The following is a 107,173-nucleotide window of genomic DNA, read 5'->3' on the forward strand; positions in this document are numbered from 1 at the left end:
AACAGCTGGGAGTAAAGACCTCATCACAGGGGCGGAGAAACAGAACAGTGAGAACACCTCCAAACTCTAAGTGACATCATCACAGGGGTGGAGACACTGAGCTGTGAGAACGTCTCAAAGCTCTGGTAGTGACAGCTGGTTGGTAATAACTCTCCCAATGGAGAAGATTATTAGTTGAAGTCGTCTTCCTGTACACTTCTGTCTTGACACTCCCATCAGGCTCAAGGGCAATTATCAGGTGCAAAAAATTAAGATTTTTTTTGTGTATTTCAGCAGTGAACTTAAGACCTATCGTGTTATTATTTAGTGTCTCTACAAATTGTAAAAAGTGTTTTTCAGTGCTCCCCCATAAAATGAAAATATCGCTGATATACTGGCCCCAAAATAAAACATGTTTTGTGAAACCAGTGTAATTTTCCATGAATACTATTCTCTCCTCCCACCACCCTAAAAACAAATTGGTAAAACTCGGGTGTGCAAATCATCCCCATTGGTGTCCCGGTGATCTGTAAATAATAATTCCCATTGAAAATGAAATAATTGTGTGTTAACAAAAAATGTAAAAGTGACAACTCAAATTGATTGTGTTCACAAAAATGTGTCCCCTTGGTGCTTAAAAAGTATTGAATTGCTTCTAATCCAACATCGTGCTGAATGCTTGCGTATAATGCTTCTACATCAAGACTGGCGATCATTGTCGCCCCTTAAATTGTCAGGTGGGTTCTATGTGGACATAAACTGTTTGGGAATGCTGAAGGGTTCAGAAGGGAAAGATCACCTTTTGTGATGCATATTTTGATGGATTGGTTTACAGATGCCATGTTGCCTTTAAACTGCATCTGGGGTACCAGTACTGTCATTTTCGGAGAACCATACACAGCTTTGTTAGGGCTTTTTTTTTCCTGATGAATTGCCATAATTTGTTTTATTTTGGGGTCTATATGACTTTTTGATCGCTTATTATTTTGGTTTCTGGGAAGCAATAAAGAAAAGACAGAAATTCATTCATTTTTAGGTTTTGTTATTGCAGGGTGCACTGTGAGGGAAACATTTTATCTTTATTCTGCTGATCAGTACAATTACAGAGATACCAATGTTATATACTGTTTTGCTATATTTACACAATTAAAGCATTTTTGAAAAAAAAATGTTTGTGTCACCAATTTCTGAGAGCCATATTTATTTTCTGGCAATGAACCTGTGTGAGGGCTTGTTTTTGCAGGATGAATTGACATTTTACTATTTAGAGGTACATAAGATTTGTTGATGTTCTGCAGGGGCGTAGCTATAGGGGGTGCAGAGGTAGCAGTCGCTACCGGGCCCAGGAGCTTAAGGGGGTCCAAAGAAGAAGACACCAGTATTATAGAAAGTGCATGCTGGTCAAGTTACACCTCTGGCTGGAGGGAAGGTGTTAGGCCAAGAATTTGGCATGGAGGGGATGCCATTTCAATTTTTGCCTCAGGCAGAAAAAGCGTATGTGCTTCCCTGGCCACAAAGCACTGAGGGAAGGGGGGCCCAAGCTGAACTCTTGTACCAGGGCCCATGAGCATTTAGCTACGCCCCTGATGTTATAATATTATTTATTAATTTTTTTCCTGGCAAGGTGACCAAAAAAAAGAAAAAGAAAATTGCTCTTAGCGGTAATTGGTTTTTCCTTTAGCCTCCACAACGGCACTACCGCCTTCTCATGGGACAGGAAATAACTGTAAGATCAGCAGATAAAAGCCCCCTCCCTCCTACTTTCTCCAGTTAATAACCTAGGACTCAAAAGTAGATGCCACAATTTAATAATGTTGAAAAAACAAATAGAAATAACTTCTTCCAGTTACATGAATTTTTTTTTACAGAAAATAAGAATCTCCAATAATAAATAACTGGGTGGGAATTCCCATTGTGTAGGCTAAAGGAAAATCCAATTACCGTTAAGAGTAATTTTCCTCTTTTCCCCACGCCTCCACAACGGCACCACCTGGAGGAATGGCAGAGAATCAATAGGGGGAGAATACGGAAGACAGAACTTTTCTGCCAAAAGTCTTTGTTGGCTCTAACTTATATTGTTTAAAAAAGGTACAGAGGCTTGACCAAGTGGCAGCCCGGCAAATGTCAGAGTAATAGATAGTCTGGTTAGACTAAAAGTCACAGATACCAAAATTTTTCTAATGCCACAGCGCAAAAGGCACTTCATAGTGCTGCACCTGCCCTAGCACCCTCTGCCCAAGAAGTGGTCAGTGCTCTAGTGGAATGAGCCTTTAAACCTAAAGGAGGAAAAACTCCCTTCTCGTTTTAGCAAAAAAGGATACAAGACTTAATCTGCCTTAAGCTGCCTTCCCTTGATTACCGGTAAGTCCAAGATATTGAATCAACTGATTCTACTAACTGAGGTCCTTAGTTGTATCTAAATATTGAAGGACACATCTCCTCACGTCCAGGTTCTAGAACAACTCCTTTTCAGAAACAGCTCTCAGACCTTTGTACAGGCCTGATTGCAGGAAGTCTAATATCAACTTGATATTTGGAGACATAGAGTGGTCCCAGGCGTCTTTCACAAACAGCAAAAAAAGTCTTTCAACATCTCAAATAAATCTTCAAAGTCACTGGTTTTCTGCTGTGCATTAGAGTGTTGATGACTGCATCCGAGAAACCCTTCTTCTTCAAGATGGCCCTCTTAACCTCCAGGCCGTCAGACGGAGCTGAGGAACACTGGAATGTACCACTGGACCCTGGGACAAAACATCTAGGAGGAGAGGAAGGGTTCAATAATTTTCTCCCGCTAGACTCCTGAGAACAGGAAACCAAGCCCCCCTGGGCCAAAAAAGACGCTATCAGGATGACCTGGGCTCTTTCGTCTATGGTCTTTGTCAGCACCTTGGGAATTAGTGAGAATGAAGGGAAGGCATAAAGGAGACTGATGGGCCCCGAAATCAACAATGCGTTCACTTGCAGAGGCTAATCCGGGAAAGACAGGGAGTGGAATTTTTCCACCTTTCTGTTTTTCTTTGATGCAAATAAGTCAATCTTCTGAAGTTACCATCTTGCAAAAATCTGTTTGAACACTGCCTGACTCAGACTCCATTCCCCCTCTCTTAGCTTTTCTCTGCTCAGAAAGTCTGCCACTAGATTTTACGTGAATGGCTGATAGGGACTTTAGATTCTCTTCGGCCCAAATAAAAATCTTCCGCACTATTACAGAGAGAGAACGACTTCTCGTTCTTCCCGTTTGTTTAGATAAGCCACTGTGGTGGTATTGTCCTATAGAAACCTTATGTGATTTTGCTCTGAGGGCGCAAAGGTCTTTAGGGCCTGCCAAACTGCACTTAATTCCCGCATGTTGGAAGATGCATGCTCCAGACTTCCTTGCCATATCCCTTGTCTCACGGCATTGTTCAAGTGTGCCCTCCAACTTTGCTCGCATCGATTATAATTACCAGCTTATCTGTCTGTTGCCACTCCACGGGACAGATTTTCCAGCTGAACCACCATGTTAGAGAGATCTTTACATTGGCCTGAATACTTACTCTTTTGTTCAAAGACGTCTGCTTACTGTCCCAGGACTGTAACAGAAAGGACTGGAGGACTCTCGAGTGGGCCTGTAACCATTTTACTGATGGAAAGTTGGACGTCATGAGGCCCAGAATTGCCATTACCTCCCTGATAGGGGCCTTGTTCATCCGTTGAAATTTCAGCATTCTCTGAATCATGTATTTAACTGCCTGAATAAACGCTTAAAAGGAACTTTATTTGGGTATTTATTAAAATCGTGGCAATCTACCACATAGTGAACTCGTCAGGCTAAGTCTGGAAGAATGGCTCACCCCACAATTGTATGGGTGCAGCCACTGCCTCCACACTTGAAAAACGTGTAAGTCTGGATATATCAGGATTATATTGTCTGTGCAGATCTCCTGATGAATTTCCCAGACACACTGAGAATACTTGCTAGATGCGCTGGATTAGTCTCTATGTAGATGAGGTGCTAAGAACTTTTGTCTTAAACCTTCCATCCTATGTCAGAGATTCCATGGATGTCCTGAGACGTCTCAATGACATCTATTGTGACCCGGGCACCCTACTGGCAAGCCTCGATGTAGAGGCTCTTTATAGCTCAATACCCCATGACAGGGGTTGCCAGGCAGTGGGAGCCTTTCTCACTGAAAGGGGATCACATCTGGCTAATCACAATGGTTTTGCGATCGAGTTGCTCGATTTCATCTTGAACCATAATGTGTTCACATGTGACCGCAAGTTCTACCACCAGCTCAGGGGAGTGGCCATGGGAAGTCCATGTGCTCCGACTTATGCCAACCTCTACCTGGGCTGGTGGGAGAGAGAATGTGTATTCAGCGAGGCTATGGAACAGTGGACGTCGTCTATTATCTTATGGATTTATAGACAAAGTAATTCATTCTGTGGAACGGCACCAGCACGGCCTTTAACGAGTTTGTGATGGAACTCAACAAAAATGATCTGGGCCTATTTTTTACGAGTGATGTCAACAGTACTCAGCTGACTTTTCTGGATTTATCCATCAGTATTGATGAATCCAGGAAAATCATTACAAAGATGTTTCGGAAACCAACGTCCTGCTCAGATGGGAGAGTGCACATCCCACTAAATTAAAATATGGAATACTAAAGGGGCAATACCTTAGAGCCCGACGGAATTGTTCAGAATGGGTTGATTTTAAAAAAGCATCCTCTGACTTGCAAAAACGATTTAGTCAGAGAGGATACCCTGGCCCCTGTCTCGCTGAGGCATATCAACATGCCTCAGTCAGCAATAGAGATGACCTCCTGGTCCCCAAACAAAGAACGATGGACAATAAAATAAGAATTATAGGTACCTATGATCAGGCCAATAAGGAGGTGAGGAACATCATCAGGGAGAACTGGAGTATCCTCAAATCAGACCCGATAGTCGGACATCTTATAAGTGAATCCCCACTGATTACGTATAGAAGAGGGAGTAATCTGAGAGACCAACTGGTACACAGCCTATACAGTCCCCCAATACAATCCACCTGGCTACCAAATAGACAACCCGGCACGTTTAAATGTGGCAAGTGCGTTGCATGCACAACCACAGGACGAGATTTTGTCATCAGGTCCTTCATAAATTGCAAAACGGTAGGGGTGGTTTATGTGGCTACGTGCATTTGCCAAAAACAATATGTAGGCAAAACCAAGAGGGAGTTTAGGAGACGCATTGGAGAACATCTGCTTAACATTACAAATGAGGATGATACGCCTATTGCTCAACATGTCACGGAATGCCACCCAGGAGTGAAACAATGCATATCGTTTCAGGGCATTGAGCACGTCAGAGGATCTCCAAGAGGTGGGGATATAGACAATCTGCTACTGAGGAAAGAGGCCCAATGGATCTTTACACTTAGAACAGTAAAACCATTTGGTCTTAATGACTATATATCCTACACCTGCTTCATTTGAAGGACTTTCTCCCAAAAATGTCAATCGTACAGTTACACGTGATGGGAAAAACATGACAGTGACATGTTAGTCACTATACCATCTAAACATCAAGATACATGGGAAACCTTAAATACCACCTTAGTATTATGGGTTGACATTGGTGACCGCATGCATTTTATCAGTTATGGGGGTCTGGAGATCCTAATATCCATATATATACGTGGTATTCCCTATATCCTCTGATTATCACATTGTCATCTTATGTATCAATAGTTTCAAGGGGCGATACATGATATTGGCAATGTGAGTATATCTACTTTTGTACTGGTTATAATTGTCCTATAGTCACCTCTGGAGTCGGCACTAATTTTTAGTGCTCCCCCTATATGGCAGGCAATTCTTGCCCATGAAAGTTTACCCACGATAGCGGTTAGCATAGGAGATTAGGCAGTGCGGAGCAAGAGGACGTCTCACCCCTTTTGGTGACGTAACCGCTTGCCGAGGAAGCTCCGCCCAGTGGCCGCGCGACCGCCGCAAACAAGTGCCGGAGGCTGTGTCTCTTGAGCTGCACGCGTGCAAACAGGAGCGTGCAGCGTTCTCCTACCAGCAAGCATGGTGCAAGTTCTGAGATTAGATGAACTGAACTAATGCTTATTGTAACTCTGCTCCTGAAGACATGCCACTGGTTGTACAGTGATATAGAAACGCGTCGAGCAGACGCATGATTAGGCAGGGACAGTCCATTTTTTGTTTGAGATAGTGATGGGATATTAGAGATGAAGAGAAGCAGGGTTGTAAGTAGAGCTTAAACAAAAAAAGCTCTCACCCGCCACTTATCTATCCCAATCACTACCATTCATACTTGCTAGTTGATTTATACTGTTGCAACATATTGTTTAGTTGCCACTAGTGTAGTAGCTGGTGATTTTGATACATCCTAACTAGATCCAGCGCATCTAGCAAGTATTCTCAGTGTGTCTGGGAAATTCATCAGGAGATCTGCACAGACAATATAATCCTGATATATCCAGACTTACACGTTTTTCAAGTGTGGAGGCAGTGGCTGCACCCATACAATTGTGGGGTGAGCCATTCTTCCAGACTTAGCCTGACGAGTTCACTATGTGGTAGATTGCCACGATTTTAATAAATACCCAAATAAAGTTCCATTTAAGCGTTTATTCAGGCAGTTAAATACACAATTTATACATATACGCAAAATTTATTCCACAGTTATATCTATTCTCTGAATAAAGACCTCCTGTTTTTGTAAAGGGGGAGAAAAAAGGACATTCGCTGAGAATGAAGTCCTAAAAATATTGTCTTCTGTTCTGGAAGAAGACTCGACTTCTAAGTGTTTATAATCCAACCCAGATCCGATAGGATGCTTAATACCGTCTGAAGTTGAACAAGCAGGTGCTTCTCTGTTGGAACTGCAACTAGGAAGTGGACCAAATAGGGCAGTGGTGGCGAACCTATGGCATGGGTGCCAGAGGCGGCCCTTTAGAGTCCTCTCTGTGGGCACCCATACCCTGGAAAAAGTTTATGGTGTATCAATATGCCTTAGACTTTTTCTGCCATTCATCAGCGCAGGGCACGCTATGAACGGTGCAGGCAGGGCAGTGAATGTAGGCAGGCTATTATAGCTAAATGATAAAGTACATGGAATATATACTGTATTGGACTGTAGTGTTCAGGTTAGATTGCGATAAATAAGTGGGTTTTGGGTTGCAGTTTGGGCACTCGGTCTCTAAAAGGTTTGCCATCACTGAAATAGGGTATTAACAAAATCTCAGATGAAAAAACCTCAATACATCTGCTATGATCTTTGTAAAAATTCTCGGAGCAGAGCACAGACCAAAAAAGAGAACTTGAAATTGGAAATTATGTAACTTCCCTTGGAACCATAGTGCCACCCTCAAAAGCTTCTGATGATCCACGTGAATCGGGACATGGTAATAGGCCTCCGAAAGATTTATCGTCACCATGAAGCAGTTTCTTGACAGCAGATTGGTTACGGACTTCACTGTGTCCATTTTAAATCTTTTGTACACAATATACCTGTTTAGATTTCTGAGATTTATAATAGCTCGGAAGGTACCCTTTTGCTTCTTGACCAGAAAAAGCCCTTTCCTTGCTCTTCTGGAGGAACCTGCACTATTGCCTTCTTCTGCAGAAGCAGAGATATTTGCAGATCCATTGCTTTTTGGTTTCTCCCTTCAACTTTGTATTTTCTAGATATTTGTTGGGAGGGCATTCTAAGAACTCCAGACGGTAACCGGAGGTTATGGTTGAGAACACCCAAGAAGAGCCATGGATTTTTTCCCAGGCCGACACAAACTGACTCAGCGTCCCCCTCACTGGACTTCTGGCGTTATTGGGAGGAAGGACGGGAGGACTTGTCAGGGTTAAATAGGAATCCTCTATTGTTTTGCTTAGAGGATTGCCAGGTAGAATTGGACTCCTTTTTCTGGTCAAATCTAGAAAATTTTTGAGGGTGAAAGGAGCACCTCTGATAAAAGCATTTAGACTCTGTAGGAAACCACTGTACCAAATACTCGATCACCTTCACAAGGAAGCGAGCATAATCTATTCTTAGATGCTGTATCCGTTGACAATAACCAGATAGCCCTGCGGGAAGCGTTAGATAATGTTGCTATCTATGCTGATAGCTTAACAATGTCCGCTGAGGCATCCGCAAGAAAATTCTGCTTCAAAATTGGAATGGAAGTAAGGATGTCCTCTCTGGGAGTACCAGATTCAATGTGCTCCTCGAGTTGACCCAACCATAAAGACAGAGATTCCAGGTCTTGACATGGCTGTAGATGACTCCCAGGTCTTCTTAAGCAAAGATTCACATTTCTTGTCCATTGGGTCTTTCATCAGCCCTAGATCTTCGAACGACAGAGAGGATTTTTTGGAAATCCTCGCCACCAGAGCATCGACTTTTGGAGGCTTAACCCAGGAACTAGAATCCTCTTCAGAAAAGGGATACTTCCTCTTTTCAGGATCCTTCAATTCGATTTGAATAAGAGTCTTAATATTACTATGTATAGCAAAAGCCCTTTGTTTCCTGTCCGTGAGTCCCAGAAACATCTGGTCCTGGACTGAAAGGGGCTTTTTGGCTTCTTCCAAATTAATCGTGGCTCTGATAGTTGCACAGAAGCCGAATTTCCTCATGCTTCATGGTAATGAATTGCATTTTTTCCTAAAATGGCTGCTGCACGTGTGAGGACATGGAGAAAGGAACTCTGGGAAGGCGGGATCACCCATAATGCCATGCATGCAGCCAATCATCAGCCAGCCAGGTGATGTCACAGCCCTATAAATTGCCTCAGCCATCTTGGATTCTGCCATTTTCCAGTGTACTTAGGGCAGGGAGAGACATCAGCAGGGAAAGATTATTCAAGGTGAAAGGATAGGGAGAAATCATTCCACAGTATTTATGCTGCACAGGGTTCAGTAGGGGAGATTACAGCCTGGGTAATAGGAACAATGCTATTACACATTGCTCCACTGGCTGGGGATCCAAATTGCCATTATACAGTAGCTCTGTAATTCCAGCAAACTGTTCTTGTTATTGGGGTGCAAGTGCTGTTTGATACAGCCATTAACAGGGTTTATTACAAGGAAATATTTCTATGTCTTATTTGCCCTTGTGTGGTGCAGTTATATGTTCTAAAGCATTTTTTTGTTGTTGTATTAGTGGGAAAAGGGGCTTATTAGCCGCTGTGTGGTGAAGTGCGAAAATTACAGCCCTTTTTGTCGTGTATTAGTGCCAAAAGTTAAATATATTTGCCGTTCAGCGGTGCAGTTATATGTTCTAAAGTCCTTATTGTCATGTAATAGTGGCAAAATAAAAATATATTTGCCGTTCAGTGTTGCAGTTATATGTTCTAAAGCGCTTTTTGGCGTATAATAGTGGCAAAATAAAAATATACTTGCCGTTCAGCGGTGCAGTTATATGCTCTAAAGGCTTCGTGGTGTGTATAAGTGGAAAAAAATAAGGGCTTATTTGCTATTCAGTGGTGCAGTTACCGTATTTTTTGCCCTATAAGACGCACCTAGGTTTTTGGGAAGGAAAATAAGAAGAATTTTTTTTTTTAAAACAAAAGGTGTGCTTTTGGTGGGTTTGGAACTAATGGTGGTCTGTGGATGGCACTATTACTGGGGATCTGTGGATGGCACTATTATGGGGGATCTGTGAAGGACACTGTTATGAGGGGATCTGTGGATGACGCACTGTTATGGGGGGGTCTGTGGATGACGCACTGTTATGGGGGGGTCTGTGGATGACGCACTGTTATGGGGGGATCTGTGGATGACGCACTGTTATGGGGGATCTGTGGATGATGCACTGTTATGGGGGGATCTGTGGATGATGCACTGTTATGGAGGGATCTGTGGATGACGCACTGTTATGGGGGGGATCTGTGGATGACGCACTGTTACTGGGGGGGGGATCTGTGGATGATGCACTGTTACTGGGGGGATCTGTGGATGACGCACTGTTATTGGGGGGATCTGTGGATGACGCACTGTTACTGGGGGGGATCTGTGGATGACGCACTGTTACTGGGGGGGATCTGTGGCTGACACTTACAGGGGGGATCTGTGGCTGACACTGTTACAGGGGGGATCTGTGGCTGACACTGTTACAGGGGGATCTGTGGCTGACACTGTTACAGGGGGATCTATGGCTAACACTGTTACAGGCGGGATCTGTGGCTGACACTGTTACAGGGGGGATCTGCGGCTGACACTGTTATAGGGGGGATCTGTGGCTGACACTGTTATGGGGGATCTGTGGGTGGCCATCCACAGACCCCCCACCCCATAACAGTGCCATCCACAGCCCCCCCCAGCCCATAACAGTGCCATCCACAGCCCCCCCAGCCCTTAACAGTGCCTTCCACAGATGTTCCCCATAAAACTGTCATCCACAGATCCCCCCCCCCCGCCCCAGTGCTGCAGTATACAAATATAAAATGTCTCATTCAATTAAAAGTGATTAAACATGCTCCCTCACTCCTAATATTACCGTACAGCTTCTGTACAACGCAGGCAGGCCGGGCGGCCGGCGCGTCATTCACTGACGTCACGTGCCTGCGCCGCCTGCTTCATTCATAAAGTAGGCGGCGCAGGCACGTGACATCAGGGAGTTACGCTGCCGCCCGCCCGGCCTGCATTCTACAGAAGCTGTTAGGGTGTACGGTAATATTAAAAGTGGGGGGGCATGTTTAATCACTTTTAATTAAATGAGACATTTTATATTTGTATAGTGCAGCACTGGAGCGGCGGGGCCGGAGTACAGTGACTGCACCGCTCTGCCGCAATTGCCGGCCCCCAGCTCCTCCTCCCAGTCCATCCCCGCTCATACATCGCAGCCTGCGATGTAAAAATGTCAGCATTCGCCCCATAAGATGCAGGGGCATTTTCCCCCCAAAATACGGTATATGTTCTAAAGTATATCTGTAAAGAATAAATCAAGGCAACTGGACGTACTGTAGATTTCTTGAAAACGTTTCACTCGTTCTTCCAACGAGCTTTCTCAATTCTGAGTGACTGTACAAAAATAAATATGTAACTGAATCCACATCTGGTAATTATACCCAGCATTGGGTCAAAGGTGTTGATTCCATTATCCTAATTGGAGTCAGTAGGTGATAAAGACTTCCCAGAAAAAGGTGTCAAGACAGCATTGTATGTGGCAGACAATAGATGTCTAACCCCCCCCACCTCTATTCAAGCTTGGCTTCTCCATTTTTACGCAGATGGCCTCCTTCACGCCTCTGGAATAAAACAATTGTGAAGGGGCACACTCACAAGGGAAACACTATAGTATTGGAAAATTTTGGACTTTATTAACCACTTCAGCCTCGCTAGCTGAAACCCCCTTCATGACCAGGCCACTTTTTACACTTCTGCACTACACTACTTTCACCGTTTATCGCTCGGTCATGCAACTTACCACCCAAATGAATTTTACCTCCTTTTCTTCTCACTAATAGAGCTTTCATTTGGTGGTATTTTATTGCTGCTGAAATTTTTACTTTTTTTGTTATTAATCAAAATGTAACGATTTTTTTGCAAAAAAATGAAATTTTTCACTTTCAGCTGTAAAATTTTGCAAAAAAACCGACATCCATATATAAATTTTTCGCCAAATTTATTGTTCTACATGTCTTTGATAAAAGAAAAAATGTTTAGGCAAAAAAAAAAAATGGTTTGGGTAAAAGTTATAGCGTTTACACACTATGGTACAAAAATGTGAATTTCCGCTTTTTGAAACAGCTCTGACTTTCTGAGCGCCTGTCATGATTCCTGAGGTTCTACAATGCCCAAACAGTAGAAAAACCCCACAAATGACCCCATTTCGGAAAGTAGACACCCTAAGCTATTCGCTGATGGGCATAGTGAGTTCATAGAACTTTTTATTTTTTGTCACAAGTTAGCGGAAAATGATGATTTTTTTTTTATTTTATTATTTTCCTTACAAAGTCTCATATTCCACTAACTTGCGACAAAAAATTAAAAATTCTAGGAACTCGCCATGCCCCTCACGGAATACCTTGGGGTGTCTTCTTTCCAAAATGGGGTCACTTGTGGCGTAGTTATACTGCCCTGGCAATTTAGGGGCCCATATGTGTGAGAAGTACTTTGCAATCAAAATCTGTAAAAAATGACTGGTGAAATCCGAAAGGTGCACTTTGGAATGTGGGTCCCTTTGCCCACCTAGGCTGCAAAAAAGTGTCACACATCTGGTATCGCCGTACTCAGGAGAAGTTGGGGAATGTGTTTTGGGGTGTCATTTTACATATACCCATGCTGGGTGAGAGAAATATCTTGGCAAAAGACAACTTTTCCCATTTTTTTATACAAAGTTGGCATTTGACCAAGATATTTTTCTCACCCAGCATGGGTATATGTAAAATGACACCCCAAAACACATTCCCCAATTTCTCCTGAGTACGGCGATACCAGATGTGTGACACTTTTTTGCAGCCAAGGTGGGCAAAGGGGCACATATTCCAAAGAGCACTTTTCGGATTTTGCAGGCCATTTTTTACACATTTTGATTGCAAAGTACTTCTCACACATTTGGGCCCCTAAATTGCCAGGGCAGTATAACTACGCCACAAGTGACCCCATTTTGGAAAGAAGACACCCCAAGGTATTCCGCGAGGGGCATGGCGAGTTCCTAGAATTTTTAATTTTTTGTCACAAGTTAGCGGAAAATGATGATTTTTTTTTTTTCCTTACAAAGTCTCATATTCCACTAACTTGCGACAAAAAATAAAAAATTCTAGGAACTCGCCATGCGAGTTCATAGAAATGTATTTTTTTGGCATAAGTTAGCGGAAATTGATTTTTTTATTTTTTTTTCTCACAAAGTCTCACTTTCTGCTACCTTAGGACAAAAATTTAAATCTTTCATGGACTCAATATGCCCCTTAGCGAATACCTTGGGGTGTCTTCTTTCCAAAATGGGGTCAGTTGTGGGGTGTTTGTACTGCCCTGGCATTTGAGGGTCTCCGCAATCATTACATGTATGGCCAGCATTAGGAGTTTCTGCTATTCTCCTTATATTGAGCATACAGGTAATGAGATTTTTTTTTTTCCGTTTAGCCTCTGGGCTGAAAGAAAAAAATGAACGGCACAGATTTCTTCATTCGCATCGATCAATGTGGATGAAAAAATCTCTGCCCAAAAAAAAGGAGGGGAAAGGCGTCTGCCAGGCCATAGGAGCTCCGCCCAACATCCATACCCACTTAGCTCGTATGCCCTGGCAAACCAGATTTCTCCATTCACATCAATCGATGTGGATGAATAAATCATTGCCGGGATTTTTTTATTTTTTTTTACATACAAAGTGTTTGCCAAAGCATAGGAACGCCGCCTCCTCCTCAGCTCGTATGCCTCGGCAAACGTATCTGTTACTGCAGAGGAGAAATCTCGCCTTGCAGCGCCGCATACACCGACTTGCGTGTAATCTGACAGCAGCGCAATGCTTCTGTCAGAATGCACATCAGTGCTGCAGCTAGTCGATCGGTTGGTCCACCTGGAAGGTAAAAAAAAAAAAAAAAAAAAAACAGGCCGCAACGCAATAATTTTATTAACTTTGGAACAGAACATGTAAACTTTAACTTTTTGAACTAAACATTAACCTGTTTGCTTACTGGTGTTTTTTTTTTTTTTTTTACCTTTATAGAACAAACCTCTCCTTCCCCATGGGTCAATGTGCAAAGCGCAAATCGCCCAAAGATGTGGCGAAGTGCGTTATGCACTTTGTCCCAGGTGAAAGGAGACGTTTGCAGCAGCTGTGTGAGTGAATGGGCCCTAATAGCCCTGTGTGCCTGTCCTGGTGAGATGATCCCTATGCTAGGTGTACCTGTGTGTGGTACTTCCGGAAACACTCCCCTAAGCATAGGGCAGGGTGGTCAGGACAGTCAGGACAGAAATAGCGGGTGTCACGCCTTATTCCACTCCTGCTACAGACACGACATCTTTTTCGGGGTGACGGGTGGGTTGAGGTACCAGCAACGACATTGGGGAAATGTCGCTTGTGTAGACGGCTAACTACACTGGTGGATGGGGCCACGGAACCTCCTGGGTACAGGAGGTTCTCGATGATCTCTTCCTGAAATTTGAGGAAGGATCCAGTTCTCCCAGCCTTACTGTAGAGAACAAAACTATTATACAGAGCCAATTGAATTAAATATACAGACACCTTCTTATACCAGCGTCTGGTTCTGTGGGAAACTAAATACGGAGACAACATCTGGTCATTGAAGTCCACCCCTCCCATGTGAAGGTTATAGTCGTGGACTGAGAGGGGCTTTTCAATGACACGGGTTGCTCGCTCAATTTGTATTGTCGTGTCTGCGTGAATGGAGGAGAGCATGTAAACGTCACGCTTGTCTCTCCATTTCACCGCGAGCAGTTCTTCGTTACACAGTGCGGCCCTCTGCCCCCTTGCAAGACGAGTGCTAACGAGCCGTTGGGGGAAGCCCGCGCGACTAGTTCGCGCGTTACCACAGGCGCCAATCCGTTCTAGAAACAAATGCCTAAAGAGGGCCACACTTGTGTAGAAATTGTCCACATAAAGATGGTACCCCTTGTCGAATAAGGGTGACACCAAGTCCCAGACTATCTTCCCACTGCTCCCCAGGTAGTCAGGGCAACCGACCGGCTCCAGGGTCTGATCTTTTCCCTCATAGACACGAAATTTGTGTGTATAGCCTGTGGCCCTTTCACAGAGCTTATACAATTTGACCCCATACCAGGCGCGCTTGCTTGGGATGTATTGTTTGAAGCCAAGGCGCCCGGTAAAATGTATCAGGGACTCGTCTACGCAGATGTTTTGCTCTGGGGTATACATATCTGCAAATTTCAGGTTGAAATGGTCTATGAGGGGCCGAATTTTGTGGAGCCGGTCAAAAGCAGGGTGGCCTCTGGGACGGGAGGTGCTGTTATCACTAAAGTGCAGGAAACGCAGGATGGTCTCAAATCGTGTCCTGGACATAGCAGCAGAGAACATGGGCATGTGATGAATTGGGTTCGTGGACCAATATGACCGCAATTCATGCTTTTTAGTTAGACCCATGTTGAGGAGGAGGCCCAAAAAATATCAAAACTGATTTTTTTATCGCCGCAGTGCGTGTAAAGTGAATGTGCAGTGATCAAAAAAAAATATTTTTTGTCACTGCGGTGGGGCGGGCGTGGGTGAACGCACGTGTGGGCGACCGATCAGGCCTGATCGGGCAAACACTGCGTTTTGGGTGGAGGGCGAACCTAAAGTGACACTAATACAATTATAGATCTGACCGTGATCAGTTTTGATCACTTCCAGATACTATAAAAGTACAAATACTGATTAGCGATACGCTAATCAGCGAATCAGTGACTGCGGTGCGGTGGGCTGGGCGCTAACTGATCCCTAAACTACCTAACCAAGGGGCCTAAACTATACCTAAAACCTAACGGTCAATACCAGTGAAAAAAAAAAGTGACAGTTTGCACTGATCACTTTTTTCCTTTCACTAGTGATTGACAGGGGCGATCAAAGGGGTGATCAAAGGGTTAATAGGGGTTCAGGGGGGTGATCTGGGGCTAGTATGAGGTGTTTGGTGTACTCACTGTGTAGCCTGCTCCTCTTCTGGATCCAACCGACGAAAAGAACCAGCAGAGGAGCAGGCCAGCCATATAACAGATCATATTTACAAATATGATCTGATATATGGCCTCTGATTGGTTTTTTTAAAAATCAGCAACCTGCCAGCCTCGATCATTGGCCGGCAGGTTGCTGACGAAATACTTCTCGACGAAATGCCGGCCTGCGATGCGCATGCGCGGGCCGGCTGTGACGAAATCTCGCGTCTCGCGAGATGACGCGCCGATGCGTCCAGGAGGAGTAAATCGGGAGGTGGTTAATCTAAAACCATACCCCTAAAAATAAATCAAATCATACACACATATAAGCACACTTGTACACAATACACCAGCGTACCGGCAATGTCCCAATAGATGTTCTTAATCAATATCGTAATAATGTGGCCGTAACCACAATGCCCAATGGGATTGCAGTGGGCAATAAGAATCAAAAGCGTTCGTAGTCAGTATCGTAATAAGGCCGTGGTCAGTATCGTGGTAATATGGCTGCAACCCCAATGCCCAATGTCTATTGCTGTGGGCAGTGAGAGTTGAATTGTCCAAGTACCCCCAATGCCACAGTACAGATACGTCCAATTGTTGTGGTGGACACACTTTGCTTCACAGAGGATGAATAGACTTTACTTTACAGTCGGTAAATATAACTTGCAATGCTCACATCTGAGCCCGGTCTTACCCCTCTTCACTGCAAGCCGCAGCGTTGTCTCCAGGCGGCCGCGCACTCACTGCGTCTCACGTGATGTGCTGGCCTAACGTGGCGTCCCACGTGACCTGGTTGTCCAGGGAACCGGTGCGGCGCTGCAGTGACGTCACGGTATAGCGACCGTTCAAGCCGGATTTCCTTGCGGTGTATGTTATTTCCTTTGCTTCCGAACTTATTTCTTCTTTCTTTATATTAGTCCCACGCTCACTCTGTAATGCCAGACGCGTTTCAGGGTGTAACACCCCTTCCTCAGTGGCCAACTAAGTGAGCGGATCCTCACTCCTTATAAAGGCAATGTCTTTACCCACAATCCCACATTGTTCTGTGCAATCAATAATCTCTGGATTGGATTCCAATCATAATGTGTGTATCTTCATGAATTAAAACAATAAATAACCCAATGTATACATATACATGTTCTTTACCATTCCAATGGTTAAACATAGTTAATAATAATTAAAAAAACTCACATAGGAGAAAACTGCAATGTCTACCGCCATTTTTTAGAGAAAAACGCATAAAAAAAGCATCAGTGTGAATCAAGTCTTATATGCGTTTTTTGCCTACATGTGTGCAATTTTTCCTTCGAATGATTATGACCCACACCTCATAGTCTATTCTTGTGTAATTCAACTAGGAGAGCTCTATTGTTCTTTTTCAAAGGGGGAGGGGTATACTCCAATTCATTTCTTTTATTGCAGCCTAGGGGGGCCGTCCAACAGGGAGGGGAGATCACGTTGTCGATAATCGGCCAAATCGCGATGTCCCATCCCCGATGGACAACCCCCTCACAGGAACACGAAGACTTCCATCTCGGCATTCAGGCCTCTAGGGATGATTGTATCATATTCAAAAATTCTGCGGGATTCCTGTCTCGACATGTGTGCAATATGGTTTCCTCCTCTCCATACTTTATTGACCCTTTCAATCGCTGTAAATTTCAAGCCAGTTGGGTCACAATTGTGCTTGATTTTAAAATGTTTAGACAATGAGTGGGTCTCTAACCCTTTCCTAATGTTTGCCACATGTTCGGCTACCCTCTTTTTCAATGTTCTTTTTGTCCTGCCTATGTATTGTTTTCTACAGTCACACTGTAACAGGTATATGACATCTGTAGAGTCACAGGTCAAACATTCCTGCATCTCTACACTGAAGGAATTCACCGTAGAAGCTACTTTAGTGGTCTTTTTCGGAAAATTTGTAATTCTACAGTTGGCACATCTGCCACATTTGAAGAATCCCTTCATTGCTAGCCAATTATCTTTTTTCTGGCCCTCTTTCCTCATTTTGACAGTTGGTGCTATTTTCCCAGCTAAATTATTGGCCCGTGTGTATGTAATCTTGGGTGTTTCACTCAACAAGGGACCTACCACTTTGTCATTCAATAGGAGTCCCCAATGCTTCCGAATACTTTTTTCCATTATCTTGTACTGGGAATTGAAGGGGAGAATAATCCTCAATATTTCATCTCGTAATTGGGTTTGACTTCCCCGAAAAAAATCTCCTCTTTCCATTCCCCTTACCTTGTCTAGTGATTTATCAATGACCTGGGCTGGGTAATCTCTTTCCAATAATTGCAGTTTGAAACCAGCGGCTTCTTCATCAAACTTGCCATCTTCAGTACAGTTTCGCCTCAGTCGCCGAAACTGGCTCGTTGGAACATTGAGCAGCCACCGTGGAAGATGGCAACTGGCAAACCTGATGAAGCTATTCTTGGCCACTGGTTTGAAAAAAGTACTGCAATTCAATCTTTTCCCTTTCACCCGTATCTCCAGGTCCAGGAACTCGACTTTTTCTTTACTAACATTTGGACTAAAGATCAGATTCCTATCATTGATGTTGATGCTACTCAAAAAAAGTTCTAGGGATTCACTGGTGTCCTGCCAGATAAACAAAATATCGTCTATGTAGCGCCGCCATAGGACCAGATCCGCCCCTAGCCTGGGCTGTATGATCTCCTTCTCCCATTGAGCCAAGAATAGGTTGGCATAGCTTGGGGCAAATCTGGTACCCATGGCGGTGCCAGTGCGCTGTACATAGAACTCACGCTCAAAAGAAAAATAATTGTGAGCCAATATATATTGGACACCCCCCAATAGAAATTGTAATTGGTCTGTGGGTAGTGTAGCATCTCCTGACATTTGCTCATACAGTGATCGTATTCCTTGAGCATGATCGATCACCGTATATAGAGATCCAACATCAAGCGTCCCCAAGATCCATCCGTCTACCCACTCAACGGCTTCTACCGTTTTGATGATATCAGTGGTGTCACGAATATATGATGGTATTTTCTTGACATAAGGCTGAAGCCACTGATCAATATATTTGGATAAGTTACATGAGATAGATTCTATCCCAGATACTATTGGGTGACCTGGAGGTTGTTGTGAATTTTTATGGATCTTGGGGATGCAATAAAACATCGGAATCCTCTTCTCAGTGTCCAAAATGAATCGGGCCTCTTGATTCGATAAAAAACCTACTTTTTGTCACTCCTCGCAATAGGTCTTTAAAATTTTATAATATTCCTCTGTGGGATCTCCTTTTAGTTTTTAATAGGTCTCCTGTGCCCCTAGTTGTCTATAGCACTCTTTCAAATAATCTGCTGTGTTTTGTACCACTACCGCCCCCCCTTTGTCGGCCGGCCTAATTGTAATATCGTTCGCCTCTTGCAGCGATTCAATGGCCCTAATTTCCCCTTTATTTAGGTTTGTATTTATTCTCCGGCTCTTAATTCTTCTCAAGTCCCGCTCAACATTATTTTTGAACGAGGCCATTTCGTTACTTATCTCCTGTCTGGGGAATTTTTTCGATCTAGCCTTTAAATCAGTATGTTGATATTTACTGATATTCCCTTCCATGTCCATTTCTCTATTGATGGGGTTTTTTAGAAAATATTTCTTAAGACACAACCGTCTTATGAACTTTTCCACCCCAATATAAGAGGCGAACTTGTCAAGGGGATTTGTAGGGGCGAACTTTAGACCCTACAAATTGTGTTTCCTTGTGTCCTTTCGTGGTGGAGTTGGGGTGCGAGTGCTCCTCGTTCGTGCTTTGTGATGTGGAGGAGTAAAATCTAAAAAATGCGGTGTCATAAGTGTTTCAAATCTATTGGAGATACTGACATTGTCATATTGTATCCCCTGTGTATTGACGTGCTCAACTTCCCTCTGTTTATACATTTCAGTGACTTCTCTTTTCTCCATATAGTGTAACTTCCTGGACTTTTTTCCTATTATCTCTCTTTCTAATACGTCCATATTTTTGCAGATCCTCTCGTGCCATTTTCAAACTATATCAGTGTCTGAGAATTTTTCTCTCTCTCTTCTAAGGGCATCTATTTTCCCGTCATTTCCTCTGTCATTTGTGTCCTTCTTCTAATAATCATTTGTACCAGTGTTTCTGACTGAGTTTTCAGGAACATATCCCATTCTTTTTTGAATTTGTCATCCACCAAGTCCGATGCTGGTGTCTTAGTGAGTGTCAAACCCTTAGGGATGAGGCCCTTATCCAAATATTGTGTAAGTGACCTGATTTCCCACTTATTGCGTACTTGACGTTGCAAAGTTTTCTCCAAAATCTTAAAAACATCGTCCATTGATCTTTCTGTTCCTATTGATACTTCACCTTCCAAGTTGAAGGTAAATGTATCAATCTGTTTATATTTATTGTCTAAATGTTCCCAAATGTCCATCTCGAAGAGAGGGGAGCTCAACTGCAAACGGTGATGAAATGAAATGAAGAAATTTGCAAAAATACAGCAGCTCACCCCCACACCGTATGGATAAGGTGCTCACCTTCGGGTCCCACCCTCAGGACCTGTAGGGATAAACTGGAATAAAACTATTGTGAAGGGGCACACCCACAAGGGAAACACTATAGTATTGGAAAATTTTGGACTTTATTAATCTAAAACCATACCCCTAAAAATAAATAAAATCATACACACATATAAGCACACTTGTACACAATACACCAGCGTACCGGCAATATCCCAATAGATGTTCTTAATCAATATCGTAATAATGTGGCCGTAACCACAATGCTCTATGGGATTGCAGTGGGCAATAAGAATCAAAAGCGTTCGTAGTCAGTATCGTAATAAGGCCGTGGTCAGTATCGTGGTAATATGGCTGCAAGCCCAATGTCTATTGCTGTGGGCAGTGAGAGTTGAATTGTCCAAGTACCCCCAATGCCACAGTACAGATACGTCCAATTGTTGTGGTGGACACACTTTGCTTCGCAGAGGATGAATAGACTTTACTTTACAGTCGGTAAATATAACTTGCAATGCTCACATCTGAGCCCGGTCTTACCCCTCTTCACTGCAAGCCGCACCGTTGTCTCCAGGCGGCCCCCCTAGGCTGCAATAAAAGAAATGAATTGGAGTATACCCCTCCCCCTTTGAAAAAGAACAATAGAGCTCTCCTAGTTGAATTACACAAGAATAGACTATGAGGTGTGGGTCATAATCATTCGAAGGAAAAATTGCACACATGGCAAAAAACCCATATAAGACTTGATTCACACTGATGCGTTTTTTATGCGCTTTTGATGCGTTTTTCTCTAAAAAATGGCGGTAGACATTGCAGTTTTCTCCTATGTGAGTTTTTTTAATCATTATTAACTATGTTTAACCATTGGAATGGTAAAGAACATGTATATGTATACATTGGGTTATTTATTGTTTTAATTCATGAAGATACACACATTATGATTGGAATCCAATCCAGAGATTATTGATTGCACAGAACAATGTGGGATTGTGGGTAAAGATATTGCCTTTATAAGGAGTGAGGATCCGCTCACTCAGTTGGCCACTGAGGAAGGGGTGTTACACCCTGAAACGTGTCTGGCATTACAGAGTGAGCGTGGGACTAATATAAAGAAAGAAGAAATAAGTTTGGAAGCAAAGGAAATAACATACACCGCAAGGAAATCCGGCTTGAACTTAAGAGCTGGAAAGAACGGTCGCTATACCGTGACGTCACTGCAGCGCCGCACCGGTTCCCTGGACAACCAGGTCACGTGGGACGCCACGTTAGGCCAGCACATCACGTGAGACGCAGTGAGTGCACGGCCGCCTGGAGACAACGCTGCGGCTTGCAGTGAAGAGGGGTAAGACCGGGCTCAGATGTGAGCATTGCAAGTTATATTTACCGACTGTAAAGTAAGGTCTATTCATCCTCTGCGAAGCAAAGTGTGTCCACCACAATTGGACCGATCTGTACTGTGGCATTGGGGGTACTTGGACAATTCAACTCTCACTGCCCACAGCAATAGACATTGGGCATTGGGGTTGCAGCCATATTACCACGATACTGACCACGGCCTTATTACGATACTGACTACGAACGCTTTTGATTCTTATTGCCCACTGCAATCCCATTGGGCATTGTGGTTACGGCCACATTATTACGATATTGATTAAGAACATCTATTGGGACATTGCCGGTACGCTGGTGTATTGTGTACAAGTGTGCTTATATGTGTGTATGATTTTATTTATTTTTAGGGGTATGGTTTTAGATTAATAAAGTCCAAAATTTTCCAATACTATAGTGTTTCCCTTGTGAGTGTGCCCCTTCACAATAGTTTTATTCCAGTTTGTCCCTACAGGTCCTGAGGGTGGGACCCGAAGGTGAGCACCTTATCCATACGGTGAGGGGGTGAGCCGCTGTATTTTTGCAAATTTCTTCATCTCCTTCACGCCTCGTTTGTACCAATCGCCTCCTTATCCAAAACACATACTTGACTGTCTTCAAAGGTGTGACCTGTTCTTTTTAGATGTAAGTACACGGCTGAATCTTGACCAGAGGTTTTGGCTCTTCTATGCTGAGCCATACGCTGATGTAGTTGTTGTTGTTTTTTTGTTGTTGTTTTTTGTACAGTCACTCAGAATTGAGAAAGCTCGTTGGAAGAACGAGTGAAACGTTTTCAAGAAATCTACAGTACGTCCAGTTGCCTTGATTTATTCTTTACAGATATATACCATGACCTGGATATATGAGAACCTTCATAGACATATGTTCTAAAGCCTTCTGTGTCGTGTATAAGTGGAAAAAACATAAGGGCCTATTTGCCGTTCAGCAGTGCAGTTATATGTTCTAAAGCCCTTTTTGGCGTGTAATAGTGGCAAAATAAAAATATATTTGCCGTTCAGCGGTGCAGGTATATGTTCCAAAGCCCTTTTTTGTATGTATTAGTGGGGGGGGGGGGGGGGGTTTACTAGCCGTTGTGTGGTGAAGTGAGAAAATTTGACTTTTTTGGGGTGGTTTAATTTCCTTTTTATTTATTTATTTATTTGATCTAACAGTATGTCAGACAGAGAAGTGCCAGGCCCTGCATAGAGAAGTTTGAGAGGATGGAGAACCGCACTCTACTTCTGAGGTTCTGGTGCCAACCAAGGGCTGATAGCAGCCAATATACACGTAGTGAAGTTTGAGGCACACAGTTTTCAGTATTTCAAAAGGAATTTATTCATTCAAATCAGATCATATAGTAGTTTCATCTGTTCGCCCAACATTAATTTTAGTAGGTATGAACAGTATTCTTAAACCGGACGTTTCGGTCACACAGGACCTTTATCTGCGGTCACATTTTTATCTATAACACAGTAATTGACATGAGCTGGATTAGAACTACTGAAACAATCAGGCTAGATACATATAGAAAATTATTTATATACTACAATGTGTAAGTCCTAAAAGATCGGTGCTAGAGTACATAGAGTCCATAATAGGGAATTCTGTTAGTGCTAGGCACTTATTACATATCAGCCATATAATACACGTCTATAATATATACCATGTTGGATCATAGGTAATGCATCATTTATCTGTATGGTACCCCCCAATCTCATAGTAGAAACATGCTAAAGCAGTATTAAATGCCACCTGGTGAACAATACGGTTTGGAACATCTGAAAACAATTAAGCCACATATATGTCAAGGTGTATAGTCTGAGTACTGGTTACAATTATTTGGATTACTGCAGCTGTATGAACGGGTTCTCCAAGAACATCACATAATGTATGTGGATTGTATCATTAACATTGTCGCCTATTGTGATCTTATTATAATCCATCAATTACATACACTCACCTAAAGAATTATTAGGAACACCATACTAATACGGTGTTGGACCCCCCTTTGCCTTCAGAACTGCCTTAATTCTACGTGGCATTGATTCAACAAGGTGCTGATAGCATTCTTTAGAAATGTTGGCCCATATTGATAGGATAGCATCTTGCAGTTGATGGAGATTTAAGGGATGCACATCCAGGGCATGAAGCTCCCGTTCCACCACATCTCAAAGATGCTCTATTGGGTTGAGATCTGGTGACTGTGGGGGCCATTTTAGTACAGTGAACTCATTGTCATGTTCAAGAAACCAATTTGAAATGATTCGAGCTTTGTGACATGGTGCATTATCCTACTGGAAGTAGCCATCAGAGGATGGGTACATGGTGGTCATGAAGGGATGGACATGGTCAGAAACAATGCTCAGGTAGCCCGTGGCATTTAAACGATGGCCAATTGGCACTAAGGGGCCTAAAGTGTGCCCAGAAAACACCATTAGACCACCACCACCAGCCTGCACAGTGGTAACAAGGCATGATGGATACATGTTCTCATTCTGTTTACGCCAAATTCGGACTCTACCATTTGAATGTCTCAACAGAAATCGAGACTCATCAGACCAGGCAACATTTTTCCAGTCTTCAACAGTCCAATTTTGGTGAGCTTGTGCAAATTGTAGCCTCTTTTTCCTATTTGTAGTGGAGATGAGTGCTACCCAGTGGGGTCTTCTGCTGTTGTAGCCCATCCCCCTCAAGGTTGAGCGTGTTGTGGCTTCACAAATGCTTTGCTGCATACCTTGGTTGTAACGAGTGGTTATTTCAGTCAACGTTGCTCTTCTATCAGCTTGAATCAGTCGGCCCATTCTCCTCTGACCTATAGCATCAACAAGACATTTTCGCCCACAGGACTGCCGCATACTGGATGTTTTTCCCTTTTCACACCATTCTTTGTAAACCCTAGAAATGGTTGTGCGTGAAAATCCCAGTAACTGAGCAGATTGTGAAATACTCAGACTGGCCCGTCTGGCACCAACAACTATGCCACACTCAAAATTGCTTAAATCACCTTTCTTTCCCATTCTGACATTCAGTTTGGAGTTCAGGAGATTGTCTTGACCAGGACCACAACCCTACAGGCATTGAAGCAACTGCCATGTGATTGGTTGACTAGATAATCGCATTAATGAGAAATAGAACAGGTGTTCCTAATAATTCTTTAGGTGAGTGTATAATAGACTGCACTGCACACATAGTAATTTTCACTCCTAGCGGTCCGCTTTATAATTTTCGATATTGATCAAGTGCTCAATGAATAAATTCCTTTTGAAATACTGAAAACTGTGTGCCTCAAACTTCACTACCTGCATAGAGAAGTGGCAGAGGCCTAATTCTTTCTGGCGTAGGCACAGGTCGCAGCAGAGTAAGGGGCCGTGGCAGCAGTGGTCACATTGAGAGGGCTAAGCTCCCAGTGTCAGCTAGTGGTCGTGTCTTGACCAACATCCCAGCGGTTCTTGAATGGTTGACTCTATCTTCGACTTCGCTGCAAGTGACATTAGACACCCCCAGCCAAGAGTCGGTGGGTTCGTCAGACACAACCCTTAGTTGGCATGTCCCGGGAGCAGGCCCTGTGCCCTTATCTGTCCTTAACCTGCCTCTGTCTTTTTCTGTTCCCTCAGCCAGAGAAGTATTGCATGCTGTGGGGATGACTATACAGTGAGGCCGAACTACTAGAAGACAGCAGCTACTGACAAGCCAAGATATGGAGGAGACATCCACTTCTTCCACTAGGCAAGCAAGTAGTGATGAGGAGAGTGGCGTGGGAGCTCGTGTTGCAAGTGGTCAGGCTCCTGACCCAGAGACGGTTGGGGAGGACATCAGTGACGTGCAGACACTACTCGATGATGTAGCTGGTCGCACTTGGGAGCCGGATGATGAAAGGGCTTCATTTTTTTTTCTTCTTTATATAATAATGTAATGTTATAAAATCCGGTGACTCCATGATAAATCTGCACCGTGGGGACCCCGTGTGGCTTCTACACACTTTCAAAATAATCCTTCAGCGGAACGAATAGATGCCGGATGACCGGGGCGCTCCATGACCTTCCCAGGAGCTTCTGTCGGGAGCAGCAGTTCATTTCTGAGACGTCCGTATAGTGGGGGGAATACGAAGACCCTCTAAATCTCCTAGCACTACAGATGTCCTCCTTCCCTTCCCTGATAAAGAGACCAGGGGCTGGTAGTTATTATTTGAATCTTGATGAACTTCGCGACTTTTCCGGGCTCCAAGCAATCTTGCAGCTTTGTCTTTTCATTGTCTGTAGCTACTAGAGGCCTGTTCATGCAAGACAGGTTCCCCCAAAAGTATCTGGCTCGATGAGCAGTCGATACCGCACTTGCATCAATCTTGACAGGATTCATCTCAAGGTGGAATTTTTATTTTTTTATGCTTTCTCCAAAACGTGATTAAAGTTATAAGAAGCGAAACTTAAATTCGCCAATATATTATCCCAATCTTCAAGGGAAATTTCCGGACAATCAATTTGCCAAGCCTTTTTTCCCGGAGAACGTGTATTATTAAATCGTGTTTTAAGCAACACTTTATATAAAGTTGAGAAATTTTAACCTTCTGTCCAATATTCCCTATAAATGAATAGACAAAGTGGGGAGATCGAGAAAACGATTACACAGGGCATGGGGGAGGAGGGGGTCAAACATAGAGGCAGAGGAGGACACAAAGCAACATATATTCGATACTTCAAAACTGTAACCAGGTCCCAGTCGACATCGAAGATCCAATGAGGGGGGCGGCAGGAAGCAGCTGAGACCTAAACATTAGAAGAAGGGCGACCGCCCCATCTGCGATCGAGGCAGCAAGCAGACACTGCCAGGCAAGACGGATAAATACAGGGGATCCGCCGAGAGTCTGGTCCAGCAGAATGCAAAGGGCCCAGAGGTGGGGGCGTCCCGCGGTTCAGATAGAGAGGCTTGTGTCTTGCATAATGTGGTGGGCTAGAACGGTCACAGGGAGGAGCAACGTAGCAAACCTACGTCATCACATCTTCACCCCCTCTGACGAAGGGACCTCATCATCGGGAGAAGAGGGTGGCAGCTTGCCCATGAGGCAGCGGTGGAGCTAGGAAAAGGTGCTTGCGTGGCCGAGAGTTAACAGGGTGGCAGCAGTGGGAGGTCGGTAGTCAAACGTGCCCGGGGTAGACCACCCACCTTGCAGGAGCCTACCTGCCTGGGAAGTAGCGGTGCACGGGTTCACGGAGGCGACGGCAGTAGCAGTCAGTCAGTGCATAGTGTTGGGTCAGTTTTTTGGGAGTTATTGTTCTGACAGATCAGAGGAAGGGCAAAATAATCAGTGACGTCAACACAAACTTAATGCTGACACTCTCTCCACTCTGTTGGGGAGCTCTACTTGTATAAGCGTTTAATAGAACAGGTTCTGTAGACATCTATGTGGAATCAGCTGACGACGGTGTAAAAGGAGTGCGCTTCTTCTTGGCGTTAACATCGACCTGTAAGGCTGAGTTCATACTTGAGTTATTTGGTCAGTTTTGACCCTGTGACTGCCCAAATAAGTGAAGTGTGCAGTGATTCTAAGAGTGACGCCTGTCATCTGCATGTCATACTGACTCAGAGTATTACTTCACTACCACAGCAGACTTCCTATGCATCTAACTGCAAGGCACCTTGTTCTACAGCATTATAAAAGCTCTCTGCAGCCAGGAAATAGCAGTTTTTAACGGGATTCCCCGCAAATTAATTTGGATCAAAACAATTAATTTATTTTTATTCGGCAGACTGGCCGAATCGAATTTTTGAAAAATTCGCTCATCTCTAGATGTAACCTTACACTGACAGTTACACGAGACCCAATAATATTTTTTTTCATATGAACCTCTTTTTTCACCCAGTTGGAGTGCTGCCTCCCCAACTGCTTGATATTGGATGGACTGTGTTGCGGAGCTTCAAGGTATACCCTCAATATCTTCACTTAAATCCCCTTATAGCTGAAGAAGCAGGTCAATATGCAAGAGACAATTTCCCCAGTGACTGGACGACACACAGTTTGGGAGTCAACTGACTTTACTAGTCATGCGCACCTGGTTTCAAACCTCCAACAGCCTCATTTACATACAATACATAGATTACTATGGTACAAGGAAAAGTGGGGTCAGACAATAGCAAGGACTGATGGGAGGTTGAGGGGGGAGGGGAAGAGGTACAGACAAGAAAGACATTCGATAAGTGGCGATGTTTGCCACAATGCTCCCCCAGAACCAAGCCGGCATACACAGTCTGATCCCAACGGATCGGCTTGGGGATGTCCGGAGGAGCGCTCACAGATCACTTTTCAAGTTCAGTTTGTCTGGATAACCCGTCGGCGTTGCCATTTTGCTTCCCAGGGCGGTAGTGGATGGTAAAGTCAAAAGGCTGCAGCGCCAAACTCCAGCGCAGCAGCCGGGCATTGTCACCTGACACCCTGTTCAGCCACACCAGTGGGTTGTGATCTGTAAATAAGGAAAAGGGTTGTCCATACAAATAGGGCTGCAGCTTTTTAAGGGCCCACACCACGGCCAGGCATTCTTTTTCTATGGCGGCGTAGCTTACTTCCCGGGGTAAAAGTTTTCTGCTTAAGTAAGCCACTGGATGCTCACTGCCATCTTTTCCGACTTGGCTCAGTACTGCCCCCAATCCAAACATAGATGCGTCTGTGTGGACGAGAAAGCGTTTAGTTGGATCAGGGGTGGCAAGTACAGGTGAATTCACAAGAGCCGTTTTTAGTTGCTGGAATGCCTGCTCACACTCTGGGGTCCAGACTACTATCTTAGGAAGATTCTTGTGGGTCAAATCGGTGAGGGGTTTGGCCAGGGTACTGTAGTTGGGTACAAATTTACGGTAGTATCCTGCGGTACCTAGGAATGCCAGTACTTGAGTTTTGGTACAAGGGGTTGGCCATTTGGCTACAGCCTCTACCTTAGCCGGTTCGGGTTTTTGTTGGCCGCTCCCTACCCAGTGTCCTAGGTATTCGACTTCTGCCATCCCTATATGGCACTTACTGGGTTTCAGAGTTAATCCTGCCTCCCTAATACGGTCTAGTACGGCTCCTATGTGGGTCAGGTGTTCAGTCCAGGAATGGCTGAAGATCGCTATATCATCTAGATAGGCGCAAGCGTACTCCTGGAACCCATCCAATAGCCGATCCACCATCCTCTGAAAAGTAGCCGGAGCGTTTTTCATCCCGAATGGCATGACCTTAAACTGGTACAGGCCAAACGGTGTGACAAACGCCGACTTAGGGATGGCGTCTTTGGCTAGGGGAATCTGCCAATACCCCTTACAAAGATCTATTGTGGTGAGGTATTGGCCCCTGGCCATTTTGTCTAGGAGCTCGTCTATAGCAAGGGCAAAGGGTAGGCATCAGATACGGTCTTATCATTAAGCCTTTGGTAGTCTACGCATAAGCGGGTAGTCCCATCCCGCTTCGGCACCAGAACTACTGGGGAGGCCCAAGGGCTTTCAGAGTGCTCTATGACTCCTAGTTGTAGCATTTCTTCTATTTCCTTACGCATATTATCCTTTACGGATTCAGGTATGCGGTAAGGAGGTTGGCGGAGAGGGGTCTGCCCTGGTGTTTCTACTCTGTGGGTGGCTAACGGGGTGTACCCGGGTAGATTAGAAAAAGTGGTTCCTTTTTCTCTTATTAGACTATGAGCCTGCACCCTTTCCTGGGGACTCAGCCGTTCACCTAACTGAACCTCTTCCAGGTCCTCTTTCTGGCCCTCTTTCTCTAGGAGGTCTAGGAGAGGTAAATTGTCAAAGTCCTCTGCGGCAGAGGCGCAAATAGCGGTCACCTCTTCTATGCGCTCGTAGTAGGGCTTCAGCATGTTCACATGGAGCATGCGTCTGCCCCCTGCTCCAGCGCACGGGCCGATCACATAGGTGGTATCGTAGATTTGCTCCACCACCTTGTATGGGCCCTGCCAGGAGGCCTGCAGCTTGTCATTAGGGACTGGCCGTAGGATTAACACCTTCTGCCCGACCTGAAAGCTGCGGTCCCTGGCCCCCTTATCATACCATCTGCGCTGTCGTTGTTGGGCCGCTTGGAGGTTAGTACGTACCGTCTGTGTCAGAGCCTCCAAGCGTTCCCTAAACTCCAGCACGTATGGGACAATAGGGGTACCATTCGTAGTTACCCCTCCCTCCCAGTGTTCTCTGATAAGGTCTAAGGGACTCCTCACTCTCCTCCCGAACAATAATTCAAAAGGGGAGAATCCCGTGGATTCTTGGGGTACTTCCCTATAGGCAAAGAGCAAGTGGGGCAAAAACCGTTCCCAGTCTTTTTGAGTGTCTATGAACGTGCGGATCATCTGTTTAAGTGTTCCGTTAAACCGTTCGCAGAGCCCGTTGGACTGGGGGTGGTAGGCGGAGTTTAAGATCGGTTTCACCCCACACACTTTCCAGAGTTGGTGGGTGACCTCTGCAGTGAACTGGGTGCCCCTATCCGATATAATCTCCCGGGGAAATCCCATACGGGAGAATATTCGCATAAGGGCATCGGCTATAGTCTCTGCATGTACATTGGTCAACGCCCCTGCCTCTGGGTATCTAGTGGCATAGTCCACAAAGATGTATTTCTTGCCGGAGGGACTGGGTTTCGCTAGGGGTCGTATTATGTCTACAGCTACTCGACTGAAGAGTTCTTCAATTATGGGCAGGGATCTGAGTTTGGCTTTATAGCGATCCCCTCTCTTCCCTACCCTCTGGCAGGTATCGCACGTTTGACAGTATTGTCTAATATCCTTTGAGATACCTGGCCAGAAGAAGTTCTGCGTCAGCCGATGTTTCGTTTGGCTGATTCCTAAATGTAAAAAATGCAAAGGTATGTGGATAGCTCACCACCCTCCTCAGTAAGGTAGGGGTGCTCTAGCCGAAAGACTGCTCACTCTAACAGTCCAAGAGAGTACAATAAATAGAAAAAGACGGCTGGCACTCACTATGTGGTTTCACATCTAACAACAATTTATTAATCACTATACCGCTAATATGACAGTAAAATACATTTAATATAAAAATACTGATTAAAAAATCCCCTAAAAAATAAATACTAAAATGCAAAGTGTCTTGATGTATCAGATCACAAACCGCACCATAAAATGAACAAAGTCTCTGTTGGAGAATAGATGATTCTCTGCTTGATTTGGGCAGTATGCGTTCAATTGAAAATCAAAGCCGTCACTTTGAATGCAACATATAACCCAGTCCACAAGCTGTATAAAATGCTGTTGGGGAGTAGTGTCACTCACTTTATATTTGTCTTTCACAGTTCTTATAGCAATCTTGTTACTTCCAATTTGAAGTATATGATCGATTTTTAGGGTGAATATAGCTTACCCTCCCAGACGAAATTCCGGCCGTCTGTTTGTGCTGCTTCTGCTCGCTCTCAGCGTCTCCGCTCTCCGGCGTTTGTCACGTGGTGTACCGGAGTTATCGCGGGATTTGGGTGTTTCAGTCCGAAGATCTGATGAGAGCTGCAGAGTAGATAGAAAATGGAGCGCTCCACTTGTAGAAGGTAATTCAAATATCGTCGATCATGTAGAAAGCTTGTCAAAAGCTTGTTGTTGGCAGGGATATAACGCTAAACGCGTTTCGAGGACTTCAGTCCTCTTCCTCAGTAGCTATATCCCTGTTGTTAAATCCCCTCCTTTTATATCTTCATCAGTGATCCACAAAATCTGGACTGGAATCGCTTTTCCTCCTATTGCGATTTTTTGGTGCGATTTTTGGTGCGGTTTTGAAATCGCATATGCGTTTTTTATGGCATTCAAACCGCAATCTATTTGTTAGTGTAAATACATCAACTAACTGTTTTTCTCAAATATAAAATCACAACAATAATACTAGATATATAAAATAATGTTAAAAATATTGTTAAAAATATATAATCTAGTCCAGGAGATCAATGTTTTTTTAGAAATGATTTAAGGACAACATAATAATTTATGACAAATATTCATTCATAAAAGGCATCTAAATCATCTAGGGCCTCATCCTCTATAGATTTTCTTTTTTTCTTTCTTATACTATTCATATCCTTGTAGGAGAATAACGAAATTGGTGGTGTGCTCATCAAACAAGAGGGGACCACAGAGCCGATAAACAGCTAACCATGTGATCTCCAATTGAATAAGGGGCACACCACCTAATCTATAAGAATCCAAAAATTTCCAGTTCTGCATTTAAACCACCTGGCATCAGACTTCCAAAATTGTATATTTGTTTGGATTCTGCCCTAGACATCCGTTCAATATGGTTTCCTCCTCTCCAGTGTCTATCAATTTTTTCTAATGCTACAAATGACAGACCAGATGGATCTTGTCCGTGGGCTTCTTTAAAGTGCCTTGAGAGTGAGTGTTTTTCATACCCCTTTTTGATATTAGAAATATGTTCCGATATCCTCACTCTCAAGGTCCTTTTTGTCCGTCCAATATATTGTCTTGCACATGGACATTTAGCTAAATAGATCACGCTTTCCGAATTACATGTAAGAAATTGTTCAATCTCCCATATAAAAGAATTTTGTGTGGAGGATACTGTCTTAACATTTCTAGGGATTTTTGTGGTTTTGCAACATATACATTGTCCGCATTTATAAAAACCTTTTAAATTCGTCAGTCTCCCAGAATTTGATGTTATTCTTTTTTTAGTTTTAATCGATGGGGCGACTTTTATCCCTAAATTGGCTGCTCTTGTATATGTTATTAAGGGTCTGGCTGGTATTAACCTACCTAGTATTTTATCCTGTAGTAGGTGATGCCAGTGCCTTTTAATGATTTCCTCCACCTTCCTTCTCTGTGTTGTGTATGGCAGAATAATCCTGAATTGGGAATCCGTTTCTTTTGATTCTACTGTTTTTACAGTTAGCAATGTGCTTCTAGGTAATTTCCTAACCTTTTCCAATGAATTTTCTAATATATTGGTTGGGTATTGTTTTACTAGGAATTTATCCCTCAGCTGCATTGCTTCCAATTCGAATTGTGCCTCTTCGGTGCAATTCCGTTTCAGCCTACGGAATTGTCCGAAGGGCACATTCAACAGCCAGTTAGGCAAGTGGCAACTGGAGTGCAAGATAAAAGCATTTCGAGAGGAGGGTTTTTGGTATGTCTTGCAGATATATTTATCCTCTGTCCTCATAATTGCCAAATCTAGAAATTCTATTTCTGTCATATTAATATTTTGGGTAAAAACTAAATTCAAATTATTATCATTGAGTCCCATTAAAAAACTATTAAGACTGTCTTGATCTCCCTTCCAGATTAAAAGGACATCGTCGATATATCGACGCCAGAGCACCAGGTTACCCCCTCTATGCAAATCAATAGTTTCCTGTTCCCATTGTGCTAGGAACAGGTTTGCATAGCTGGGGGCAAACCTGGTGCCCATGGCTGTTCCTCTAATTTGTAAGTAAAAACATCCCTCAAAGTAAAAATAATTGTGTTCTAAGATGTGTTTAATACCTTCTAAAATAAAATCTGATTGTTGATCTTTCATTCTCTTATTATTTTCCAATTGGGTTTTGATGGCTCTTATTCCAGCTTTATGGTCTATCACTGTGTAGAGGGACTGGATATCGAGTGTAGTCATAATCCAGTCCTCTCCCACATTTAGCCCTTCTAAAATTTGAATTATTTGCGTGGTATCTTTTAAATATGATGTAGTAGTTTTCACTATGGGCTGTAGCCATGTATCGATGTATCTGGATAAATTGGATGTTAAAGAGCCAATGCCTGATACTATGGGGCGGCCGGGAGGACTCTCAATGTCCTTATGTACCTTAGGAAGGCAATAGAAGACCGGGAGTCTTCCCGGCGTCCCCATAATATAATCAGATTCATGTTGAGACAAAATACCCATCTGCATGCCTTTCTGGCAGTATTCTTCTAATTTGTCAATGAATTTTTTTGTAGGATCTGTATCCAATTTTTTATATGTGCAGTTGTCGGATAATTGTCTCAAACATTCCTGTATGTATTTGGCAGTATCTAAAATCACGATTGCTCCCCCTTTGTCTGCGGGGCGAATTGTGATTTTCTCATTTTTTTGAAATTCTTTAATTGCAGACACTTCTCTATTTGTTAGATTTTTTCTATATAGCTGTTTATTTTTAATTTTTCTGAGATCAGCTTCAACGTTTTTCTGGAAACTTCCCATTTCTGGGAGACTGACGAATTTAAAAGGTTTTTATAAATGCGGACAATGTATATGTTGCAAAACCACAAAAATCCCTAGAAATGTTAAGACAGTATCCTCCACACAAAATTCTTTTATATGGGAGATTGAACAATTTCTTACATGTAATTCGGAAAGCGTGATCTATTTAGCTAAATGTCCATGTGCAAGACAATATATTGGACGGACAAAAAGGACCTTGAGAGTGAGGATATCGGAACATATTTCTAATATCAAAAAGGGGTATGAAAAACACTCACTCTCAAGGCACTTTAAAGAAGCCCACGGACAAGATCCATCTGGTCTGTCATTTGTAGCATTAGAAAAAATTGATAGACACTGGAGAGGAGGAAACCATATTGAACGGATGTCTAGGGCAGAATCCAAACAAATATACAATTTTGGAAGTCTGATGCCAGGTGGTTTAAATGCAGAACTGGAAATTTTTGGATTCTTATAGATTAGGTGGTGTGCCCCTTATTCAATTGGAGATCACATGGTTAGCTGTTTATCGGCTCTGTGGTCCCCTCTTGTTTGATGAGCACACCACCAATTTCGTTATTCTCCTACAAGGATATGAATAGTATAAGAAAGAAAAAAAGAAAATCTATAGAGGATGAGGCCCTAGATGATTTAGATGCCTTTTATGAATGAATATTTGTCATAAATTATTATGTTGTCCTTAAATCATTTCTAAAAAAACATTGATCTCCTGGACTAGATTATATATTTTTAACAATATTTTTAACATTATTTTATATATCTAGTATTATTGTTGTGATTTTATATTTGAGAAAAACAGTTAGTTGATGTATTTACACTAACAAATAGATTGCGGTTTGAATGCCATAAAAAACGCATATGCGATTTCAAAACCGCACCAAAAATCGCACCAAAAAATCGCAATAGGAGGAAAAGCGATTCCAGTCCAGATTTTGTGGATCACTGATGAAGATATAAAAGGAGGGGATTTAACAACAGGGATATAGCTACTGAGGAAGAGGACTGAAGTCCTCGAAACGCGTTTAGCGTTATATCCCTGCCAACAACAAGCTTTTGACAAGCTTTCTACATGATCGACGATATTTGAATTACCTTCTACAAGTGGAGCGCTCCATTTTCTATCTACTCTGCAGCTCTCATCAGATCTTCGGACTGAAACACCCAAATCCCGCGATAACTCCGGTACACCACGTGACAAACGCCGGAGAGCGGAGACGCTGAGAGCGAGCAGAAGCAGCACAAACAGACGGCCGGAATTTCGTCTGGGAGGGTAAGCTATATTCACCCTAAAAATCGATCATATACTTCAAATTGGAAGTAACAAGATTGCTATAAGAACTGTGAAAGACAAATATAAAGTGAGTGACACTACTCCCCAACAGCATTTTATACAGCTTGTGGACTGGGTTATATGTTGCATTCAAAGTGACAGCTTTGATTTTCAATTGAACGCATACTGCCCAAATCAAGCAGAGAATCATCTATTCTCCAACAGAGACTTTGTGCATTTCATGGTGCGGTTTGTGATCTGATACATCAAGACACTTTGCATTTTAGTATTTATTTTTTAGGGGATTTTTTAATCAGTATGTTTTATATTAAATGTATTTTACTGTCATATTAGCGGTATAGTGATTAATAAATTGTTGTTAGATGTGAAACCACATAGTGAGTGCCAGCCGTCTTTTTCTATTTATTGATTCCTAAATGTCCTGATAATAATAAATCGTGCGCGATGCGCAGCAACTCTTGTCTATACTTTCGGGGTACCACTAACTGCTTACTACCTTCTCTGCATAGCGGTATATGAGACCTTTGCCCCAAGCATATCTCTCTCCCTCCAACTCTCCTTGGTCCTTGTTTATCCTATCTTTATATACCTGCAGGGAGGGATCTAGGGCCACCTCACTGCCAAATTCCAGGGGGGCATCCCAGGGGAGAATAGGAGGGGTGTGTGGCATATTGTTTACCTGAGTCTCAGAGTGATCGGATGGAGCAGTGGTGCGTGCTTGCTGCCGGGTAACAACCGGGTAGGCCTCTTGGATAGTTGGTTGAGGGACAAAAGCAGAGGTGAGCTCCCCCAAGTCGTTGCCCAAAATAACATCAGCGGGCAAATCCTGCATAATTCCCACCTCCACGTTTCCATGCCCTGCCCCCCAATTCAAATGCACCTTGGCAGTGGGAACTTTGTAAATTGCTCCCCCTGGGACCCATACAGCTACACAGTCTCCAGTGAGGGTGTGCTTAGGCACCAAATGATTTCGGACCAGGGTTAACGTGGCCCCAGAGTCACGTAATCCTTGTATACTCTTCCCCTCCATGTGTACCACCTGGCGGTGCCCCTGGCGGTTGTCTGAGGCGGCTTGTATGGGGTTTACCTCGTGTAGGATCCCCAGAGGCTCTTCTATTGAGGGCGCAGAAGGAAAGGAATGCCATAGGGTTTTTTTGACACCATGTCCCATTTGAAGCCCCCCTGATGCACCCCTAGAGTAGAAACTCCAAAAAAGTTACCCCATTTTGGAAACTACGGGATAAGGTGGCAGTTTTGTTGGTACTATTTTAGGGTACATATGATTTTTGGTTGCTCTATATTACACTTTTTGTGAGGCAAGGTAACAAGAAATAGCTGTTTTAGCACCGTTTTTATTTTTTGTTATTTACAACATTAATCTGACAGGTTAGATTATGTGGTATTTTTATAGAGCAGGTTGTCACAGACGCGACAATACCAAATATGACTATATGATTTTTTTGGGTTGTTTGTTTCAGTTTTACATAACAAATGTGACGGTTAGATACTATTTTGGGGGGAATACACCTTTTTGATCACTTGGTGTTGCACCTTTTCTGATGTAAGGTGACAAAAATGGCTTTAAAAAAAAAAATGTTTTAATGGTATTTATCGGACAGGGTGGATCATGTGATATATTTATAGAGACGGTCATTACGGACGCGGCGATACGTAATATGTGTGGGATTTTTTTATTAAAAAATAAGGGGAAAGGGCGTTTTTTTTTCTTTTTTTACTTTATTAAAAACACTTTTTTTTCTTTACTTTATTTCTGATGTTCACTTTTGGGGGTCTGATCCTCTCTGCATCTGTATTGTAGTGTATGACACTGAGTCATACACTAACAGGTTGCCTAGGAGACCCAGCCTGAGGCTGGATCTCATCTGCTCCCGTAGAAGGCAGGTCCAGATGCCGTGCAAGGCATCGGGCTGCCTTCTGAGACATCGAGTCCCCGCCACAGCAGCGCGGGGACTCGATAGGCTCACTCAAACACAAACCCCTTCTATGCTGCGGTCAGCAGCATAGAATGGGTTAATCCGCCACGATTGCCGATACGGGGGGGGGGGGATATATTTCAGCAGGCACCCAGTTCCGATTACCGCCCGCTGTGCGGCGGTGATCGGAAATACACAGGACGTACAGGTACGCCTTGTGTCCTTAAGTACCAGGACATCAGGGCGTACCTGTACGCCCTATGTCCCCAAGAGGTTAAGTATTTTCATTTAGTAAATTCCCGGAGAACCCCTTTAAGGCACATTTCCTATGAGGTGGTGCCTCAGAAATACATTTTCTAGCTCTCTAGTTCCCTGAAAAGGTGCCCCATAATGCTGTCGGCTGCCCAGGTGCCAACTTCTGCCCATTTTCTGGATTTGACCCTTCACTGCCTGATCTTGGTACTTCCCTTGGCCCACCTGTCCCCGATGATAGTGTTTTCTGAACCCCCCTCTACAACCAGAGACTACTCCATGAGGGAGCTGCCTGCTGGTCCCCCTCCTCCATTAGTGCATAACCCCTTTTAGATATTCCGAGGCTCTCTCTGTAAGTAACTGAACAGTAATGCGTAGTCATTGGGTTTTGTGGCAGCAGGCATGTACAGAGGAGCTCCCGGTGCAGCCCTCCGCTATCTCCCGGTGTACGTCAGTCACACGCCGCCGCCCGCTGTGTCACATCCGCCCCGCTCCCCTCAGGTGCTCGCTGTACAGTCACGTGGTCTACACCCCGCGCTCATTCCCATACATTCCTCACCGCCTGTGTGTACACCTGAATTAAGACACGCCCCCTCAGTCTTCCCAACCAATCAGACCACTCCCAGGAATTAGGACCCTCCTCACTGATCGTCATGGCAACTGCCGTGAGAGGGGGGGGGGGTAGGAGCTCGGGAGGGGCTTAGTAAAGTCCTGACCAGCCTGGCACTTTGAGAAGTCCCGGAGAAGACGTGTGTGTGGCAGACAGGAGCCCGAGCACGATGGCCACCGAGGCCGATAACGGTAGGTGACCGTGACTCACGTTACACTCATTGTATGACGTCATGACAGCGGCCACCTGCCTGCTAGCCTGGACCTGCGCTGTCCGGGGACATATCCGGAGAGAGGGTCCTGAACACTGTGTGCGGCAGACCTGGTGTCTTGGGCTGTGTTCACACACGTGCTGGTCCCTATTTCAATATAGTCCCTATTGATTTCAGTGTGTCAGGGATTTAGAAGGGGTTTAGTATGTATTTCGCGATCCGCAAAAAATGGATCAGCAAAAAATACGGATGACGTCCGTGTGCATTCCGTATTTTGCGGAACGGGACAGCTGGCCCTTCATAGAACAGTCCTATCCTTGACCGTAATGCGGACAATAATAGGACATGTTCTATTTTTTGGAGGAACGGAAAACGGAATGCACACGGAGTCACTTCCATTTTTTTGCGGACCCATTGAAATGAATGGTTCCGTATACAGAAAAAAAAAAAAAAATGGAACGGACATGGAATGAAAATGCAAGAGCCCTAAGGATGTGCTGTCCCTCCCATTACAATGTATACCTTGACAGGAGAGGGGTTAAAGGGGGTGTCTATAATGGACAATTCCTTAAAGGATTGGTTTATATGCATTGGAGCAAAAATAGCCTGACTTAAAAACTGCAAATCCCCGGGGTTATCCAATTACTTCCCATCGTAAACAGTTTTCAGTTTTTCATTTTTATTGTTTCCTCCTCACCTTCCGTGACTTTTTATTTATTTATTTTAATTCTTTCTGTTCACGTAACTTTAGGAGGGCTCGTTATTTTACAGGTCGAGTTGTACGTTCTGATAGCGCCATTTAATATGTCATACAAACTATCGGGATGCTAGGAAAAAAATGAATTGGGGAAAAAAAAACTTTGCGCCATTGTTTTACAAGTTTCATATTTACGATGTTGATGGGGCAGTAAAAAGGACGTGTTTTCTTTATTTCGTAGCGATTACAGTGATACCAAAGTGCTATACTTTTTGTTGTGTTTTTAATAAACAAAATATAAAAAAAAAACTTTGAAAAATAAATTTTTTAGCATCTTCTGACACATAACTATTTCATATTTCTGCCTACGGAGCAGTGTAAGCGCTCTTTTTTTTTATTTTGCGGGTAAGGTTACCTTCACACTTGCATTGTGAGGATCCAGCAGGCAGTGCCTGCCGGATCCGGAAATCCGTATACAAATGGATAGCATTAGTTTCCGGATGCGGATCCGGCTGACAAATGCTTTGAAATACCAGACCCGTCTCTCTGGTGTCATCCGGAAAAACAAATTCAGTATTTTTTATTTTTTTTTGCATTTTTAAAGGTTTGCGCATGCGCAGACCAGGAAACCAGATCCGTTTTTACGGAACACTTGGTACCGGATCTGGCATTAATACATTTCAATGGAAATTAATGCCGGCAAGTGTTCCGGAATTATGTCCGGAGAAAATGCCGTAGCATGCTGCAGTATTTTCTCCAGCCAAATACCGTAAGAGGGACTGAACTGAAGACATCCTGATGCATCCTGAACGGATTGCTCTCTATTCAGAATGCATTGGGACAAATGTCTGAACGCTCCCTGCGCCGGCATCTCCACTGCGCCTGCGCCATCTGTTCCTCGGAGCAGGCGCAGTGGAGATGTCTGTGCAGGGAACGGTCAGACATTCACTGCGCCTGCGCCGAATACAGACGTGCACGGTGCAGGCGCGAGAATTCGTCTGCTGGCTCAGAGGGAGGATCGCATTCCAGAGGAGATGGGCGGGCTGGAGGGACGCGCTGGGCAGCATTTTGTGTGAGTAGACCGAGCCTCTAGGTGCTGAAAAGACGCCCCCATAGCACCTAGAGGCTCATTAGCATATCAATAAAAGTTAGTTTTTTAGGCAAACAGCTGCACACAAAGGTATTATAATAGCATTGTTTGGTAGAGCAGACACCAGCGGATCGCTACTGTCTGATAGCTAATTATGTCAAAACGAGGTGATAGGAATCCTTTAAGGAAGCAAAGCGGAGAAAAAACATTGATTCAGGAATTTGAATAATTTGAGCAGTTTCAGATGAAAGAAAAAGTGAAGTAAATGTCCCCCAGAGGTCTTGTGCGACCTTATGGGGGATGAAAAGTGTAAAATAAAAAATTAAAAAATTAAGGGTTATAATGAAAAGGTTTCATATGTAAAAAAAAAAAATTCCCCAAGTAAGGAATAAAAAAAAAAGTTAAAAATAGAAAAAATTAAATAAAATAGACATATTTGGTATTGCCGCGTCCGTGATGGTCGGCTCTATAAATATATCACATAATCGACCCAGTCCAATAAACACCATAAAAAAAATAAATAAATAACTGTCAAAAAAGACATTTTTGTCACCTTACATCACAAAAAGTGCAACACCAAGTGATCAAAAAGGCGTAAGTCCCACAAAATGGTACCAATAAAACAGTCACCTCATCCCGCAAAAAATGAGCCCCCACATAAGAAAATCTCTAGCTCTCAGAACATGGACACATTAAAACATCATTTTTTTTTGTTTCAAAAATGCTATTATTGTGTAAAACTTTAATAAATAAGAAAAAGTACACATATTAGGTATCGCCACGTCCGTAACAATCTGCTCTATAAAAATGTCACTTGACCGAACCCCTCAGGTGAACGCTGTAAAAACTAAAAACTGTGCTAAAACAACCAATTTTTTGGGTCACCTTGCCCCATAAAGTGTTATAATGAATGACCCAAAAATCATATGTACCCAAAAATAGTACCAATAAAACTGGCACCTTATCCCCTAGTTTCCAAAATGGGATCACTTCTTGGGAGTTTCTACTGTAAGGCTGAGTACTTCACACGAGCGTTTCCGGATAAGGTCCGGATGCGTTGCGGCAAACCCGCGCGAGTAGGTACCCAATTGCAGTTAGTTTTGACTGCAATTGCGTTCCGTTTTTATCGCGCGGGTGCAATGCGTTTTGCACACGCGTGATAAAAAACAGACTGTGGTACCCAGACCCGAACGTCTTCACAGAAGTTCGGGTTTGGGTTAGGTGTTGTGTAGATATTATTATTTTCCCTTAGAACATGGTTTTAAGGGAAAATAATAGCATTCTTTAATACAGAATGCTTAGTAGGTGATCAAGAGGAGAAGGTGAGTTAAATATTTTTTAACCCTCAATTGACCACCTACTAAGCATTCTGTATTAAAGAATGCTATTATTTCCCCTTATAACCATGTTCTAAGGGAAAATAATACAGTAAATAGACTGTCATCTTAGCAACCATGCGTGAAAATCGCACCCCATCCGCACTTGCTTGCGATTTTCACTCGGCCCCATTCTCTTCTATGGGGCCTGCGTTGCGTAATAAACGCACAATATAGAGCATGCTGCGATTTTCACGCAATGCATAAGTGATGCGTGAAAATCACAGCTCATGTGCACAGCCCCATAGAAATGAATGGGTCCAGATTCAGTGCGGGTGCAATGCGTTCACCTCGCGCATTGCACCCGTGTGAACTCAGCCTAAGGGTGCATCAGGGGGGCTTCAAATGGGACATGGCATCTAAAAACCACGTGGAGTTCCTTTTCTAATGCACCCTGCCGTGTGCCCATACAGCAATTTACGACCACATGTGGGGTGTTTCTGTAAACCGCAGAATCTGGGTAATAAATATTGAGTTTTGTTTGGCTGTTAACCATCGATGTGTTAAAGAAAAAAATGGATTAAAATGGAAAATCTGCCAAAAAAGTGAAATTTAAAAATGTAATCTCCATTTTCCTTTAATTTTTGTGGAACGCCTAAAGGGTTAACAAAGTTTGTAAAATCGGTTTTAAGTAACTTGAGGGGTGTAGTTTCTACTATGGGGTCATTTATCGGGGTATCCACTATGTAGGCCCCACAAAGTGACTTCAGACCTGAACTGGTCCTTAAAAAGTGGGTTTTGGCAATTTTCTTAAAAATTAGAAGAATTGCTTCTAAGCCTTCTAACGTCCTAAAAAAATTAAATTACATTTCCAAAATGATGCCAACATAAAGTAGACATATGGGGAATGTTAAGTAATAAATATTTTATGAGGTATCACTTTCTGTTTTAAAAGCAGAGAAATTGAAATTTAGAAAATTGCGAATTTTTTAAATTTTTGGGTAAATTTGGGATTTTTTCATAAATAAAGGTGTAATATATTGACTCAAATTTATGACTATCCATGAAGTGCAATGTGTCACGAGAAAACAGTCTCTGAATGACTTGGATAAGTAAAGGCGTTCCAAAGTTATTACTACATAAAGTAAGATATGTCAGTTTTGCAAAATTAGGCCTGGTCAGGAAGGGGGCAAATGGGCCAAATAGGAAGTGGTTAGTACATTTTCTAAAACTTTTTTGTAACTTTTTTTTTTTCTTCCCCTAAGGGACTTGACCATGCAGTTATCAGACCGTTTATAATGCTTAGAGTAGACTGTAATGGCTTCCTATGGCAGGGCATAATAGGAACTTTACTATGGAAGGCCTGGGAGCTTTCACAAGAGCACTGGTTGTCATAGCAACTGAACGGCTCCTACTGTCTCGCTGGGGGTGAGTTGTTCAGATGTCAGAAGCAGCCCGCTTCCAGCTAATGACCTGTCAGATGCTGTGGTCCTTTGACCATGGCTTCTGAGGGTTTAAATGTCCGTGATCAGAGCTGTCTCCAATACTGGAAACTGCAGGCAGATGCTTGCTTTGTTAAGGTAGGTTCACCAGTGGCGTGCCTAGGGTGTTTGGCACCCGGGGCGGGTCCTTTCTCTGGCACTCTCCAAAATACTTTAAAAAAAAATTATACCCTCTCACAATAGTATTGCCCTTATTGTACAACCTTCACATTAGTTTTGTACAAATGTGTGCCCTCTCACAGTAGTTATGCCCTCTGTGCCCCTTTCACAATTGTAATGCCCTCTTTGTGCCCCCTTCACAGTAATAATGCCCTCTTTGTGCCCCCTTCACAGTAATAATGCCCTCTTTGTGCCCCCTTCACAGTAATAATGCCCTCTGGCTCTGTGCCCCCTCCATAGTAGTAATGCCCTCTGTGCCCACAGCTGTTTGAAGAGAGGGCAGCGCTCATATGAGAGCTGCTTTCTCTGTTCTGTTCACCTGCTTGCCGTAGCATCTGTAGTGATGAGCAGGTAAATAGAGCAGAGAAGGCAGCGCTCATAAAAAAAAAACAAAAAAAAAAAAACGGACAACCCCTTTAAAGACATACTTGGAAACCATTACATACAGCGCTACAGAACATACAGGGTCATACAACCCCACATACCTCTTCCATCCAGTGACTTCTCCTCTCTGATGTAGATATTCTCTTTCCTCTTCTTCTCCTGTCAGACCAGACCACCATGGTGACTTCTTTCAGCCGTGTCTCATCTCTGCAGAGTTTTACAAACAGACATCTTACTTTCCTACTCTTCCATCATCCTCCCAGCTTCTCGACACCCCATCCTGCCACCCCCCAATACTGTGTCCACTGTGCTCCCCAATACTTTTCTGCAGAAACAGTCCCCCTGAAAATACTGGTACCACACAAATAGTGCGTCAGTACAAAAACACCCCTTTATATTGTTCACTAGTAATAAAAATAATAAAACTTCCTTTCAGATCAGACCCCCATATAAAACCGTAAATGAGATCCCCCAATCTCAGACCAAACCCTCTTTAGACCTCTGTCAGACCCCATATAAGACCACAGTTTTAAACCTCAGATCATACCGCCATTAGACCTCCATGTAAGACCCCGACCCAATATCAGACCTTAGATAAGACCCCCATTAGACCTCCAGACCTCAGACTAGACGCCTATTAGACGTCCAGACCCCTAATCAGACCCGCCCGGTCAGACCTTCAGGCCCGCCCAGTCAGACCCCCATAGACCGCTCCAGACCCCCATTAGACCTTTCCAGACCCCCCATTAAACCTCCATATCAGACCTCAGATCAGCCTGTAAAATAATAGTCACTTACCTCTCCTGTCGCCACTCTCTCTGTTCTAGCTGTCTTCTCTTCTAAGTGCCCGCGCTGCAGTCACCTGACCTCCTGCAGCGTCAGGTCAGAGTGAGGTCTGTACGTCCTGACGCTGCAGGCAGCCAGGACACAGCAGCGCGGACCCTGAGAAGAGCGAGCAGGAAGAGGGGTAAGTACTGGACAGCGCTCACAGCGCTTCACTCCCCCCTCCTCCTGCAGACTAGTGAGCGCTTCCATTATGGAAGCGCTCACTAGTATTCCCTTTATAAGATGAACTGTATCTTATAAAGGGAAAAGCAATGAGCGCTTCCATCTGTATTGATGGAAGCGCTCATTGCTTCTCTTCTGGCACCCCCCTGAGAGCCGGAACCCGGGGCGGACCGCCCCCTGGGCACGCCACTGACGTTCACACCTCCGTTTATCGCATCCAGCACGCTGTTCAGGCAGAGTACAGCCTGCCGGAGTTAACCAGATGTGGCCTAGCTGGATACTGCCGTTAACTGCCAGACCCCATTGACTTTAATGGGATCCAGCCGCTTTTCAGCAAAATGCTAGCTTTTGGCTATATAAAAAACGTTGCATATGCATACCTAAAGCTGGCACTTATGCCGGAAAGTGGCCAGATCCCATTATAGTCAGGGCTCATTCAGAAGGCCATAAGTGTTTTGCAATCCGCAAAACACGGATAACGTCCGCCTGCATTCCGCACTTTGCGGAACTCGCAGGGCCAGCGATTATATAGAAATGCCTATTCTTGTCAAAGATGGCGGACAAGAATAGGACTTTCTCTATATTATTTGCAGGGTCACGAAACGGAGATGCGGACAGCGCACAGTGTTCTGTCCGCATCTTTTGAGGCCCTATTCAAATGAATGGGACTGCACCCGTTCCACAATTTTGCGGAGCCGTACATATGGCCGTCTGAATGAGCACTCACTGGGGTGCGTAGATGAATGGCAGTATCCATCTAGACCAGATGCGGTGAACCCCCGGCAGGCTGTTCTCTGTCCCAAGAGCCTGCCAGATGCAATAAACAGAGGTGTGAACCTACCCTAAAACAGCAGGAGCGGGGTATGGCACCCACTCAGCACTTTAGCGGGTGATATCTTTGAAAACGTGATGTTGTCGGGAAAGGTGTTAAAGGGGTTGTCCGGAGCTGACAGTCTTTTGATAACAAGTTACACAGTATAACATAATTACACACATCCAACACCAATACACATTTAACTCAAACTGATGACCATGTCGTCCCATAGCTCCCCCAAGTTAAAGGATGGCAGACCCGGTGAGACCCTCTACGGGTCCACTTGGGGATGTCCATGTTAGTCACCCTTCCAGTTCTGTTTGGCGAGATAGTCCATCAGCATTCGCATAGTGTTTCCCAGGCCGGTCTTAGATTGTGAAAGTGAACGGCTGTAGGGACAGGCTCCACTGCAACAGTTGTCCATGTGCCCCGGACACCCGGTTCAACCAAACAAGGGGGATCTCCAAAATCCTAGGTCTGTAGTCGCTAGGAAGGAGGCTGGCCCTCAGGCTTCGCCAGCAGCCCCAGTGACTGTTCCGTCCGTCACACCGGCATTCACCGCACAGGAATTTTTTTTACAAATATTTTAATAGTTCAGACATTTTCAGACAGGGCAATACCTGATATGTTTATTTTTTTTTTTTATGTTTACAGATTTTATGTGTAAAATCGGGAAAGAGGGTTGATTTAAACGTAACACTTTAGTGTTATATATATATATTTTTACCTTTTTAACAGTAACTTTTAACCCTCTTAGGTCTCATGCGCACGACCGTTGTTTGGGTCCGCATCCGAGCTGCAGTTTTGGCGACTCAGGTGCGGACCCATTCATTTCAATGGGGCCGCAAAAGATGCGGACAGCTCCGTTCCGCGGCCCCGCTAAAAAAATATAACATGTCCTATTCTTGTCCGCGCTTTGCGGACAATAATAGGCATTTATATTGCCGGCTTCCGTTCCGCAAATTGTGGAAGGCAACTCAGCCCCTTCCGTTTTTTGCGGATCCGCGGTTTGCGGAGTGCAAAAAACGGCACGGTCGTCTGTATGAGGCCTTGGGGAGATAGAACCTAGATCTTTTAATCCCTTGTCCCATTTACCCTAATAGAGATCTATTAGGGTGCATGGCATTTTGAAGCGCTCTCTGCTGAGCTGTGCCTGGAAGCAGGAAGCTTAGTATGGCAGGCATGGCAACCTCCAGCAGGGCCCAGGCTGGCATGGTAACCGATTGGAGCCCAATAATTTCACTGTGGGGGCTCCTATTGGAAGGCAGAGGGAGCCGGATCCCTCTGCTTTGCCTCACAGATGCCATGATTGCTGCATCTGAGGGGTTAAATGACAAGGTTCGGCAGTACTTAATTGCGGCTGGGCATCTACTGTATGATACATCCAGTACCCCTGCGTATAAAGTGGGCTCACCGCAGCAGCCCGCTCCATACATTACCTTAAAGGGGTTAAAGTGTCACTGAGTTTTCAAACAACTTATGATATGTCATAGAGTTTTCGTTGGCGGGGGCCTGAATGCTGAGACCGCCACCGATCCCTAGAACGAGATGAGACGAGGGCTGGCATATCGCACTCTCTCTTCTGACTGCAGAGGACGGAATCGAGACGGACCCATAGACTTTCTATTGGTCCTGTCCATTCCAGTGAGGAGAGAGAGCGTGATATACGAGTGCTTCTCTCTCTTCTTGTTCTAGTGATTGTTGGGGTCTCTGCCCTCAGACCCCACTGATCAAAACTTTTGAAAAGTACTGCGTTTTCAAAAAAAAAGTGTGAGCTTGCCCTCTTGACAATCTTAAAGTGACAGGTCCTCTATACACAAGGTTTCTGCGGGACGGCAGCTATGTCGTATGATGCACCATATCACATCCCTTATGTGTTCTTTTGTATGAAATCTCTTCAATCTGCGTGGTCCAGATGTACGTGTCACGACTCGGTGCACAAAGACAAATAATGGATTATGAAAAGCGATGTCCTATTAAAATCCCTTCCGCGATCCGACCTCACAAGGATTAGAGAAGACTAGAAAGCTCAGTAAACAGTTAAGCTGAAATGTCTGCAGCACTGAACCAAAAAGCTGCCCAGCCCCCGATCTACCCAGCACTCATCTGCTCTCCACCGCTAAATTGTGATCAACAGGTTGGCGGCCCAGACAGGAGACGATGTGGTGGAGCCGCCATCTATATTTTATCACCAAGTTTATAGAACCTTCATTCTGAACACTTAAGAAAAGAACCAATACTTTAAGCAATAATTTCTGTACTTTTTATCAGAAAATTTTTATAGCGGTAATATTGTAAATAATTTAGATGGTCTTCTGAGAATTCTTCATGAAAGGTTTGTTTTAGGTGGAATTTATCAGTGAGCTACATATAGTGGGGTGGGGGGGATGTAATGCCATCTTGATGTTAAAGGGAACCTGTCACCGGGATTTTGGGTATAGAGCTGAGGACATGGGATGCTAGATGACCGCTAGCACATCCGTAATACCCAGTCCCCATAGCTCTGTGTGCTTTTATTGTGTAAAAAAAACTATTTGATACATATGCAAATTAACCTGAGATGAGTCCTGTCCCTGACTCCTCTCACGTACAGGACTTATCTCAGGTTAATTTGCATGTTTATCAAATGTTTTTTTTTTTTTTACACAATAAAAGCACACAGAGCTATGGGGACTGGGTATTGCGGATGTGCTAGCGGCCATCTAGCAACCCACGTCCTCAGCTCTATACCCAAAATCCCGGTGACAGGTTCCCTTTAAGCATTGTTATTATTATTATGACGGGACTGGTGGGACCTGGTAGTGATCATGGTGGTCCTAGCGTTGTAGCCTCGAGTGATTTATATATGTATTGCCTGTACTGTAAATACATGATAAATGTTGTGGGATAGCCCCTTTTACGGTACAGTAAAAGTTTGGTTCTACTCCACCTGCTGTGGTGACGACCTTATACAGATTAGGGAATTTCGAGGGAAAAGCTGGTAATTGTTGGTATGGTCTTTGGAAAGAATTTGACATTAACCACCTCCGGACCGCCTAACGCACATGTGCGTTCCGGAGGTGGCAGGCTGGCGCACAGTCACGCATATACGCGTCATCTCGCGATACGCGAGATTTCCTGTGAACGCGCGCACACAGGCGCGCGCGCTCACAGGAACGGAAGGTAAGCGAGTGGATCTCCAGCCTGCCAGCGGCGATCGTTCGCTGGCAGGCTGGAGATCCAAATTTTTTAACCCCTAACAGGTATATTAGACGCTGTTTTCATAACAGCGTCTAATATACCTCCTACCTGGTCCTCTGGTGGTCCCTTTTGTTAGGATCGACCACCAGAGGACTCAGGTAGGTCAGTACAGTCGCACCAAACACCACACTACACTACACCCCCCCCCCCCCCCCCCGTCACTTATTAACCCCTTATAAACCCCTGATCACCCATGATCACCCCATATAAACTCCCTGATCACCGCCCTGTCATTGATCACCCCCCTGTCAGGCTCCGTTCAGACGTCCGTATGATTTTTACGGATCCACGGATACATGGATCGGATCCGCAAAACGCATACGGACGTCTAAATGGAGCCTTACAGGGGGGTGATCAATGACAGGCGGGTGATCACCCATATACACTCCCTGATCACCCCCTGTCATTGATCACCCCCCTGTAAGGCTCCATTCAGACGTCCGCATGATTTTTACGGATCCATGGATACATGGATCGGATCCGCAAAGCACATGCGGACGTCTGAATGGAGCCTTACAGGGGGGTGATCACCCATATACACTCCCTGATCACCCCCTGTCATTGATCACCCCCCTGTAAGGCTCCATTCAGACGTCCGCATGATTTTTACGGATCCATGGATACATGGATCGGATCCGCAAAGCACATGCGGACGTCTGAATGGAGCCTTACAGGGGGGTGATCACCCATATACACTCCCTGATCACCCCCCTGTCATTGATCACCCCCCTGTAAGGCTCCATTCAGATGTCCGCATGTTTTTTGTGGATCCGATCCATGTATCCATGGATCCGTAAAAAATCATGCGGATGTCTGAATGGAGCCTTACAGGGGGGGGTGATCAGTGACAGGGGGGTGATCACCCTGATCACCCCCTGTCATTGATAACCCCCCTGTAAGGCTCCATTCAGACGTCCGCATGTTTTTTGTGGATCCGATCCATGTATCCATGGATCCGTAAAAAATCATGCGGATGTCTGAATGGAGCCTTACAGGGGGGGTGATCAGTGACAGGGGGGTGATCACCCTGATCACCCCCTGTCATTGATAACCCCCCTGTAAGGCTCCATTCAGACGTCCGCATGTTTTTTGTGGATCCGATCCATGTATCCATGGATCCGTAAAAAATCATGCGGATGTCTGAATGGAGCCTTACAGGGGGGGTGATCAGTGACAGGGGGGTGATCACCCTGATCACCCCCTGTCATTGATAACCCCCCTGTAAGGCTCCATTCAGACGTCCGCATGTGTTCTGCGGATCCGATCCATGGATCCGTAAAAATTATACGGACGTCTGAATGGAGCCTTACCAGGGGGGTGATCAATGACAGGGGGGTGATCCGGGAGTCTATATGGGTGATTACCCCCCTGTCATTGATCACCCCCCCCTGTAAGGCTCCATTCAGACATTTTTTTGGGCACAAGTTAGCGGAAATTTTTTTTTTGTTTTTGTTTTTTCTTACTAAGTCTCATATTCCACTAACTTGTGTCAAAAAATAAAATTTCCCATGAACTCGCCATACCCCTCACGGAATCCAAATGCGTAAACATTTTTAGACATTTATATTCCAGACTTCTTCTCACGCTTTAGGGCCCCTAAAAAGCCAGGGCAGTATAAATACCCCACATGTGACCCCATTTCGGAAAGAAGACACCCCAAGGTATTCGCTGAGGGGCATATTGAGTCCATGAAAGATTGAAATTTTTGTCCTAAGTTAGCGGATAGTGAGACTTTGTGAGAAAAAAACCAAAAAAATCAATTTCCGCTAACTTATGCAAAAAATAAAAAATTTCTAGGAACTCGCCAGGCCCCTCATTGAATACCTTGGGGTGTCTTCTTTCCAAAGTGGGGTCACATGTGGGGTATTTATACTGCCCTGGCTTTTTAGGGGCCCGAAAGTGTGAGAAGAAGTCTGGGATCCAAATGTCTAAAAATGCCCTCCTAAAAGGAATTTGGGCCCCTTTGCGCATCTAGTCTGCAAAAAAGTGTGACACATCTGGTATCGCCGTACTCAGGAGAAGTTGGGGAATGTGTTTTGGGGTGTCATTTTACATATACCCATGCTGGGTGAGAGAAATATCTTGGTCAAATGCCAACTTTGTATAAAAAAATAGGAAAAGTTGTCTTTTGCCAAGATATTTCTCTCACCCAGCATGGTTATATGTAAAATGGCCCCCCAAAACACATTGCCCAACTTCTCCTGAGTACGGCGATACCAGATGTGTGACACTTTTTTGCAGCCAAGGTGGGCAAAGGGGCGCATATTCCAAAGTGCACCTTTCGGATTTCACAGGCCATTTTTTACAGATTTTGATTGCAAGGTACTTCTTACACATTTGGGCCCCTAAATTGCCAGGGCAGTATAACTACGCCACAAGTGACCCCATTTTGGAAAGAAGACACCCCAAGGTATTCCGTGAGGGGCATGGCGAGTTCCTAGAATTTTTTTATTTTTTGTCACAAGTTAGCGGAAAATGATGATTTTTCTTTTTTTTTCTTTTTTCCTTACAAAGTCTCATATTCCACTAACTTGCGACAAAAAAAAAAAAATTCTAGGAACTCGCCATGCCCCTCACAGAATACCTTGGGGTGTCTTCTTTCCAAAATGGGGTCACTTGTGGCGTAGTTATACTGCCCTGGCAATTTAGGGGCCCAAATGTGTGAGAAGAACTTTGCAATCAAAATGTGTAAAAAATGACCGGTGAAATCCGAAAGTTGCACTTTGGAATATGTGCCCCTTTGCCCACCTTGGCAGCAAAAAAGTGTCACACATCTGGTATCGCCGTACTCAGGAGAAGTTGGGGAATGTGTTTTGGGGTGTCATTTTACATATACCCATGCTGGGTGAGAAAAATATCTTGGTCAAATGCCAACTTTGTATAAAAAAATGGGCAAAGTTGTCTTTTGCCAAGATATTTCTCTCACCCAGCATGGGTATATGTAAAATGACACCCCAAAACACATTCCCCAACTTCTCCTGAGTACGGCGATACCAGATGTGTCACACTTTTTTGCTGCCAAGGTGGGCAAAGGGGCACATATTCCAAAGTGCACCTTTCGGATTTTGCAGGGCATTTTTTACACATTTTGATTGCAAGGTACTTCTCACACATTTGGGCCCCTAAATTGCCAGGGCAGTATAACTACGCCACAAGTGACCCCATTTTGGAAAGAAGACACCCCAAGGTATTCCGTGAGGGGCATGGCGAGTTCCTAGAATTTTTTATTTTTTGTCGCAAGTTAGTGGAATATGAGACTTTGTAAGAAAAATAAAAAAAATAAAAATCATCATCATTTTCCGCTAACTTGTGACAAAAAATAAAAAGTTCTATGAACTCACTATGCCCATCAACGAATAGCTTAGGGTGTCTACTTTCCGAAATGGGGTCATTTGTGGGGTGTTTGTACTGTCTGGGCATTGTAGAACCTCTGGAATCATGACAGGTGCTCAGAAAGTCAGAGCTGCTTCAAAAAGCGGAAATTCACATTTTTGTACCATAGTTTGTAAATGCTATAACTTTTACCCAAACCATTTTTTTTTTTTGCCCAAACATTTTTTTTTTATCAAAGACATGTAGAACAATAAATTTGGCGAAAAATTTATATATGGATGTCGTTTTTTTTGCGAAATTTTACAGCTGAAAGTGAAAAATGTCATTTTTTTGCAAAAAAATCGTTACATTTTGATTAATAACAAAAAAAGTAAAAATGTCAGCAGCAATAAAATACCACCAAATGAAAGCTCCATTAGTGAGAAGAAAAGGAGGTAAAATTCATTTGGGTGGTAAGTTGCATGACCGAGCGATAAACGGTGAAAGGAGTGTAGTGCCGAAGTGTAAAAAGTGCTCTGGTCATGAAGGGGGTTTCACCTAGCGGGGCTGAAGTGGTTAAAGGGGTTTTCCAGGATTTTAATATTGATGACCTATCCTCAGGATAGGTTATCAATATCCGATCAGCAGAGGATATCCCGCGGCGCAAGAAAAACCATCTAATATTTCAGTTGGAATTCCAAAGATTTATTCAGCAAGTGGTACAACGCGTTTCGGGGACAGTGGCCCCCTTCGTCCCTTCGTCAGGTACAAAATGCTTGCAAGCCAAAACTAACAATCACAAATTCTTTAAAACTATGGTTAACAAAAATGTGATTTAAACAATACGTCATTTTCTGAGAACATGTTCTGTACGCTTGTTATGTAACTGAATATACATAATTTCACACTTACAATGGGACAGGCTTTAATACGAAGGTCATGTTCTATGTCAAGCCGGTATAATAACAATGGCTAAGAAAATGTCATATTTTTCACGACGTATCCCTTTACTGAGGCAGCTGTAACTGGAGCAATGCCGCCCTGCGGTCTCTATACCACACCAGTAGTCTTGTTTCATGCCTTTGTGACAAGTAGCTCATAGCTGCATTAATTTTCCACAAGTTTATAAAATATATTAATCCGGGTCCATATGCTCAGTTTGTTTGATGCCAAGCATTTGACATCCAATTCTGGCTGTAGACACCTTTTACATGGAAAATATGTTTTGACATATAGTAGTGGTTACCATGAATACAAATGCAGTTTTCATGACTCTACTCATTTTCAGACCTGCTCCTAGTTTCAGGCTTTTCTCATGGACATATCACTTCCTGTAATAGATGCTGGATGTGTGGTCTGTGTGTTCAGGATGCTGCTGTCTTCACTAGCTCTCGGTGATCAGCACTGCTTCATTCCTAGACTGATTTCCCCTTCTACAGCTCATGAGGGATCTCTTCTGTGGTGCAGACCGACACTCAGGGGGTCATTTATCAAACTGGTGTAAAGTAGAATTGACTTAGTCGCCCGTAGCAACCAATCGGATTCCACGTTTCATTTTCCAAATGAGCTGTGAAAAGGGAAAGGTGGAATCTGATTGGTTACTATGGGCAGCTAAGCCAGTTCTACTTTACACCAGTTTGATAAATGACCCCCTGAGTGTGTGATTCCCTCCCTAACCGCCCTGCCCGCACAGACTGCTATGGGGCCTCTGTGATCTGCGCTCCCTAAAATCTTTGGTGCTTTTTCCCCCTCTCCAGTCTCTGATCTACCACCTTCATCCTCTCTCTGATCTCTAACACTGGAAATAGGGAAGGGGAGACCAGAGAGGGTGGGCACAGCCAGGAGCGGTGTGCTGTCGGATCTATGACAGCAGGACAGCCACCTATGTAGAGGAGTCTTACAGGCTCTACAACAGCAAAATTGTATAAAAAATTGCTATTCTCACCTAAGGGTACTTTCACACTAGCGTTATTCTTTTCCGGTATTTAAATCCGGTAAAGGGTCTCTGTACCGGGAAGAAAAGTATCAGTTTTGTCCTAATGCATTCTGAATGGAAAGCAATCCGTTCAGTATGCATCAGGATGTTTTCCATCCCATCCCTTGTACGGTATTTGACCGGACAGAATACCGCAGCATACTGCAGTATTTTTACCGGACAAAATCCTTGAACACTACCGCACTTGCTGGATCCGGCATTCATTTCCATTGAAATGTATTAATTCCGGATCCGGTACCAAGTGTTCTGGAAATTGCCACAGCCGGTTTTCCGGTCTGCGCATGCGCAGTTCTTTCTAGATTTGAAAAAAAATTCAATACCGGATCCGTTATTCCAGATAATACTAGAAAGACGGATCCGGTATTTCAATGAATAAGTCTAACGGATCCGTATCCGGAAAAAAAAAAAGATATCCGTTTTGCATACGGATTTCCGTATCCGGCATTTTAACTTCCCTAGTGTGAAAGTACCCTTAGGCTACATGCACACGACCGTGGCGTGTTTTACGGTCTACAAATCGCGGATCCACAGAACGCGGGTGGCGTCCGTGCGCGTTCCACAATTTGCGGAACGGCACGGACAGCCTTTAATATAACTGCCTATTCTTGTCTGCAAAGTGCGGACAAGAATAGGACATGTTATATTTTTTTTGCAGGGCCAAGGAACGGAGCCACGGATGTGGAGAGCACACGGAGTGCTGTCCGCATCTTTTGCAGCCCCATTGAAGTGAATGGGTCCGCATCCGAGCCGCAGTTTGTGGACCATAACTACCGTCGTGTGCATGAGGCCTTATGCTGACTTCACTGAGTGCAGCATAAAATAGTGACAATAATGCTGATTTCTGCGGTGTGTCGCTCATGAGCTAAAAGTAAGTGGTAGCTGAGAACCAGCATCATAATCATTGCAGCTCGGGCCTTGAGAAGAGTCAAATCTACTTGAGAAGAGTCAGTTAGGCCTCCTGAACACTAACACCCACAGCGGGGCAGCCGCCGCGATCCGGCCGTTCCGCAAAAAGATAGGACATGTCCTATCTTTTTGCGGAACGGAAGTACGGGACGAAACCCCACGGAAGCATTCCGTAGGGTTCCGTTCCGCACCATTCCGCATCTCCGGATTTGCGGACCCATTGAAGTGAATGGGTCCGCATCCGTGATGCAGAATGCAGGCGGAACGGTGCCCGTGTATTGCAGATGCGCAATACGGCCACAGAGCGCACATGTTTGTGTGCAATAAGCCTTAGGCTACATGCACAGGAACGTTGTTTGTTTCTGTGTCCTTTTACATTTTTTTATTTTGGCAGATAGGATGCAGACCCATTCATTTTAATGGGTCCGCAAAAAATGCGGAGAGTACACAGTGTGCTGTCCGCATCAGTATGTCCGTTCCGTAGCCCCGCAAAAAAAATAGAACTTGTCCTATTCTTGTCCGTTTTAGGCATTGTTACAATGGATCTATAAAGAAAAAAACGGATGGCATACGGATGTCATCCGTTTATTTTTTTTGCAATTTGCAGACTGCAAAACGCATGCGGTTGTGTGCATGTAGGCTTATTCATAATCTCCTGCTCTCACCCATCTGCTGATGATTGGCAGTTCTCTCCTAGAGAGAAAGGGAGAAAACTAGGTAGAAGACTGTCAATCATCAGCAGGAGAGCAGGAATTCATGAATAACCATGACTCTTCTCAGGTGGCCGGGACTCTTTTCCAGGCCCGGTCTGCAATGATTGTGATGTTGGTTCTCGGCAACAGCTTACTTTTAACTTATAAACGACCGACCGCTGAAATCAACTCACCTGTCTCTTCTTTATGCTGCCGTTAGTATGGGCAGCATAAAGCTGATGACAGGTTCCCTTTGAAATCCAGTTTCTCTGCCGATCCGGCACTGTCTTTGCTTCCCCCACCCCCCCATCAGAACTTGTTCACTTCTTGCCTTGAAGACATGTCATTGCCCTACAGCCCATAACTACGGCAGACTGCTGCATTCATGTCCTAACGGACAATACATGGCCCCCTGCAGGAATGGAGAAGACACTGTTAAATAATTGTATAGAAAAGAATGGTTTTGGCCCATGGCCGATCATTTCTGAAAATTGAGTCATCAAGAAATTACAGTGTTAGCTCGGCTGCGTCTCTAGCCTAGGACGCCTTCTGGACGTGTAACTGGATCTGTGTCGGTGGAATAAGAATGAAGTGCAACTAAGACCTCGACACTCGCTGAAACTTAGGTTACTGTCTGAAGGCAATTCTTACACGTTGGGGCTAGTTTCCATTCACGTTACTACTTTCAGGCTCTGACGGTGGATTTTCTTTCACTGACGAGCTCAATTAAAGGGGTTGTCCAGGTGTTTAATTCTGATGACCAGCTGTTTTAGGAGGCTGCGGTGCTCTGGTGAGTGCTGTGGCCTCCTGGCACCTTAACAAGCACAGCGCCATCCATTGGATTAGGGTTGTCACAATACCAAAATTTCGATTTGATTTCAATACCATAAAGTATTGCGATACCCGATACCACGCGAAAAAAATAAAACCTCAAAAAAGCCACGTGCATTCCGCATTTTATGGAACGTCCGGCCCATAATCGAACAGTCCGATCCTATTTTTTGGGGGCATTCATTTAAAAAAATATATATTTTAATAGTTTGGACTTTTCGGACGTGGCGATATGTAATATGTTTTTTTTATTTTATATGTAAAATTGGGAAAGGGGGTGTTTTAAACTTAATATTTTGGTGTTTGTTTTTTGTAAGCTTTTTCTAAACTTAGGGGCTAGAACCTGGGATTTTTTAATCCCTTGTCCTTTTCACCCTTATAGAGCTCTATCAGGGTAAATAAGACTTCACACTCTCCCTGCTGCCCTGGGCTTTGTGCACGCGGCAGCAGGGAGATTACCATGGCAGACAGGGCTTCAGTAGCGTCCTGGCTGCCATGGTAACCGATCAGAGCCCCGCGATTTCACTGCTGGGGCTCAGATCGGAACTTCCACCAATGAGGAGGAGGGGACCTTGTGGCCACTGCCACCAATGATTATAATACTGGGGGTGTTGGGGGTGGGGCGCACTGCGCCACCAATGAAGATAACTAATGTTTAATACTAATACAGGAGACGGGTTCCAGCGGCAGAATCACATACCCGGCACCCGACCTCTATGACAGGGCGCTGGGTGCGGCACCTGAGGGGTTAACTGCCGCGGATCGCAGCGCCCTGTCAGAGAGGTCGGGTGCTGGCTATATGATTCTGCCACCAGCAACCGCCGCCTATAGTGGCCACAGTCCCTCCCCTCCTCCGCCCCTCTCTCCTCTCATTGGAGGCAGCAGCGGCACAGGGCGACTGCTTCCTTCTCCACTGTGCTGCTGAGTAGAACATGGAGCGCGCGGAGAGCAGCGTCTGCCATGTTCTGTGATTACTGGGCTGTGCAGTAGCGCACCCTAGTATCAGTAAAAGCTAAATCCTGGTATCAAATCAATCCGGGTACAAAAGTATTGCTAGTTTGATACCTGGTGCAACCCTACATTGGCTAGAAGCTGTGCTCGTTATTGCAGCTCAGCCCTATTCATGTGAATTGGACTGAGCTGCACCTAGGCCATGTGACTGAATGTGACATCACTGGCCTAGGAAGAGGCAGCGGTGCTTCATAGGCCAGTGACGTCACGTTCATCGGTCACATGGCTGAGGTGCAGCTCAGTCCCATTCACATGAATAGGGTTGAGCTGCAATACCAAGCACAGTCACTATACAATGTACGGCGCTGTGCTTGGTAAGCTGTAAAGAGGCCAAGCGCTCACCAGAGCACTGCAGCCCCTTCTCAAACAGCTGGTCGGCAGGGATGCCGGGCGTCAGACCCCCACCGATCAGATACTGATGGCCTATCTTGAGGAGAGGTCATCAGTATTTAACACTCGGACAAACCCTTAGGGAACTTGTCACTATGAAAATGCAATGCAATCTGCTGGCAGCATGTTTTAGAGCAGGAGGAGCTGAGCAAATTGATATATAGTTTTATGTCAATAGAGTTAGTAAAACTAGGGGTGCACCGAAATTCCGGCGGCCGAAAATGGGCCTAATCCATTTCGGCCGATATTGGTACATATCGGCAGAAAATATGGTTGGTTATATACGTTCGGCCGGCCGGCCGGCCGGCCGGCGGCGCCCCTCATGCTGTGCCTCCTAAACGCTTGCCGCTCTAAAGAATCTCCGGCTCAGTGCTGCGCAGCCTGCTGTGTCTGCTCTGTGCTACTGCTGTTGTTAGTGTAGCGTGGCCGAGCTCTGTTCGTTCCGCGGTACAGGAGCTTTTGTTTCCTGTACCCGGCCGGACTGACAGGAAGTGCTCACTTAGTGTGCACTTCCTTTCAGTCCGGCCGGGTACAAGAAACAAATGCTCCTGTACCGCGGAACGAACAGAGCTCGGCCACGCTACACAGGCTACACTAGAGGTGACAAGGGAGGGGGGGTGTAAAATGAGAGTGACAAGGGAGGGAGGGTAGAATGAGAGTGACAAGGGAGGGAGGGTAGAATGAGAGTGACAAGGGAGGGAGGGTAGAATGAGAGTGACAAGGGAGGGAGGGTAGAATGAGAGTGACAAGGGAGGGAGGGTAGAATGAGAGTGACAAGGGAGGGAGGGTAGAATGAGAGTGACAAGGGAGGGAGGGTAGAATGAGAGTGACAAGGGAGGGAGGGTAGAATGAGAGTGACAAGGGAGGGAGGGTAGAATGAGAGTGACAAGGGAGGGAGGGTAGAATGAGAGTGACAAGGGAGGGAGGGTAGAATGAGAGTGACAAGGGAGGGAGGGTAGAATGAGAGTGACAAGGGAGGGAGGGGGTAGAATGAGAGTGACAAGGGAGGGAGGGAAATGAGAGTGACAAGGGAGGGAGGGGGAGAGTGACAAGGGAGGGGGGGGGGGAGTGACATTTTTTTTAAAATAACCACTTTGGGTGGCATTGTGTGTATAATATCTATGTATCTGTTTAACTTTATATTTTAATTCACTTTCCTTTTTTTTTAATCTATAGCTGAGGCATAGTCCTCTTTCAGTGACTTTACAATGTCAGCGGTTTGAAAATATTTATTAAATTCATGAAAAAGAATTATTAATAAAATCATAAAAAAAAAAGTATTTTAAAAGTATTTGGGCAAAAAGGCAGTTTCGGTTTTCGGTCAAGGGCATCCTGAATTTTCGGTTTCGGACTAGAATTTTCATTTCGGTGCACCCCTAAGTAAAACGTATAATTTATACGTTATACGATTCCTCCACATTTTGGGCTTTGAAGTCCAGGAGGCGGTCCTATCAGTGATTGACAGCCTTCCCTCTATGGCTGTGTATGCAGAGAGCTGTCAATCACTGATAGGATTGCCTCCTGGACTTCAAAGCCCAATCAGTGATTGACAGCTCTCTGTATACACGGCCATAGAGGGAAGGCTGTCAATCACTGATAGGACCGCCTCCTGGACTTCAAAGCCCAATCAGTGATTGACAGCTCTCTGTATACACGGCCATAGAGGGAAGGCTGTCAATCACTGATAGGACCGCCTCCTGGACTTTAAAGCCCAGAATGTGCAGGAATTTAAATGTATAAATTATGTTATATAGTTTTATGGGAAAATATTCAGTATATCTGTCTGGTGGACTGGTCCGCTCTGGGGGTACAGCTGCCACCATCTGCCTCCAGGTTTTTGACGTTCACTGCAATGAGAAACTTGGTAAAAAAAAACTGTACGAGTTCAGCGATGAAGTGAAAATCTTTCTGTGTTTCAGATGTTTTCCTCCCTGAAGGAAGCTCCATTAACCAGTTCTTACACGAGTTACCAAGTTACCAGTCCCTGGTGCGAAGAAAACCGTCAAATTATGGAACCATGGAATCAAAGAGGAGCAGTCAGCGGAAGCGATCGCTGTCCCGGGGGCTCAGTCAAGTGGAGACCGTTGATGCTGATCTCAGTACTCCTCCACGAGAGTTAGCGCTTAGTATGCAGGAAAAAAGAAAATTAAGGTTATTATAGCTTATGCTTGTTCATGGGCTACTACCGGCAAAGAAGAACCAAATCTTATGTATTTTACTATGTTATTTGTAGGAGGTTGTTCACTTTTCCCACTCCCACCCTCGCGGCTGCTCTCCATAGGATAAGCTCTGATATCCAGTATATTCTTATGTAGATGCATTACACCTGCCGATTTTTCGGCTGATAATCGCTAACAAACGTTTGCATGAACGCTTGCCGGCAGCAGATCGTGCTGTCTAATAGCGATCTGCCGCCGGCAAACCACTAGACAGTATGGGGACGAGCGATGGCATAGCGATCACTTCTCCCCTTGCCGCAGAGGAAATTGCTGTATGTATTAGCAGCGGCTTCCTCCGCTAGCAAGCAGGCGATATTCAGGAGGGAAGCATTCCCTCCTGGCAATCGCTTGCTCAGTCAGCCTGTGTAATACAGGCTTTAGACTCTGAAAGTCCCCGATCAGCACTGGTCATAAACTTTAGATTGCAGCCAACAGGTCCTGACAGTTTTGCCAGGGATGTGTGAACAGTCGAATACCTTTGTGTCCCCCGATCTAACCTGTTCTGAGATGTGCTTATTCCCAGACTCCATTGACATGATATGCACATTGGGGGTTAACAGATATCTCCCATCTAGGACCACCTTTAGCCTGCTTTGTCAGTGTGGTCAGAGGAGTGGATGACAAACGACCATCTGCAAGCTGCACTGGTTTGGCTTTATCCTAATGGGTGTATAATGGCTCCTTTTGAATGCCCTAAATGGGATCGGTTACCATCAGAAAGCAAGGGCAAAAAACATCAGAGATCTTGTATTTGGTGCTCAAAGGGCATCTGTCAGCAGATTTGCACCTCCGACACTGGCTGACCTGTTACATGTGCACTTGGCAGCTGAAGGCACCTGTGTTGGTCCCATGTCCATATGTGCTCGCATTACTGAGAAAAATTATGTTTTAATATATGCAAATGAGCCTCTAGGAGCAATGGGGGCGTTGCTGTTACACTTAGAAGCTCTGCAGTGTGATTGACAGGACCAGGCATGATTATTTACACTGCCTAGACATGTCAATCAAAGTGTAAGGGATGCGACAGATGCCCTTTAATATCCACACTGAGCTGTAATGTGCCGGGGTAAATCACTCCTGTGTAATCACTTTTATACGGGATCTTATCACAACCTGGCTTATCGTACTAAGCAAAGGCTTGTGATGTGAATAGACCCCATATTGTATGATATGTACATGGATTGTTCTCATTAGAACAGACGGTCTATTATGCCACAGTGACTTTGGTTTCTTTTTGTTCTTTGATTTGCAGCTTTTCCCATAAATTTCAGCTTTGTGTCTGACAGTGTTACTTTGTGAGATAGTTGAGTGGGGCCACGTCTGCAGCAGCAGGGGCTGTGATGTGGGGGGACACGGGACAGGCAGATACAACTACATCATATTAAGGGCTCATGCACACGACAGTCTGCAACACACGGATCCACAAAACATACGGATGATGTCAGTGTGACATCCGTATTGCATCTTTTTTTTTTTTTTTTTTTTTTTTTTTTGAGGATCAATTGTAACAATGCCGCAAAACAAACAAGAATAGGACATGTTCCATCTTTTTTCCAAATCGGCCATGCGGAAACAGACACTGAGTCATTTCCATTTTTATATTGTGGACCCGTTGAAGTGAAAGGTTCCGCATATGGGCCGCCAAAAAAAAAAGCGGAACAGGCACGGAAAACAAATACGTTCATATGCATGAGCCCTAAGTGGTATAGCTCTAGGACTGACAAGATCCTCACTGGTCCTCAGAATGAGTTGCCACAGAAGTTGTTTGACCCAGGAGCCAACTGCCCCAGTGCTCCTATCCTGTGCCCCATTAAATTGGTCCCACCAAGCCCACACTGCTGCCCTGTTCCAGCAGATTCTGGCCCCTGCAGGAGCAGGAAGTGGCTTGGTTCAAGACTGCTGCTGCCAATCACTGGCCTCAGTGGTCACATGTGCTTGGGCAGTGATTGGCAGCAGCAGTCACTGCTGGGGCAGGAAGTGACTGGGAACAGCAGAGCAGACACGTGGACAGGTGAATGGTGTGGTTTTTATTTAATTTTTTTTTATTTTATGGGGTACAAGTTAGGAGCATTGGGATTGTCGGCTTCTTGGCTGGACAGTCCCTTTAAAATACTAACGCTAAATTTGGGCCATGTAAGCCCTGCCCTAGGAGTGGCCGCTTATGGGTGGGGCTAACATAAACTCTTCCCAGTTTTGGTCCAGAACGGTCTGATTTTGCCAGGGCTATCTCAGAAAATTCGTGACCTTCTATGCAAAATCAGGACTGTTGGCAACTGTACTTTCAGTGCTCTGGCACCTGCGCATTGCTTTCCACATTCACTTAATGGGGTGTTGCCATCTTATAAAATGAAGGAAAATGGCAGGGACATACAATCACTTTATAATATTATCATAGGTGTCTCAGCTCTGGGACCGCATTGATCTGGGAAATGAAGAACACAACAGTGAAAGGGGCGCAGAGCTAAATCAGGATCAGTGGGGGTCCCAGAGGTCGGACCCCATAATGTTATTGCTATATCCTAGCGATATGCCTTAGGATCGCAAGATGGTAATGTTCCTTTACGAACAAGGCTGCATAGAGTAGATCAGGGATCGGCAACCTCCGGCACTCCAGCTGTTCTGAAACTACAACTCCCAGAGTGCTTCATTCACTTCTATGGGAGATACAAGAAGTGTGCATGATGGGAGCTGTAGATTCACAGCAGCTGGAGTGCCCAAGGTTGCTGATCCCTGGGGTAGATGATATAGATAACGGTCTGCAGCATCTGTGGTTAATATCTTTATATTTCCTTCTTTTTCTTCAGGGTTGAACAGGCGATGCTTACCCAGCACTACAAAGGCTGGACCCTTTGGAAAGACAACACTAGAAACTTCAGCAGAAAATTCAAACATGATACGTTTGCTTTCTTAAAACATTTGTGGCTCTGGCGGTCCAATATTCACGATATAGAGGGTTTGTATTAGTCAGAGATGTCTTGATCACAGATATGAGTCCCTTGGACTGTAGCCTCCAGATAGCGGTTGTTTCTGATATTCCAGGCCCTCGCTGGGTGACAACAATGTCAGGAGGAGCACTTCTACAGAGATGGCTGTGAGCGCGTAAAATGCTAACTGAAATACAAAACTAAGACTAGATCATTTACTGTAAAGCTACTTATCCAGTGTGCTCAGTATAGAAGATGTGGCAGACCAGGCAGCCCCATGACTAGGAGTCTCCAAGATTGGAAAAAACGGTTCACTTGTACTACAGTGACTGCAGGAAGGTTGCATTCTGTCACAACGCTCCAGCTGTTTAGGATTCATTGAAGACCTGTGTATCTGAGCCCTCGGGATAAGGCCTCATGCACACAGTCAGGATAAGGCCTCATGCACACGACCCTATCCGTTTTGCAGTCGGGATAAGACCTCATGCACACAACCCTATCCGTTTTGCAGTCGGGATAAGGCCTCATGCACACGACCCTATCCGTTTTGCAGTCAGGATAAGGCCTCATGCACACGACCCTATCCGTTTTGCAGTCGGGATAAGGCCTCATGCACACAACCCTATCCGTTTTGCAGTCGGGATAAGGCCTCATGCACACGGCCCTATCCGTTTTGCAGTCGGGATAAGGCCTCATGCACACGGCCCTATCCGTTTTGCAGTCGGGATAAGGCCTCATGCACACAACCCTATCCGTTTTGCAGTCGGGATAAGGCCTCATGCACACAACCCTATCCGTTTTGCAGTACGCAAATCCACAATAGATGGATACCAGCCACCATTTCTCCTGTAGGAATGTCCTATCCTTGTCTGCAAAACGGACAAGTATAGGACATGTTCTGTCTTTTTTGCGGGGCCGCAGAACAGACCTATGGATGCGAACAGCACACAGTGTGTTGCCTGCATTTTTTGCAGCCCCACTGAAATGTATAAAAAATGCGGATCAGATGCGGACCGAACATACGGTCAGGTGCATGAGACCTAAGCTGGTCTTAGACATTACACTGTTGAGGACAGGTCTTTTTCACACGTTGTATTGAAATCTTACTTGGGTTTTCAGCAGCAAATACGTCCCTGGCCCTGCTGCGGTATAGACTTCAGCTATAACTTAAGCCAGTATGGTATAGTAAATCCAGCGGACCGCGAGAAGCCCCTCCCTCTAATCCTGCCTCTTAAGTGGCGAGAAGCTCAAAACGTTGCAAATTATGGTGCAAATAAGAAGAGCGCCTTCATTTATGCCTTTTTTACACCCTAATAAATGCCCCTCGTTGTGTGGTATTAGTTTTTTTTTTTAACAGATGCCTCTGTATAGAATAGGGAACTCTGCTGTTCTATGCAGAAAAAAAGTTAACCAACTGGATGGAAGCCAAAAGGACACTTTTTTGGCCTCCATCAGCTGAATGGGGGCCTATGGATACCTTTGAAATATATATTATGGGAGCGCAGGGGCATCCACTTTCCGACACATTATCAATGCACCTTGATCATTAAAGGGAACCTGTCACCATGAAAATGCAGTACACTGTAGGCAGCATGCTATAGAGCAGGAGGAGGTGAGTAGATTGATGTATAGATTTAGGAAAAAGAATCAGTATGACTTATTTAATTTATTTTGCCCTTTTTATGCTTCGGAGCCATGTGGGCGGTCCTCCTCAGTGACAGCCTTCCATGAGTGGCACCGCCTATGTGACTCCTATACATAAAAGGGTCAGAGGTTTAAATGTGTAAATTATATAAATTACAAGTTTTCCTAAATCTTTTCCCACAAACCTATCATTCTGCTCTATAACCTGCTGCCTGCAGATTGCACTGCATTTTTATGGTGACAGCTTTACATTAAAGAAATTGGCCAAGATCTACTAATCGTGTCTGAGGCCCCTTGCAGACGAGCGTTCCTCCCGCAGCGAGTCCGCAGCGTAGCTCCCGGCCTGACCTCCCAGCGCTGCAGAGGGTCACATAGCATTATATTGATTTATGATGCTATGTAACCCTTACAGTTCTGGAATGTATTGGATCACACTGGCATAATGCTGCCAGTGTTATCCAATCCATTCCAGAACTGTAATGGTTACATAGCATCATAAATCAATATAGGACTCTCTGCGGGAGGAATGCTCGTCTGCAAGGGGCCTAAGGCTTCTTTCACAATTAGGCTTGTCCGGAAGGGGAACAGCCTGTCGGATCCGTACTTACGTTTGCACACGTGTGCTTCCAGAAGTCCGCCCAGCCCCATTCGCAATAATGGGTACGGGATGGAGATACGGTTACAGAACAGCAAACCTGCCGAGAGGCGGCCGGATAAATACCGCAGCAGGCGGGGCGGACCTCCAGCAGCACACGTGTAAATGTTAGTACGGCTCCACGCCTAATTTGTACAGTAGACAGAGTAAACTTAGACAGTACAATTTATCATAGTGCACATGCCCTGAAAATCTGTCCTAATGTGAAAAATGACAATGTCTCCCAAAAACTGTAGCCCAAAATCTGCGACAATTGTGGATTCCAGTTTCATAAACGTATCTACATAAGCTAATCTCACCCCGCCTTTTAGTGTGAAACCAGACATTCTCAAGGATTTCAGAAAAAGGAATTCTTTTTGGGGCGTCTGAATAAAAAAAAGTGTCTAAAATTAGAGGCGCCAAAATGTGGGCGGATTTACCATAGTAAATGGGGTCCGTTGTATTTGTACTGGGCTCATGAATGCTAATCTACTTTGATAAAAATCTAGTGAAAAATGTTTTTCCCCGTTCTAATTATCCTTTCTCCTTACTTTCAGGTAAATTTGGTACCGGTATTGGGTCTTACTTCTCATTTTTGAGATTTGTGTTGCTGCTGAATTTTGTCATTTTCCTTTTGATGTTCTGGTTTACAACCCTGCCACTCGTCATTTCTAAACTGGATGTTTTCAACAGCACTCAGATCGTTTCAGGCAGTGCTGGTAAGAAATATGCTTTCTGTTCAATAGATACAGTGTAAATGAATTAACCCTTTCAGCCCCAGAGGGTATTTGCGTTTTTGTTTTTTCATTCTATGCCTTTCCAGGGCCATAACTTTTTTTTATTTTTCTGTTTACATAGCCGTGTGAGGGCTTTTTTTTTTTGCGGGACAAGTTACACTTTCTAATTCCACCATCTAATATTGCAAATGATGTAGTGGGGAGGTGGAAAAAATTCTAAATGGGCTGGAATTAGAAAAGAAAATGCAATTTCACAACAGTTTCATGGGTTTTGTTTTTACAGCGTTCCCTACAATATACAGTTACCTTTGGGGAAAAATTAAATTTTTCTTTTCATCGCCATATTTCGACCTCTCCAACTTTTAGTAGTTATGTGTACGAAGCGGTGTGGGGCTCATATTTTGTGGGCCAATCTGTACTTTTCATTGATACCATTTTGATCACTTTTTATTTAAAAAAATTGACATTTTTCTCCGTTTGCTGTATGGGAAAAAATATTTTTATATTTTAATAGTACGGCGCATTCGCGAGCAGTGATGTCCATAATGTGTTTTTTTTTTTGGGGGGGGGGGTTTGACAATTTTTCTTATTTACTTTTTGGGGAAAGGGGTGGTGGTAATTTTTATGTTTTTTTATTTATTTACACTATTTTATAGTTCCCATGGGGGAACTAGATTGCTTGTCTCATACACTCCAATGCATTAGCATTGGAGTGTATGACCATTACAATGTATTACTATGGAGCCCTGCCACAGAACTATTGTGTGTTAGCTTCAGTTCATTCTGGAGGACTGAAGCTGCAGCACAATGCATCCGGCTCCCCTGATCCTCGCCGGGGGGATCTGGAGTACACCCTGAAGCACTCACATTCAAATGCAGTGGTCACGTTTGGCATCTGAAGGGTTAAAAGTCCACGAGTGGCATTACGACACTCGCAGACTTTAGCTCCGAGTGTCTGCTGTAAGAAACAGCAGGCATCCACCTGGTGCCATGTTTAAAGTCCCAGCCAGTGCCGCACATGTCAGGAAGGGGTTTCTGATCTCACCGTTACTAAGGCGAGATGACATTAAAGGGTAACTGTCATGTTTTCATTAAAAAAAATTTTTTTTTGCATATGTTACTGCTGCAGCAGCATTATGCATAAAGCAATCTTTAGTTTCTTCACTTACCACTGTTTTCCTTGAGTTTTTCCCTTAGTTACGGCTGTTTAAACATTTACAATATGAGGATCTTCTCAAGATGGCTTCTCTGCCAGTTCTCTGAGGCCAAAACTGCTTTCCCTCACTTCCCATACATACTTGGTGTAGCCAGTAGCTCCCTGCTAATCAGAATAAAGGAATACGCACCGTCGCATTTACAATCACAAAATTTGGCACATAGGTACACCAGGTGTCCGGGAAGGTTTTAGACCGGGTCTCATTTCTCTAGGACGTACTGTTTCTGAGATATTCCCAAAAAATGTATTAGCCAAAAGAAGCTTGGTCACATGACCCTCATCAGCAAATAGAATCTCGCAAGCCGTTAGTCTCCACATACAGTTTTACTCCAGGTTTCCATAACAACCCAGCCATTTTTCTTCACGGCTGTAGGTGAGCTTTAACGGAAATCTGTCACCAGGATAATCGCTATTGAAATAAAGCCATGGCCTAATAGCACTTAGTACTTTATTTCAAGATGTGCCTTTGTTCCAGCAATAGATGTTTTTATCCTCTGAAAATCCAGTTTATTTGGTATGCAAATGAGCCAGTAAGGTGCCCAGAGGGGTGTCACTTTTGCAGGAAGGCGCCCAAACACGCCCCCTGCCACAATGTGTCCACCCTCAAAAGATGAACTTAAAAACCACGCCCCTGATCTGGTTAGGCCACGCCCTCTTCCACTCCTTAGCCGACAGAGATTGAAAAAATGAAGTTAAAAATCAACTTCTGTCAGCTGCAGAGGTAGGAGGTAGGATGACTTTCTCCCTGCAGCTCACACTCAGACAGCACAGTGCTGCTGTCTGAGAGCGAGCTGTTCAAAAGGACATCCTTGTGTCCGTCTAGGCCCTGTGCCAAGGGGAGAAATGATCAGGGCCAGACGCAACTGTTCTGATGATGCGGCTTTCATGGAGGAGGCACAAGCTGTCGCAGGCAAGGGAATATTGCAATAGAAATTTACAGGATGCTATTGCGGCAGTTAAGTCCCAGGATAGGCACAATTTAGTTTTTCCCCATAAATGGTTAACAGAAACTCAACACAAAAATAAAGTGAAAAATAAAAAATGGAAGAAAAATGCCAATTCCGCCTCAGTTGGAGATAAACCAATCACCTTTGTGTCCACTTACAGCAAGGAATATGTGAGGGTATGCGAGATCGTCAGAAGTCATTTACCTGTTCTGAACGGTGATCAGGGATGGGACGGGATAGTATCCTCGGGTCTAAGGTGTGTGGCACGCAGGGCACCTACAGTGGGACAAAAGATCAGCCCAAGCTTGTTCTATGATCAGTCCTGGTTATCCTATAAGGGCAATTACAAATGCGGCAGCAACAGGTGCATTTGCTGTGGACACATGGCTGTTGGCAAAAGTATCGCGTCCACAGCTAATGGAAAAACTCATTAAAAAAATCCACTTTTGAATTGCAATACCTGTTTTGCAGTATATGTGATCACTTGTAAAGAAGGTCAGTTACCATACGTGGGGTGTACTACAAAGCAGATAAAAACGAGGGTACGCAAACACCTTTCAGATATTCCTCACTTTAAAACGCAAAATATTTCTGCCGCAAGTTTACACTTCGCGGTGGTTCACATGCAGAATACTGCGGCTTTTTCAGTTCAGGGAATAGAGAAGGTGTCGGGCCCTATAAGGGGAGGAGATCCTAAGCGCAAGCTCTTGAGCGGAGAAGTATATTGGATGTTCAGCCTAGGGAGCTGCGCTCCCAATGGTCTGAACAAAAGATATGATTTGGTTTTACAGTATAAATAAGTTGGCCGTCTTTGCGTTTTTTTTTTCTGCCTCCCTTTCACAATCAGGTGATATATGTTAATTCATTAATTATCACTAGGTTTTTCCTTGTTTTTAAAAGGAAGTGTTTTTTTTTTTTCATTTTAACTATGTATGTCACGATCAAGGACTGAGATTTTAATGTCCGAAACGCGTAGACTATGGGTGTCATAAATATGTTTTTACCACTGAAGAAATAAAGAAATAGTTTTGTATGGGAAGCTGGATTTCGCCTCTTTTTTTTCACAAGGCACTTACTAATGTATTGTTATTGTCCATGTTGCTTCCTTTGATGGCTTGATTCATTTTTTTTTTTATCACATTATACACGTCTAGTTTCCATGGTTATGACCACCTTGCTATCCAGCAGCTGTGGTTGTGCTTGCACAGTATAGAAAAAAGCCCTGGCCTCTCTGGTGGTCAGGACAGCAGGTGTGTGCATAGACGAGCACCTTTTCCTATAGTGTGGAAGTACGACCATCGCTGCTGGATTACAGTTTGCTCTGCTGTATGGACTTCTGGAAAACAGTAAATTTCAATCAGTTCAGTCGTAATGTTTTTTTTTTTTTTGTCCCCATTTACAGAGACTGAATGTTCAAAATACCCACAGCACAACCAAGGGCTGAAATATTTTTACACGAACATCGTAGATCTGCTCTCTGGAACGGTACGTGTCTTGTGGTTCTCAGAAGACCTTCATTTTCAATGAGTGCCCTTGAAGTTTTTATACTTATGATTCAATAAGAAAATGAGGTACCACCCAAGTAACTGTATCAATCTGCATAGTTTACCGACTCCTGGTGCAGTACCTGCAATTTAAAGTGAACCCCCAACAGCACAGGCCGAAAATTAATAAAACATATGTCCCACAGCATCCACCATGAAAAGGCAATTAAAGGGCATCGGTCTACAGATTTGTACTTATGGACCTGGCTGACCTGTTACATGTGCGCTTGGCAGCTGAAGGCATCTGTGTTGGTCCTATGTTCATATGTGCCCGCATGGCTGAGAAAAATGAAGTTTTATTATATGCAAATGAGCCTCTAGGAGCAACGGGGGCGTTACCGTTACACCTAGAGGCTCTGCTCTCTCTGCAACTGCACTTTGATAGAGCCATTGTTTTCACTGTCAATCAAAGTGCAGATGGTGCGGCAGTTGCAAAGAGAGCTGAGCCTCTAGGTGCGATGGTTACGCATATAATAAAACATAATTTTATCATTTTAATTATGCTAAAACATCATTTTTCTCAGTAATGCGGGCACATATGAACATGGGGCCAACACAGGTGTCTTCAGCTGCCAAGTGCACATGTAACAGGTCAGCCAGTTTTTTAGGCACAAATCTGCTAACAGATGCCCTTTTAAATTGATGGCCATCTTGTATTACTTAGGCTACATGCACACGACAGTGAAAAGTTACGGCCGTTTTTAGCACCAGTGAGAGTCCATAAGACTATTCACACTGCCTTTTTTAGCACCAGTGAGAGTCTATAGGGCTATTCACATGGCCGTTTTTTTTTATAGAGGGCAGTGAATAGTGGCCATTAAACCATAGGAAATGTCTTATTTTTGTCCATTTTCACGACCAGACGGATCCAATTGATATCAATAGAACCGTTTTTTAATGGGCGCTTAGACAGGAGTGCACCTGTCTGACGACCAATAAAAATGGGTACACTAGGACAATGTGGCTTTTTAGAGGTTACATTTTTTTTTCTAAAAAAACATCTCATCCACGCACAGAGGCAGTCGCTTCTCTCTTCATTCGAAGGACCTGCACTCGGGTGATGAAGTGAACACGCGCTCGTGCTGGGAGCGCTCGCTGACGTCATCAAGCTGAGGGCAGGTCCTTTTCAATGAAGAGAGCAGCGCCTTCCTCTGTACGTGGATGAGATGTGTGTTTTTTGTTGTTTTTTTCTAAAATGAAACATTACATCTGGGGCCTCTATGGGGGATATTATTACATCTGTGGGCCACTATGGGGGGGCATTATGTGTACTGAGGGCTCTGCAGGGTTTGGGATCTTTATAACAAAACAAAAAAAATGGCACCAATGAAATTCATTGTTTTTTAATGGCCATGAAAAAGGGATGCAATTCGTGTGCATGTAGCCGTGGCAGTCGCAAGAAATCCAGCCATGTTGGACAGAGTCTGAAAGCCGGACCGTCCGGCCTAAAACCGGACCTCTGGCCATCCTAGGGGCAGGCTGCTGTGGAGGTCAGTGTTAAGGGGCAGATTGCTGTAGAGGCCACTGTTGAGGAGACGGGGTATTGAGGAACTCACTATTAGGCCTCCTGTACACAAACGTTTTTTTCTTCCGTTTACGTTCCATTTTTTGCGTTATGTATACGGAACCATTCATTTCAATGGATCCGCCAAAAAAACTGAAGGTACTCCGTATGCCTTCTGTTTCCGTATTTCTGTTAAAACATGTCCTATTATTGCCCGCAAATTACGTTCCGTGGCTCTATTCAAGTCAATGGGTCCGCAAAAAAAAACAGAATGCATAAGGAATTCATCCTTATGTCTTCCTTATCCGTTCCGTTTTTGCGGAACAATCTATTGAAAATGTTATGCCCAGCCCAATTTTTGTATGTACTCACTGTTGAAACATTATTGTATGCCTCCGTTTGCAATCCGCAAAAAAACAGATTACAAACAGAACAGAAGCGGAACGGAAACACTACTGAAATGGAAAAACTGATCCGTTTAAAACTGACCACAAAACCATGCAGTCTTGTGCAGGTGGCCTTAAGGAGATGTGGTACTGTGGAGTTCACTGTTAAAGGGGCGGACACTGTGGAGGTCTCTGTTAAGGGGGCAGGGAACGGTGGAGGTCACAGTTAAGGGACGGTCCGCTATGGAGGTCAGTGTTGAGGGGCGGGGGGCTGTAGAGGTCACTGTTAGGGGGCGGGGTGTTGTGGAGGTCACATTTTAAGGGAACGGAGCCCTGTGGTGGTCACTGTTAAAGGGGCGGGTTATTGTGGAAATCACGGTTAATGAGACGGGGTACTGTGGAGGTCGCTAGTAAAGGGGCGGCCGATGTGGAGGTCACTGTTAAAGGGGAGGGCGCTGTGGATATTACTGTTAAGGGGGCAGGCCGCTGTGGAGGTCACTGTTATGAACACTTTTTAGCTTTTTTTCATGTGAGTGTGCTTCCCGATCTCTCTCTCTCTATCTCTCTATCTCTCTCTCTCTATCTATATATATATATATATATATATATATATATATATATATATATATATATATATATATTTTTAATTATTATTTTAATATTTTGGCTGGAAAACCCCTGTAATAGGATACTATTATTGAAAGAGCTTGAAAAATGTAAAGTTAAAAGGGTTTTCAGAGACTTTACTTACAGGTCCTTCTAAAAAAATTAGCATATTGTGATAAAGTTCATTATTTTCTGTAATGTACTGATAAACATTAGACTTTCATATATTTTAGATTCATTACACACAACTGAAGTAGTTCAAGCCTTTTATTGTTTTAATATTGATGATTTTGGCATACAGCTCATGAAAACCCAAATTTCCTATCTAAAAAAATTTGCATATTTCATCCGACCAATAAAAGAAAAGTGTTTTTAATACAAAAAAAGTCAACCTTCAAATAATTATGTTCAGTTATGCCCTCAATACTTGGTCGGGAATCCTTTTGCAGAAATGACTGCTTCAATGCGGCGTGGCATGGAGGGAATCAGCCTGTGGCACTGCTGAGGTGTTATGGAGGCCCAGGATGCTTCGATAGCGGCCTTAAGCTCATCCAGAGTGTTGGGTCTTGCGTCTCTCAACTTTCTCTTCCCAATATCCCACAGATTCTCTATGGGGTTCAGGTCAGGAGAGTTGGCAGGCCAATTGAGCACAGTAATACCATGGTCAGTAAACCATTTACCAGTGGTTTTGGCGCTGTGAGCAGGTGCCAGGTCGTGCTGAAAAATGAAATCTTCATCTCCATAAAGCTTTTCAGCAGATGGAAGCATGAAGTGCTCCAAAATCTCCTGATAGCTAGCTGCATTGACCCTGCCCTTGATAAAACACAGTGGACCAACACCAGCAGCTGACATGGCACCCCAGACCATCACTGACTGTGGGTACTTGACACTGGACTTCAGGCATTTTGGCATTTCCCTCTCCCCAGTCTTCCTCCAGACTCTGGCACCTTGATTTCCGAATGACATGCAACAATCCAGTGCTGCTTCTCTGTAGCCCAGGTCAGGCGCTTCTGCCGCTGTTTCTGGGGAATGCGGCACCTGTAGCCCATTTCCTGCACACGCCTGTACACGGTGGCTCTGGATGTTTCTACTCCAGACTCAGTCCACTGCTTCCGCAGCTCCCCCAAGGTCTGGAATCGGTCCTTCTCCACAATCTTCCTTAGGGTCTGGTCACCTCTTCTCGTTGTGCAGCGTTTTCTGCCACACTTTTTCCTTCCCACAGACTTCCCACTGAGGTGCCTTGATACAGCACTCTGGGAACAGCCTAATTGTTCAGAAATTTCTTTCTGTGTCTTATCCTCTTGCTTGAGGGTGTCAATGATGGCCTTCTGGACAGCAGTCAGGTCGGCAGTCTTACCCATGATTGCGGTTTTGAGTAATGAACCAGGCTGGGAGTTTTTAAAAGCCTCAGGAATCTTTTGCAGGTGTTTAGAGTTAAATAGTTGATTCAGATGATTAGGTTAATAGCTCGTTTAGAGAAGCTTTTCATGATATGCTAATTTTTTTCGATAGGAATTTTGGGTTTTCATGAGCTGTATGCCAAAATCATCAATATTAAAACAATAAAAGGCTTGAACTACTTCAGTTGGTGTGTAATGAATCTGAAATATATGAAAGTCTAATGTTTATCAGTACATTACAGAAAATAATGAACTTTATCACAATATGCTAATTTTTTTAGAAGGACCTATATGATGACCTATCCTCAGCATCTGATCAGTGGGGGTCCGACACCCAGGACCCCCGCCGATCAGCTGTTTGATAAGGCACCGCGCCCTTCTCCAGCGTTCCCTAGGCCATATGACGTAACGTTCATCGATCACGTGGCGCAAGTGCAGCTCAACCCCATAGAATTGAATGGGACTGAGCTGCGATACCAATCTGTGTGATCAAGCCCTTATGGATAACATGTAACATCCACTTTCGAATAATGAGAATAATCTAATTCTGACCGTGCTCTTTTCTTTCAGGGTTTCCTCGAAATGACTTATCTGTTCTATGGATTTTACACGGTAGACTATGTCACGGTGTACAATTTTAATTATAGTCTACCGCTGGCCTATGTACTGGTCACGATCATCTACCTGCTGCTAAGCATTTTCTGGATTGTGAAAAGGTAAAGTCGCTCACTTTTCATCGTGAGATTTTGTATAAAATAGGCGCTCCATTAGCGCCCAGAAAATCACATTGAAAGTGAAACGCTGTCTTTTGGAGCCATTTAAATGAATATATTAGGACAGTGCATAATTGGCAACATTATAATTCTGGTGTCATACATTTCATTTGATTACTTACAAAGTGTGGGATGTCTGGAGCAAATCTGGATCTCATTCTACTATAGAACACATTCTCCCACCTTCTTTATCTGCCTCAGGGGTGCAGGTATTTCAGCTTTGTTTCTTTTATGTTGATTTGTTCCCTTTTTTAAGGTAGTTTTTTCCATTTTAAAATGTCTGTGTATGAGTCTTTAAAAACTTTTTCATTTTTTTTATTCAATAAATTTTAATCATTTGATCACTTACTGATCAGCCAGGAAAATCCCCAGTTGGAGAACTACAGGCTGCTATAAAAAGAAACGCGTGAGGAATTCTAGATTGGTTATAGGCTCGTGTATTGTTATCCTTTGAGTAAAGAGGACTTCCACAAAAATATGGTTTTGAAGGGCATCTGTCAGCAGATTTGTCCCTATGACACTGGCTGTCCTGTTACATGTGCGCTTGGCAGCTGAAGGCATCTGTGTTTCCGTATTCATATGTGCCCGCATTGCTGAGAAAAATGAAATTTTAATATATGCAAAGGAGCGATGGAGGTGTTGCCATTACACCTAGAGGCTCTGCTCTCTCTGCAACTGCTGCGCCATCTATAAATAAATTTCACCCACTTCAGCTGAAGATTAATGCAGATTATGTGTAGATCTACTATACGGATATCCGGCATTTTTTCTAGACCTCTGAACAGTATAAGCATAGGGGGAGAGTTATCAAACTGGTGTAAAGTAGAACTGGCTTGGCTGCCCATAGCAACCAATCAGATTCCACCTTTTCATTTATCACAGCTCCTTTGGAAAATGAAAGGTGGAATCTGATTGGTTGCTATGGGCAACTAAGCCAGTTCTACTTTACACCAGTTTGATAAATCTCCCCCCATAGTCTTGAATGAAGCTGGCCATCCACATTATATGTATATTGGCCAAACCCACCTATTTCAACAGGACTATCCAGCCATCTAAGATGTACAGAGGCCTCCTCAATCTCCCCATGACAGCAGATGTTGGGGAAGATGAGGATCGGGCTTAGAATTTCAACATGTCCAACCTTTTCCTCAGTGTCTGAAAGCTTTACTCCCACCGCCCTGTTTAGAACACAAGCCCACTAGGCCCAGCATCGTCCATGACGGTGAACTGGGAGGTAGACCCTTGCTGATTTACTTTGAGGCTTGGAGTCTGGAGCTTGTGCAGACGGCACATGATTCAGCTCCTTGGATCAGAGGCACACCATATCTTTTCTTGTGAATCTTGACCGTTTTATGTCTTTGCATTTTCTTTCCAGGGCAGTAGAAGGCTTTAAGCATAACCTTGTGAATGACGAAGAGAGATTTCAGAGCTTCTGCAATAAAGTATTTGCCGGCTGGGATTTCTGTATTAAAGACCAGTACTATGCTGGTCTGAAGCATAGCAGTCTGCTGCATGAGCTGCAGGTGAGGTACCCGCAGCGTTAGAGTCTCTTGATTATTATCTCGGGCAAATGCCGGCAGGAGTCACTCCTTAAACCTTCAAGTAACAACAACTACTGAACAGAATGTCATGAATGAAGGAAGAAGCGGCTGCTTAACAGGAAGCTGACATCAGTTTTATGCTGCACTAAGGTCAGCGTAAACTTATGATGGAGACTTTAAAGGGCATCTGTCAGCACATTTGTAGCTAAGAAACTGGCTGATCTGTTACATGTGCGCTTGGCAGCTGAAGGCATCTGTGTTGGTCCCATGTTCTATGTGCCCGCACTGCTGAGAAACATGAAGTTTAATTATATGCGAAAGCGCCTCTAGGAGCAACAGGGGCGTTGCCATTACACCTAAAGGCACTGCTCTCTCTACAACTGACGTGTAGAGAGTGAAAAGATCATCTCACCTGGCCCTGTCCGTGAAAGTGGAGAGATGCAGTTGCGGAGAGAGCAGAGCCTCTAGGTGTAACGACAACGCCCCCGTTGCTCCTAGAGGTTCATTTGAATGTATTAAAACGTCCTTTTTATCAGCAATGCGGGCACATATGGACATGGGACCAACACAGATGCCTTCAGCTGCCAAGCGCACATGTAACAGGCCAGCCGGTGTCATAGATACAAATCTGCTGACAGATGCCCTTTAAGCAAAATGCTGGGTTATTATTTGAACTGACCCAGGCGTTTTACAAAAATTGGCAATGAACAGATACAGCGCAAGCCTAGCGCTAAACTCTGCTCAGTATGGTAAGAAACTTTATATTCATGACATCTTGGCTTTCCCTGACGCTGATTGGTTTAGAGCGCTGTCAGTCAGCTTCAGGCTGGAAAGCCATTGGAAACCCCTTTTTTTTGGGGGGGGGGGAGGTGTATATACAGGGAGTGCAGAATTATTAGGCAAGTTGTATTTTTGAGGATTAATTTTATTATTGAACAACAACCATGTTCTCAATGAACCCAAAAAACTCATTAATATCAAAGCTGAATATTTTTGGAAGTAGTTTTTAGTTTGTTTTTAGTTTTAGCTATTTTAGGGGGATATCTGTGTGTGCAGGTGACTATTACTGTGCATAATTATTAGGCAACTTAACAAAAAACAAATATATACCCATTTCAATTATTTATTTTTACCAGTGAAACCAATATAACATCTCAACATTCACAAATATACATTTCTGACATTCAAAAACAAAACAAAAACAAATCAGTGACCAATATAGCCACCTTTCTTTGCAAGGTCACTCAAAAGCCTGCCATCCATGGATTCTGTCAGTGTTTTGATCTGTTCACCATCAACATTGCGTGCAGCAGCAACCACAGCCTCCCAGACACTGTTCAGAGAGGTGTACTGTTTTCCCTCCTTGTAAATCTCACATTTGATGATGGACCACAGGTTCTCAATGGGGTTCAGATCAGGTGAACAAGGAGGCCATGTCATTAGATTTTATTCTTTTATACCCTTTCTTGCCAGCCACGCTGTGGAGTACTTGGACGCATGTGATGGAGCATTGTCCTGCATGAAAATCATGTTTTTCATGAAGGATGCAGACTTCTTCCTGTACCACTGCTTGAAGAAGGTGTCTTCCAGAAACTGGCAGTAGGACTGGGAGTTGAGCTTGACTCCATCCTCAACCCAAAAAGGCCCCACAAGCTCATCTTTGATGATACCAGCCCAAACCAGTACTCCACCTCCACCTTGCTGGCGTCGGAGTCGGACTGGAGCTCTCTGCCCTTTACCAATCCAGCCATGGGCCCATCCATCTGGCCCATCAAGACTCACTCTCATTTCATCAGTCCATAAAACCTTAGAAAAATCAGTCTTGAGATATTTCTTGGCCCAGTCTTGACGTTTCAGCTTGTGTGTCTTGTTCAGTGGTGGTTGTCTTTCAGCCTTTCTTACCTTGGCCATGTCTCTGAGTATTGCACACCTTGTGCTTTTGGGCACTCCAGTGATGTTGCAGCTCTGAAATATGGCCAAACTGGTGGCAAGTGGCATCTTGGCAGCTGCACGCTTGACTTTTCTCAGTTCATGGGCAGTTATTTTGCGCCTTGGTTTTTCCACACGCTTCTTGCGACCCTGTTGACTATTTTGAATGAAACGCTTGATTGTTCGATGATCACACTTCAGAAGCTTTGCAATTTTAAGAGTGCTGCATCCCTCTGCAAGATATCTCACTATTTTTGACTTTTCTGAGCCTGTCAAGTGCTTCTTTTGACCCAAAGGAAAGGAAGTTGCCTAATAATTATGCACACCTGATATAGGGTGTTGATGTCATTAGACCACACCCCTTCTCATTACAGAGATGCACATCACCTAATATGCTTAATTGGTAGTAGGCTTTTGAGCCTATACAGCTTGGAGTAAGACAACATGCATAAAGAGGATGATGTGGTCAAAATACTCATTTGCCTAATAATTCTGCACGTAGTGTATGGTGCTGCCACCTGTTATATGATGAACTGGCAATCCTGCACCTAACGCCCTCCCCATTTTTGTGTTTTGCTTGTTCCCTTTCATTAATGTGACATTAGTTGAAATATATTTAAAGTTGCCAATCCCTTCAAAGTTAGTGGATCTCACTCCAGTTTGGAGACGAGTTGTTTGCTCAGCCCAAACGGTAATAACGCATGACAAAAAAACAGGTCCCAGATCTGAACGAGTTCCTTCCAAGGAAACGTTCAGCTCGCACAACTCTAGCTGTGGAATAATATGGCAAACTGTCTTGTTTTTCCGCACAGACTGACTTGGCAGAAGAAAGATTGCGGAACAGGAAGCAGAAACGAACGCGGGGAGAAACCATTCGAATCTATTCCTTGAGAATTTTCCTGAACATCATTGTCATCGCAGTTTTGGCTGGCTGCTTCTATGCAATCTACTTGGCTACAGCCTTTTCACAAGAGTATACAAATGATGTGAGTATCCCATGTTTTTTTTCATTTTTTTCATAACATTCCTCTTAAAAAGCCATAGGCAAAACATATTGCTGATAAAATTCTTCTTGGGTTTATCTGGCTATTTACAGCCTCTGGCTAACAAAGTTTTCCTTAATCATTTGCTGACACTGCTCATCTGAAATTTTAACCTAGATGGCTTGACGGTGTGTATTTCAAACCCTCCATATTTCATTGTAACCCCTGATAACTGTACAGAGATAATGGATTAAAGGGGTTTTCCAAGATTATTATTATTTTTTTTATAGTTGACCTATCCTCTGTATCTGATCGGTGGGGGCCTGACACATGGGACCCCCACCGATCAGCTGTTTGAGAAGGCAGTGGTGCTCCAGTGTGCGTCGCGGCCAAGTGACGACACGTGGCCTAGGAGCAGCTCAGCCCCATTCACTTGAATGGGGCTAAGCTGTAATACCAAGCACAGCCACTATACCGTATACGGCGCTGTGCTTGGTAAGCTGCGAAAAGGCATCAACGCTCCGTGGAGCAACAATGCCGCCTCAAAACAGCTGATCGATGGGGGTCCTGGGTGTTAGACCCCCCACAGATCAGATACTGATGACTAGAGTTGAGCAGACACCTGGATGTACGGGTTCGGCCGAACTTCAGAAAAAAGTTTGAGTTCGAGACCCGAACTTGACCCCGAACCCGAACCCTATTGAAGTCAATGGGGACCCAAACTTTTGAGCACTAAAATGGCTGTAAAAATGTCATGGAAAGGGCTAGAAGGCTGCAAATGGCATGAAAATGTGGTTAAGCGCACAGCAAGTGCCCTGCAAACAAATGTGGATAGGGAAATGACTTTTTAAATAACATAAAACGGTGGATGTGGCGGTGTAGGTGGAAGCGGCGGTGGAAGAGGAGGAGGTAGCCTACACTGCTTTTTGGTTTAAAATTTATTATTTTTTTAAATTGGGGTACACCCCAAAACATTGGGAAATATAACCCTCCAGTCGTGCTAAACACACGTTCAGATAATACACTGGCTGCAGGGCAGGCCAGCACCTCCAAGGCGTAAAGGGCAAGCTCAGGCCATGTGCCCAATTTGGAGACCCAGAAGTTGAAGGGGGCAGAACCATCATTCAGTACGTGTAGGCGTGTGCTCACATACTGCTCCAGCATGTTGGTGAAATGCTGCCTCCTGCTAAGACGTTCCGTATCAGCTGGTGGTGCTGGTTGTTGTGGCGTGCTGACAAAGCTTTTCCACATTTCGGCCATGCTAACCCTGTCTTCTGAGGTGCTGGCGGTGCCCCAGCTGCGTTGGTGACCTCTTCCTCGTCCTCTGCCTTCGCCTTGTGCTTCCACTGTGCCCCCGCTGTCAGGTGGGAATGCCACCAGCAGCGCGTTTACCAGCGTGCGCTTGTACTCGCGCATCTTACGATCACGCTCCAGTGAGGGAATTAAGGACGGTATGTTGTCCTTGTAACGGGGATCCAGCAGCGTGGCCACCCAGTAATCAGCACAAGTTAGAATGTGGGCAACTCGGCGGTCATTGCGGAGATAATGCAGCATGTAATGAAAAGCTGTCCTCTGTGGGAGGTGTATCGTCTGTGTCCTCTGTATCCCCACAGCCACGCACCAGTGATGGCCATGAGCTGGTCTGGGTGCCACCCTGCTGTGAACATGGTTCCTCCTCCTCCACCTAGTCATCCTCCAGAACTGTGCCCTGGCTGGACAATTGGGCTCCTGGCGTTTGTGGGTGCAGGAACCCACCCTTGGAGCCACTTGGGAATGACTGGCCGGAAACCCTATGAAATGATCCCTCTTCCTCCTCCTGTGCTACATTCTCTTCCATCATCGCCAGCAGCGTTTTTTCAAGGAGGCATAGAAGTGGGATAGTAACACTGAGAACAGCTTTATCGGCAATGGCCATGTTGGTGGAGTACTCGAAACAGCACAACAAGGAACACAGGTCTCGCATGGAGGGCCAGTCATTGGTGGTGAAGTGGTGCTGTTCCGCCGAGCGACTGACCCGTGCGTGCTGCAGCTGAAACTCCACTATGGCCTGCTGCTGCTCGCACAGTCTGGCCAGCATGTGCAAGGTGGAGTTCCACCTTGTGGGCACGTCGCATATGAGGCGGTGAGCGGGAAGGCCGCAGTTACGCTAAAGCGCTGACAGACGAGCAGCAGCAGGGTGAGAACACCGAAAGCGCGCACAGACGGCCCGCACTTTATGCAGCAGTTCTGACATATCGGGGTAATTTTTAAGGAATCTCTGCACCACCAAATTCAGCACATGCGCCAGGCAAGGGATGTGCGTCAAACTGGCTAGTCCCAGAGCTGCTACGAGATTTCGCCCATTATCGCACACCACCAGGCCGGTCTTGAGGCTGACTGACACAAACCACTCATCGGTCTGTTGTTCAAGGCTCGTCCACAGCTCCTGCGCGGTGTGGGGTCTGTCCCCCAAACAGATAATTTTTAAAACTGCCTGCTGTCGTTTACCCCTGGCTGTGCTGAAGTTGGTGGTGAAGGTGTTACGCTGACCGGATGAGGAGCTGGTAGATGATGAGGAAGCAGAGTAGTAGAAGGAAGCAACAGGAGGCAAACTGAAGCGCCCTGCAATCCTCGGAGGTGGAAGGACATGTGCCAAACTGCTATCCGCCTCAGGCCCAGCCGCCATTTACCCAGTGTGCTGTTATGGAGATATAACGTCCCTGACCGTGCTTACTGGTCCACGTATCAGTAGTGAGGTGCACCTTGCCACAGATGGCGTTGCGCAGTGAACACCTGATTTTGTCCCCTACTTGGTTGTGCAGGGAAGGGATGGCTCTCCTGGAAAAGTAGTGGCGGCTGGGCACGACTTACTGTGGGACAGCCACCGCCATAAGGCCTTTAAAACTATCCGTCTCCACCAGACGGAATGAGAGCATTTAAAAGACCAGTAATTTAGAAAGGCTGACATTCAGGGCTAGGGATCGCGGGTGGGTAGGGGGTACTTCCTCTTCCTCTCCAGCATTTGGGAGATGGAGAGCTGAACGCTTCCGTGGGACATTGTGGAGATGATTAGTGACCCAGGTGTTGGTGTTGCTGGCAGATCCTCTGTTTGCGTGGTGGCAGGTGACACTGTCACTCCAGAGGTGGATAAAGAGGCCCGAGACTGCAGCAGAAGAGGAAGCAGGAGGAGCCAGAGACCTTTCTTGGTTTTTGAGGTGTCTACTCCACTGGAGCTCGTGCTTTGCACTTAAATGCCTGGTCATGCAGGTTGTGCTCAGGTTGAGAACGTTTATGCCTCGCTTCAGGCTCTGATTGCACAGTGTGCAAACCACTCGTGTCTTGTCGTCAGCACATTGTCTGAAGAACTGCCACGCCAGGGAACTCCTTGGAGCTGGCTTTGGTGTGCTCGTCCCTTGCTGCGGTTTGCAGTAGCAGGCGTACTGTCTAGAGGACGGCCGCTCCGCTTTTGCACCCTGCTCCCTCTTCTGCTGTGCTGGTGGCTCTGTGCGACCGCCGCCTCTTCCTCCGAACTACATAGGTCACTCGCATGACCTTGATTCCATGTGGGGTCGAGGACCTCATCATCCTCTACATCATCTTCCACCCAGTCTTCACCCCTGCCTTCCTTGTTGGTCTGCACACTTTCGAAAGCCCCAGCAGTTGGCACCTGTGTTTTGTCGTCATCCGAGACGTGCTGCGATGGGTCTCCCATGTACTCATCTTGAAAGATAAGTGGTTAGGCATCGGTGCACTCAATCTCTTCCACTTCTGGGGCAGGGCTAGATGGATGGCCCTGGGAAACCCTGCTAGCAGAGTCATCAAAATGCAGAAGAGACTGCTCCATGACTTGGGGCTCAGACTTCTTGGCTGATTTGCAAGAGGGGGAGGTGAAAGACGGATGGACATCGGCTGCAGGTGCCAACTGTGGTCTTTCAACAGGAGACTGGGTGGGAGACAATGTGAAGGAACTGGATCCACAGTCAGCAACCCAATCTACTATCGCCTGTATTTGTTTAGGACTCGCCATTCGTAGAGCTGCATTAGGCCCGACCAAATACCGCTGCAGGTTCTGTCGCCTACTTGCACCTGAAGAAGGGTTTTGACTTGTGCATGTAGCTGGCACAGATCGACCACATCCTCTCTGTAACAGGAGCTCCACCAGGAGCACCACGACGTGGGTCACGTCCCTTATTTGACGCTTCCCTCATATTTCTCGAATTTAGGATCTTGCCCTAAATGGGTGTTTAATTAATAGTAGAATAGAACGACAGTATGTACAGGGTGTATCTCACACGGCCTGAACCAGACTAGGCCTCCAATTAAAGATTTGTGCACCAAATGGCGGTATTTCAAATATCTAAATATAGCCCAAATATATAAAGGGTGTATCTCACAATGACACATGCAGCGAAGGCTGCCAAATAAAAATTTTTTGCCCAAACGGGTGTTTGTTTAATAACCGAATATGGCAGCAGTATATAACCCTGGAATTTCAAACGTCAAGATGCTGCAAGGCCTGAAATATTTAGTATTTTGCCCAAGAAATGGTGTTTTATTAATAGAGGAATATAAGCCCTCTATATACAGGGTGTATCCCACACTAGGCCTCAATTAAAGATTTGTGCACCAAATGGTGGTATTTCAAATATCTGAATATAACCCCTGTATTTAAAGGGTGTATCTCACACGCCCTGATCCACACTAGGACGCTATCAAAGAATTGTGCCCAAAATGGCTTTATTTCAAATAACTGAATAGAAAGACAGTATGTAAAGGCTGTATCTCACAATGACATCTGCAGCAAAGGCTGTCAACAATTTTTTATTTTTTTTGTCCAAACGGGTGTTTGTTTAATAACTGAATTTGACAGCAGTATATAACCATGGAATTTCACACGTGCTGATGCTGCAAGGCCAGAAAAATAGTGGAATCTGGCAAAACAATGTGTTTTTAAAACCCCAGAAAATGATGGCTGTATTTCTAGCTTAAATTGACTAATCCAGATGTTGTATATTGCCCAAAAAGTGTTTTTTTGGTAACAGAATATGAAAGCTGTATATATTAAACTTGAATTTAAAACTTGCAGATCAGGAAAATAGTGTTTTTTGGAAAAAAAAAAAAAAAAAGTGTGTTTTTAAAACCCCAGAAAATGATGGGTGTATTTCTAGCTTAAATTGCACACTGACTTAAGCTTAGTTCACACGAACGTGTGTGATCTGTGGCCGTATTGCGGGCCGCAATACACGGCCACAGTTCAGTGTGCATTCCGCATCACGGATGCGTACCCATTCACTTCAACTGACTTTTATTTTTTTTCGGTCACTGGGCTCAGGGCAGGATAAAAAAAAATTGTGCCCTGCACCCACAAAACACAATGTATGTAGATCGCTGAGTTAGATTCAGGTTTTGAGCAAAGATTCTTTCCTATTCTCTCCCTGAAATCACCAGCAGCATCCTCTCCCTACACTTGTAACAGCAGAGAGACGTGCAGCGCTACGTGAATCCAGCTTTTATAGAGGCTGGGTCACATGGTGCTCTGGCCAATCACAGCCATGCCAATAGTAGGCATGGCTGTGATGGCTTCTAAGGTCAGACAGTTAACCGCTTGTTGATTGGCTGCTCTGCAGCCTTTCAAAAAGCGCCAAGAAAGCACCGAACCTGAACTTTTAGTGAAAGGTTCGGGTCCAGGGTCCAAAAATCCTAAAGTTCGGTACGAACCTGAACTTTACAGTTCGGGTTTGCTCAACCCTACTGATGACCTATCCATAGGTGGGTGGTAAAGAGCTATTAGATGGACAAGTGAGCTGGCAAATGCTGTAATCTGAATCTGAGACCAAGTTACATCTCAGCCTTTTGAAAAAACGTTCAGTGCCGGACATTAGAATGTATGAGGATGGGCAAAATGTGACCTAGCAAAGCGATAAGAAGGTTGTTAGAATAAACTGGTCTCTAAGTGTACTGACCATGTACAATTTACCCCATGCTCTTGCCAAATGACAAAATATCCCATTACTTTGCTACTTTTTTCAAGGGGTTGTTCACTTTTTAAATTTTTTATATATATTTTTATATCCCCACCCCATCCAGCAGGATGTGTAAAGGGACATTCTGGCCCCGTGGGTCCCTTGGTGTCTTCACTGCAGATCAGGTCCCCGCATGTACACGTTCTGCACAGACAGGGTCACATATGTCTCTGTAGCCAATGACAGGCCTCAGTGACTGGATGCAGCTGCAGTGTGTGGCCCCATAACCTGTAGGCATTTTACATGCATGAACCAGAAGTGCAGTGAAGACAGTACGGGACCCATGGAGAGGTGGAGAGCAGGTAAGTATACTTCCCTTCATAGTTCCTGCTGGATGGGAATTTGTAAATGTAGTCAACCCTTTAAAAAATAAATAAATTGTGAAGTGAAGGAATAATTTGTCATGCAGCAAGAGCCCAATCCAAGCAGCAGCAAGCAGGTAAGTATACTTCCCTACAGGTCCTGCTGGGTGGGGGGAGAATTTAAAGAATGAAACCCAGGAGGTTGTCCCATTGCAGTCATTCACTAAAATATCCCACCATGGGATCCATCCAGCCAAGGCTCAGAAACTCGGCGCATGCGCAGTCAGAATCTATGCTGCTTGGGACGCAAACGCCGCGTTACTGAGCCACAGAGGAGCAGGTGTGAGAATACGGGACTAGACCTATGTCTAGCCCTATCAATCACAGGGGAGGATGAGCGCACAGTGGAGATGGGTGTTACAATAGCGGTGCTCCAAGGCAGATAGATGTTCTCTAAAAAAAATAAAATGTTTAATTTTCAAGCCCTATTACCAATCGCCTCTTATAAAGATGGTCTCTCTTTCCATACTAAATAGATACAGTATAAAAGTGAAAGTCGAAAAATTTGAATATCGTGCAAAAGTTCATTTATTTCAGTAATGCAACTTAAAATTTGAATATTGGGAAATATTCTAGGCTCAAAGTGTCGCACGCTAGTCAGCTAATTAGTCCATACCCCCTGAGCAAAGGGGGCCTGAGATTGTGACTTTGGGGTTTCATAAGCTATAAGCCATAATCATCCAAATTATAACAAAGGCTTGAAATATCTCGCTTTGCCTGTAATGAGTCTCTCATATGTTAGTTTCACCTTTTAAGTTGCATTACTGAAATAAATGAACTTTGCACGATATTCCAATTTTTCGAGTTTCATCTGTATATTAACAATGTGTATTTCTGTTTTGACCTACCTTTTTAGATGAGCGTAAATAAAGAGAAAGGGATGAGCTTGCTGGTGGAGTATCTCCCATCTATTGTAATCACTATTGCCAACTTTATTACTCCCATCATCGTTGAAAATATAGTACGATATGAAGACTATTCTCCAGCCTTTGAGATCCGCTTTACGCTCATAAGGTAAGTAAACCTATACCTGTTATGATGGCCACTCATGATTTTTATTGTCAGTAAACTACAGTGTAATCTGCAGCACAGGACCACCTTCTCGAAGGGTTAACAAGTGACTACTGATCTATCATGTGCTCAAGAACAGCTGTTGAATCCAATGGTCTAGGAGAAATTTCAGTACAGCAGCCAGCCACCGGTGACCGTGGTCCTGAAATGCAGTCCTATGAGAAGTGCATTTTTAGATGTTACTGTTTCAGAGCTCTTGCTTCCTTCAGTACCATCCTTTTGTATAGACTATGACCTATATAACTTTTTTTGATTAGCGGAGGTCCAACTGTCTGCGTTCTAAATCTCGCGCCTGCGCCGTACCGGTCTTCAGTCGGCGCAGGCGCACTGAGAGGAGGACGCTCGCCCGGCCGCTCCTTCCTCAATGCGCCTGCGTCGATGACGTCACATCTAAACCCGGCGCAGGCGCACTAAGGAAGGAGCGGCCGAGCGAGCGTCCTCCTCTCAGTGCGCCTGCGCCGACTGAAGACCGGTACTGCGCAGGCGTGAGATTTAGAACGCAGCCAGGGGACGAGAGCGCTCGCTGGCCCTGTCAATCAACAGGAGTAGGGGGCGTTTTTTTGAAGCAGGATACGGCTGCTACCAGCAAGTAACCGCCCTACTTGCTGGTAGAGAGGTAATTTACATATTATTGCAGTTTTTAAAGAAACTACTGAACGAAAAAGGGTAAGAGCACTATATACTGAAAAATTGCAGTATAAGGATTTTAAGTAGCCCAAAAACGAAAAATGACTTTTGGGGGGTGACAGAAGCCCTTTAAGATGAGGCTGCTCTGTGGGCTGGAGTTTGGTGTCACATTGGTTAATCACGAGTACTTTTGTGTATGTGTAAAAACTCAAACAGTTCCTGTAATTGTAGTTCCTTGTTCTTTTCAGGTGTGTGTTTGTCCGGTTGGCCAGCATTGCTGTACTGCTCATCTCTTTATGGACAAAAATTACTTCCTGCTCAAACGGCACTTGCAAGACGTGTGGCTACAACTATGTAGACTATGCTGTAAGTTACCCTTGAAGTGTATACTGACACGGTTCAGCCTTTGTCCCAGAAGCTTAGTTTGGTATTCCAGTTAATTTCCTATTTGTGTAAATGAGGTTAAGGTGCAATATCGGATACAACATATGGAAGAGAGCGGAGCTGTGTCTGGGAGCTCTGTGAGGGTCCCTGGTGTTTTATCACCACTGATCACACTGAAGGTTGGACGCTGGAGATATGTACCCACCCAGCCAAAAATAACGGTTCTGAATGTAATTCAGCCTCCTATTAGCAAGCCCATACAAAACCTAAGGCCCCTTCCACACGGGCGAGTTTTCCGCGCGGGTGCAATGCGTGAGTTGAACGCATTGCATCCGCACTGAATCCGGACCCATTCATTTCTATGGGGCTGTTCACATGAGCGGTGATTTTCACGCATCACTTGTGCGTTGCGTGAAAATCGCAGCATGCTCCTCTTTGTGCGTTTTCCACACAACGCAGGCCCCATAGAAGTGAATAGGGCTGCATGAAAATCGCAAGCAAGTGCGGATGCGGTGCAATTTTCACGCACGGTTGCTAGGAGAAAATCGGGATGGGGACCCGATCATTATTATTTTCCCTTATAACATGGTTATACATACATATACATATGTATATTCTGAATACAGAATGCATAGTACAATAGGGCTGGAGGGGTTAAAAAAATGTTTTACTCACCTTAATCCACTTGTTCGCGCAGCCGGCATCTCTTCTGTCTTGTTCTGTAAAGAATAGGACCTTTGATGACGTCACTGCGCTCATCACATGGTCCGTCACATGATCCATCACCATGGTAAAAGATCATGTGATGAGCGTAGTGATGTCATCAAAGGTCCTATTCCTCACAGAACAAGACAGAAGAGATGCCGGCTGTGCGAACAAGTGGATTAAGGTGAGTTAAAAAAAAAAAATTTTTAACCCCTCCAGCCCTCTTGTACTATGCATTCTGTATTCAGAATGCTATTATTTTCCCTTATAACCATGTTATAAGGGAAAATAATACAATCTACACAACCTTGAACCCAAACCTGAACTTCTGTATGGGCAATGACTGGCACAGGGCGGAGGCATCAGCGTAGCATTCGTGTTCTGTGAGTAAGGACCGGATGGTCTGAAATATTTAAGCCTCTTTGCACTGAATACTGTTTTTTCATTCATTGGAATAAAGGTTACACTGACTCCATCTGGTTGCTGGATATTCATTTTTTTTCCCTACATGGACTTCTAATAGTTATTGAACGCAGTGGGTTTAATAAAAAGTGCTAAGCAGGTAATATTAGTCTGGACCAGATATTGGGGATGCCGAGGACATCCCATCAGTGTTATCTCTTAGAGAAGCACTTTAGGCTTTCTGTAATATTTTATATATTTAGAGAAGGATCACATGAGAACAACTTCCGTTCATTTCCCGGTATTCTCTCCCGTGAGCTCCGCCACCGGTCACCGATACTGACTTATAGAATATATCGCCAGACTAGAGAAATTGAGGGGTATTCTGGTTATATTAAGTTATTCCCTAACTGGAGCACCCACTGATCACAAGAACGAGGTCCCTGTACCCCATGGAGCACCCACTGATCTAATAGTTATCCCGTATGTTGTGAATATAGCAAGAATACCCCATTCAAGTATCAGCGCTGACCAATCTGCACCTATAATGTAACTGACTTGTAAATTGGTTATGCTTCTCTCACCTCTAGCCCAGACATTTTTGGTGCCAGGTACCTACTAAGTTCAGTCTTAAATGTCATCCATCTGCGTATTGAAGATGTGCGAGCATGTACTGATATTATACTCGGTTACCAGATCTTTCTTATCTTTCTCCACAGTGCTGGGAGACCAGGGTTGGACAAGAAATGTACAAGCTGATGATCTTTGACTTTTTAATCATTTTGGCAGTGACCATATTAGTAGAGTTTCCAAGAAAGTAAGTAAGTTGTATTTTCCTTACACTGGTCTGCTTGTCCACTCAAGCTTTTATTGAAGTGGGCTTTACAACTTAGATAGCTGTTGGCCAAGCATGCATGTGTTTGAAGCGGGGAGAGGGTAATGAGCCACTACCAGACTCCTCTTGCCCCCCCGAAGGATTGGGCATGTTCAAATCCAGCAGATGTCAGGGGGTAGTAGGAGCCCCTGAGCGAGCCGGCTGGTCCTGCCAACTTAGGCTCTGGTCACATCTGCATCCGTGGCAGATTATATTGCTTATGGCCCCTTTCGGACTCGCAGAGTGAGTATGCAGTCAGTGTTATCCAATACATTCCAGAACTGTAAGGCCTCTTTCACACGGGCGAGATTTCCGCGCGGGTGCAATGTGTGAGGTGAACGCATTGCTCCCGCACTGAAATCGGACCCATTCATTTCTATGGGGCTGTGCACATGAGCGGTAATTTTCACGCATCACTTGTGCGTTGCGTGAAAATCACAGCATGCGCAAGCAAGTGCGGATGCGGTGCGATTTTCACGCATGGTTGCTAGGAGATGATCGGGATGGGGACCCGATCTTCATTATTTACCCTTATAACCATGTTTTATAAGGGAAAATAAAACCATTCCTAATACAGAATGCTTAGTACAATAGGGATGGAGGGGTTAAAAAAAATAATAATAATAATAATAATTTAACTCGCCTTAATCCACTTGTTCGCGCAGCCTGGCTTCTCTTCCTTTTTCTTTGCTGTGCAGGAGGAAAAGGACCTTTGGTGACGTCACTACGCTCATCACATGATCCATCACCATGGTGATGGATCATGTGATGAGCGCAGTGATGTCATCAAAGGTCCTTTACCCAGGTCCTGAAGAAAGAAGAGAAGCCGGGCTGCGCAAACAAGTGGATTAAGGCGAGTTAAATTAATTTAATTTATTTTTTTTTAACCCCTCCAGCCCTATTGTACAATGCATTCTGTATTAAGAATGCTATTATTTTCCCTTATAACCATGTTATAAGGGAAAATAATACAATCTACACAACACCTAACCCAAACCCGAACTTCTGTGAAGAAGTTCGGGTTTGGGTACCAAACATGCCGATTTTTCTCACGTGCGTGCAAAACGCATTAAAATGTTTTGCACTCGCGCAGAAAAATCCTGCTACGCACCCGCATCTTATCCGGCCCAAATCCATGACGCCCGTGTGAAAGAGGCCTAAGGGTTACATAACATCATAAATCTGTATAATGCTAGGCGACCCCGTCAGTGCTGGGAGGTCAGGACGGGAGCTGCTGCATACTCTCGCTGCGAGTCCGGAGTGTGAAATTCGCTCGTCTGAAAGGGGCCTTTGAGAGGTAAAATAGAGCTTCATGCGGTACGTTTTTTTCCTGTCCAAACAGACTCCTTGCTGGGACCTGATGGACTGCATTATATGTCATTGGGTCTGTAATTAATCACTGATGTCTGCCTCCAGTATGGACTGTTTGCTTGATCTTTGTCTTTTGATATCATTCCATATAGATTTATTGAGGCATTTTATAAGATGGCATCAGTGGTGGTCCAGGAGCTGGGACCCTCCCTGTTACTAGAACAAAAGGGACCTCAGCACTCTGAGCACTTTGCGTTTTTAAAGGGGTTGTCTCAGTTCAGCAAATGGCATTTACCGTATATACTCGAGTATAAGACGAGTTTTTTGGCACATATTTTTACATACTCGAGTCTAGGTCTGTATTATGGCAACTTACATTGCCATAATACAGACCATGACATGTTGGGGGCCGGAGAAGCTGTTACTTACCTTTTACAGCTGCTCCGGTCAGCTCCCAGCACTCTCTCTCCTATTGATAACATGGCTGCCTCTGTACTCACTGTCACGATGGCACTGCAGCGAGCGGCCCGGCCGGCGCGTGACTGACGTCACTTAGTAACGCTCCTGCTTCCTGAATCAATAGGAGAGAGCTTGTTTTAGTAAAATACGTTACACACAAAGCCAGTTATGTGTGCAGTCTAGGACACATAGGGCCATGAGGGGGACCAGCATAAGATGCTATATGTCTTGTGCTGCCCCCCCCCTCATGGCCCTATGTGTCATAGCACACATCCCCCCATAACAGTGCCATCCACAGATCCACCCCATAACAGTGCCATCCACAGATCCACCCCATAACAGTGCCATCCACAGATCCACCCCATAACAGTGCCATCCACAGATCCACCCCATAACAGTGCCATCCACAGATCCACCCCATAACAGTGCCATCCACAGATCCACCCCATAACAGTGCCATCCACAGGTCCCCCATAAGTGTCCTCCACAGATCCCCCATAACAGCGTCCTCCACAGATCCACCCCATAACAGTACGTCCTCCGCATTTCCCACCCTAGTCTTATACTCGAGTCAATAATTTTTCCCATTTTTTGGGGGGTAAAATTAGGGGCCTCGGCTTATATTCGGGTCGGCTTATACTCGAGTATATACGGTATCATGTAGACAACGTTAATACAAGGCACTTACTAATGCTCTGTGATTGTCCATATTGCCTCCATCATTTTTCCATCACATTATACACTGCTTGTTTCCATGGTTATGACCATCCTGCAATCCAGCAGTGGTGGTTGTGCTTGCACACTATAGGAAAAAGTGCCGGCCTCTCTGGTGGCCAGGACCGTGTGAGTGCACAAAGGCAAGCTTGTGCAGCAACTCCCGTCCCGGCCACCTCATACCTGCGCTGCAGAAATGGCCATAACTCCTGCTAACAAGCAGTGTATAATGTGATGGAAAAATGAATCCAGCCAGCAAAGGAGGCAATATGGACAATCGCAATACATTAGTAAGTGCCTTGTTTTAACTTTTTTTACATGATAAATGCCACTTTCTAGAAGTGACAGAACCTCTTTAACTTTTAACAAATGGAGTTGCACATTGCTCAAGTTATATCATCTAGCTCTGCGTTCTCAACAGACAAAGAAAACATCAGGGAAAACTGCCTGAAAAAAGCTTTGTGTGAATGAGCCATAGGGGGTTGCTATCACTCGGTGGTAGGTAGATTAGGTGCCTCAAACCCATGAACTGATTTACAACTTTTCGAGCCTCTTGTTCTTCATGGATTTGTACTTGTCGTCCTCTGTGTTGCAGGCTGCTGGTGACACACTGTGCATGGAGACCATTGCAGTGGTGGGGTCAGCAGGAGTTTGAGATCCCTCAGAATGTACTGGAGCTTGTGTATGGACAAACAATCTGCTGGATCGGAGCTTTTTATTCCCCACTTCTTCCAGCCATAGCGATTATTAAATATTTCATAATCTTCTATGTTAAAAAGGTAAATGATGAAATCCTTAAAGAAGCCATTGCGAAAATGAGTGTTATGTACCGTGTACCATTAAAGGGAGTGTCGTGTTTAGTAGTCCCATTTTGAATTCATTCATTCACATTCTGAATGCTGGTCACTCAATAGTGTAATGCTCAGTTTTCCCTGTGGTGGCGCTGCAGGGAAATTGAGCCCTTACTGCCAGGTATTCTCACAGATTACAGGTGATCACTGGGGTTCCTTGCAGGAGGGTCTTTTGTGATCAATTTATTTTTGAAAACACACACATGGCCATAAATTTCCACTTAGGACCAACCAATAATCGTAATAAAACATAACTTTTATGTTGATGATTAGAGGACATCTTTTGGCAGATTTGTAGCTATGACACCGGCTGACCTGTTACATGTGCGCTTGGCAGCTGGAGGCATCTGTGTTGGTCCCATGTTCATATGTGCCTCTCGGTGCTGAGAAAAATGATGTTTTAATATATGCAAATGAGCCTCTAGGAGCAACGGGGGCGTTGCCGTTACACCTAAAGGCTCTCCACTTTGATTGACAGGGTCAGGTGTGATGATGTTTTCACTGCAGCTCCCTCTTCACTTTGACAGGGCCAGGCAATGTAAACGTGATCACGCTTGGCCCTGTCAATCAAAGTACAGGGGGTGTGACAGTTGCACAGTGTCTAGGTGTAACAGCAACGCCCCTGTTGCTCTTAGAGGCCCATTTGCATCAGATCAGGTAAGTATTATTAATGTACAAAGGGATGTATTTAATGAGGATCGCTATTGTACCAGATTCCACAGAGGAGCCATGAGTTTTTGTGATTGCTGATGTGCTAGATTGTACAGAGGTGCAGAATATTCTGTCAACTTTTATGAATGATAAATATCTGTATTTGCAGATTAACCCATTGTCCCCTGACAAAGCCGCTTACCAGCAAAAAATGTCTGGAGGGTTATGCTAGTTTGTTTTAGACAGTCAACCATCTAGATAGGGCATTTACATACAAGGAAATACTTGCAAGAAAATAACTGAGGAGAATGTGTGAAGAATAATCGCTACATAGGGAATGTGAGTGCGTGAATTGGGAATTTCCTCTGAATAGGGGTGAGAGTGAAGTGCTTGAAAGCACTCTGAGTCCCAGGGGCCTACACAGAACTCACTGGGCCCCATAGTATCCCTTGTACCTCACATATCATTACTCTGCTGGGTATACTACATACCTGTGTCCACTGCATCTGTTATACCGTATAATAGATGCAGTGTGTGTATGTAAATATTATATATACCGTATTTGTCGGACTAAAAGACGCATCAGACTACAAGATGCTCCTAGGATTTGGAGGAAAGTAAGAAAAATGTTTTTTCATCAGACCTCATAGCAGACAACAAGCGTACCAAGCTTGACAATTTACTCCCAAAATGAAATGGCAAAATGTACTGATCCCCTAGGGGACAGAGGGGCAAAACTTAACATTTAATAGGTAATAATATAAAATAATGAAGCGCTAGTCAGGGTGAACCCTCAAGAACAGACAAACGCATAACAGCCCGGATGGGCCCGGACAAACATGCACTGAATGGTAACAGTAGAGAATAGCATGTAAAAGGAACGTTCTCACCCATCAGAAGCTGTAGATGTGGATAGTAGAGTCACTTTCAATGAAGCGGGCTTCCATGCGATGAACTGTAGTAGCATTTAGAAATTATGCCAAAATATAGACCTCAGCGTAGGCAGGAATAGGGAGCAGGAAGTCCCTAGATCACCCTGAAAGGGGGACAGGGGCTTAAACACCCTACCTATCTATACGCGGTACGAGGAAAAAGACCAGGGAAGGTGAGTACAGCCGGTGCAGCGCTGCCCTTGCCTCTCCGTGCCCCCCACATGCTAATGGGTCGTATAAGACGCACTGCCACTTTTCCCATTTTTGGGGGAAAACAGTGCGTTTTATAGTCCAAAAAATACAGTGTGTATGTATGTGTGAGATGTACTGATGCGAGAAGTACACGGTATAATAGATGCAGAGTGTATAGATGTATGTGGTCAGTTTTATTATATAAAAAGTCTACACACCCCTGTTAAAATGTCAGGTTTCTGTGATGTAAAAAATGAGACAAAGATAAATCATTTCAGAACTTTTTCCACCTTTTTAATGTGACCTATAAACCGTACAATTGAAAAACAAACTGAAATCTTTTAGATAGAGGGAAGAAAAAAATATAAAAGTGTGCACACTCTCTTAAACTAATACTTTGTTGAAGCACCTTTTTTGATTTTATTACAGCACTCAGTCTTTTTGGGTTTGAGTCTATCAGCATGGCACATTTTGACTTGGCAAGATTTGCCCACTCTTCTTTTCAAAAACACTCCAAATCTGTCAGACTGCGAGGGCATCTCCTGTGCACAGCCCTCTTCAGATCACCCCACAGATTTTCAATCGGACTCGGGTCTGGGCTCTGGCTGGGCCATTCCAAAACTTTAATCTTCTTCTGGTGAAGCCATTCCTTTGTTGATTTGTTGTTCAATTTCTTTTATTCAAAAGAGTTATGAAAGAACATTACCTCAAGAGACATTAACAGCTCGATGACAAGTCGAAGCTGTGTACAAATAGAAATATACACTCCAATGTTTATAGATACAGAGAACTTCAGGGAGCATATAAGGGTACAACCAGTGTCCTTTGTTGATTTGGATGTATGCTTTGGGTCGTTGTCATGCTGGAAGATGAAGTTCCTCTTCATGTTCAGCTTTCTAGTAGAAGCTTGAAGGTTTGGTGCCAATATTGACTGGTATTTGGAACTGTTCATAATTCCCTCCAGCTTAACTAAGGCCCCAGTTCCAGCTGAAGAAAAACAGCCCCTTGGCATGATACTGCCACCACCATGCTTTACTGTGGGGATGGTGTTATTATGCTGATGTGCAGTGTTTTTGCGCCAAACGTTGCTTTTGGAATTATGGCCAAAAAGTTCAACCTTGGTTTCATCAGACCATAACACCTTTTCCCACATGCTTTTGGGAGACTTCACATGTGTTTTTGCAAAATGTAGCCTGGCTTAGATGTTTTTCTTCATAAGAAAAGGCTTTCGTCTTGCCACTCTACCCCATAGCCCAGACATATGAAGAATACGGGAGATTGTTGTCACATGTACCACACAGCCAGTACTTGCCAGATATTCCTGCAGCTCCTTTAATGTTGCTGTATGCCTTTTGGTAGCCTCCCAGACCCGTTTTCTTCACGTCTTTTCATAAATTTTGGAGGGATGTCCAGTGTTTGGTAATGTCACTGTCGTGCCATATTTTCTCCACTTGATGATGACTGTCTTCACCGTGTTCCATGGTATATCTAATGCCTTGGAAATTCTTTTGTATCCTTCTCCTGACTGATACCTTTCAACAATGAGACCTCTCTGATGCTTTGGAAGCTCTCTGTGGACCATGGCTTTTGCTGTGAAATGCGACTAAGAAAATTTTTCAGGAAAGACCAACTAGAGCAGCTGAACTTTTATTTGGGGGTAATCAGAGGCACTTTAAATGATGGCAGGTGTATGCTGACTCCTATTTACCATGATTTTGAATGTATTTGCTTAATTCTGAACACAGCTACATCCCCAGTTATGAGAGAGTCTGCACACTTATGCAACCACATTATTTTAGTTTTTTGGGTTTTCTTCACTCCACCTAAAAGATTTCAGTTTGTTTTTCAATTGAGTGGTACAGTTTATAGGTCACATTAACCACCTCAGGACCGCCGTACGCAGGATTGCGTCCTGCCGGCGGTCCTGCTCTTCTGGGTGGACGCATATACACGTCCTCCCGCGAGAGCCGAGATTTCCTGTGAACGCGCGCACACAGGCGCGCGCGCTCACAGGAACGGAAGGTAAGCGAGTGGATCGCTCGCTGGCAGGCTGGAGATCCGAATTTTTTAACCCCTAACAGGTATATTAGACGCTGTTTTCATAACAGCGTCTAATATACCTCCTACCTGGTCGTCCTCTGGTGGTCCCTTTTGTTAGGATCGACCACCAGAGGACTCAGGTAGCTCAGTACAGTCGCACCAAACACCACACTACACTACACCCCCCCCCCCCCCCCCCCGTCACTTATTAACCCCTTATAAACCCCTGATCACCCATGATCACCCCATATAAACTCCCTGATCACCCCCCTGTCATTGATCACCGCCTTGTCATTGATCACCCCCCTGTCAGGCTCCGTTCAGACGTCTGTATGATTTTTACGGATCCACGGATACATGGATCGGATCCGCAAAAAGCATACGGACGTCTGAATGGAGCCTTACAGGGGGGTGATCAATGACAGGCGGGTGATCACCCATATACACTCCCTGATCACCCCCTGTCATTGATCACCCCCCTGTCATTGATCACCCCCCTGTAAGGCTCCATTCAGACGTCCACATGATTTTTACGGATCCATGGATACATGGATCGGATCCGCAAAACACATGCGGACGTCTGAATGGAGCCTTACAGGGGGTGATCAATGACAGGCGGGTGATCACCCATATACACTCCCTGATCACCCCCCTGTCATTGATCACCCCCCTGTAAGGCTCCATTCAGAAGTCCGCATGTGTTTTGTGGATCCGATCCATGTATCCATGGATCCGTAAAAATCATGCGGACGTCTGAATGGAGCCTTACAGGGGGGTGATCAATGACAGGCGGGTGATCACCCATATACACTCCCTGATCACCCCCCTGTCATTGATCACCCCCCTGTAAGGCTCCATTCAGAAGTCCGCATGTGTTTTGTGGATCCGATCCATGTATCCATGGATCCGTAAAAATCATGCGGACGTCTGAATGGAGCCTTACAGGGGGTGATCAATGACAGGCGGGTGATCACCCATATACACTCCCTGATCACCCCGTCATTGATAACCCCCCTGTAAGGCTCCATTCAGACGTCCGCATGTTTTTTGTGGATCCGATCCATGTATCCATGGATCCGTAAAAAATCATGCGGATGTCTGAATGGAGCCTTACAGGGGGGGTGATCAGTGACAGGGGGGTGATCACCCTGATCACCCCCTGTCATTGATAACCCCCCTGTAAGGCTCCATTCAGACGTCCGCATGTGTTTTGCGGATCCGATCCATGGATCCGTAAAAATTATACGGACGTCTGAATGGAGCCTTACAGGGGGGTGATCAATGACAGGGGGGTGCTCAGGGAGTCTATATGGGTGATCACCCCCCTGTCATTGATCACCCCCCTGTCATTGATCACTCCCCCTGTAAGGCTCCATTCAGACATTTTTTTTGGCACAAGTTAGCGGAAATTTTTGTTTGTTTTTGTTTTTTCTTACAAAGTCTCATATTCTACTAACTTGTGTCAAAAAATAAAATCTCACATGAACTCGCCATACCCCTCACGGAATCCAAATGCGTAAACATTTTTAGACATTTATATTCCAGACTTCTTCTCACGCTTTAGGGCCCCTAAAAAGCCAGGGCAGTATAAATACCCCACATGTGACCCCATTTCGGAAAGAAGACACCCCAAGGTATTCCGTGAGGGGCATATTGAGTCCATGAAAGATTGAAATTTTTGTCCTAATTTAGCGGAAAGTGAGACTTTGTGAGAAAAAAACGAAAAAAAATCAATATCCGCTAACTTATGCAAAAAAATAAAAAATTCTAGGAACTCGCCATGCCCCTCATTGAATACCTTGGGGTGTCTTCTTTCCAAAGTGGGGTCACATGTGGGGTATTTATACTGCCCTGGCTTTTTAGGGGCCCGAAAGTGTGAGAAGAAGTCTGGGATCCAAATGTCTAAAAATGCCCTCCTAAAAGGAATTTGGGCCCCTTTGCGCATCTAGGCTGCAAAAAAGTGTCACACATGTGGTATCGCCGTACTCAGGAGAAGTTGGGGAATGTGTTTTGGGGTGTCATTTTACATATACCCATGCTGGGTGAGAAAAATATCTTGGTCAAATGCCAACTTTGTATAAAAAAATGGGAAAAGTTGTCTTTTGCCAAGATATTTCTCTCACCCAGCATGGGTATATGTAAAATGACCCCCCAAAACACATTGCCCAACTTCTCCTGAGTACGGCGATACCACATGTGTGACACTTTTTTGCAGCCAAGGTGGGCAAAGGGGCACATATTCCAAAGTGCACCTTTCGGATTTTGCAGGCCATTTTTTACACATTTTGATTGCAAAGTTCTTCTCACACATTTGGGCCCCTAAATTGCCAGGGCAGTATAACTACGCCACAAGTGACCCCATTTTGGAAAGAAGACACCCCAAGGTATTTCGTGAGGGGCATGGCGAGTTCCTAGAATTTTTTATTTTTTGTCGCAAGTTAGTAGAATATGAGACTTTGTAAGGAAAAAAGAGAAGAAAAAAAAATCATCATCATTTTCCGCTAACTTGTGACAAAAAATAAAAAGTTCTATGAACTCACTATGCCCATCAGCGAATACCTTAGGGTGTCTACTTTCCGAAATGGGGTCATTTGTGGGGTTTTTCTACTGTCTGGGCATTGTAGAACCTCAGGAAACATGACAGGTGCTCAGAAAGTCAGAGCTGTTTCAAAAAGCGGAAATTCACATTTTTGTACCATAGTTTGTAAATGCTATAACTTTTACCCAAACCATTTTTTTTTTGCCCAAACATTTTTTTTTTATCAAAGACATGTAGAACAATAAATTTGGCGAAAAATTTATATATGGATGTCGTTTTTTTTTTGCAAAATTTTACAGCTGAAAGTGAAAAATGTCATTTTTTTGCAAAAAAATCGTTACATTTTGATTAATAACAAAAAAAAGTAAAAATGTCAGCAGCAATAAAATACCACCAAATGAAAGCTCCATTAGTGAGAAGAAAAGGAGGTAAAATTCATTTCGGTGGTAAGTTGCATGACCGAGCGATAAACGGTGAAAGGAGTGTAGTGCCGAAGTGTAAAAAGTGCTCTGGTCATGAAGGGGGTTTCACCTAGCGGGGCTGAAGTGGTTAAAGGTGGAAAAAGTTCTGAAATGATTTATCTTTGTCTCAGAAACCTGACATTTTAACAGGGGTGTGTAAACTTTTTATATCCACTGTATATGAGTGAGATATGAAGAGAAAGGAGGAGGACCTCCTCTTACCACTTCATTCTAGTCTCTCATCCTGCAGTTCTTCTCGTATAGCAACTTCTTCTTATAGCAACTGCCTTGTCTGCCTCTATTGGAGGTATACCACTGTGCATGGATGTATCTCATTCTAAGTATATTGAAGCGGTTGTGCAAACAGTATATACTGATGACCTATCCTTAGGATAGGTCATCAATATCTGGTCAGCGTGGTTCGACACGGGGCACCCCCGCCGATCAGCTGTTTGAAGAGGAGGCGGTGCTCCATGAGAGTGCGACATCCTTTTCATTACACTGCCTGTCGTCTTGGAAGTCTCAGAGGTGCAGTGTAATTTTGCAAGTGCTTGTTCCATTCACTTGAATGAAGCGAGTACTTGTAATTACACTATACCGCCGATGCAAGGGAGACAACGCGCAGTGTAATGAAGAGGAAGTAGCGCTCGCATTGAGCTCCACCTCTTTTTTAAACAGCTGATCAGGTGAGGGTGCTGAGTGTCTGACCCCCACCGATCAGATATTGGTGACCTATCCTGAGGACACAACCCCTTTAAAAATCTTCAAATACAGATATTTATCATTCATAAAAGTTATTCTGCTGCTCAGCAGTCACATAAATACATTGCACCGATGTGGAATCTGGTAAAAGAGCGATTGTCATAAAACACATCCCTGTGTACATTAATAAGACATTAATTATTTTAAAGGGCATCTGTCAGCAGTTTTGTAGCTATGGTGAAACTGGCTGTTACATGTGCACTTGGCAGGAGAAGACATCTGTGTTGGTCCCTTGTTCATATGTGCTGCATTGCTGTTTTAATATATGCAAATGAGCCTTAAGGAGCAGCGGGGGCGTTGCCGTTACACCTAGAGGCTCTGTTCTCTCTGCAACTGCTGCGCCTTCTCTGCTTTGACAGAACCAGGCGTGATGATGTTTACACTGCCAGGCCTTATCAATCAAAGTGCAGAGGGTGCAGCAGTTGCAGAGAGAGCAGAGCCTCTAGGTGTAACGGCAATGCCCCCATTGCTCCTAGAGCAGGGATGCTCAACCTGCGTCTGTCCAGCTGTTGCAAAACTACAACTCCCAGCATGCCCAAATAACTGTAAGCTGTGCAGGCTTTCTGGGAATAGTAGTTTTGCAACAGCTTGATGGCCACAGGTTGGGCATCTCTGTCCTAGAGGCTTATATGCATATATCTAATTATTAATAATAACTTTTATTTTGATTAAATAATTATGCTGTATTAAGATTATTGGTGGATCTAAGTGGGAATGTTTCAGTCACCTTAATTTTAAGGGATTGTCCAATTTGAACAACTCATTTAGTTTAACCTGGTTTGGTGCTGCGGGTGAATTAAACACATGCAGCTTTGTCGTCTGACAGATTACAGCTGTTGACTGGCTAATATGACTAATAAAGTTATTTTTGTTTTGTATTATCACTCCCCCTCCCCCTTCACAGATCACTTTGATGGAAAACTGTAGACCACCAACTAGACTTTTCCGTGCTTCCAGTTCCAATTTCTTCTTCCTGGTGATATTACTGATTGGCCTCATCTTTGCCTGCATTCCTGTGGGGGTTGGAATAGCACAGTAAGTAGGGTCACGACTCAGGCTACTTTCACACCAGCGTTTTTGCTGGATCCGCTACTGATAATACAACCATCTGCATCCGTTATGAACGAATCTGGTTGTATTATCTGTAACATAGCCAAGACGGATCCGTCATGAACTCCATTGAAAGTCAATGGGGGATGGATCAGTTTTCTATTGTGTCCCCATTGACTTGCATTGTAGGTCATGAAGGCTCCGTCTTGCTCCGCATGAGACCCTATGATGGATCTCAATACCGGAAAATAGAAACGCTAGTGTGAAAGTAGCCATAGACTTTTACGCCTGCGCAAAGAGCTACTTGGAACTAAAGTCCTGTCTTTGTTTCGACCTACAGGGTACCATCATCTAAAGCTTGCGGCCCCTTCGTTAACTACAATACCTCCTGGCAAATTATTCCAAGTACAGTGGAAAAGTTCCCAGACGGCCTGAAGAAGACCATTTATGTCATTTCATCAGAGTCTTTTGCTGTTCCATTTTTCCTGTTGTCATGGTGAGTTTTTTTTTTTTTTTTTTTAATATTCAGTGGTTTACTTTTAGGTCTCTGACTTCCAAAAATACAATTAGTGTGTGCAGAAGAACAATAAAACTTCACACTCTATGGATTGGAATATCATCACTTTACAGCTCTGTTCACATCTGCAGGCGCCATTGCAGATTCATTTGTTTTTGACAGTAAGAATAGCGCTACAGCTATATAATTTTTTTTTAATAAAAAATTATTTTGATTGATTTTTCAATAAACTATCAACAAAATACACATTTATACATAATGATCAAAATCCTGTCAGTCATTTACATGGACAGAAATCTGATGCGATGACATTACAGAGTAAGCTACTGCTAGTTTTCCTATCTAAATGAGATGGAGTAGTGGAGGTCCCATTATAATTCAGTGTGGTCTGTCGGTGTTTTTTGTGCACCAGATCTGAGAAATGCAATCTAAAGATTGTATGTTCAGGAAACCTAGAGGTGTTAAAGAAACCAAAAGTTTAAAAAAACTCAAACCACCCCTTTCCCCATAATAAAAATATACAATAAAAAAAAAAAAAAGATCACAGGCATCTCTGCATCCAAAAATGCCAGAACTTTTAAAATATAAACTTATTTATCCTGTACTCTGAATGCCGTATTGGGGGGAAATCAAAATGGCCAATTTGCAGTTTACCTTTACCTCCTGGGTGGCACTGAAAACTACAGACTGCCCCTAAAAAAAAAAGCGCCCACCCACAGCTCCATATAAAAAAGTTATAGGGGTCAGCATAGGATGCAAGGAAAAAACAATTATTTTTCAAAGTTTTTACATTTTGTTTAACCACTTCCCATCTGGGCCATTTGCCCCCTTCCTGACCAGGCCTAATTTTGCAAAACTGACATGTCTCACTTTATGTCGTAATAACTTTGGAACGCCTTTATTTATCCAAGTCATTCAGAGATTATTTTCTCGTGACACATTGTACTTCATGATAGTCATAAATTTGAGTCAAAATATTTCACCTTTTATTTATGAAAAAATCCCAAATTTACCCAAAAATTGGAAAAATTCGCAATTTTCTAAATTTCAATTTCTCTGCTTTTAAAACAGAAAGTGATACCTCATAAAATATTTATTACTTAACATTCCCCATATGTCTACTTTATGTTGGCATCATTTTGGAAATGTCATTTTATTTTTTTAGGACGTTAGAAGGCTTAGAAGTTTAGAAGAAATTCTTAAAATTTTTAAGAAAATTGCCAAAACCCACTTTATAAGGACCAGTTCAGGTCTGAAGTCACTTTGTGGGGCCTACATAGTGGATACCCCCATAAATGACCCCATTGTAGAAACTACACCCCTGAAGGTATTCAAAACCGATTTTACAAACTTTGTTAACCCTTTATGCGTTCCACAAGAATTAAAGGAAAATGGAGATCAAATTTTTAAATTTCACTTTTTTGGCAGATTTTCCATTTTAATCCAATTTTTTCTTTAACACATCGATGGTTAACAGCCAAACACAACTCAATATTTATTACCCAGATTCTGCGGTTTACAGAAACACCCCACATGTGGTCATAAACTGCTGTATGGGCACACGGCAGGGCGCAGAAGAAAAGGAACTCCACATGGTTTTTAGATGCCATGTTCCATTTGAAGCCCCCTGATGCACCCTTACAGTAGAAACTCCCAAGAAGTGACCCCATTTTGGAAACTAGGGGATAAGGTGGCAGTTTTATTAGTACTATTTTTGGGTACATATGATTTTTTGATCATTCATTATAACACTTTATGGGGCAAGGTGACCAAAAAATTGGTTGTTTTAGCACAGTTTCTATTTATTTAATTTTACAGCGTTCACCTGAGGGGTTCAGTCAAGTTACATTTTTATAGAGCAGATTGTTACGGACGTGGCGATACCTAATATGTATACTTTTTCTCATTTATTAAAGTTTTACACAATAATAGCATTTTTGAAACAAAAAAATGATGTTTTAGTGTCTCCATGTTCTAAGAGCTATAATATTTTTATTTTTTGAGAGATTTTCTTATGTAGGGGCTTATTTTTTGCGGGATGAGGTGACGGTTTTATTGGTACCATTTTGTGGGACATACGCGTTTTTGATCACTTGGTGTTGCACCTTTTGTGATGCAAGGTGACAAAAATTGCTTGTTTTGACACAGTTTTTTTTTTTTTTTTACGGTGTTCATCTGAGGGGTTAGCTCATGTGATATTTTTATAGAGCTGGTTTTTACGGACGCGGCAATACCAAATATGTCTATTTTATTTTATTTTTTCTATTTTTAATAATTTTTTTTTTATTCCTTACTTGGGGACCTTTTTTTTTTTACATGTGAAACTTTTTTTATTTTATTTTTTCAACCCTTTATTTTTTTTACACTTTTCGTCCCCCATAATGTCATACAAGACCTCTGGGGGACATTTGCTTCACTTTTTCTTTTCTTTTTCACTGTTGATTTCTCCTGTAACTGGGGCTGACATAGTAGCCCCAGTTACAGAAGAAATGCACCCCCCAGAGAGGCTGTACAGCGCAATACTGAGCTGTACAGCCTCAGTGCAGGGCTGATCGAGGTCTGTGAGAGACCTCACACAGCTCCTGCACGCTCCGGTCCCGGCAGTCACATGACCGCAGGGCCGGAACAGGAAGCGCATAGCGCTTCCTGCTCTGCAGACACAGCGCTCGGTGAGCGCTGTGTCTGCAGCGATCTAGAAGGCAGGGACACCTGGGAACTGTCCCTGCCTTATCTCTGGGTTGCCCTGCTGTCACTGACAGCGGGCAACCCGATCAGCAGCTGCACGATTAGCGTGCAGCTTCTATTTTCTGAAAGGACGTTTTAAAACGTGCTTTCAGAAATAGAGGTCCACCCATAGGACGTTTATATCCTATGGGCGGACGTAAAGTGGTTAAGTATTAAAACACAAGAAAAACTATATAAATGTGGTATCGCTGTAATCGTTCTGACCCAGAATGACGGGAACAGGTCAGTTTTATCGCACAGGGAACTCTGTAAAAACAAAACCCATAAAACTATGGTTCAATTGCGGGTTTTTTCCAATTCCACCCCATTGGCAGTATTTTTTCCAGCTTCCCACCATCGCATCGTATGCAGTTTTAAATGGTGCCTTTTAGAAAGTACAACCCATATCGTGACAAACAAGCCCTCATATGGCTATGTCAACAGAAACATAAAAAGGTTATGGCTCCGGGAAGGTAGGGAGTGAAAAACGGAAACGCAAAGGCAGAAAATGGCTCAGGGCTGAAAGGGTTAAAGTAAAAAAAAAAAAATGGCTTCTTATGTGATAAAACTTGTCAGTTTTGACTGGGGTGTTCTGGGATGTGGAGTATTGACCACCTGAAATACAGTGCCAGCCCTAGGACGTGCTGTCTCTGGGTGGAGGAATGGTTTGGTGGACAATTGCAATTCCAGGATGGTGGTGAGCACAGCCTGTGCATGGTCCGAGAAGTCCAGAACGCGCCTTTCTCCTGACAGTAGCATTGTCAAAAGGAGCATAAGCTGCCTTTTTTGCTGGTAGATGTTGAATCAGGCCCGACGGTCCAGGCAACCATGCAACACAGACAGCTGTGCCGGAATGGCTTCAGGCTCCTTCATGTCCTCTCTGACACGGCGTATTTCACTGAGAATGTTTCCCTGTTCCACGCTGCTGCTGTCCTCTAGTCGGTGTGATGACTAGTCTGGCAGTGACAGCCTTGTCTACAGTACTGACTATGTCATCCAGTGGTGGCCATGCAACGTCACTACAGACAAAGCGTGACTGCCGCTCAGTTATGATAGTGGCCATAGGACAGCGGCAGAGCGGGGGAAGAGTTAGGATGGTAACCGTATTATAAAAGCTTGTGTACCATCTCCCGTGTTCTTCCCGTGTTCAATTTTTGTTCTTTCTCTGCAGCTTGGTGATGTTCTACTTCATTGCGCTGGCCGGCGCCCATAAGAAAGTGGTGGAGCAGTTGCAGGAACAGCTGGCCATGGTAAGAACTGATGTTCATTCAGAGATTTTTGCATTGACACGTCACAAGAAAAAGTAACACGCTGTAACTTTATTAAAGGGTTTATCCAGAAAAAGATATTGATGGCCTATCCTCAGGCTAGCTCATCGGTATCATATCTGCAGGGGTCCGACACTCAGCTGTTAGAGTCTGGGTGATCTCCCTCCTCCCAGGCCGGTAAAGTCACCGTACATTGGTCACATGGCCTAGTCAATGGGGCTGAGCTTGCAATACCAAGCACTGCCACTATACGATGTATGGTGCTGTGCCTGGAAAGCTGCTGGGAGCGCACAGCGCCGACCAGAGCTTCGGTGAGAGCAGCAGATCCCTGAAACAGCTGATCAGCGGGGTTGCTGGGACTCTGTCCCCCCCCCACTGATGTGATAATGATGACCTATCCTGAGGATAGGTCATCATTATCTTTTCTAGGATAACCCCTTTAACCTCTGTGTTGTGTGTGACTTAATATAGTTTAGCTAATTAGTTGTCCGTGTTTGGTCTTTTAGGCAAGCAGAGACAAAATGTTCCTAATCCGACGCCTGGCAGAAGCTCACAGCATCACTATCTAGCTGCGTTATGGGGGACTGAACCCAACAGAACTGTTACTACTGCTACAAGAGGCGCCGATGCCCCGTGGTCAAATGTTATGTAAGAATGCACTTTATAAACTGCAGCCGAAAGCGTCTGATACTGTCTCAACCAAGTTACCAAGGCGTATGCCGTTAACGTATTTTAGCAACAAAACTGTGACCGCGTGTTACATTTTTATTTATTGTACATTGCAACTCTTTGGTCATAAAATATTGTATGAGGCCTGTGATGTGGAATCTTAACGGGGTCGTCCGTTTTGGAGAATCCTTTATTTGTTTTATGCTAGAACAGTCAACTGACGGTAAGTTAATCACAGGGTGTCCTGAAGCTGGGAATTCAATGGTCACCTGTAGTCTGTGGAGGAACCCCGACAAGCAGGCCTCCCTTTCTCCTGCACCGTCACCATATGGGGAAATGATGCATTACACAGCTCTGGTCTTCATCAGTGGGCCTCTAGAGTAAGAAACTCTTTTAGCCACATTCTGCTCTGCCTAATAAATTGGAGCCCCCACCCAGACACACACTTTATTTTTGACAGCCAGAGGTCTGCCATTGGCAGTTATTCAAACAGTGGTTAAAATCGGCCACCTTTTATGCGTATATCCAGATTTAGTACATCCCGCACTTTTCATGGGCCCCATTGTAAAAATGCCTATTCTAGTCAGCAAAACGGACAAGAATAGGACACGTATCATTTGCGGCACGGATGTCCGTATTTTTAGCTGCCCCATTGAAACGAATGGGACCTCATTCGTTCTGCAAAAAATTCAGATCGGAGGTGGTCTGACAATATGGTCATGTGCCTGAGCCCTTAGATTCATTACTGACTACATGCAGTACCTTCTTCTAATAGCCTTGCTGCCAACAACCTGCTGCTCACACCGAAGACGTCTTTTTATACGGCTTTTCCAGAACACAAAAATAAGACAATCCATGTATTTTGAGGCCTTTAACTATGGACTGACATTACGTGAAGCCAAATGTTAGATTTAGTTCATTAACCTGTGGTTGGAATTTGCCTTTTTAGAGATTTTGCATCTGCCTTAGGATATTGTTTTAACTAGTTTGTCTGAAATGCAGAAAATATACGTTTGCATTGATGTCTGTGAATGTTTTGCACTTTATGTAGTGTATGTCGTGTTCTTTTCCTATGTTTCTATCATATGTCATGCATCAATATGTTTTATGATAAAGCAACACAGGGCGAGAACCACATTGTACAATATAATAGAACACTGGAAATGAAAGGGCGTGTCCCATCTTGTAGATTGGGGGCATATCGCTTTAGAAGGGAGTCCGCAAAGTGAAAGAGGGAGCACTGCGCATGTGCGGCCGCCCTCCGTTAATTTCTATAGGAGTGCCATAAATAGCCAAGCAGCACACTCGGCTATTTTTGGAAGTCCCATTGAAAAGAATGGGAAG

General features: G+C 44.2%; 1 protein-coding gene across 1 annotated transcript; it reads left to right on the forward strand.

Moving 5' to 3' along the window:
- Window positions 1–37,769: 37,769 nt before the first annotated feature.
- TMC7 (transmembrane channel like 7) lies at window positions 37,770–105,952 on the forward strand. The gene is made up of 16 exons (XM_044303511.1): window positions 37,770–37,907; window positions 59,195–59,426; window positions 62,299–62,447; window positions 65,254–65,415; window positions 68,999–69,081; window positions 73,607–73,752; window positions 75,185–75,332; window positions 78,092–78,265; window positions 85,483–85,640; window positions 86,573–86,690; window positions 88,535–88,632; window positions 91,769–91,952; window positions 100,506–100,636; window positions 100,992–101,147; window positions 105,064–105,142; window positions 105,667–105,952. Exons 1-16 carry the CDS (start codon window positions 37,886–37,888, stop codon window positions 105,727–105,729), a joined length of 2,103 nt encoding a protein of 700 aa, XP_044159446.1. The 5' UTR covers window positions 37,770–37,885; the 3' UTR covers window positions 105,730–105,952.
- The last annotated feature ends 1,221 nt before the right edge of the window (window positions 105,953–107,173 follow it).

The sequence above is a fragment of the Bufo gargarizans genome, chromosome 8 (genome assembly GCF_014858855.1).
Source record: "Bufo gargarizans isolate SCDJY-AF-19 chromosome 8, ASM1485885v1, whole genome shotgun sequence".
Lineage (NCBI taxonomy): Eukaryota > Metazoa > Chordata > Amphibia > Anura > Bufonidae > Bufo > Bufo gargarizans.

Excerpts from the sequence above, each read along its gene's own strand:
- TMC7 (XM_044303511.1), top strand. The coding sequence starts at position 37,886 with ATGGCCACCGAGGCCGATAACG. Across the intron at positions 78,266-85,482 it reads CACAAGAGTATACAAATGAT|ATGAGCGTAAATAAAGAGAA; the intron begins GTGAGTATCCCA and ends CTACCTTTTTAG. Across the intron at positions 88,633-91,768 it reads TTAGTAGAGTTTCCAAGAAA|GCTGCTGGTGACACACTGTG; the intron begins GTAAGTAAGTTG and ends TCTGTGTTGCAG.